Source organism: Zosterops lateralis (assembly GCF_965231275.1).
Source record: "Zosterops lateralis genome assembly, chromosome: 6".
Taxonomy (NCBI): Eukaryota; Metazoa; Chordata; class Aves; order Passeriformes; family Zosteropidae; genus Zosterops; species Zosterops lateralis.
In genome coordinates, this window is record NC_139761.1 from 16,018,238 (window position 1) to 16,159,634 (window position 141,397).

The window sequence follows — 141,397 nt, forward strand, 5'->3', positions numbered from 1 at the left end:
CAGACTACACAGAATGGACATTAGGTGCAGTTTTACAGGATGAGACTGTCATGCAGGCATTTTTCAGCTATTCAGCTTGGAAGGTATGGACTACATACATACTATCCAACTTCTTCCAGTTCAACATTTATTTTCTTTTTTACTCTCCATTCCAGAACCAGAAAAATTTTACATAAGGAAAAATACTAACTTCTTAATTAAGTCCTGTCCTTCCAACCAATGATGCAGTAACCTATGGGATACTGAAATCACTTTTTAAAAATTCAAGTATTAAAAAAAAGAAAAAAAAAAGCCGAAAGTAAATAAAATCATATTCATCATATTCCATACAACAAAAGTAGTATTTTGACACGCCTGGAAAAGAAATCAGAAAATGAAAAGTCACACTGAATTTCTACAATAAACCCAGAGTTAACTATTCAAGTCATTAGTACATGGAAACAGCACAAAAGCTGTGCTGAAAAACTGTTACCATCAACTCCAAAAGGAAGCAGATTAGGATCATGGTCTGCAATATCAGAGTGTTTTTTGACTGCAACAGAAACTAAATTTAGACCCAGTTACATAAAAAATACTAATAGCCTTAACACTTTTAATCAGCATAAGAGGTTTAGAGATACACAAATGATTTGAAGTCTGTTGACTAGTTTTATACTGCTTTTGCAATATTGTGCATTAGTAAAATCAGGGAGATTATGAAAGAAATACTAAAGCATAATAAAATTACATAAAACATGAAAAGCAGGCTATGCAGAGTGACTCCAAACACTGATACTAAGAGAAATTTTACCAGAGTATGTCAAAAACACAACCTCTCTATAGATTCTTGCAGCATGGAGGTTAATCTGACAAGGTAATGCAACCCAAGTACCTGGTAGGTTCAGAAAATAGGTTGGACTCTATAAATGTAGTATTAACTTGTGTGATCCTACAAAGGGCAAAAAATAAAATGCTTACTATCTTCATACTGTTGCAAACTGCTGATCCATGACTAGCACAACAGCACAAAGCAATCTGGCAGCCTTTCAAATGCCAAGTCTGGCACGGTGACGGGCAATATGCTCCGCCAGCTGTGCAAGTCCTTCAGGAGCTGCAAAACGGCAGAAAAAGTAATTCCCTGATGATTTTTCAGAGTTCATTACTATGTCTTGCAGAGCACCTGCCAATAATTTAGGAAGTATTGACTACATCACGCTCAGTTTTTTTTTTTTTCATGGAAGTTAAACAAGTTCTCTGAAAACAACTGAAGATACAATGTTGCCCTAATAGAAATAAGTACTTGGATATGCTATACCTGTTGTCCCAGACATGTAGTAAAATTACAAAATGAGTGGCATCACATCCAATCACATCCAAGTTATCACATCCAATATCACATTTTTTGATATGTAATCCATACCATGAAAACATTTTCAGGTTCACATATTGAAGCATAAGCAGCAGGCTAGTTAGGTAAATGTGAGTAACCTTTTTTTTTGCTTTTTGCTGAGCTTTATTTTTTCTTTGACAGCTCACTGCAGTGGCATCAGAAAGCATTCCTGAGATGCCTGTTCCTATCATTGCATCCTAGGTAGATATAGAAATTAAATGGCTGACAGTCCTACTAAGTTCTAATGATGATTAAATTCTAACTATGTCCCATTTTTTCTTTTCAAGGATCTTTCAAAATCCTCTTGTACAATTTTACTACACAATTTGAGTGTTACCACTGATAAAGACATACTTTCCTGAGGCCTTCCTGCCTCAGGATTATTTCTGAGAAACTTTGGTAATAACAGATGAGATGAGCACACTACAAAACTTATACAGATGGACTTAAAAAACTAAAACCCCCACACTTTGAAGCAAGTACTGTAAAATTAAGTATACTGGAAAATAAGGTATGATACCTGGTCAGTCGCATTTTTGCTCTTTCTACAAAAATATAAACAGCTGGAGAGAAAGCAGTTGTCTGCACTATATTAATTGCAATGGTTTTACATAAAACTACAACTTAAACACCAATAAAAGGTTATCTTTCAACCTCTAGGCTATTAATAATCTATTTTCTTTGCTAGAACTCAGTGAACTAAACTGCCTCACTCCAAATTAGAGTTCTTGTTCTTATTTACAGAGCCATAAAGCATTTGAGCAAATGACTGTGCTGTGTATCACAACACAGTTCAGAACTGGTGAGAAAACTGAATGAGACTTCTTGCAGACAAGGCAACTGAGTTAAGTGACAACTTTAAGAAGGTATCAATGAAAACACCACTTGAGAAATAGATCACTCCAAGAGCTGTTGCTTAACAACTGTGTTGCTAAGAGTTCATTCTTCACACCTATATATTCCTATAAACTAATTAGCCACAAACAAAGGAAAAAAATAATTTTGGTTGCATCTAAAATAAAAACCTTCAACATTTTGAAGATGGAATTTTTATATACTTGCAAAGATTCTGACATTGTTATTGACCTTAAATGTTATGCTTTCTTTTCAACACCTTAAATACCAGCAAGGGCATGGTAGCCACTACTACACAACATGATGAACACTGTCCATTAGTTTCCCATGTAATTTTCCAGTCAGTTTTACAAAAACTGGTATCAACCTTGGGCCAAGTTCAACAGAAAGCTTGTGGTTTGGGTTGTATTATTTTTTAATTGAAATGACCACCACAGCAAATTTCTTTAGAACCATTTCTCAAAAGTAGTTTTTAGATAAGTTTTTATCCCTCCCAAAAAGCTGCACTGAAAATGAAAAATACTTAAAAAAAGTCTGCACAAGTGAAGAAATGTATTTGTTCATTACCAAAATTGGTGACTGCCAGATTGCAGTTACAAACTATACTTTTTGGCAGATGCTTAGCTCATTATCATTCAGCTGTTGAATCACAGATCCAGCTTTCATCACCTAAGAGGATTATACAACAAGTCAGGTTTTTAATGCTTAAAGCTCATAGAGCAAACTTGTTTCTTCTGACCTTAAGAGTTTTTACGAATTCTTCTCTTCCAGGGAAGCAGTTACAGGGCATACTGGAAGTTCTATTAAATAATGCAGGAGTGTTGTTGTTTTCTGGATTTTTTATTTCTTCTCACAGTAGTAATACATAACCTACCAAAGACAGTAAAACTTGAAGTTCACTGTATGAAACAATCTTGTTCTCCCAAATAGCTATGTTCCTCTTCTACCACTGTGAGAAAGTGTTAGAGCTGAAAGGAAGGATCACTTCACTTACCACTGAACTGCAACTACTCTTCAGAGTTCCTCTGCCAGAAAACACTAATACACCCTTTGAAATACAGAATTAAGAATTTTATTAATGTAATTAATGTAGTTGATCTGAAACAATAAGCTCTTTCATCCCTTGGTTAATACTGGTGAAGCAGCGTGATACACATTAACAGTTCACAACATACACTGCTTGTCATGCCATTTCAGATCATCCAAATCATTCAATGAAATATCTGCCCTTCCAGTACCCTTCATGCAAATGAGTTTCTACAAAAGTTTGTCTTGTTATAATGGAAGATTTCAACTTCACTGGAAATAAAGAAAGTACTCTTAAAAAAATGATTACTGCTCACTTCAACTCTGGCTAACCACCCTGTTCTGTACTTGCAGGAAATAAGCCATGCAACAAGACTCCCAAAATAAATGTTGGTGGGCGCAGGATGGACATGACCTGTCAATGTGCTCTTGCAGCCCAGAGAGCCAGTCTATCCTGGACATAAAAAGCAGCACGGGCAGCAGAGTGAGGGAGGGGATCTGCCCTCTACTCCACTCTGGTGAGACCCCACCTGAAACACTGCACCCAGCTCTGGGGTCCTCAGCACAAGAAGGAAACGGACCTGTTGGAACAACTGCAGAGGATGGCCACGAGGATGATTATGGGGCTGGAGCACCTCTCCCGTGAAGGCAGGCTGAGAGTATTGGGGTTGTTTAGCCTGGGAAAGAGAAAGCTCTGGGGGAAACCTTAGAGCACCTTCTAGTACTTAAAGGGGTCCTACAGGAGAGCTGCCCTTTTTACAAGGGCATGTAGTGATAGGACAAGGGGAAATGGCTTTAAGCTGAAAGAGAGTAGGCTTAGATTAGGTACTAGGAAGAAACTATTCACTATAAGTGACATACTGGCACAGGTTGCCCAGAGAAGCTGTAGATGGCTCATCTCTGGAAGTGCTCAAGGCCAGGTTGGATGGAGCTTTGAGCAACCTTGTCTAGTGTAAGGTGTCCCTGCCGATGGCAGAGCACTGAAATCAGATAATCTTCAAGGCCCCTTCCAAACCAAACCATTCTGATTCCATGAAATTTTGATCTTTGTAGTGTATCTCTTACTCAATCAAAAAGACTCTCAAGAGAAGGTAAGACTTAATACTGTTAAAAGTATTTTAAAAATCAGTATCAACAGGCAATTTTATAGATTCCTTTGATCTAGTTTCATTACCCCATTTTGAACTACCACTGGCTACTTAGAGTTTTCAGACCAAGAACTACAATTTTGTTTCCTAGATAGATTTCTTTATCAGATTTGACTGTGAGATCATCTTCCCCAGCACTTCCTTTACTAAACTATGAAAACGTCTCTAAAAGCCATGAAACAGAGTATCATGAAACCTTTGAATCCTCACTGTAAGACTACTTTTGACGAAGACTCAAAAAATTTTAGCAGTTTTCACGCTTTAGAAACTGTATTCTCCCTTTTAGTGTTCCCACCAAAACACTTCAAACCATGTGCCACTCGTTCACTCCTCATTTCCTCTCCCCCTCCCCTCTTGGGGCTGAAGAATTGGAGTCACAAAAAGTGAAGATCATGGGTTGAGATAAGAACAATTTACCAGAAACAGCAATGAAATAAGAAAATGAACAGTAACAGCAACAACATTAATAACAAAAGTGTATAAGGGAAGTGAGTGATTCCCATGCGAATGCTCACCCTTGCAACAAACGGAGCCCAACAATACTCGACCACTACCAGGAAGGGATCCCTCCCCCATTCTTGGAAAACGACCTGAGGTGGCATGGAATAACCTCTGGCCCTCCTGGCTGCTGCAAAAATCAACCCTGTCCTGGCCAGAACCAGGTTTAAGTGTTTTCCCCAGGCAATAAATTCCCGTTTGCTACCTGAAGTATTGATAACATGTCATGCCTTATCAAAGAAATCTTGATTCTGTACAAGTGTTTTAGGCTAACAATCCTCTTTAACAATTATTTAGATAGGAGAGTGGGGAAGGAGCATGTCTCTGCTTGTTAATTCCTAATAAATAGCATTTGCCTCCAGTTAAAAGCTAGTAGAGGTATGGGAAAATGCCTACATTTCCAAGTAAGTTGTAGCAGCAAGGAGATCTCAAATGCTCTCACAAGACTGTTACTTTGACAGAATGCTGGGCATCCTACCTTTCCATTAATGGTGCATTTTGAGAAATGGATATGGTTAAATTTAAATATTGTTGAAGGATGGAGAAGATTTTCAGCTTCACTTCACCTCCAGTCCATATTGTTAAAAGTAAAATGATTAAAAATGGAACTTGTCACAATGTTATTTAACTCAGGGTAAAGCTGTGTTTTAATAATAGGAACAGCATAATAATTAGAATTATTAGCATAATTACCTAGAATTCTTTTTTTATCATTAAGAGTTCTGCTTCTTCATTCCCTTAATCTTTTAAAACATGTCTTTGCATTCTACTGCAGAGGTACAGGAAGACTACAAAGTCTAGGATTTTCCCATAAGCGCTACAGACCAGGCCCTTCAGTTTAGAAAGGACATTGAGACACTTGAGCGCATCCAGAGGAGGCAACGAGGCTGGTGAGGGGCTTGGAGCACAAACCCTGCGAGGAAAGACTGAGGGAGCTGCAGAAAAGGAGACTCAGAGGTGACCTTATCACTCTCTACAGCTCTCCTGAAAGGGGGTTGTAGACAGCTGGGTGTTGGTCTCTTTATCCAGGCAGCAACTGACAGAATGAGAGGACACAGTCTTAAGCTGTGCCAAGGGATAAGTTGGATATTGGGAAAAAGGCTGTTATGGAAAGAGTGATAAAGTACTGGAATGGTCTGCCTGGGGAGGTGGTGGAGTCACCATCCCTGGATGTGTTTAAAAAAGAGTGGATGTGGCACTCAGTGCCATGGTCTAGTTGAGGTGTTAGGGCATGGGCTGGACTCAGTCTTGAAGGTCTCTTTCAACCCAGTGATTCTGTGACTTCGGGGATGGAAGAAAGCAAGTTTCCACCTTTCCTGTGCCTTCACATACCCTTGGCTCTTCTTATCTGAGGAATCTGAAGTATGCAGGTGCCCTGGAAGGAAATATGTTTAACTGGTGAACACCAAAACTGGGTTTGAAGTTAATGTTCTTACCCTCAGGAGCAACAGAGCACAGAATAAGAAACGGTACTCTGTCGCATTTTTACTGCTAATGAAGAAAACGTAGAAGCCCGAAAATACAACGTATGGACCATGGAGGTACTGACATTTTGTAAAGGTAAGGGGAAATTAATCTTTTAGTTCAGATAAAAACAAGAACCAGACTAGTAACTCTGAAAATTATACAGAGAAGTTCAGTTACTGTCTAAAGCAAATCATAGTTAAGAATGTAACAGGGAATGCTCAGAATAAGCAAAATTAATGGACAATGGCTCCAGGTGCACACACGGCTTTACAAGCACTGAATGCCCAGCTGAGGAGCACACCGGCCCCACAGCACCAGTGCAGCCTGTGATACATTTTCTACAGACATCCAGAACTCCAGTCCCAGCACTCAGCTGACTACTTTCACCTTCCATGTCACCTTTCTAAGTCTGATTTCACACTTCAGCTGCACTCATGCTGAATAGACTAAAATAAGAAGTCAGCTGTTTTGCTTATGTTTGAGCCTTTTCCTCAGTGATGGCACTGATTTGGGGTTCTCTCTCAGCACACACTAGAATTGACTGACTGATAATAAAATGTTGTGATCTTAGCCAAATTTGTATCACTAGATTAGAAAAACAAATCTGACAGAAAGGTTTATGATCACACTGTGTTGTCTTTACCCTTTTCTTAAAAACAGCACTATTTTGACTTCCTAAGGTGTTTTTTCTTTATTAGTATATTCCAGGCAGGCATACGTGATCCCTTCCCATCCTAAGCCCTCAAGATTAAAGTCCTAAGGCCAATATGACTATGTACAAAGTACCTCACTTTATAAAAGTTCACTAGTATCAGCAACAGTAGTAATACAATAGTATTCAGCAACAAGTATTCAGCATCATATAGATTTACAAAGCATTGCTACAAAACCAGAACATTTCTGTGAAGTTCTAGTTGTCAATATAAGGGAAATACACATTTTCCTAGACTATTAAGAAAAAAATCCACAACATTGAGCTATCTAGTTATCCCTAGATTTTGTGTAAGAAAATACATTCTCACTCAGTATTATATTTTCAGGTTTTTTACATTTCTAGTATATAGTTCTATCAAATGTTTAATACAGCCTTCACTTTTAAGCTACTATTTTAAACAGAATAGCCTGCAGATCAGATAGAAAATTTTTGTTGAGAATGAATTGCAAAGTAAATTATCTTCTCATTGATAGCCCATAAGGCTATTTTTTACAACTTTTGAAAAAGGTTTTATTTAAGCATACACACAAAGAGCATATATTACATTGCTATTATATGTAAAAACCAAACAACTCTCCACTGCCAAAGCTGGTGCTTCACACATGGACAGGGGAGAAAAGGATTAAATAAACTTGAGAGGCCATTTGTTTTCGTAAGTTAATTTCTGAGAAATTAATGAACTCAAAACTGCATTTATCTTTACCTAGAAAGTAAGGTAAATTCCTAGCATCAGCAGCTACAATAAGCCTCACTGTCAGCTAGAATAGAACACGGCACAAAACCATTAAATACATCACGTGAACTCAGATTTCAAGAGAAAAGATTTTCCTGAACTTGGCTCATAGTACTCTGAACAAACAGCAGTGCACAGATAAAGGCTTTAGACTTTGAAAAGGTTTAAAATCAGAACTCAGAAAAGGTTTTACAATTGGCATAATTTTGCAAGAGCTAGGAATTAGAAATTCTGTAAGTTTGTGCAGAAGTTACTCAGATGCATAATTACTGCATTTTAAACTGCCTGAAAATATCATCCAATCTTCTTAGAGTAATTGCCCAAGTAATTTTTTTATCCTACAGATTACAATATGAAATGCTATTTCAAACAAATCAGTAAGATGGAACAGATATAGCGTTAATATGTGGCCAGATTAACACTGGGAAAACTTTAGGTGGTCTAGCTTTAAGTGGGCTGTTACTAATGTAGTTCAACTAAACTCAATTTAAAAACAAAAGAGGAAAATATTTGAGACTGTTCCCCAAATCAAACTTACTAAAAAAACCCCCAAGCAACTGAAACCAAAAACAACCACACAGAAACCAAAACAAATGAAACCAAAGAAACCAAAGTTCTTTATCCAGTCTTATTTTAGAACAGAAGAATGACTTTTACATGTTTCGTACTCTTCGACAGGAAATCTGTGAAACCAAAACATACCCTGACAAATTGAACCTTTCCTGAGATGCATTCATAATCATAAACTCATTTATAATGTGTTATGTGGGAGATGCCAAGTTGTAACAGTTTAAGAATCAACTACATGGAATGTACCAACAGATTTATGAACAACAGTAGCAGTTACTTACATGTTCATGGCAGCTAACTGTTCTTTATGAATTAGGTTTACCTGTATAAATTAGAAAACTACAAAAAGTCAGAACTGGGAGAAACCTCCATTGTCTGTAAAAGTTCAAGAGAAAACATCTTTGCAGCACTTTTCTTAGACAATAGCGTATTGCTCATATAAAAGGTCTCTTATCCTATAGAAGTCCTGGCAGAGGCAGCCTTCCAATCCAATACGCCCTGTTTCAGTCTGAAACAAAAGACATGTTTTAATTAATTATCTTTACATTAACAAGAAATTTCTTTGATTACTAAAACAATATTTTATTGATTACTAAAATAATATATATTATTTTATAATATTATTTGCCAGAGAGATTAAAAACACAGAACACCTACCCTACGGACAGCCACCAGGTTGTTGCACACAAGCACTCCTCCAACAAATTCAGCTTGTATACCTTCCCTCAAGAGAACCTGCTTGAAGTCAGACAGTCTTGGCTCATTCATAAACACAGACTGATGTCCAAGAACCTTCAAAACAACACACACATTTTTACTACTTCTATTTAACACCTTCCCTTTTTCCAAAGATTGCATTATTGCGTAGGCAGCAGTGAGGCCAAGACTACAGGACTCTAAATTGGTTCTATTTCTGTTCACCTGCAGCAAAACATCTTCAGGATAGAAAAGCCTTAGAAGTTACCCATCACAAAAAGCAAATGCTTTTCTTTGCTCACATATTGAAGACACATAGAAAGCTACAATGAAGATCCCTCTTCCAAGCCATGCTATGCCAGGGACTGAGCTGCGGTGAGCAGTACTGCTGATCAGTACAGGGTGCTATGATGGTTGTCATGAATCTGAATAGACTTTAGAGTTGTCTCCACAGTTCTCTAGCTCCCAGAACAGACTACACTTAGGACTGTGAGACAGAGAATCTTAAAAAGCAATTCTAGGATTAAAAGGTACTAGAATCATTCAACAGAAAGATAAAATAATATCTCCTAAAAATGCAAAGTATTTTAAGAGTTAGGGTAAATTTATAGAATAGATAAATTTCATGAACCCTCAAATCACTACTATAGAAGCAGATGTATAAATGTCAAAGATCTGTATCTCAAGTATATGAAGTACTTTCAATACCATCAACAAAACATAATAAAATCCAGAAGTGACTAACACCAACTGATTTCTCTACCTGTAAGCACTAATTACAGATATGACATACACTAATTAAAATGTTATTTCATAAATATATAGTACTGTATGCTAGGTACTGTTAAGGGATGCAAAAGATCATCCTTACTGAAAAGTATAAAAGCTTCAAAACAAAGAACAGCACCAGGTTTAACAGAGAAACCCAAACATGAAAACTCAATTTCATTTGACTAAGATCACAGTATCAACCTCCAAACACTAGAAAACAACAAATGAATACACAAGTTTTCATAAAAGAAATCCAGACCAGCATCATTTCTGTACCTCATGAGGTGGCAGAGGTTCCAAAGTAGGAATGATCTCACTCTCCTCACACATCTCCTTGTCATCATCACCAAAGAGGCTTTTCATGGCCTTTTGTTGTGCAATCACACTCGAGTCTGAAGAAGGCACATCCACTTGCATCTCTAAGTCTTCATCTTCTCTCAACTCTCCCTCTTCCAAAATAACTCCAGTATCCACTTTTGAAACCCTCATGTCCAGAACACCATCTATCCAAGCCAACTCAGCATCCTTGGCTTTACAGAACTGAAGAGAGCTGACAAGAGAATCTTTCAATCTGACCTGGGTTGCAGAAAAATAAAAGTACTATTAGTTTGATGGAAAATACTGAGGTCTTCAAGCTTTAAAGATTAGTAAGTTTCTCCTTACCATCCTTCCAATGGGTTTGATTCATGCAATCTCGTGGAGAGAAAGGATGCAATTGGTATCACCAAGGCAATATATTTTGTAATTAATACGTGTAACACTCATATCACAACTTAAAAAGGAGCAGAGATCAACACCTTTCTCATCTTGGCTAAAATAAAAAAGAATCTATAGAACTGCAAACCTGACTTAAATTTACAGCAAGAGCAATCATTTCCTTTAAAAAACCAGAAACCTTTTTTGCAGCCGAGTTGTTCCTCAGTTGGTCTTAGCAAATTCAGAGTTTCTGTAGATACATTTAGGTTACTGATGAATAGTTCAAAATTTCAACCCTCCAAAAAAAAATTTAATTACTATTTTATTGTAAGAAAGGATGTTGTAAATATAAGATTCTTAAGTGCCCTTACCCTGATTCCTCTGGTGGACTCTGGGACTTTAATCCTTTATATAAAGCTCTACTCTTAGAGATTGTTATCCACATTAGAAAGTCCATGACTCCCATAGTGCAATCAAGGCTGCAACCATGTGAAAGATATAACCACCAGCTACCCACCCATGTGTAGCACAGCCCACTCAAATGACACTGTGACACTGACACTTCACTCACATCTATTATTTTCAAATTCAACATCACCATTGCACTTCTGGGTCATTTCTTACACACTAGCAACTCTCACAGCCTTAAAGAACAACAAAAACCCCCACCCAACAAACCTTGTGCAGAAAACACACTGTTTTAAGGCTGTCATAACTAGATGATTTTTAGTAACTGAAATTTTCTGCTTTCTAGAGGGTAACAGATTTTTCTCTGGAAAGAAACAGAAATACCTCTTTCAACAATTCTACCAACATTTTTCTATTAACTTTAAAAGAATAAAGGAATAAAGGACTACTGCAAAAAGTGTTTGTCAGAGACTTCCCTCTAAACAACTTCCAAAACTTAACTGGGACCATACACAATTTTCACATAATTTACTATTATGTGAAAAGCTATTCCAGCTTTCTTATTTAGAACTTCATATACTTCATTTCATTTTCATGGCTAACACACAGCAATACATTATCATAACCTTGCTTTCCAAGAATCATCACACTAATTTTTTAGGGGGAATGGGTATCTTATTTGTTTTTATCATTAACTTGCTCCTAATTTTACACGTTCACGCTTAGGTACTGTTTAAGTATGAAGCATTTTTTTATTCTAGCTCTTTAAGGCTCCATGTGAGATTCCAAAGAGAATCCTGAATTGCAGCTAGTATATAATGGTATTCTAAATATAGGCATTATAAATTTGTAAATAGTTCAATAAAGCAAACTGATGGCCCCGTGGACATGAAAATTGTGTTTTGCAGAAAGGTAAAAATACACTGATCTCACATTCAAGCTTTCAAACACTTCTGAATAATAAGCCTCAGGAGAATGCTTATATAGAAAACAGAAACTAATTGTACTCGCAGGTAGTATCACCTCTCCTCTCCTAATGAACAGAGGACAAATTACATTCTGCTCATACAGCTCTACTACAGTCCACAGTAGTTACACATCTAAAGAATTCCAGTAACTTACCTGGTAAATGTGAGTTTCACTTGTAGCATCTACAGTTTCATGAAGTTTGGGCATGTAAACTTTAATATCTTTTCCACCAAAAGCTCTGCAACATTCTGCAAGGTCCTGACTGGCCTCAGGTGGTCCATGGACAATGACCAGTTGTCTTGGTTTCATTTGGTTAATAATTTTTTTAATTGAGTCCCCGTCTGAACGTCCTTCATAGTCAATGTATGTAACTCTGGCTCTAGTTTGAATTAAAAACCCAAGAATAATGTTTTAGTTTAAAAGATTAAACCTTTGAGTGCTCCAAAATAATTCATTACATATTTTTTAATTATTGAATATCAACAAAAGCTGTCAGCACAACTTATATTATTAATCTCTAAAATACAATTGTCAAATATTAGCATTTGTGTATTTAACACTATACATTCACAAAATTACTTACAAAGTTACCAAAAAAATTAATTTATCCATGAAATAAACATATTTGAATATGTTATCCTTTTAACAAAACATATTTAAATATCTTTCCTAACATACTCTTGTGTAATTTCTTCTGTCTCTTCCAGTTATTTCCATAAGACAGGAAACAACCCAAATCCCTCAAGAGTGGGGAACCATAACACTGTTCTGTGCTCCCAGAAAGACTAGTAAAATACAGCTTAGCTTGGGGAAAAAAATAAATAAAAATCAAGTTCTTTCCCACTTTCTAAAATCCTAGCTAGCCTTTTACCCAATTCGCACTGTACCCATGCCACTGTTCTAGCAGAATTGAGAAGAACAAAGTTACTCACTTAATTTCCATGGATTCTGTTGCAGCAATACATTTGGTAGGAACATCTGATAAATCCTGGTCCATAGGCTCCTCTCCATTTGTTAGACCAGACTCTAACTTGCTTTTTTCTTCTTCTGTTGCTTGAAGTTCTGGAACTAGAAAATCCTCAGGTCTAAAGAATGAAATGCATTTTGCTTTTTAGAGTAAAACCAAAGCTCTACCTAATATAAAAACAAATAGTGCTGATTATTACTACTAAGATATTTTTGTAACTGTTATTGCCAGCAATTTCACTACACCTGCCAAACATTTCCATACTTGAACAGAACTGATTTGGAAAATATGACCTTCCTATCTTAAAAAAGAACTTGAATAACTTCGGAAATACTAGAAAACTGAGGATTTCTAGCAGGTATTTCTTATGTAAAGCTGCAAATACCACTAAATTTTGTCAGGATGAACAGCATTTTCTCACCTCACAAATTTAACATTAAGTGAAATTTAAAGCAGAAGAAAGCTTAAAATAATTTAAAATCTTTTATCTCAAAAGATTAAAGAAAAAGCCTGCAATGAAAATACATCCCAAGACATGTGAACACAAGCAAAGGATCAGCACTTTTGAGCTTCAATCCTTATCACAAGCTTTCTGTAAGACTTAGCAGTTTGAAGGGCATATAGCAATGCTGCAGAAGAGACAAAAAGGTGAATTTAACTCCTTCTAGTTTTTGATTATTTCATAGCTACTATGTTAGTATACATTACCACCACATACTTGATAATTTCACCATATTCATCCCATTTAATTCTTTCTTCAGGAGCTGGAAACATTGGATAAGATTTTTTTGCCTGTTTGAAGAAGCTTCCTTTCCGGCTACCTTCACCTTTCATCATCAAATCATGTTTGGTCTTATGTAAAGTCGGCTGATCAATATCCTCTTCAGCATCACTCTCATCACTGGAATCAATATCTGCCCTGAAATGACATCCCAAAAAAACCTAGCACTTTTTTTTTTTCTTCAGGTTTCATATTACATAAACACACTCACTAGAAAATAACAGTTGACATAACACTAACCAAGGCCAAGGGCAGTTTATGTATCTGAGAAAGAGCTCAGTCAAATGGTAAATGATACTGGGTCTATCAGAAGAAGAGATTAAAGACAACCCCTTCTGATTCCTCAGGGCCCTCAAGACAATTTAGGCCTGAAAAGAGTTTAAGAAGCAGAATAATCACACAGAAATCTCAACTCTGATCATAACAGCAGAATGAGCAAACATACTTACTCTTTAGACTGCTCTAACTTCTTAGCTGCCTCTTTCTTTAGTTTCTCCTTTTCTAGGTATTCTTCAAGTTCTTTTCCTTCCAACTTGACGCGTTTTCTCAACTGCAGATAGAATTAAAATTAATGTTACTGTGAGTAGCTGACACAACTTTAATACTTCTATCTGCTGCTGACAAGAATATTTGTCCTTAGGTACCAAGGGCAAGTATAAATTGTATATCACATACAAGACATACACAGATATATGGCAAAAATGTCAACATCATGATAGTGTCAATTTGTACAGTCTACTTTAAATGAAAGCACTTCTAAAAATAATAAAGTCAATTAAGCTTTCCAAAAATTTCTGAAAATGTCTTCAAGAAATCTCGCTCCAATAAGCAAAAGCAAATACTCTTAGACAAGCAGTGTTGTTTTAGTTTTTCTATCATTACTATCAAACCAGAAGAACTTAGCAAAGTTATACTAGATGGCAAAACAATGGCAGATTTTGTTTCTTTGTTTCTGAGTACATGTCACTTCAAATAAACTGAATTCTAGTAATAATCTAATACTGTAAGTCAATGATTTTAATCCAATCTAAAACCAAAATAAAGCAACATTGTCAGTATTGAAATTATCACTGCAATCACAGGGGATTTCAATAAATTAACAACATAGAAAGAAGTAGACACAGGTGTACAGATTATTGAAAACAATTTGAAAGCATGAAAAGTAATTAACTATCTCCTAATTCCCAGCATTTGCTTATCTTTCTAATCCTGTTGGGATATATTATACTAATTTGACTTGATTCTCCCAATTTCCAAACCTGGAGAATTTCTAGCAAGACTAACCCACCATATGATCTGTGGTGATCTGTATGTCAACTGCAAGCAGACTTTTTCCTATTATAGCTGAAACACAAAGGAAAAAGTTGTCTAAAAATAAATATGTAAAAGGGACTTCATGTTCAGCTCTATTAATTTTGCCATACCATGAAAAAGCATTTTGCAGTTCTCGGTTGGAGACTTATTTTTATGTAAATTTATCCCAAATTTGATAAATATGCAATATACTGACTTCAGGTTTCTCTCTACTACTAGAAGCATTTCCAGAAGATTAAAAAAAACCAAACTATGTTCAGTTTTGCCCACATGACCCCAGATGGCCCACAATAAAAACCCAGAACTATAGGGACAACTCTTACCTCAATGTCTATAACTTTTTCAGAAGGATTATCAATCAGGAATCGTGCCAATGTTCCAGGTGTAGTGCGGTAAGTTAAAATTATGGAGTTTTTGGAATCCTGGCACCATTGAATAAAAAGATCTCTAGAAAACCCACACTCCAAGTCAGGCTGACTGGCAAGAACAACTTTTGGACTAGGCACTCGAGCCAGATCAGACAGACTGTGACATAAGGAGAGATGGCGGAACTGAAAAGGGTTGTTTCTCTTGTCTTCAAAGCACCTCATCAACTTGTCACTCATCCATTCAACCTAAAATATGTATTAGAGAAAGTTATCTATACAAATACAAGTTCTTCAGCAGTACAAGTTTGATATGAAGTACAGGATGTAATATGCCCACGATTACTTCAGTATTTGTCAGCAGGTGTAGAAATAATGTTGAGCATAACCAACACTGAAACAAGTACTTTAAGTTCTCTTTTTTAGCAACTATAAACTATGCTAACATGTATTATCATAAAAACAGAAATCAGTATCACAAACCATGCCCACTGTCACAACTGGATGCTGTGTTATTTGATCAAAAGAGTTGAGACACAAAAATGCACTACAAAATAAGGACATTCCCCCAGTGTTTTGCCATTTTTTACTATTAAAAAGAAAAGTCTTTTAAATGTTCCTTTACTCTTCATAATTGGATTTTAAAATCAAAACAAACCTGTGATTTAGAGAACTCCACTACATTGTAGCTGACATTATTCAAAAGTGCAAGAGAGTAGACTCCTAATCCTGCATCTTTTGTTCTCCAGATCTGATCAAGAAGCTGAGCAAGTTCCAGAACTCTGCCTGCTGTATCCACGGCTATTAATACATTTCCATCACCTCTTAATGTCTCCAAAACATTAGCTAAAAAGAATTAAAAACAAGACAAAAACCTACTTATACTTTGAATCAAAGTTAGAAGGTTTATGGTGTGGCTGGGAATTATTTTTGTTTGTTTTATCATATTCAAAAGTATCCTGGACACAGAAACAAATGAAAATTCCAAAGAGATTCAAATCCACACTTCCACCTTCCACCAAAATTAAAGGGACTGGAGTTTTCTCAGTAGCTCTGCAGATCTCTCTGCCTTGGTATGTCTTTCAGTTTTTTTCATTAAAAAACAACAGAAAATGGAGTTAAAAAAAAAAAAGTGTTAAGGAAGGTAATTTAAAAATCCCAGAAGAGATTTAAGGATACTGGGTAAAATACACTGTTTTCAAATACGGCTCATTGTTGTTAGGAAAACATTTAACTCACAGGATCAGTATCATCAGAAAAGAGTAATTCAAAACTTGTTACATTTTAATAAGTGTTCTTAAATTTAAATGCTGATGAATTTCTCATAGAAAAATAATTTATAGTAGCTAATAAATCACATTACTGATATTTTTGAAGCCCAAACAATACATACTCAGCAGCTGTTCATCCCTTTGCTTCCTCCTGGGCTGTACATAAGTAGCATTAAATGAATCTGTAATAAGCAATGAAGGCCTGCTCAACATTTCCAAGGAACATCCATTCAGATGGCTGTGGAAAAAAAGGAAAAATCTCACTTTTTTGCTTTTCTATTTTACAAGAAAAAAATAAGACAGCTAGATTCCAGATTATTTGCATGTACAGAAACTAAACTACTCAGCTGCTAAATGCTTCCTGCTTCAAATTTACAAATAAATAAAAATGAATGGAATAAAGAAACCTTATGTTAATGCTTGCTTCAAACTGATTAATCTAGATGCAAATGAAATTAGTGGTCTTATTAGAACTGGAAATGCACTTCTGGAAATGCTTCCACACCTCTTTATCACCCACCAAATGATACACACCTAACTCAGCTAAGAACTATACATTACTATGTTGAACTTACATCTCCCTCTTGTGGTTGAAATCAACGGCATAAACAATTTCTTCCTCTCCATCCTTGACAATCTTCCAAATTGTGCCTCCTATCATGTGACCAGCTGGTAATGGTGTGATTGACAAACCGTGTCCTTTGCCTACAAAGGTTTTCAGTATTTTAGGTAGATTACACATATTAAAATCCATTACTTTGAACAAGAGATAGTAACTTTAAACAACTGACTGCTTAAATTACTTCTGAGAAAAAAAAGGGCAGTAAATATCTGTCCTTCCTATCTAACCAGTAACATCAAAATATCTTTCAATTCACTTTTATATTTCTTCCAGAATAAAGAAACTAAAGCAAAGATCACTTCCTCTCCCCAACTCCCACTGATACTCAGAGACACTGCAGGGCTGCTGTAACTATAGACACAAACAACAGTAAATTATATAAAAAACACATCACAAGAAAGCAAGCACAATGATAGAAGCCAGGATAATCTCTGGGGCAACACTAAACGTTTGCTATACCCCTCACTTTTGAGGTACTTAGGAAAACTTACATAAATTACACAATTTGGAAGCTTCCCAGAATGACAAACACACAAGTCAAATCATAGCAGAAAAGGTGTTCATGTGCTGCAATCAGGGATGACAGAACTTTTTAGCACCTAATGCATTTTTCAAATGCACTGTTGCTCCCTGTCATTGATACCAGCCTGTATCTTTGTCAGAATAAAACGAGACCACCCACAACTACTAGTTACTGGACTCTGCTGCATAAAGTGCAGAGTAATAATTAATTATTGAACATATATTTTCTTCTTAAATGCCTCCATTGAGACTTTTCAAATCATCTCCATTAAATATAAAAGAAGTTGGTTGTTTTAAAGAAGTTGTACACTAAAATTACCCTTTAGATGTAAAAATTGCCAGGGCAGACATAACCTTGCTACAACTATCTTGAAAAGGGGCCAACAGTCTCTCAAGGACATCCTCTTTCTATTTTCCAAATAAGAAGGCAAGTATTTTGGCAGCACTATTCATGAAGCTGTAAAATACTGTCCCTCCGAGACAAACTGCTGGTGGTCAGCTTGCATGTGTCTCTGTTCAAGAATAGAGTTTTTATTTTATTCTGATCTTTACATTCAACACAAGTGGAAAGCTTCTGATAGCCAGAGGTCCCATCAACAGTCTACACTGAGCATGGTCTGAGTCACTGAAGGTCTCCCCATTAAATCATGCACATGCTGTACTTCATCTCTGCAACCTGCTCTAGAAAGCTTTCCCTTGTGTTACTGGTTATGAAAAGTTCAGAGGTATCTGCCACTAGACCCAAGTAAATACTCTTAATAGACATCAGTAAATTCCAAGAAAAGTTACAAAAACACAAAAGAGAAACAAACATCTAAACATCCTTTGGCATGATCTCTTCCATGTTAAGTAAAAATTCTATCCATTTCTAGATAGAATTGCTGAGGCAATTGATACAGACTGAAGTGAGGCTAATGAAATGAGCACTGCAAAACACACAGTACTTCAGAACTCAGTCCCTTTAAAAATTACTTTAACTTTTAACTACCCTGTTACCTTTCAATAAAAGTAATTTCTTGATGCTTTGGTGATAACTTTACCTTTTAAATTCACAATCTGAGAAAACTTCAGCTGTTGTATCTTATCAAAGGCTGCATCTACATCATCCAATGTAAAGAGTGTGAAATCTTCAGTATTATGGCGGGACTAAAACAAAGAGGAACAGAGCATTCAAACACTCCACCATATCAAAGATGTTGTGCATCAAAGTATCAACTTAAACATACCTGGTAGAGATCATACATAAACATCTGTCCCATTTTATATACAGGAATAGTTGCATAAATGGCACAATTCAACCCCATTTTTCCAACTGCATATGGAAGTGCACCAAGGTGTAGAGGGTCAGGGTGGGAAAGAAGAACAGCATCAACCTGGTGAACATGCCTAAAAAAAGAGGGGCAACAAAAGCCATTGAAAGGAGTTCTGTATGGTTTTGTGTATCTCCTGCTAGGGCTATTTTGAGAAAAAATACACAGTCTGAATACCAAACAATGAAACTTAAACCCTTCAAGGTTTGGGACAGTTTTAAAAATCGCAATTAAACCTTAGAGGTGTTTCCTAATGTTCAAGCACTTAAAAACACACTTGATTTCAGAAAGCATAAGTTTAAGATCTGAAGATGTAAGTTTCACACCAAATTCCTGATGTAAAAGACCTTAGTGTATATATGGAACAACAGAAAGTAAATTAACTGAGGGACCAGAAAATAATATCAGTACAGATGTGCTACAAATTGCTTATACTCCCAAAAACAGGCTACAATTTTCTTCTGATGAGAGTGACCAAGTAACAGGACCAAAGATGCAACAATCCTTAAACTGATAAAGATCAAATCAAAATATATTTCTTTAAATATAGAAAAGATCAAACATATCATTTAAGAAAAGTAGCACATCTGTTTTGGGGATTTTATTACTCTTAAAAAAATTTCTTTTTCCTTGTGAAGTGTTGCATAAAATTAGAACTCAGACTTAAATCTTTCTGCATTTCATAATTGAAAAACTTGAGGGCATAAAATACACATAACAAATGAAAATACAAGTTGGATTGACAGCTTTGTGTTCCCTTGCGTTGTAAGTGGGGCACACACATTCTTCTCGATGGCTATTGTGAAAAAGGGAACTTTATTTAATCATGTCTTAGATAAGACACTTGAAAACTTTTATAAATTATCCTTAGTACCTAACAATCCTCACTTAAAAGATTTCACACACTGCAAGTGTGTCAATGCTATAAAACTAGTATCAAAAAGCTCAGCTTCTTTCCCAAATTTCCGTGTTTGAGTCCTAAGCTGGCAATCAACACAGCTCCTTGCTGCACGCCTGCAGAAGTTCAGTATTAAAGCCTAGATAGATTTTGGTTTGGAGGGGTTTTTTTCTCTTTGCAGGGCTGGTGTCCTGACAGAAGGCGTTTTCCTGACAGTCTATTCAACTTGAAACAAGAGCCAAGCGTTGAACTGCTTTGTATTCAGCCTACATACACGAGGCCTTCCTCTCCCATTTAAAACTTACGTAACTATTCTAAGTTAGTTGAGAGCCAAGGTCAGTCTATCCTAAACTGTGTCACATTTATGAGAATAAAAAACAAACAAATCATTCAAGCTGAAACAAACAAGGGACAGTTTGAGAATTACAGTTTAAAGATACAATCACTGGATTGACATGAAATAATCCCAAGTTTTTGCGGGAAATGTTTCAGCAGTGTGATTCCCTTCACATAAAACACATACAAAACAGAACAAAAAAAGAGAATTTTGCATTCAGAAACACTATACATTATACCACTGCATGGAATTTGGAAAACTTTCAAGACAAACCAAGACCTATTTAAAAAAAATGTGTATGAACTGAACTACTTACTTCCTCAGAGAATCAATAATATCCATAGAAAAGTTTTCATCCCAGCCACAGTCCAAAAGAAAACGAAATTCATCTACTTGCAACAGATAGCAAAGGGCAGATTCCTCCTGCACGCCCGAGAGCGTTGTCAACTTAATAATCGATGTCATTTTCCTCTCCAAGTGTTTACTCTCCAAAAGAACTAATCTGAATGGGGGACAAAATGTTTCATTGACTGACACAAAGAAAAATCTCATTTACTCAGATCTAGTTCCACATATTCCTGAAAATACGCAGGCTAACGGTGTTAATACTGTTCAATACAGCTCTTCGATACTAATTAAGTCTCAGATATTAACATTCTACTGTTGCAGGTCTTATTTGGGTGGGGTTAATTTTCTACAGCATACATTAAGAGTAATGAAAAAAGGATCCCTAGGAGCAGCACAGCTAACAGCAGCTCCAGGGAGCTGAATGAAGGCACCCAGAGCTGGCACATCAAGGGCAGCGACCCCTCTAACCCAGAGCCTGCCCAGCCGGGGCCACAGCGCAGGCCGGGCCGGGGGCTCCAGCGCCCCACCGGGCCCCGCCGCCCGGGCCGGGCCTGGCCTGGCGGGACGAGTCTCGCCGCGCGGGGACGGCGTCACGGGGACGAGCCCCGCGCTCACTGCAGTCCGAGACGAGGAGAACAAGGGGACGAGGAGGATGACGCGAAAGAGCCGATACCTGCGCCCTCAACCACCCCCAGCCCGCGCCGCGCTGGCCGCCATCTTGCGGGGGGCGGGGAGGAGGGGCGGCGGGCGGAAGAGCAGCGGGCGGCACCACCGCCAGCCCGCGGGGGGAGGCCGCTCCTCCCCCGCCCTGCGCGGCCCGTGGTCCGTCCCGGCCCGCCCGTTCCCGTGCCCTTGGAGCGGCCGCGGCGGGTCGCGGTGCCGGTGCCACCAGCGGTAATGGGGTGGTCGTGCCGGGGCGGGAGCGGCGTGGGGGGCGGAACCGCTGTCGGGCCTCCCTGGGAGCGCCTCGCCCTGTCCCCCGATCCCTTCGGCCGGGACAGGGCGGCGGGCGGAAGCGCCCCTCGGCCGTGAGGCTTTATGGCGCTGTGGCCCCTGGGGGGGCGGTCGGGTCCCGGGCAGGCCGGAGGACGCCGAGCCGGGAGTGGCGGGGCCGTGTCGCGGGTCAGGGCCCGGGCCGGGCCGGGGCCTATGGCAGCGCCTCCCGCAGGGGGTGGGCGGGTGCGGTGATCGCTCTCGGGGCCCGCCGGGGCTCCGGCCCGCCGCTCTGTCTGTGGCACATCTCACCGGTATCTCCTGTAGTTCCATAACCTGCAAGGCTTTGCTTGGGTTGGAAAGGTTTGCTGGGCCTCCTCAGTCTGTAGAAGACTGCGGGGGAAATCTCATTAATGCGTGTAAATGCCTCAAAGGCGGGTGCCAGACCCTTCAGTGGTACTCAGCAGCAGAAAAAGGAGCAATGGCTATAAACTGAAACACAAGAAGTTCTGCTTCAAGACGAAGAAGAACTTGTATAATTTGAGGGTGGCAGAGCACTGTAACAGCTGCCCAGAGAGGTCGTGGAGTCTCCCTCTCTGGAGACATTCAAAAAGCACCTGGGCGTGTTCCTGTGTCACCTGCTGCAGGTGATCCTGCCTTGGCAGAGGGCTTGGACTGGATGGTCTCCAGAGGTCCATCCCAACCACAACAATTCTGTGGTTTTAGAAATGTTCTTCTTTATTTTACAAACGTCCTTTCTTATCTGTCAGCTCCCCACTAAATACACAACTTGTCTCTGAGACTTGACACAGGTAATAAAGTGTTCATCTGCAGGAGTTTAGGTTATGAAAGTGTTTCTAATGTTTTACAGAGCAGCAAACTTCTGTGGAGTTGCTTTAATGACTAAATTAAAGAGATATTCTATTTCTCTCCTGTTTCAGGATGAAATCCTTTTTCCCAGGGTCAACAGTTAGGATTATTTCTAAGAAACCCAGGTATAGGTTTGAGAATAGTATGTGTCTCCTAGGAAGTGTTTGATAGCCCTCATGTACAATGTCATTTTAGGATCCTAGAGTAAAGGTGCCAAGCTTGCAACAGTTTCCAAGTGCAGATTTATTATTACCTCTTACCTGTTACACTTTTCTTTCTAGCAGTCATGGTGAATTTCGCCCAAGCTGTGCGTGACCACTGGGTTCACATCCTTGTTCCCATCGGATTTGTGATTGGATGCTATTTGGACAGATGGAATGATGAAAAATTGTCTGCCTTCAGAAACAAGAGCTTGTTATATAAAAGGTCTGCTTTATGATGCCTCTTTTATACGTATATAGTTATTTTTCAAAGTGCTTCTCAGTTCTTTTTTAGAGTTATAAGCGTAGCCAAAAAAAGAAAAGAAAGCCCTAAAAATATCAAGCATTTATGAAGTGGTTTAGGTCAGTAATACCCTCTGAAAATGGAATCTTTAGGACCTATCTTCATGAAAGAAAGGCTCCTTAATTGCTGTCAAGTTTTTGGTCATGAAATGTGAAACCATTATTTTGAGTCTCTCAAACTTCAGCAGAAAACATGGTGCTTGAGTTTTAATATTCTCTCTTAAAATGATCACAGCACTTTTTAACCAAATACTTCTTATATATGTGTGTTACTTAAAAATAATAACCAAGTGCTTGAAAACTGACACATATGCTATATCTTCACTGAATTATGTGATTATAAGCACTGATCAGTTTGAGATTTCTGGCTGTGACTTCTCAGAGTGAATTTATATCAGAGAACTTCAGGCACTGACTCATCTGTGTCAGTTCTAATTCCATATTAGATCATCAGGTTAACAAAAAAAGGGGAAAAAAGAGATGTTGCATAAACTGATAGCAGGGATGCTATCAGTTTGCCAGTGGATTTTTTTTTCCCCAGCTCTGGCCTCACCTAAATTAATTTTGAGTAAGAAAGAAACCTTTTGACATAATCTACCCCACTGGTACCTTAGCACTTTTCTTAATGCATTTGTTAGTGAAGTTGGGCTGCTATGTCAGCATCTTGTAAAAATCCCTTCTGCTTTCACATCTCTCATTCCACTAAAGTAATAAATTATTGTATTTAGAAGAAGTAGAATTTTTCATTTTGGATCCAATTAAAAGTCTGTCAACTTTTTAAAAGCTGTTCTGTGCTTCCATTTAAATGAATGGAAATTCAGAGGAGTCAGCCCATTGAAGCTTTGGAAAGAAAGGAGAAAGTTTATCAGTATGGAAAGATTTTTAACTGACAACAATTGCAAGGAAGGTTATTTTTTTTGCATAAATCTCAAAATCAAAGTATTGTTGAATATAAGCTAACATAAATACTTACATTTTTAATGATTATTCTAAAAAGATAGATACTAATTTTAGTCTCTTCCCTCTTTTTGTTTTGGTTTTTTCCTATACAGAGAGTTGAAGCCTGGTGAAGAAGTAACATGGAGATAAAAGCTGATGATGAAAAGGAAGACATTTTTGTTTGATTCATCATCTTATCTCACATATTGAAAGAACAGGAATATGTTTTTCTCCCTGAGAGGATACTACAGTAAAGGACATCTGCGGTTCATCAGTGCTAGTTTAATTTCCGGTGTTACTTTTTGAAGTTGATTTAATTACATGACTTAATATGTGTTCAGGAATCCCATTAGTCCATAAGAGTTGAGAAACTTGTTCCCTACTCTGGAAAAGAGAGGAGGAATTATAGAATAAACTATGCAAAAGTCATTTATGTTGTTATCATTGTGTATGGTGTGGAATCCATATGTTTATAGGTGATTCATTAACTAGTCTTTGAAAGAATACTTCCATAAACCCAGTGGTTGACAGGTTTTTGGTTTTTGGGTTTTTGGGTTTTGTTTTGGTTTTTTTGTGGTTTGTTGTTTGTTTCTTTTTTTTTTTTTTTTTTACTTAACCTTGCTAAGTTTCTGTTTGGGTTCCCTCTGTCGGCTTGTTTGGAATCGTGGTTAAGCAGGTACTTCATGAGCGGACCAGGAGGGGGTGAGGGGCGAGCAGCTGGTGAGCACCAGGCAGGGGCGGGCGGTGCGCGGCGCTGCTGCGCTCGGTGCGGGGAGAAGCGGCCTTGAGGCCGGTGCCAGGACAAGCGGCTCGGGGCCGGGGCCGGGGCCGAGACAAGCGGCCCTGGGCTCAGTGCAAGGACAAGCGGCCCTGGGGCCGGGAGCGGTGCCGGGTCCGGTGCGCGGCCTCAGCGGAGGCGCCAACCGGCGGCGCTGGCGCTCCCTGCGGACACGGGCGCCGCGCGGGGGCGCTCGCGGGCAGCGGCAGCTCAGCCCGCGGGCCTCCTCCCCGGCAGGGGGCGCTGGCGCGGCGGGCGGGCCGGGGGCGGCGGGAGCTGCCATTGGCCGGGGGGGTCACGTGGGGCGGGGGCTGCGGCCGCCACAGTAAACATGGAGTCCATCTTCCACGAGCGGGTGAGTGAGTGGGGAAGGGTCGGGCGGGTCCCGCTGCCCGCCCCGCTGCCCACCCGCCTGCCTGTGGGCACAGCGCTGTCGGTTGTGGCCGGCCGGGCCGCCGAGACGGGGAAGGAGCGCGAGCTCTCTCTGAGGCGCTGCTGGGGCGGTGGCTGGGCCTCCCGACCCCGCGCTGACCGCGGGGCAACCCCCGGAGCCCCCGGGCTGTGCTCGGCCTGTGTCGGGCCGGGCCGCGCTGCCCTTCCCTGGCATCCCGCCACCCTTAGGCAGTGGCTTATCCTCTGCCTTGGGCGGTAGCCGGGGCCCCCCGCGGCGGTCCTCGTGCCTATGGTGGTCCCAGCTGGACGCTGCCAGCCCTGCAGGGAAAGCAGGGTGAGGGCTGAGCCTCAGCGTCCGCTTTGGCATGGAGACTGTGTTCTGGGGACTGCAAAACAGCCCCCAGGTGTGGGGAGGCGTCGCCTGCAGCTACTTGTGTTTCCTGAGAGAGCTCGCATGGCTGAGAAATGAGTACGAGGATATACGGCGGCAGGCAGGGCTGTCCTTTGCTCTCAGACCCATCTCGTCACCGAGCTGTGCTTGTGTAATGAGCAGGGAGTGGGAGAGCCGCTAAGGAAATCGGAGTTCATATAGTGGTGTACTTCTGTGTGTGGAACAGTATTTCCTCTTTGGGAGGACAAATGCTTCTGTGAACTGCTGCGATTTATCCTGGTTCCCAAACACGACCTATTTCTGTTTAAATGCTGTTCAAATAATAATTGGATTTTTTTTTCTTATGCCTTGCCAATTTCTCTTCAACTTTATTGTGTTAATCTTAACACTAGTTCTGTTACTTTGTTTTGATGTGTAGAGTTGGTTTCCTTAGGAAGTCAAGTAAGATAAGTGTGTATCCTCCTTTTAAAAATTGCTGTTCTGAAATCCATAAAAACCTGGGGAGTCTTCTTTTTGAGTAGGTTGGGTTGCAAAAATTGGCAAGTGTTGTGGAGTTAAGTAGCTGCTGTTCAGAGGTTGAGTGTTGGATTTCAGCTGTGATGGCCTCTGCTTCAGTGACCTTCAGTCTGGCTTTGAGAGCAGTTTAACGGAATGTACTCTTTTCTTACATGGCCTAGCCCATCACAGTATGAATTAACTTTTTATTACTAAGTTGCTTTCTAGTTTAATAATAAAACGTACGAAATTGAAGTGACAAAGCATAGTACATTCACAGTTACAAGATGATGGTAACTCGGATACTGGGGAAGGGTGAGTTGACAGTCTCTCATGTGAAACAAACCTGCTCCCTGCTAAGTTAGTAACACAGATAAAAAGTTGCACCTGAATGTATTTTATTCTGTTATTATTTTAGGGAAAATCAAACTCAATTGCTGTCTTTTTTTCTTAGGGGGTATATTTTTTCCCCTATTAAGTGCTGTCAAAATATTTTGATGTGCTACATGTTCCTGAGTCTGCATACCCCAGTTGTTTTGATAAAAAAGACACAAGAAAGTTTGTATTAAGAAAATCTAATAAAACAACCAGCAATGTGCCATTTATAGAGAGTTGCAGAAAGTAGGATTTAAGTATGGGGCTTCAGGAGTCCCAATGTTAGAAGTTTGTCCTTTCTTTGATAAGATACAAGTGATTGAAAACACTGCAAGCAGGGCAGCATTTTATGTCAGGAAAGGTTTCAATTAGGGGATTTCAGGATATGGGAAAGAAGCAATGTTCTCTGCACAAACCAGTGGAAGTTTGTTAATCCTACAGTTAAATGCTGGAGGATCTGTTTTCTGCATTTGGCACTTAATGTGTATTATTTTTACATATGAAAGTTAAAGTTAATTACTTTCAGATTATACTGTACAAATACAGAAAGATCCTTTAAGTGAAATTAGGATGTAAGCATGTAATACAACCGTTTTTCAGTGGTATTTTACTATGTCTCTGTTTCTAAACCAGTTTCACATAATTCTAGTGGGGAAGCCTGTGATTGTTGAGCCGGTTCTTGTGTTACAGTTTTGTCATATGGCCAGCAGCAGTAGGGATGTGCTCCCAGAGGGACAGAAGCTGGTGTTTAGTCTTGAGTTCCTTGTTGCAGGAAGGGCATGAGCTGGAGGAGGTTTCTGGATTCCATTGAAGCCTGGCTGTACAGCCAGCGCAGCTTTAATGACTCATTGCTCAACTGGGTGATGAAACCATAGGAAGATTCTGGACTAAGGGGAACTGTTGAGGTTTCAGCTGTAAGAGAGATCATGGGAGAGCTCTACATGTGATTTGTATGATGTTTTTATGGGGTTTTAAAGAATATTCCTCAAGGGCATACTCTTGTATTCTTAGTTTCTCTGGGTCTGGCTTGAGGGAGGGGTGCTCTGTATTGTTCTTGAGGGGTTTTGTTTTCAGCAAAGAGCATGTCTAGTAGAGTTCTTAATGTAAATAAAAATGAAGACTGATTAAAACAAAAGAGAAAAGCAGTATTGCACTTGGAATTAGTTGTTTGTAGAAAAAGGTTGCTTTTCATGGAAAACTGCTTTGATTGGTTTACATTTTTTAATGAGGTAGTATTTCATCTCACATATGAAAATTGTGGAGCCTGTCATGCATTCATTCAGATCAGAGTTTTTTTTAAATTTGTACTACAAAATCATGACTGACATTGTTAATTAGCTCTTTTAAAGTTTGCACTGATGTTTTTAAAAATGTTCTACTATAGTTCTATTACCTGTAATGTGCTGGATATGTAACAAGGTATCTGAAATGGTTTTTATTTAAATGGTCTATCAGTAAAAAATATCTTAATATGCTGAATTTAACAATTTTTTTTCTTTTTTCCCCATCACTGTTTTCAAGATTTTCAAACTAGTGGTATGGCCTTATTTTATTTACTTCTTATATGTAAATTTCATGGAGTATGGAAAAGGAGCTTTACTGTTCCTCCAGCTCTTAATTGCTTTCTCAGCAATAATGTGGAGACCAGATTGTCAATAGCCACAACTGAAAGGGAGGAAAAGTTAAAAAATAATGAGAGTGTCTATTACAGAAAATGTTTGTTACTAGGAAGTAGAGATCTCAACTGTTTGATTTTTATGTATTGATGTTTCTGAAGAGGATAGAATCCATTGTTCTCATGGTTGCAGAATCTCTGTGTGATTTGTTGGGTCATTGGCAATATTTATGATGTTTTCAAAAACAATTTTTTCATGAAATGTATTTCTCTTAAGTGTATTTCTCTTAAGGAAATAAGGCAGTATGCATGTTGGTTTTTTTCCCATCAAATTGATGGGAGGATTGTATTCTATAGCTTGCAGTGTAATACATTGAAAGAATATATGGAATTCTGCATGAGTGGGGAGGGCAGGAAGTTTGCCAGAGTGAAACAGTTGAGTCATTTTACAGATTTTGCATTAACCTGGGTTTTTTCTTGTTTTCTTTTTTTCCCATTGGTATTTTTTCTCTTCCGTTATTAGCAAGAAGGCTCATTGTGTGCTCAACATTGTCTGAATAATTTACTGCAAGGGGAATACTTTAGTCCTGTTGAGTTATCCTCCATTGCACAGCAACTGGATGAGGAAGAAAGGATGAGAATGGCAGAGGGAGGAGTATCTAGTGAAGAATACAGAACATTTTTACAGGTAAAATTATCTTCATTTGAAGTTGCTTGATATTGCCTGAAATGTAATATTGTCTGGCACAGACCTGCTATTCTTGCATAGCTAGACAAGGTTAATTTTCTAGTGCTAAAGCTTTTTGAATGTGTAGGCCTTTTCATTCATGCATCTTGGATGTGGTATTTTCAAATAGCTGTTACTAGTACAGCTTTACAGTAATTCTACAAAAAGCTACGTTGCCTTCATCTTACGAGTAGGAAAATCAGGCATGATGGGGAGGATCAGTAATTTGGCTTTTGTTCTTGTAAATCAGTGTCAGGTAGGAGCAGAAATTCCCATGTCTGTCTGCCCTTTAAGCACTGAACATCTCTAAAGGTTTGAGGTTTTAATTAATATGCCTATTTGGGGCATTGTAATCAGCCTTACAGACAAGGACATAAGTTGTTGCTTTAAGAATCTGCATTTACATTTATTTTCAAAGCTCAGTTATTTTTTACCTTTTATGCTTATACCATTTTTCCCATTTCTCCCTCCCAACTTCACATCGAGCAGCAGCCTTCTGTAAATATGGATGATAGTGGATTCTTCTCAATTCAAGTAAGCACAGCTCTCTTTTGACATCATTTTCTATTTATGCAATGTATGTTCTCTTATATAATTTAAATGGCATTGAGCTTTTCCATCTAGTTACCAGTTTATGGCCTTAATGGGATTAGGTGCTGGACTTCCAAATGTTCAGAGTGTTTTCCGTTAAGAACAGTGACTTGCAGTTTTTCAGTTCACGGGCCCTCAAACACGTAGGAGAAACATGGATTCCGGAGGTGTGAAATGACACCTGCTGGCCATAAGCTTGACTTCTAAATTGTTTCTTCTGCGCACTACCGGTGTAGACCTTGGCTCCCAGAGACTGCAGGTGAAAAAGCAGAATTCAGATTGCTTTCTCAAATTAGAGACTGGAAAGCCCTTGGCAATGGTTACAGTGTTATCACAGTGATCTGCAGACTTTTCTTGGGTGTTTTTGGTTTTTTAAGGCTATAAGGGAAAAGTAATCAATAATAAATACTTAAACCAGAACAACAACAAAAAAAGTTTTGAGCACCAAATTGGGGCTTTTGTCTAGATGAGAGTTCTAGGCATCTTTGGCTGTCTCCCAGGCTTTCAGTGGTCCTTGTCAATGCTCCAGACTCCCTCAAGAGCCTCTCTTCCTTATGGCTGACTGGGCTGTTTTTCTTTTTAGCAAGAAACCATTAACAGTTTGGCTTTCCTTCTATCTTTGGGCTGCTTTAGTAGCTGAAAATAAAATGCTTCCTCATTCTACTTTGTTATCCCATCATTGCTTTGTCATTTGAGGCACAGTTGGATTTCTGAAAGGAATTTGAATTGTTAACTTAAAGTTCTTACAGCATTATTTCATGTAGCTTTAAAGAGTTACTGTAGAAGAGTTGGTGCTCAGATCAATAAACTGACTGATCCTGTGATAATCCAGTGGTACAAATTTTCCAACAGTTACTGTGAAGAAAGTTTGAGATTATATGAGGGGAGGGGAAGTAAGGGCAGAGCAGTGCATTGCAAATAGAGAGATGACAATTTATGAAGTGTCTGTGGAGGATGAAATTACAGCTTTGTTTGGGGGAGGAAGCTCATTAGCACAGTTGGGTTAAATCCTAGTTTTGTTACTTCTCCTCAGATAAGCTGTGCATGTTGTGCTTGCCTGTAGATTCATGACAGCTGCCTTTTGAATAATGTGAATCCTAGGTTTCCTGGCAAAGGTTTGAAATCTAAATGATATGAAAACAGTATAATTGTTCAGTGTGGTTAAGATGGTTGCATTGGTTGAATTTAGATTTGAACTATTCTGACTCATGAAAAGTGTTGTGGTTTTTTTTGACAGGTTATAAGCAATGCCTTGAAAGTGTGGGGTTTAGAACTAATTCTCTTCAACAGCCCAGAGTATCAGAGACTTGGGATCGATCCTATGTAAGACTCTTTTAGCACCCTGCTTTTATTTTACCAAAAAAAAATTCTTAAATTATGTGTTTCTTTAAAATTGTTGTTTCCGGCTCTGTTGCATTTTGATGTTTGTATTACCTCCTGGCTTTGATTTTTTTTTTTCCTTTTTTCTTTTTTTTTTTTCCCTTTTCTTTTTGGGGGTGCATGAGAACATGTCTTCTGTGCCTTCAGATATTTTAGTATCTTGGCATCACAGGTATATGAAGATTTCAGTGATATTGACAACTTCCTGAATGTTATAAAAGCAGTAGGGGTATTCTGTAATGTAACATCAATGCTTGTATTACTGAAACTTTATTATATAAGTTCAAATTAGTGATAGCAAAGATCTTAAACATTATTATGTACTCTGATTTTAGAGTATTTAATTTTATTTATACCTTTTGTTTTTCTTTTTACAGAAATGAAAAATCATTTATTTGTAATTATAAGGAACACTGGTTTACAGTTCGAAAGTTAGGAAAACAGGTGACACTGTCTTTTTTTATTTTAAAATTGACATCAAGAATGGGTGTGGAAGAGTGGTTGCAAGTAGATTGTGCCTTTTGCAGGCTTTTGCTGCAGTTTGGTTTAATAGTATCCCATATAAAAAAAAAGTGGATGTTTGTTTACACAACAATACCAGGCAGCTCATTATAAATGTTAGTCTGGGAAAAGACTGTAGGATTAATTCCCTACAGAATCTGTCCTTTAGGGAGCTGCAGCTCTGGTAGGGTCTTATTTGACTTCTTAAGCTATTTTCTTTTTTTTTTTTTTTTTTTTTTTCTTTCCATGAAATACTAAAGAAAAATTGTACTGCTGGGTCGATGGCAGTAGGGAATCCTGAACAAAGATTAGGATCCCTATAGAATTCAAACTTATTTTAATACAATAAAATATTGGCATTGTAAAATAATTTTGTTTATATAAATGGGCGGTAGATATAAGGAAACGTTCAAGGTTTTGATGGATAATAATGGATACTCAAAAGAGTATCCATTAGAATAAGGTTCCACGACATAGAATCTCAATTTTGTATTACTATAGAAAATTTTGAAACAATTGTATTCGAAACAGGTAATAGTTATTAAAGGTAAGGGATGGCCACATTAGTATATGGTACATATGTGCCAGCTCAGTTTATATCCATGTCCCTTACAACAATTCAGTGTTCTATTTCAGTAGCCAATAATTTTTCTGGATCATACTTCATAAGCTTTTCTACCACATGAGCTGATTTGGTGTCTGGTTTTTTCAGGCCTTTTTCCATAGAAAACATTCATGGAAAACAGCTTTCAGAGTCTGTAATAGTGGGACAAGAGTCTGTTTGCCATTTGGTTCATTTTTGCGAGTTCTGGCTACCTATGTTGTCATACAGATTTAAAAAAAAAAAAAAAGAAAAATCACCTGTGAGTGAGAAAACTAAACTCTACTGTTCTGCTTTAGTTTAAAAGTATGGCTAATGTTTACAGGCTTTTTTTGTTCATTTGATATCAAAAAGGCTGGGTGTTCTCTTAAAATTCTGGAAATGCTCCTTATTATGCAATGCAACCATGTAGGGTGGAATTTTATGAGAGAGCATTCTAACTTAAGACATCCTGAGCCAGAGAGGGGATGCCTTTTTCCTTTTGTAACCATATAAAGACAATATCAGGTGTCTGTTATCTAGAGGGTAATAAGATGATTTGACGAAATAGGTTGGCTTAGATTTATTTACCTGCTTCTCCTCTGTTACAGTTAAAGCAAGATTAGTTTACCAAAACTTTCTCCTCCATAATGTCTTTTAAAAGTTGCTGTAGTCTGACCATCAAATCTTTTACAGAACTTTTTATTCCCCTACTCTTCTACATGGTTTGCCTTTTTACCCTTTCCTAGTGGCAGAGAGTGTTTTTGGCAAATTAAATGATTGCATGGCAGGGTAGTAGATAGTCACTTATATTACTGTATGGTCCTGAATGCAGGCGTGTGGGTGTTTATATGGAAGTCTGGGTAGATCAGTGCATTTCTGTGAGAATGGAGATAGAATTCTCACTAACCAAATGGTGCTTTCTGGATAATATTGAATGAGTAGGTCTAAAAAAAAGTTCTTTAGCTTCATTGGAATAGATACAGGGTTCAAAGACAGACTGTTTTGCTTTGCATTGAATATATTTTCTCTCTAGAAGTTTTATGTAAGTATCATACTGTTTCTGTTTAGAAGTCTTATAAATTACTAATTATGGTCTTTGAGGAACTAGGAAAGAATTGTGTATATTTATATAAAAGTGTCCCCTGTTGTAATATAGTGCTGTACTCTCAGCATATTAAATTTGAGTAAATTTTTTCTTAATGCTTACATTTAAAAATTATCTGAAAGAAGAGTAAACACTAGTTTTCAGCATCACCAGCTATTAAAGGTGGAATGTTCAATGGAAGTGTGTAATGGAAATAACTGAATGTCAGTTTCCTGTATCTATTAATTCCTTAACACATAGGATTAACTGATGAAGAGTTTCTTACTGCATTAGTCTCAGGTTTAAAACTAGGATTAAGCAGAATTTTAGAATGATGTCTGAAATAACTCAAAATACAATGGTTAAAGATTATCTGTTTTAATGTGTTTCCCTGGTACCAGTATTCAGTAAGGGGAGAGAGTGTGCAGTAATTTCCACACTTCAGATATCCTGTTAGATTATTTGAAGGATAACCTTTAGCAGTGTAGATATTATGCTGCAAAACCCTTTTATTTGATTATTTATTTTACTAGATTTTTTTGGATATTTCATAATAAAAAATAACCACAATATACAGGAATAGATTACCAAGTAATCTTCATGCTAAACTCAACCTTTTTTTTTTCTTAATTACAGTGGTTTAACTTGAACTCTCTCTTGATGGGTCCAGAACTAATATCAGATACATATCTTGCACTTTTCTTGGCTCAATTACAACAGGAAGGTAATAGTAACTTGCAGATGTTAAATCTCATTAATTAAAAGTAGTAATAATCGTTATTTCTTAGAACTTATATATTCAATTGACTACGCTTAGTTTTATGATTGAAACAGTGAAATAACCCAAGTCTTTATAATGAAAGGTAGAGTCTTACATCTTAAATTGCACATGATTATATTCCATATAGCATGCATTTTAGAATGTTTATTATCTGCACTTTAACTCTGCAGACTTACAACTTCTTTTTCTCAGGTTATTCCATATTTGTAGTAAAAGGTGACCTGCCAGACTGCGAGGCTGATCAGCTGCTGCAGATGATTCGGGTACAGCAGATGCAGAGACCAAAACTGATAGGAGAAGAGGCAGCACAGTCAAGAGATCAGAGGTAAGGTAAATAAAGATTTTATTTTAATAATGTTCAGTAGGATTGGTTTGTAATTTGGAAGTAATAAGAAGTACCTTTAGTTCAATATTTACTGCTGTTGGACACAGTAAAAGCAAGCTGATAGACAACAAATGGCGTATTTTTAAGTGGATAGTAGCTGCCTTGATAAGGATTGAGTCTTTCCATGTGCATAAGCATAATACAGTGCAGATTTCTTACTTACAGAGGAAAATGGTTTAGCAAATCCTATAAACTACTGTTAATAGTAATTATTCTATAATTAAGACTGGTTTCTTCATTCTGTCATAAGAAGAGAAGAATGAGATCTTTGAATTCCATATCATATAAATCATGCAGCATTCCCTTTTGGAATAATTTCACTGTAACATTGTGTTGCTCATTTTTTGATGCATTCTGCTAATATAAAGCATCTTTAAAATCATGTAAAGTTAGTACTTTATGCACTTCTGCAATGATTTTATTGAATTTTCATAGTGAACAAATTGCATACTGATAAAAAGGCTTTAGGTTTCTCAGGGGAATTATTTTTTTTTCTCTTTATGAAGTTAAACTGTTGATGTAAATTGATGGAACAGCTAGCAGTAACATGGAAAGTGTGTACAGTTTTACATGGTTTCTGCTGCTTTAGTGTGGCCTTCAAGGCCTCCTGAGAAGGAGACCATATGCACCCTTTCCTGCTGGTGTAACTGTTCAAATAGCAGTAGGTTTGAATAACATGTATCATGACTTTTTGTGGGCTTATCATTTTTGACAATTTACTGTCTAACAGCTTCTTTTCAACATGTGCATTTCTTTAAAGGTCAGTGTGTGGCAAATATGTGTTAAGGTTGCTCTGCAGTTGCTTTTTCGTTATTCAGGAAAATACTTGTTTATATAACAGACTTTCACAAGAAAATGTTTTTCCCAAAGTTAAACCTAGAATTAAATTTGCAGAACATACTAATTTAAACCTCGTGATAACATCTAATATAATTTTTGTCTGAATTTTGCTACAAATGTATGAATTTCACAGGCTACCCAGAAGTGATGTGGACCAAGCGATAGACGTTAACCATCCTTTTGATGGAACAGGCATGTTAGACGAAGATGAAGAGAATTTTCAGAAAGCTCTGGCTCTAAGTAGGCAGGAAATTGATATGGAGGATGAAGAAGCTGATCTTCGCAGAGCCATTCAGCTCAGCATTCAAGGTACAGTGCTCATCTGAATTTCTTACAGTGCTTTAAGCAGCTCATGGAATCAGTTTGTCAGGCACTGTTTCCAGCCTGTGTCAGTATCTCTGGAAAGACTGGTTTGAGGCATGGAAGGACAATCCAGGATTGCCTGTAGCTATCTCCCTCCTGCTTTTTGAAAAGTTGTAACTTGCATGTTGGCATTGATTATTAGGAAGGAAGAACAAATTGGCAAAGGGTGGCAGGAGGAAAGAGAAACAGTCCTAAGGCAAGGAGGAGATTATCAAGCAAAGTTACTCTAGGTGCTTAGTTCTCCAAAAAGTCTGTCTTATTTTCAAGTCTGAAGACTTTTTTAGGTTATATTTCATTTACTGACTTCATTTTACTGTATTAAGTAGGATATGGCATGTTCTGCTTTTAGGTAGCCGTCAAAGTGAGCTCTCGGGCTCATTACCACAGAACGTTCCTCAGTCGTCTCACAGCAGTCACACAGACTCCCTTTCTTCAGAAGAACTGCGAAGGAGGAGACAAGCATATTTTGAAAAGTAAAGTAGCTGATAGAAAACTGCATGTGGAAGTTCCTGTTTTATTTTTCAGTGCTTTTGGAGTGTGGATGGGTTTCTTACTGAGGTCCAGCTCAACTTTTCTGTATTAACATGATTTCCTAACAGTACTTGAATTTTACTATTCTCAGGTGGTTCCTACAAAGAAACCTCTAGTAAGAGGATGTTTGTTAATAATGCAGTAGTCTTGTACTATTGCAAGTCTTGTGAAAAAAAGAAAATAAAAGCTACGTTATAGAAGTATTTTAAATTAATTCCTGTAAATTTCTGCAACTACCTTCCCAACAAAAAGTATTATTTCTCTAAGACTTTGCTTTGGGTAATGATGCTTTTCGTGTTACTGTTCTAGTGTACCTTCTTAATAGATAGTTGAGTTATTGTAGTTTTTCCTTATCTCTGTCTTATAGTAATAGAGGAAATAAAGACCAGGGAGAAATGCTATGGATGGCAGGAGTTACACTTCACATGGTAGGATAAGAATGCAGAGCTTCCAAATCCTGGGAAAATAGTCTTGTGGCTTGGAGTATAATACTGCGAAGATATGTATCTGAAGGTTAGCATGGTGAAACGAAAGAGATTTTGGGCATAGGGCTGTTTTTGTACTAAACAGTTTCTATTTCTGACTCCTGGCCTGCCTTACAATGAAATGAACTTGATTGAGGTCTCATGCTGATGTAAATTTTATTCTCTTCAAAACTTATGACACTTTCAGACAGCAACAACAGCTACAGCAGCAAGATCAGACCCCAAACCTACAGGACAAAGCAACTCTTAGCTCAAGCACTCCAGAAGCTGATGAAGGTATTGTTTTTTAACTTTACATCCAATGCTGAAATGTCTTTTTAATCTTTGTGTTGTTTCTTAATTTTCCTTGTCTTCCTATTTCATCACTTCAGCAGCATTTCCAATTGTGTATTACAGCCATTACTGTATTGGCAGTGAAGGAAAGGATCACTTTCCTGAAAAGCCTGTTTCCCTTTGAATGTCAGTATCATATTTCAAAGTGAAGAGCATTGCTTTTACCCCAACTGTTTGTTTTCTAAATTACTTTTAAAGTTGTATGACAACTTGGAGTAGTATCTGACAAAATTAGTGGAACCCGTTTTCAGAAGAACATGTGTAGACCTTACAAGTTTTAGGTATTAGTGATCCAAAATTGGTGTGTATTGTTACAAACTGACTGTGGTTGGTGAAAAACTATTTGTTGAATGTTCAGTGATTTTAAAAACAAAACTAGTTTTGTCAGTGGGATAGGAAAAAGTGGATGTGGATGAAAGGAGTAACAAAAGCATTTAACTATAATTAAGAACTGTGAATTTATTACTGTTTGTGTGCATGTATTGTCTTTAGGAGGTGATATGAGTGAAGAAGACATGCTTCAAGCAGCCATGAATATGTCTCTGGAGTCTGTTAGAAACCACTTGAATTCAGAAGAGGAGAAATAACAACATTTTTTTCCCTCTTTTTGTCAAAAAGCTAAGTCTCCATTAAAATTCTACTGTGTGAATGTTGCACAAGCAGGGTTCATTTCAGAGTTCTGGAAGCAGGAATGAAAGGGGGGCTGCTGGAGGTCAGTTTAGAGAGGATCTGCAAATACAAAAAAAGATTGCACTAATTTAGAGAACTGTTGCACTCCTACTAAAAAACATCTGCTCACAAGAGTAGTGGTGTTAAAATTACTGGAACTATCCACACCAAGTTAGACAAGGGTAGCAGCTGTAACTTAAAAAAGTAAAGCTTTAAAAGCTTGCATTAAAAAAGCAAGTTTAAATTGTTTGGAAGAATTCTGTAGAAGATCCAAATGGTGCTGAAAACAGCATCAAATTATTTTCTTCAGTACTAGTGGAAAGACAGATACAAGTAATAAGTTATGCTCGTAAATTTTTTTAATAGATCACTCTAAAATGGGGAGAATTAAATTCCATTCATCTTAAATAATTTATTTTGTGATTGTTTATTATGAATGACTTAACATCAACTTTTTGATCCTGCTGCCCACTTTTGAAATGATCCATTCTGCAGGAAGCAAGAATCCATAATTTTAATACTTTTCAATTCAAGACAAAATTTTCAGTGTATTGTTGACTATAATGGTACACCTGAGTCTTTCAGTGATTTCTGACTTTCTAACAGTTTTTGGTTTTACCTTCAATACCAATTTTAAAATTTTAGGTTCATGTTTAACATACTGTTGTTTAGTGGATAACTTGCTTTGTTTCGCTTGGGGTTTTGTTCTTGTTTGTTTTTAATTATTGTTTTCTTATGTTCTTTCTTGTTAAAGCCACTGTCTTTTTACTTCAAAAGCAGCATATACTCAATTGGCTTGAACAGGTTTTATTTTCTACCTCTTCCAGAGTCTTTTCCTCTTCAAGCTCAACCCTTCATTCTGGCCTTTCAGTATGAAAGAGCTGTAGCTGAGTCTAGGAGAAAGTAGGAGGGGATTTAGGTGTCATAAAGTCAGTGCCACACATATAAGGTGCATTCCTGCAATCTGAAATGACCCCTGTAGCTCTTTTAAGAATGAATATTTATGCCTGTGTGGATGTTTCTTCTGAAATGCTTTCTATGAGTGTCTGTCAGAATGTTGCAGTTTTTTCAGGAATGGCCTTTATTCACGCACCTTACAATTTTTTATCATGTTGTTTCTGATCCTGAGAAAAATTGGGAAGCAAAGTATGTGAGGTAACTTATGCTACTGGTTGTAAGACATTTGTTTTGATATCCAGGATGAATGTGTAACAGGGTGACCAAACCTGACTTTGAACTTCAGTGCAACAAAAGAGAGATGTTTCATTTTCCTAAATGGTGCTTGAAATACAAATTCTGTTTACATATAAATTATATGGAAATAAGTTGTAGATAGATTATAGAAGCTGTAGTCCAATTAAAGCATTAACAGTTATCACAGGCATTCTAAGAATCTTGCATAGATAACCCAAATTTTCTTTATCAAAATATTCTAAAGTTACATCATTGCACAATAGTAACATTTAAATAAAATTAGTAGGAAATGAATGGTAGCTAGATGGAAATACACATTCAGCATCAAGTAGTACTGTACATGAAAGGGCTCTTACCTCTCAGTAAAGATTTGTTTACAGCAATGGTTTCCTGATAGCTTAGGATATTATTATACAAAATTGGGCTAAATTCTGTTTTTCTTATCTGTGTGCTGGATTTTCACCAATGTCATCAGAACCACTGGTATGTGTTACACAATATGGATTTTGACATGAGAAAGCATGACTTTTTAAAAGCTGATTTTTGTCTTTTTTAATAATCCTGTCATGAACACTATAATTATTTGTAATGTCTCAAATTAACATGGCTGAACAATGACTTTAAAAGTCCATGTGTGCATATGCCATTTTGAAATGCTGTATTTTTCAGGGTATGATTTTCTGCTTTCAGTTTGAAATTTCTATGAAACTGAAAGCAAGAAAGGTCTAAAGCACTGAATTTTTTTTCTTATTAGTTAACCCCAGCTTAATTTTCCTTTTTTGATTGTGCCATAAACTAATTCTGAAATAAGACTCATTTTCATAAATAGGTGTAGACTGGCAATCTGATGCCAGACTCGGAACTCAGAACTTTTATCCTCTATTATAAAAACATAATAAAAATATCATTTCTATAGCTCTAGCAGCCCTATACTAAAAAAAAAAAAAAAAAAAAAAAAAAACACCACAAAACTCAGCTCCTTAAATCTCACTGACTAAGCCAGGCCAACTACATGATTTTATAATCACTGAAACATGGAGGTTTGCCTTTGAACTTTCATGTCACATCGTAAGTCACTTCATCACCCAAATATTTCAATGTGGAAAGAAAATAAAATATGAGTGCCTGAAAGGTGCAGCTGAGTCAGTGATCACAAGGCCAACCATTTCCCTTTCTGTGGAGAAACACTGTCACTCAACAAATACCAGTTTGATTTTTAGAGAAATGTCAAGTTGAATGATGTAGGCATATCTGTCTAGAGAAGCAGTTACAAGATAGCAATTTAAGGTACATCTGTTATTTCACGTAATTCTGTCACTGGAAAAGACCTGCAAGAAACCAACCATTAATCTGGCCACCATTTAATGTAATGTTCTTAAGCCCCACAGCTACACCTATTTTAAATAGCATCAGAGCAGGGACTCAATCACTTCCCTGGGCAGCCTGTTCCAATGGTGGACAGTCCTTTCAGGGCAGAAATACTCCCTGAACTCAACCAGAGCCTCCCCTGGTACAAACTGAGGCCATTTCCTCTCATCTTGTTCCCTGTTACCTGGGAGATGACACTGACACCCACCGCACTACAACCTCCTTTCGGGACTTGTAGGGAGTGACAGGGTCTGTATTTGAACTGTACCCAAGGAAAAGACTCATACTAATTGCTGACAGTACATATTTTATAACACAGGTCTCAAGTTCAAAATGTGTGGACCTGCCAAGAAGCTGTCAATAAAACACTGCTGTCATTTTTTGGTGTGCATTCTTTCAATGATAAACAGTTCTCAGTGTGGCTTAACTACGCTTCCAATGTACTAATTTAGAGCGAACTTCCGGTGTTATCTACCCTGTCTAGCTGAAGGGTTGGCTTTTTTCCCATGTTACAGCTTTAGGCCAAAGTTCATTGTAAGGGAGCAGACATTGATTTTTTTTTTTTTTTTTTTTTTTTTTTTTTTTTTTGGGGGGGGGGGTTGTTTGTTTGGTTTAATTGCAGAATTATATTTGAGGGAATTTCATACTTAATTCATTCAACAGGTTTTTACCATTTTCCAGTGAATGGTCCATGTGAAATAAATTACGGTTTTCTGATATAATAAATATCTTCCAAAATTACTTCTCTAAGTATAATTCTACAAAGTACTTTCATAGTCTTACAGTGAGGGCAGGAGGAACAAGAGTTGTAATGTAGTCATGCTTGCATGCAATTCTTGTTAGGCACAGCAAGTACAAATATGAGCTGTTTAAATGCTTACATTTTTCTAGACCTGAAACTAATATATGATATGATACTGGCTTACTTTAACATTTGGGCTTCCTGTGCCCTTCAAAGAACTGCAGCAAATTTAAGTGTAATTTTCAGCTAAGATACTCTCCTTACTTGTCATACTTTATTACTGTGCAGTCTACTTGAAAATAACCAATACAAATTTAAATCTATGATGTGTTTTAAATTTGGACTATTGTTTAACAAACTTACAGAATGTTGGGGGTCGGTTAAAATGGCTTTTGCAGGTGCCAACTAGACAAATACTATCATTTGCAAGCTGCTTCGTCTTATTACAAAATTGACAGGCTTAAAAATGATCATGTTACAGTTCTAAAATGTGAAATTTTCTAGTATTAATTATTGGTTCAAATAATGATGAAAATATAAAAACGGTGGTCTTTGTACTGAAAGATACAGTATAGGGGAACAGGATCAGAGAATTAGAACTCGGCCTTACAAAGAAGTATTATTTTGCAATTGGCGTTACCAGCACATCACTTTTAAAGGAATTGAAATAAGAATCCAAGGAAAAGAAAAACTGATGTGGAAACTTTTTTAATGGCTTAGATAGAATTTTTTTTTTTTTTTTTTTCACTTGGTAAGCCTGTCTTGCATAGAACAAACTTAAGTCCTGGCAAATTATTCACAAATCATTACCAAAAAAAAAAAGAGAAAAGAAGTCCAACATGTAATAAGTACATACCAATTCCATACACACAATCACTTGTTCAAGTGAGAATAATACTTAATATATTCAAACTGGCTGAGTCCAAATATTTAGTTCTTCAGTTTAGAATTGATAGCTTTGTCTTGTATCCCAGTTTTCAGCTTAAAAGCATTAGCTTTTCTGCAATAATTTTTTTTAATCTTCATACACACATTTTGCCTTATTTCTATTTTAGAGATGGAGGAAATGCTGGAGTATTTAACCTGCCATAGTCACCTCCTTCCCCAGTTACAGTTCTTCAGACAGCTAGTACGTGTGACTTTGCAACTGCTTTCACCAAATCAAAATATTTATACATTATTTTCTGTGTTAAGAAAAATAATCGTAACTACACTTTTCATCTCCCCCCAGCCTCAGTACAGCCACTGGGTGAATTCAGGAGGGGACTTGTAATGAGTTTGAAAAAAGAGATGTAATATTTAAATGCCACTGTGCAAAAGCAAAATTTAAAAAAAAAAAGAGAGAAAGAGAAGATAAAAACTTTGATCTTGTCTTTAAAGCATGTAAGCGTTGATAAAATTTTATTTTTTGCTACATGAAACCCCCTGTGTACAAATGAGTGTAGAGCTACAATTTTGTAAGGGAATAATTTTTCATCTCTTGCCTAATCGTTGTGTATTTTAGAAATCATTTTCAGTAAGATTTTTTGTCAGGACTGTTTCCATATCACATCTTTGGCTCTGCGTTCCTGTATAATTTTTGCCTATTTTATGTATATAAAGCATAGAATACTGAAAAGATTTTAAAAGGGAAAGCTGAAATGCTTTGTCATTGTTTTGACTGGAAAATGGCAGCACTGTTCAATATTTTGAAAATGCTTTCCAAATAGGCATGAATATATATGGTTGTATTTGATATCACTTTTTTAAATAAATATGATTATAGCTTCTAATGTTTCTCTCTCAAGTATTTGCGTGTGTGCTTTCCCTTATGGGCACAGAATCATCAAGCATTGAAATCTCATCCCTGGTATCAGTGGGCTTTGCACCCGAGCTGTGTAGACAGAGAAGTGGGATAGATTTTTGTTGCTGACATTTCATCATCTCCCATGTCTTTGCATCTGTTGATACTCCAAAAGTTGTGTGGAGACACTCTTGTTAAAAAAATAAGTTGGTGCAAATTATAGTTATGTTACATCTTTAAAAATTGTATGCTTTCTAATTTTTCAAGTAAGCTAGTTTCCTGCTTTGCTGCCAGAATACTCTTGTGACACAATGTGTTGCTCTTGTAGCTTAGTCAAAACAGAGTATACTGGATGACTTCTGTGTGCTCTTATTATAAGTGGATGAAGTCAGTCAGCTAAAAAAATTACTTGCAGTGTTAAATAGTTTCTAGTTTTGCAAGAATAGTAACTGAAAAGACCGGTACAAAGCCTTCTGTGCTATTTTATTGACTATGTGCTTTACTTGGCATTATAAATTTAACTACCATAGAAGACATTTTTAACATCCCTACATATTTTAAATGTCTGCTGGACATCCATGATCTTAGTTGAAAAAATGCTAAGAGAATTTCTTACAAAAATTATTTAGCCACTAAATGACACATCTTTTCTGTCGTGAGGGCCCATACGGCTGTTGTTAAGATGCCATAAGGTGTCTTTTGAGCATTGTGAACTTTTCATCTCCATTAAATCCAGTATTGCAAATTAATAAAACTGATAAAGGTACATGTCTACATTCCATGCTATATCACAGCACTCGTACTTCCTACAATTCTGTTGGGTTTTAGTTTGGGTTTTTTTTAGCCAGAAATGGATTTGAAGTGGTTTATGATTGGTTTTATTGTGGATAATCATAAGGGCAACAAGTGTGCCATTAATATACTGGTGAAATCAGTTATAAACCTGATAGAAAAAGTGTTCAATAAAGAAGAGGGAAAAAAATCTTTATTAGAGAACTTTTAACTTCTAAACTCCTGGACCACATACCGTGCCCAGCCTTTGAGTTGCCTGTGAGTGACAGATGCCACTGAAGCTAAAAGGTAATACAGTATTGCAGGCCAGCCATGAACCCTTCACCAAGGCTCTGCAAGATCCCATTTGGGAAGCAACGAGCAGGTTGTTCCATGTCTGTCTGGTAATGTTTGCCAGCTTGTAACTCTACAGCCTGTGTTTTGTGCTTGCTGCATTCTCAGACTTCTAAGATTTGAAATGCTCCTCTCAGCTTTACTTTGCTGTTGTTATGGTGCTTTAATTATGCATCTTTTTATGTAGTTATCAATTTGAAACTGGTAATGAGCCAGCTGCCTTGTATTTTATTTCCAGTACCAGCATTTTTAATAACAGTTTCATTCTGACTGATACAAAACTGCTTTTTCTGTAACAATGCAGTAGTAGTTGTAGTCCCAAGTTTAAATACCTCGGTTGATCAAAAAAACAAAAAGAACTTTGAATTGGAGGAGTTTTGGGGTTCTGGCTGGAAACCCCAACTAAGAATCACAGAATGGGTGGGGTTGGAAGGGACCACAGTGGGTCATCTGGTCCAGGCTCCCTGCTCAAGCCGGGTGATCCCAGAGTGCCGTGCAGAGAATTCAGGTGATTCCTGAGTATCTCCAGTGAGGGAGATTCCACAGCCTCTCCGGGCAATCCGTTCCAGTGTGCAGTCACTGCACAGTAAACAGGTTTTGCCTGATATTCAGGTGGATCTTCCTGTGCGTCAGTTTCTACCCGCTGCGGGAACCTTGTCCTACTGCTGGGCACCGCGGGAAGAGGCCGGACCTGGACTCTTGGCGCCTCTCCTCGATCCCCTCAGTAGCCTCTTCCCTTCCCTATCCACTCCACGTACATCCAAAGCAGCCGGGGCTTCAGGATCTTGTGTGAGAACACATATTCAAACACAGATCGTGTCTAATCTCGTGCACAGCACGCTATTTTGCTAAAGGCCCAAGTCCATGCCGGCGGGCGAGTTCCCGATAATCACAGAGCGTTCCATGCCGCCATCCGGCGCGCCCCGCCTGCTGGTCCGCCACCATCCCGGCATCCTCTGCTTCCTCCCACACGCCATATCCGCCTCCGCGGCGGCGCTCTAGCCCGGGCCGCCGCTCTCGGTGGTGTTTGGACGGGGTGTCATGGCGGCCGTTGAGGTGGCAGCGGCCGGAGCCGCCGGGAGGAGTCGCTGAGCCAGGACGGGACAAGACAAGCCGCGAGGAGCAGCTGAGCCGGAGGAGCCGGGAGGATGCGCGCGGCTTTGGCGGAAGAGTTGCCGAGCTCGTTGTGCTGAGCCCGCAGCAGGAGCCGCGACCCGCTGTAGCGACGAGAAGGGAGGCGGAGGCGGCCCCTTGGCCCGCAGGAACCGGCAGCGGGGGCCGCCCGGCGGGGCCGAGCGAGGCCCGGAGCCCTCCGAGCCGCGATGGCGTCCTGGCTGGGCGGGCTGGGCTCGGGGCTGGGCCAGTCCCTGGGGCAGGTGGGCGACAGCCTGTCCTCGCTCACCGGGCAGATCTCCAGCTTCACCAAGGACATCCTTCTGGAAGGAGCGGAGGAAGTGGGCGGTAAGGGGGGCTCGGGACGGGCCTGGTTCCGCGAGGGAGCTTTTCCTCCTCTTCCTCTTCTTGCTCCGGCCGCCGGTGCCTCCGGCGGGGCCTGCGCTCCCGCACCGGCCGCGGGAGAGCGGGTCGCGGCTTGGTGCCTCCGCCAATGCTGCTGGCTTTGCTGCCCTTGTTTTTGTTTTTATTCCGCTCCTGTGATCTCAGGATATGGAGAATACACAGATATATTCCCGGGCTCTAATAGTAGATGTGAACCTGTTTTGGGCTTCTTATTCAGAGTTTTCTGAATTCCGTGAAATGTTATGTTGCTCCGGAATGACAGCACTCAGTCAACACTCTTTCCTTTCTGTTTGCTTAGTTTATCTAAACGCTCAGTTAATTAGCTGCTTTTACACCGGTTCCATAAAACTGCAGAGTTGTAGTACAGAGGTTTTTTTGCCACTGGTGTGATCTAAGTCTGACGTGTCACACAGGCGAAGGTCCAATGTCTGTCATTGTTTTGTTTATATTTCAGTTGTGCCCAGAGAAACCTGTCGAATTCTACAATTCCCCTACAGCCAAGTAGGAGAACATGGCCCTTGCTTTTTAAGGATTAGAGGCTAGAACGATTTATCTTTAAAAAAGAAAGAACAAAAATCCCAGAGTCATCAGAGTAAGATATTCTATAAACCAATAGTAAATCTATTTTAGAATATAATATTTTCTTCATACTTTTAATAATGACTTTTGGTTACAAATTTTTAAAAAACTTTAGTAAAGCAGTTGTACAATGTGGTAATAAGTATCAATAGATTATATCCCTAGTATTGTTTACCATCTTGTAACTATAAATTATTTTATAAGTTAGCTTTCTCGTCACAGTGTTAAGAATAGAAACCATAAATAACAGCTAACACTTCTGAATAGTCATCTTAAATGTGAGAAGAAGCAATTCTACTTCGTTTACAATCTCTCATGTATGGAGCATTGTGAAAGAATATTGTAGAAAAGTTGTATAAACCTTGTTGACAAGCTCATGTAATGGGTCTCATATGGATGGCCTTTTTTTGGTGCACAGGTAAAATTCTCAGAAGAGAGAAATTCTAACAACTGTGAATTTTTTTTTTTCACTTTTCTGAAAGACTTACTTATAAATGTTTTAAATTTCAAAATTTGTAATAGTTTAATTTGAAAAGTTATTTTATCATCCAGAGCTGTGCAGTCATCTGGGGTGTTTGTTTTGGTTTTTTGAAAGATATTGTGAACTCACACAGTTGTTCATGAGTTCGCACAGGAGAGATGTACTGATGTTCAGTAGTTACTTCCAGGTGTACTTCACTGCTGGATACTGCTGTGAACAACTTCAGTTTCCTAGAAGTTTCTGGGTAGTACATTTGTATGTGTAACTAGACTCCAGAGTGTAAAATATCTACTGACATCCAAGTACTCTTCTGTAAAGACCTTTAAATACTGTGTGGCCTAAACAGCACTTTTCAAATACTTCCTTACAGTTTGAGTTATTTTAATTTCATAATTGGTGAAAGTTTCCTAGGTTTTAATATTATTCCTTACATTCAGTGTTTTGACTCTCATCAGTTGTTTCTGGATAATGGACTTGCACGTCTTCCATTTTGCAGTTCTCATGTGTAGATTGTTGCCTCTGCAGTGCTTGAGCTGTCTCAGTTTTAAACCACACGTGAGGAATTAGGAAATATAGCATTTAGGTGGAAACTGTACTTATTTCAAATTTTGAAGTATTGTCAAGGTTGCTTTATAGGATTGGTTTCTCATTGCTAAAAGGAAATTTGGTGTTTCTGTCCATTAAAGGTGGGGCATAGGAGAAGTAAACTTAGTCAGTTTGAGGACTATTGATCATTTAAATGTGTCTGGAGTTACATGCTTTTTCTGTGGGATAAACTGGGATGGTAGATGTGTCACCATTTTAGAGACAGTGAGTCTTATGGGGTTGATGTTTTGTTAGATGGGTTTTGTTGGATGTGGGTGGTTTGGTTTTTATTCTGAAAATTCAGTCACTGTTATGTGTATTTAATGGAATTAATACTTGTTTTGAAACTTTCCATGGCATTACAAAGAAACACCCATCTCTCAGGTCAGGAGCAAGAATGAAATGAGAAACAGATTCAGGGACACAAAATAGTCAAGTAAAGCATTTTTATCTCCCTTACTTTAAAGCTTAAATCCATACTAATCTGTTAGGGGTTTGATTTGATTTAAAGCCTAAATATGACTAAACTAAATTAGATGCAGAAAGACTGTCTGAAAAAGAATTTTTACAGTGTTCTGATAAAAACAGCTTTTGATATTTACCTAGGAATGAACATTAAAGCAGTCCGAAGTAAGATATGTAGTAAAAACTGGTTTTAACAGATTGAAAGGATTGTAATTAAAATTAATATTTTCACTTTCTTTCAGATGCAGCGACAGAACTCCATGTATCCAATTCTAGACTCAGAGAAATAGAAAGTATAAATGCAGCACAAAAGTTTGAAGTAAGACATTTTAGATCATCATTGTGATTAAAAGCAATGCATAGGTTTTGTTTTGTACAAAGTTGAAATATTGCACTGAAGTTGTTTGTCCCTGGATAAATCCAGAAACAAGGGTGTCAGTGGTGTTAGAATGTGACTTTGATTTTGTGCCAAACTGCCATCACAGTTAGGGACACACGTTTATTGGTGTATGCATGTGCTGCAAGTTTTCATCTTTTGCTAACTGTGACTGTTCCTGCCCTGTCAGGTGGACTTGGACTGCAGCAGTAGGCTTGGCTCTGAAAAGAGTGGGTGTTTTCCCTGTTCTGTTCTCTCTCTGTTGTCCTGCTGTGTGGTCATTCTGACACAGGCTGCTCGTGCTCCTCCAAAACCACTTACAAATCTCATGTACCCTCATGGAAAGTGACTTTCTGCGCTCTTACAAAGGACTTGTTGGTCTTTTGACTTTATTTATGTCTCTAAATAAACAACTGTCATGTATGCCTTCAGGCCTCAAGAGCATTGTGAAGTTAAGATACTATTTTGGGGACATAACTGTTCCTGCTTGTCCTCTTTGTAGTTTCTTGCCATCTGCTCTTGGCTGAGATCAGAGAGAAAACACTGGATATTAGCTCCAATTTGTCCTTTGTGGCTATTCTTAAGTTCTGTCTGTGGATCTTGCTAAGATGTAATTCAGGCCTGAATTTCTTAATTCTTGGCTTTTATCGCTGGTCATCACAAATCTTTTTCTGAAAGTGAGCTGGAGTCCATGCCATATAAAAATGGAAAGCTTGGACATGACCATGATTTTGGGCCCATATATTGCTGTTATTGAGTGTTTTGAATGAAATAACTTGAGAAATCTGTACAATTTAACTTCTTTGCTGTCCAGTAGCTTTGTGCTTTTCTGATTCTTTAAGGACTGTTCTGAGTTTACCAACATTGATTTCTCATTTTTGCTAGAATGATAGACTGAAAAAAGTCTGTAGTGACTTAGAAGAAAAGCATGAAGCAGCAGAGCTGCAAATAAAGCAGTTGTCTGTTGAGTACCGGAATCAGCTTCAACAGAAAGAGGTAGGACACAGAGTAAAAATTCTTCATAAGTATGTCCAATAAACTTACCTGTTGTGCTGTTTAATGCCTTTGTTGTAGTGTCTGTTCTCTTCCAGTGGAGATACTGCTCATAGCTATGGTTTCTTGGTTTTTTAATGTAGAAGAAGACATATTTCATTGAATCATGTAATGTAAGCCAAGCTGCCAGGAGGTAGTTGAGACAAGAGAAAACGCTCTGGGAATGTCATGCAGCTGTCAGAATATGAGACTGTTATTTCTGGGATCACTGTGAGAACAGACACTCTGCTGCTTTGTATTTCTGATTCAGTTACTTTTAAAGAAGACAACAGGAACAAATTCCCATTCAAACCAATTATTTTATCTTTAGATATCATTGTTTATATCTTAACATACACAATTAATGACAACAGAGCTGGCTTTCAAAATATGTGAAATATCCCTTTGTGATGGAAGCATCAGCTTTATATCCTGTTGCATAACATGAGATTTCATAGACCTAAATGAAGAAAGTTGCCAGCATGCTGAGAGTTACACAAAAGGGAGTTTTATTTCTGATTTATTCACGAATTCATGCGGGAACTAGAGGAAGCAGAACTATGAGATGTATAAAATTCTGTTTGTTAAATACAGTAACAGAGTTGTTACAAGAAAATTACATGCATTACATGTGTTAATTTCACTTTATTATAAGTAAGTAAATTTTTATTACATTGAATTGTTAAGCATAAAAGAAATCAAATGTAATAAAAATAACTGGAAAAGTATCATATATTGCTTAACTTTCCTATCTGAATACCCTTTTTATATATTTAATTTTTTTGTATAACCGGTTAGCCTGGATATTGCTGTACTGCTTGTGTACCTTGGCTGCTAAAAAAACCCCTGTGTCTTTGTGTGAGCTATTTTATAACACTTGAGATAAGGTGGTTTTTTTCTCCATTATGAGAATGTTTAGAGTTTTTTTCTTTTTTTTAAGTGAAAATGATAAGTTATTTGTGCTGGGGATGTTGTTTGGTTCATATTTAGTAAGGCCACAAAGGGTAAAGTAGAGTGTATTTTGATATTCTTCTTATTCAAACAATGCATTTTATTTTGTATATTCAGGTAGAAATCAGCCATCTAAAAGCCAGACAGAATGCACTACAGGAGCAACTGCAGAAAGTACAGACAGCTGCTCAGACTGCTCAGTTGGGAGCTGGTGTTTTGTCAGCAGCCACAGCATCAACCTCCTATGTTCCAGAGGTCAGACATTCCTCAGGTTTTGAAGGAGATGACATGGATTTTGGAGACATAATCTGGTCACAGCAAGAAATAAACAGATTGTCCAATGAAGTTTCCAGGCTTGAATCAGAGGTTGACCACTGGAAGCAGATTGCAGTGGTGAGTGATTTCTCTTCTACCCTGCTCTTCCCTCTCCCCTCCAAATTATTGTTTTCATTGCATTTGATGGATCTTTTGAAAAATTTCTAGAAGCATCATATTTCAATGGAAAATCTGAAACCTTTGGTGCTGTCACATGACTAAGGACACATTCAGTGACTAACTTCCAAGTGGTTGTGATGCTTTTTTGCATGATTTGTCAAGTTAGGTAAAAGATTTTATGAACATTCACCAAAAATGCTACTTCAGGGTTTTGTTTTTGTTCAGCCGTTCAGAAAAATACTTCCCTTCATCCTGGCTTCAATACTGATTTTTATTGATAGCACAGTACTGTTCAAAGTAATAGTTGGATACTTGCATGCTTTTTGTACTTTCTCTTCTCCCAGTCCCTGGCATGTCAGTTATAATTCATGATCTGTTGAGACAAAAAGAATACACTCTTTCAAGCTGCTGCTGATGTGTGTTACTATTTTTCAAGGTATAGCCTGATTTCGGAGATATGCTTTTCCCATGTGAAAATACTCCAATCTAAGCAAACCTGTTGTCTTACTATGAGCAAAAACAACTCCACTCCAAACTTTTGCCCATTATGTGTGGTAATGTACTAACAAAAATCCAAGAAAAATTAAAATGTTTCCATTAAAACATATTTCTAAAAAAATTAAAATGGCTGTGGATTTTTATTTTCCTTTATGTTAGCTTTGTTGTTTTCTAGTTTTGAATATCAATAGAGGAACCACTTAGATAAAAAATACATGTATTTATCACAATTTTCAAATGGATATGTGGTTTGGGTTTTTTCAGTCTTCCAAAGTACAAGGCACAAATGATGCTGAACAAAGTGAAATATGCAAACTACAAAATGTTGTTAAGGTAAGATGACAAACCAGTCTTCTCGTGCTTTACTCTTCATGGTTTTGCATATGGTCTAATGAGTTTTCAATATTTTAACTAGCACTATTATAACGTTATTAAAAATGCACAGGTGCATGTAGTAGCATAGCAACCCCTCAGTCAGCAGTACAGTATTTAAAAACAGTTACTCTGAGAAAGGGTGTTTGTATGAATTGGTAATTACAGTATGTTAGCTTGAAACAGTGACATTAGTAGTACTTACGAGGGCAAATCACTTTGTGAAGCTGTTGATGAGTTATGAGACCGTATTTTAGATACACGGAATAATTTCTCCCTTCTCAGAAATATCTTGCCTTTTTCTTGTTGAAGGTGCAAAATAGAGATTTTACATATCATCCTAGAAAGATACTAAAAATGCATTCTAGTGTATCCACTTTGTGTGCAAGACTTGTAATTGCTTTACATTGATTTAATACTTGCTGTTATGTAAAGCATACTATTTCTGTAAACATATTTTTAAAAGGAATTTCTTTCCACACATTTAAAAAATCTCAACAAAAATTAAGAACATTGACTTCTGTGAGGAATCCTGCAATAAATCCTCTGATTAGACTGGGGAAAACTTCTTTTCTTTCTTTTGTATTATATTATTTCTTTCATAAGAAGACACCCTGCTGTATTTTGCCATTTTGTTTCTCTAATGATGTTTTAGGAGCTCAAGCAGAATTTAAGTCAAGAAATAGATGAACATCAGCATGAGCTATCAGTGTTGCAGGATGCCCACAGACAGAAGTTAGTAGAGATAAGTCGCCGACACCGGGAAGAGCTGCAGGAATATGAAGAGCGAATTGAAGAACTTGAGAATCGATTACAGCAAGGTCTCTGTTACCATGTGCTTTCTGTTTTATTTCATGTAGAGTGAATTTTGGATAAAATGTTGAATATGCATGTAGCAGTACAATAGATAGCAAATATGTGATGTTTAGAATTTGAATTTCAATTTCAGTTCAGCTTCATGTTTAAGACACATGTCCTGTATCTTTTATTCACTCCGGTTGGCTCGAACAGTGGAATGATAGCATTTCATCTGTGGCATGTATCAGTCTGGAGGGTCATTTTCTATACATACCAATTGTTGTGCTCTGAATTATGCACTTTCTGGGTTGGTTTTTTAACTTACACTGCGTATAGGTAAAGGGATAAGGGATAATATAATTGCAAATAATCTCTTTTGTCTTTCAGATGGTGTGAGCACTGATGCCATGGATGACTCTAAAATTACTGAACAGAAAAAAGAAGCTCAGAGTTTAGATGGAGGACGGGTGGAAGAGTCACAGGTTGTAAAGGACCTAGAGGATGAAATAAGAAAATTAAATCACAAACTGTCTTCTGCCCAAGCAGAAAACAAAAATCTTATGAAAGAGCAAGAATTTGCAAAGCTGGAAAAAATCCAAATAGCACAAGATTATGAAAAGCTTAAATCTGACTTTAATGAGCTTCAAAGATCTGTGGTAGAGCAAGATGCTGTCCTGAAAGAACAGAAGCAGCTCCAATCAAAGACATCACTACCAGAAGATGTTGTTGGCCTACAGCAAGCATTGTTAGGTACTAAGACTATGATTTTTTATTATTATTTTTTATTTTTAGTATATTTCGCAGGTTTTTACTTTTAAAACTCAACATTTATTTTATGAATTTAAAACAAAATATATGTGCCTTTAAAGTACTACTGTTTTAGAAAAGCATTGTACATTGAGGTAAGGTGAAGCAGAAAAAAGAATGTTAGGATGAGTGTGGCTGTCTTAGGGGTTTCTGATTAGGGAACTACCTAACTGCCAACTGTTTGGTGGGTTGTTTTGTTGGTTTTTTTTGTTTGTTTTGTTTTTGTTTGGGTTTTTGTTTGTTTGTTTGTTTGTTTTGTTTTTTTTTTCTTTAAAAGAAAGTAAGTCCCAATAGAAGTTGTTTGCTTAAATTCAAAAACTATACACAGATTTTTGTGTGTGTGTATAAAGGTACTCAGTTGCTAGTATATTCTTAAGGAAACACTAACTTACCTGTTTAAGAAACATCTGTAGGTTTGAAAATATTTTAATATTTCATAACTAATAAACTCTAATACCAATGTCCTCCTAATGTGAGATCAGCTGTGATAGTAATACTCTGCTTTGAGGTGGTGACTGATGGTATGTTTGAATCTTTTATGGCACTGATGCTTGTCATCACAAAATGCTGTGAAACTTTTCTTCTGAGCAGCAAAGTTCTATTTGGGCAAGGTGGGAAAATGATTTTGTTTTATTGTTGTTTGAAAAGTAGTAATTTGTCTATTTTATTTCATTTTCCTTTATAGAAGCAGAAAATGAAATAGCAAGACTTTCCAGTTTAAATCAGGTAAAGCAATTTCTAAATTAAGCCAACAAAAAAGTTCATAACAATAGTAACTGATGGAAAACATGTTTTGTAGCTTGTTGTTTTGTTGTTTGGGGTTTTTTTGAGCATTTGTATTTCTACATAAATAACATTGTAATGCAAAAGGAAATAATTATAGTTTAATTCTGTAATTATAGGTGGAATTTATAGAAATAATACATTTTTACTTGTGAAACTCCACAGTGCATTCTGTTAGGAAAATCATTCAAATTCCACCTATCTCATTGTTACCTAGAAAGCTATAACATGTATTTTTTAAGTACTAGTATTACATTCTGTAAAATATGTCATTTTTCACTTTTGGTTTAGTGTGTTTCAGTTTTGGTACTTAGCAGTTGTGAAATATTTCTCATCTTTCTAGTACTTGTAATAATACTGCATTCCATCTTACTGATGAAGTGAAGCAGTGGAACATAACAGACCTTTAGTTTTTGGCGTTGTTGTCTTGTATAAACTCTTGAGAGTTCGTACACTCTCAGAATTGAGAGATTTGGTTTATTTTACCAGTATTTATTTGGTTTATTTTACCAGTATTCATTATTTATTTGTCCAGTAGTACTTTTCAACCGAGTTTTTCTGTGTTTTACATGCATTCAAGAGTTCCCATAGCATTTTTCGTAACGATGTTATCTAGATTCCCTTGAATAAAACTTCCTGTCTCATCATGTGGCCTGCCATGTTTAGGGTGGCTCTTGCAGTTAAAATAGTTTATCCCAGCTGTCAAACCATACCTCAGAGGTGGATATAACTTCTTACCATACCATGGCTTTTTGTACAGATAAACTGCACTCCTAAACCAAGTGATGAAGAAATAAATGTGTATGTATGAATGGTAGAGAGAAATAATTCACAGCAAAGAATTTTTAACCGGGGTGGTATTGGTGAAGGTTTAGCGATTCTAACATAATTTCAGTGAGATAAAGTCTGATATTTACATTTTTTTTTTTTAGGGACTTGAGAAGGAACTGACAAGTGCACAACATAAACATGAGAATATTCTTTCTTCGAATACAGAGGATCAGAATTCAGAAATAAATCAGTTAAGACAAGATTTGGAAAGGAAAAAACATGAATTAGATGAAAGTGTTGCTGAAAGAGAGACATTAATAGCAGAGTTGGAAGAACTAGACAAGCAGAATCAAGAAGCTACTCAGGTAGTAAATACTACAACTAATTGTTGAACTGCTGAATAAATGTTTAGAATTCTGTGTGTGTGTGTTTGTCTTTTAGGTTGATCTTTGAACGTAGATAGCAGGGAAATATAAGTTTTGAGGCCTAAAAACAAATACTTGGGACCATTATTTCTCTATATCTACCATCTCAATGTGGAATTCAGAAGTGCAAGTAAAACCCACTTGTTACAGACAAAGGAGTAATACAGCGTGTTAGCTATCCACAAGTGATATTACTTTACAAGGTCCAGTTAAATAGTCCCTGATTTTTCATTGCAACATTTCTGATGAAATTTATCCTGGTACTATTCTGATCTGTCTTATGACAGTATGCATTGCAATGATTTTTGAAACTTTTTCTTTTATAATTTTTAATTATGTTGAATGTTTAAGTTACTTTATTGCAAGTGCTTTATGAGTATTCATGGAGTAAAAAAGTCACCAATTTTATATAATTAGAATTAAATTATAGGGTTTTTGTCACAGTTCCAGTATATTTGACCTGTAAATTTGAGTTGCAAGCCACATGTTTTCAATTATTGATTTACCAGTGAATCACCTATGAAATGAATCCAAATAAGTATGTTGAAACAAAAAGTTGAAAACAGACTATACAGATAATTTAAATGCAATGCTCCCCTTTTTTTAAGCAGTGCATGTTTGCTGAATTCCAAATGTCTTGACAAATTCTGACAGTTCTTTTTCTTAAGTAGTTTTTTTTTTTATTTCTTCATTTACGTAGTTAAGGTTCTTTTACAGGTGGTGTTTCGTTGTTGTTTTTTGGTTTTTTTTTTTTCGTAGTGAAATGTAATCTGTCCTTACTTGATATTCAGTTTTAATTAATTTAGTATTGACTAGTTGATCCTACTTGTCAACTTACGTTGGCAACTAAGAAACACTTTTTTCCTCTCATTTTTGTTTATTGTTTAGAGGATAAAAGTGAATGAAATGCATAGTTCAATTGGTTTTACTACCCTAATGAATTCTGTTTTGTGTTCATTTCCAGCATATGATTACACTGAAAGAGCAGCTGTCGAAGCAGCACACAGAAACCGATAATATCATCAAACAGCTGAAACTTGACATAGATTGTGAAAGAAAAAAAGTATCAGAATTAGAAACTGAGAAGATAAAAACTACTAAAGAGTTAGATAGTCAGAAAGAAAAACTAAGCCACTGTTCATATGCACTTAATGATTTGCATATAACTAAGCAGCAGCTAGAAGATAATATTAAAGATCTTCAGGAACAATTAAAGAAAGCCCAGGACTGTAATTCGCATAGTAAAAAAGAAATTGGAGAGTTGCAAGAGAGACTAAAAGAAAGAGAGGAGGAACTTAATGTATCCTTGAGCAAGTTAACAGAAAAAAGTAATGAGGAATCTAAGTACACTTGTCAAGATGTGATTCTGAAAGAAAGAGAAATGGAAATTGCAAAATTACAGAAGGATGTTTCAGAAAATAAACAAATAAATGAAGATCTACAGAAATCTCTGTCTAATCTCAGAACAGAAAATGGAAAGCTGACAGCAGCCATTGAAGAGCTAAAGCAGGAGTTAAGTGATGCCATTTCTGAGAAAAAGAAGGTTTATTTGGAAAAAGACACTGTTGTGGAGGCTTTGAAAATGGAAAAAAGACAGTTGGAGAGTGAATTAAACGAGACAGAGAAGAGGCTTTTGGAACAAGCACGTAATTACAAGCAAACTATTGAGGAGTTATCAAACGCACGTAGTATGGATACCACTGCACTGCAGCTGGAGCACCAGCGCCTGGTTAAGCTTCATCAAGAGAAAGACTTCCAGATTGCTGAGCTTAAAAGGACCATTGAGCAGATGGAAAGTGACCATCAAGAAACAAAAGAGATGTTGACTACTAGCTTAGGAGGACAAAAGCAGTTGACAGATCTCATAAAAGAGAAAGAGGTATTCATTGAAAAATACAAAAATCAAGCCTTACAGGTTAAGCAGGAACTTGAGGAATATACGAAAGTTTCAAAAAAGCAGGATGTATTAAAACAGAACTTGGAGGAAAAAGACAGAAGTCTTGCAGTCATGAAGGAAGAAAATAATCACTTGAAAGAAGAAATTGAACGCCTTAAGGATCAGCAAAGTAGATCTACACCTGTGGTTGAACCTAAAACTTTAGATATTATTATTGAACTTGAAAGTGAGGTAACACAGTTAAAAGTGATAAAGAATAATCTTGAAGAAGAAATAAAAGTTCACAAAAAAACAATAGAAGATCAGAATCAAGCAACAATGAAACTTCAGCAGTCACTGCAGGAGCAGCAAAAGGAAATAGACGAGTCCAAATTTCAGTGTGAGCAAATGAATGTCACACATGAAAGACTCTTTTTAGAGAAAGATGAGGAAATCAAAAATTTGCAGAAAACAATTGAACAAATTAAAACTCAGTTGCACAAAGAGAGACAGATTATTCAGACTGATCCTTCTGATCTTTTTCAGGAAACCAAAGTTCAGACTCTTAATGGAGAAAATGGAAATGAAAAACATGACTTATCTAAAGTTGAGATTGAAAGACTGGTGAAAGGTATCAAAGAAAGAGAGATGGAGATTAAGCTGTTAAATGAAAAGAATGTTTCTCTAAGTCAGCAAATTGATCAGTTGTCTAAGGATGAAGTTGGTAAACTTACTCGGATTATTCAAGAGAAGGATTTAGAAATACAAGCTCTTAATGCTAGAGTTTCCTCAGCTTCCTACAGGCAGGATGTTCTTTACCTTCAGCAGCAGCTGCAAGCTTATGTTCTGGAAAGAGAACAAGTCCTTGCAGTTCTGAGTGAAAAGACAAGAGAAAACAGTCAGTTAAAAACAGAGTATCGTAATATCATGGACATGGTTGCTGCTAAAGAAGCAGCTTTGGTGAGGTTGCAAGAGGAAAACCGAAGGTTATCCAACAGATCTGAAAACAGCAGTCAAGACATGTCTAGAGAAACTATCCAGAATTTATCCCGTATCATTCGAGAAAAAGATATTGAAATAGATGCCCTGAGTCAAAAATGCCAAACCTTATTGACTGTCCTGCAGACATCCACTACAGGTGCTGATAATGGGGCAGGGGGTGTGAACAGTAACCAGTTTGAGGAACTTCTGCAAGAACGTGATAAACTAAAACAGCAAGTAAAGAAAATGGAAGAGTGGAAACAACAAGTAATAACCACGGTCCAGAACATGCAGCATGAGTCAGCTCACCTCCAAGAAGAGTTACACAAACTGCAAGCACAAATGTCAGTTGAAAGTGATAGTACTTCAAGGCTGCAGGTAGATTATAATGGCTTGATTCAGAGTTATGAACAAAATGAGAAAAAGCTGAAAAGTTTTAGTCAGGAATTAGCACAAGTTCAACACAGCATAGGACAGCTTTATAACACTAAGGATCTTCTCCTGAGTAAGCTGGATTTGGTAACACCATCTGTGGCAACAGCTTCCACCATTTCACAGCTTTCAGGTGTTCAAAACAGTCCTCCTGAAGCACTCAGTGAGGAGTGTAAGCTCCTTCAAAATGAGTTGGAACAACTGAAAAAAAAGTTACAAGAAAAAGATTCAACTATTAGGACTCTTCAGGAAAACAATCAGCGATTATCTGATTCTGTTGCTACAGCATCAGAGTTGGAAAGAAAGAGTCAAGAAGGGACTGAATCAGAGATGAGGCAGATCAAAGAAAAACATGATGCGTTACAGAAGTCACTTAGAGAAAAAGATATATTAATTAAATCTAAAAGTGATCAGTTACTTTCCGTAAGTGAAAATCTTAGTAACAAAGAAAATGAAAATGAGCTTTTAAAGCAAGCTGTAACTAATCTAAAAGAAAGAAATTTAATTTTAGAAATGGATATTCGTAAACTGAAAGAAGAAAATGAAAATACAGTTGCAAGGTGTAAGGAAAAAGAAACAGAATTCCGTGCACTTCAGGAGACTAATATGCAATTTTCAATGATGCTGAAAGAGAAAGAGTTTGAGTCTCATTCAATGAAGGAAAAAGCTCTTGCTTTTGAGAAGCTGTTGAAAGACAAAGAACAGGTATGCATGTTCATACTTATAACTGTCTCTTCATACTAGACAAGTTCAAAGTAATACTCTTCCTGGATGTTTTTCTGTGTTGCAAAGCCATAGATGTCCTGCCTTTTTCCTTGTTAGATCTGTAGTATCTTTACACTCTTCCTGGAAAAGACTATGCCTCTGGTAAAATCGTTGGCCATGTTTGAAATATCTGTTTATGTCTTTAACAGGGCAAGACAGGAGAATTGAATCAGCTATTAAATGAAGTTAAATCAATGCAGGAAAAGGCTGTTACTTTTCAGCAAGAGAGAGACCAGGTCATGGTTGCACTCAAACAGAAGCAAATGGAGAGCAGTGCCCTGCAGAGTGAGGTACCACCAAGTAATTTCTAGTTGCATAAAATAAATGAAAAAAAGAATAAGAAATTGCATCTGTAATATTTTTTGGATTATTTTAGCAGCAATCACTTGTTAAGAGCACTTAAAATTAATACACTTGCAGTGTGCTTCAGTGGGAATGTGTTCCATTTGCTTAATTTTATTGTTAATAAGAAGTGATAGTCCAAGAAACTTAAGGTATGTGCTATACAGGTGCAGCATTTGCATGAGAAGGAGCAGCGCCTAAATCAGGAACTGGAGAGGTTGCGGAATCACCTTTTAGAAATGGAAGACTCTTACACCAGAGAAGCTTTAGCTGCAGAAGACAGAGAGGTCAAGCTAAGAAAAAAGGTTTTAATGTTGGAAGAAAAACTTGCATCCTCATCCACTGCAGTGGAGAATGCCAGGTAGTCTTTTAAATATATGGTTAAGTAAACTGGTGCTGATGTCTCTATTATAATGAACTGCCATCCTGTGACATACTAAGCACTTGAGAAAACAAAAAGATGCAAACTTATGTCACTCAGAATGAAGAGAGTGATTTGCAGTACTGTCAAGAATTCAATGTATTTCTCCTTTTAGTAGCAACTGTCCTCAGCAGTGCTTAGAACTAGAAAAACAATCCTTAACCCATCAGTTTAGTTGTGTGTTAGAGTGACTTACTTTCAAGTCAAGGCTTCACTCAGTTTGAAAGAGTCTTATTTTATACACATCAATGCACAGATGTGACTGTCACGCCTTTTGAATTGCTTTCAAGACACATACACATTCTTACTTTGGGCCTGATACCATGGGAAGTATACACTGCTGAGACCTTCTTTCTTCTTGGTGTAAACATTTGAACAAGATGCATTGAATTTCTCATGGGAAGCAGAATCTGGGAGGCTGGAATTTTTTTGCACAATGGGAAATTAAATGGAGCATTGTTTACAATTGTTACTAACAGTTGTTAGTAAGTAGCAAGATATACTGGGTTTAACAGTAAAAAACTGCTAGAAAGACCTACTGATTCATGATAATTGAAGCAGACAACTCAGAAGATACAGATTCTTTTTTTCTTTTTTTTTTTTGTAAAGATGCTGTTATAATAATGAACAAAAAATAAGTTAATTGGGATTTTTTCTTTGTAAAAATTTTGCTGCCAGACTTCTTTAAAATTTATGTTTTGTTTCGAGAAAATTCCATAATTTTTGTAAATTGAGCTGAAAAAATTTGCTAAGCTGTTTTTTGGGATTTAATTTTCTGTGTGATAACTTCTGTTACTTAAGTAATGTGTCTTGTTTTCCTTAAGTCATCAGGCTAGTCTGCAAGTTGAATCTTTGCAAGAGCAGTTAAACTTCGTTTCCAAGCAGAGAGATGAAACCATGCTGCAGCTGACCATCTCCCAGGACCAAGTGAAGCAATATGCACTGTCTCTGGCCAACCTGCAGATGGTACTAGAGCAGTTCCAACAGGGTAAGGTTTGTCAAGAAATAGCAAAGATTGCAACAAGTATTTTGCAACTGGAATAGTTACCATATTTTGATAACTTTGGAAGTATCAGTTACCTTGTTTCCTTTTGGATAGCCTGAACTTCAGAATCTGTTGTCTATTAAAAAAGTTTAAGAGCCACTTCTGTGAAAACTGTTGATCAATATCGCATTTATGAAATTTGACTTCCACCTCTACCTCATGAAGACCAGATATGATAATGCTGAGGCTTTGCAATTGCTTATCCCTAGAAGAGTTACATGTAAATTGAGATAATTTTGTTTTGTCTCTTACTTTAATCCTTTAGAAGAAAAAGCTATGTATTCAGCAGAGCTGGAGAGACACCAAAAGCAGAGTGCAGAATGGAAGAAGAAAGCAGAAAACCTAGAAGAAAAAGTTGCATCACTGCAGGTGGGCTGAATAATGAAATTGAGCCTTGTGAATCTGAACTGTAATTCCTCACTGAGCAAGCAAATTGTCATTCTTCTGCTGACCCTCTATTTTTTGAGGGTGTTTACCATCTAGTTATTTGAAAGGAAAGAGTGATTGCAATCTCTTCAGCTGTTATGTCTAATGTGTGTGATATTAGGGCAATTGTGATAGTGATCTCCCTGCTTCTCTTTTTGTCCCTTTCCTACCCTCTACTTAGGTGAGTTTAGAAGAGGCAAATGCTGCCCTGGATGCAGCATCCAGGCTTACTGAGCAGCTTGACATCAAAGAGGAGCAGATTGAAGAGCTTAAGAAAGAAGGTAATTACATTTTTTCATTTCTGCTTAAAATAATTCAAGCAGCTAAGGAGACAATGTAGTATTCCTAGAAACTCACCGAAATTCATATCCTATGAGAGATTAATTCTGTGCCACTTTCTGAGGGCCTCTTTATTTATAAAGCAAATATGAAAAAGTATGTTTACCTTCAGTTAGGCATCTTTCTCAAAAGAAAGCCCTGTAGAAGTTTTTTGGGTTTGGAGATTTTTTTCCCTGTAAACACCAAGACACCAGATTTAGCTCTATAAGTGTCTGAAAAGTTGATGAAATACCAAATGTTGTCAGATTTTCCAAAGTAGCTACCCTATTTGACATAGATACAGGAGTACAGTGAGGTCAAGATAAAGGTGTGCAGTTGGTAAGAGATGCAGAGGCAGCAGCTCTTGCAGAGATGTGACTGCCATCTCTGCTGGATGCAGTGGTAACTCCTCTTTGAACATATGCAACTAATTATTGGTATTCTTTTTAAAATTATAATCAGTCTTACTCTTGTATTAAGTGATGTTTTCTTGAAGCATTCTTGCTGATGACAGATAGGTGGTGTGAGATCTCATTTGAAAGTCTTAAAAACTCCAGCAGGGACTCTGCAAAAAAGTTATTACTTTTTTGCTACATAATTGAACATGTCCTTACTTAAATTTAGTTCTCTCTAAGTGCAATTTGGCATCCAGGTGGGCATCATAGAAGTGCTCCCTGAGTTCTCATATGAATTTTACAAGCTAAATTAAATTTCAAACTGCTGCATAATGTACAACTACTGATCTGGTTTTGGATTGACTGATTTGTATATCTATGTCTTACTACAGACATTCACAGCAAAAGTTCACACCCTGGATTGAAATTAACTTTGGCATAGGCAAATACTGCACTCTTAAATGGGAAGTTCTTCATTAGTGTTTAATTTGATGCTAAACCCTTGCATAAGAAAGCAGGAGAGGTTTAAACTTGGAAAGAAAACTGAGTATTAAGCAGTGTTGTATTGGCAAGCAATTTACTTGATAAAAAAATTGAAATGGAATCGTTGCATAAAGAAAACAGCACTTAAATGTTGTTGTAAAGTAAATCATGATTTTTATAGGAAAAAATATCACTTTGTATTCTCTATTTATACAAGAAAACATTAAATGTCTTATTGCAAATTGGCCAAATACATTCCCAGACACAGTTTTGTTAGCCAAATCTTTTGAAGGATTTCTTTATAGATTTTTTTGGCAGGAGAAGTGATTTTAATGGAAAAGTATAAGACGTACCAGATGCAGTTTTCTGCCATAAATGGTTAACAAATTATTGGAGACTGTAAATGTCTGGTTTACAGCAGTCCATGCTGAATTTTGGCTCAGGATCTTTTTGTTACTTAGTCTTTCATACACCCAAAGTATGTGTTTAAGTCCTTTTCAGCTGCAGGATTCTATTTTAGAGGGAAATGTTCCATTAAAAAAATACATTAATGATAAAGTTGCATAGTCACTGTGGATGGACTATAGCTTTGTAGTGGTCCTGAAGAGTTGATTCCTCTTTGATATAATTTTTTTTTCATTTAAATTATTAATACTTTGTTTTAAAATCCATCATAAAGAAATAAATGAAGTAAATAGGAATTGAAAAAGCAACTCACAATTGTCTTGTAAACTTGAGAACTCCTTGGTTCTTCAAAGGCTGTAGCAACCTGATATAGTAGGGTACACAGAATACCCAGGCTTGGGTAATATTGGAGGTTAAGGGCAGAGATCAAAAAGACCTGATGCCAACATGGAGTTTGGTGATTATGAAAAAGATTGCCACCACAGAACTACAGACCTTGCTGTGAAGAGGTTTTTTTCCAGTTCTGTATTATTTAGATAGACAAGAGGAGTTCATCAGACCTTCTTCAATGGATTTACATAATGTGTGTTCCTGTACTTCAGCTTTGAGTATCATTCTTGCGATTTCAGCTTGTGGTTTTGAATAGCAATGACTTACTAAGTTGATACCTTTTTATGAAAAAATCACATCAATTTTATGGTTTGGTGTTTTTTTTTAATTTAAAAGCACCAGCAATATTTATGAAAGCATGTATTCTCAATAAATTTTGCAGCCGTGTTTCAAAAATTTTGATTTTTGTTTCTTTTGCTGTGACATTACATTTATAGGTGAGATCAGAAGAGAAATGTTAGAAGATGTACAAAATAAATTAATGAACCTTATGAACAGCACAGAAGGAAAAGTTGACAAGTAAGTCTTTAATGAAAGATTTGGTCTAAGTTTTTGTGTTTATTTCTCTCAATGTACAGATGTGGCACTCACAGTTGCAAGAGTAGTGCAGCAGTGTACTTGTGTATGTTGTCTTGTAATTACACTTTTATTATTTTGACATTTTTCAATGGCTTGGTGGTTATAAATAGTCATTTTGATTGGTAAAACAAATAGATATGTGACTGTCTCACTGATGTGTTTCTAAAGTAGAAGTGCACTTCTGTAGCATGAGCTCTGCAAATGGAGATAAGAGTTCTTAATGAATGTATTTTATAAAGTTCAAGGTGTGAACAGCAAGCCTTTTCATGTGTTTGCATCACCTGGATGTCATGTAAATCTCTTCCTTGGTCCTTTTTTTCCTTCTCTACCCAACAGAACTGGAACAGGGGTAGGCAGATGGGCTCCCCTGTCTCCTTCATTACATCTTGGTTTGGGACTCCACAGAGCTTTCTTTTTAAATGCTCTCCTGAATCAAGATCTTAGAACAAATGTTTTCCCTGTATGTAGTATGTATATCCAAATTTGCTCATGATACCAGTCAGTTTCACCTTACTGCATAAAATATTGGTAATACTGTTCAAATCCACACTGTGTAAGAAATGTTATAACTTACAGAAAGAGGAAATTGGTGAGATACCTTTTAGTCATTTGTATTTGATGTGTTTATTTGTATTACTGTAAATTAGGCAAGAGTGAGGAATAAATGCATCAATATTATGGTAGCAGCTGTTACACAATAGCAGCTTGTATAAGTACCTTCTTTTGTTCTGCAGACTGTTGATGAGAAATCTCTTTATTGGACATTTTCATACTCCAAAAAATAAACGTCTCGAAGTGTTAAGGTTAATGGGAAGTATCTTGGGACTGAAGAAGGAGGAACTTGATCAGGTAATACTTAGCAGAAAACCAGCCACTTTTTTTTCTTTTCTTTTCTTTTTTTTTTTTTCTTTTTGTCCCCCTCTTTTTTCTTATGTTTTCTTCTTTTCTTTTTTCTTTTTTATTATTTTCTCTTTTTTCCTTTTTTTTTTTCAGTATCCTTACTTGAAAATAGAATGACTTACTGCTGAACCAGATGTGACTGTCCATGCACATTTTGTGGGAAAAGTGTGTTTTTTTCTTTTTTCATCTCACCTTTTTTTCTTCTATGTGGAACTTTATGGTTTTTTTATATGACGATATTAATCTTTCAGTAACGTTTTAATAGGGTAGATTTGATTTTGCTGAGGAATGCTAATGCGGAAAAGAAAGGATTTAACTTGGTGCTATTGTATAGGGTAGCTGTAATATATCAGTTACAGAAAACTAAGCCTGTTATATATGTGCCAGTAGTTATTGTGAAGAATGTGAAGCTTATGTTCTAAAATAAAGAGCCAGGTTTTTAGACTGCCAGTCTTTGGGAGGTAGAGAATATGAATTTGAGAATAATAAAAAATTTTATTTACCTCTAAGAGTGCCACATTGTTATGTGGCATTGCAGCTGGTATTTATTCACTTTCTTTTATGTGCTGCTTTGTTTTTGTTGTTTCCTAACTTTGTTTTCTTTAAATATTTCTCTAGTTATTATCTGAAGAGCAAAGAGGAGTAACAAGATGGGTGACTGGCTGGCTTGGTGGAGGAGCTGGGTCAAAGAGTGTTCCTACTACACCTTTGAGACCAACTCATCAGAACATTTTTAATAGTGTAAGAATTAATTATTCATTCTCTTGATTTGAGTGGAAAATGGGGAAGTTGCATATTAATGCTTTTGTTTGGTTCATCAGTATATTGAGCTTCATTTACTGATGCTGTTGTACCTTGCATTAATTGTTTTGTGCAACTGCTTTGGCGAAAGGTTTTTTCCTGCACTAAGGAAATATTTAGACATTGAAAATTATACAGTGATAAGTCTTGGGCTAATACAGAAGACAGTTTCTGTTCCACTGGTCCCTGACATCACTCTTGTTACAGTATGGACTTCATCTTCCAAACTATGAATGCTGGTAGTTAAATATATATGAGAGTATGGAATTCCACAATACTCAACAGTATAGAAAACCATGACATTGTATTTTGATGACTGTGTTCCTGTATGTCCTTTGAATTTAAATTGAAAAGCTTTTTCAGCTGCTGCAGCTAGTGCCTTTTGTCTACATCATATAAAACTGATATTTTAAGTTTTCAAGTTCTGTAAAGCAGCAAATCTCAGCATGATCCATGGGAGCAGTTTATCTGTGGAACTTTCCATTTTGCAAGCCTGTAAATAAGGTACTCAAGGACTTAGCACTGAAGGATTGGGGGTTTTGGATTGACTTTGTTTTTTTTGCTCAGTTGAGCTAGAAATGTTGAGAATGGATCCCTGTAAATCATTCTGAAGTGTAGGGATTGGTTTTCTCCCCCTAAAATAGTGCAGGCATGTAGGCCACTAAAGGACTGTGGTCTGATTAACTATAGAAGTAAAAGAGAAAAATTAATGCTTTTGTGTGAATAGTACAGGCTTTACTAAGCTGAATTTGATATTGTCATGCTACCAACACTGTCATCGTTCCATGCTTCCTTTATTTGAGATTCTTTATGAAATAAAGCATACATGGGCTTTAAGAGAAAAGATTGGGGTTTACATGTTTCTGGGGGAAAGATTGGTTGAGCAAGGCTAAGGAAATACTGTGATGTCAGTAATAGCATAGAATTCTTGAAATAAGAATTATTTCTTATTTCTTAAATCAATAATGGAACCATGGTGCATGTATGTGTGTTACCTTTAGAGTTTGTCTATTTTACATAAATGCCTCTTAGTGAGACAACAACAAAGAGTGTATTTTGGAAATAAATTCCATTGTCACTCACTGAGAACTGCTTAGTACTAAGTACAAAATTGATTGCAGGCTGTTGACAGCTTTTTGTTTTATGTATATATGTATTTTTGACATAGTGCTTTACACCAGAGCATCGATGAAATATAATAACTAGTATGTTCTTTTAGTCTTTCTCAGAACTGTTCGTGAAATTCCTTGAAACTGAATCTTGCCCAAGCCTTCCCCCACCCAAGCTCTCTGTTCATCACATGAAACCTTTAGGAGCAGCAGGAACTGGTAAAACTAGCAATACTCCACCCAACAGTCAAATGCAAGGTAACATTTGAATCTTTAAAAAGAACTTAAATAACTAAGGGTAGAATTTTCAAGAGGATTCTAATGATTCTGTGCTTCCTCACTTGTAAATTATGAACTTGATTTCTTCTCCCCAGCCATGTCCTACTTTGTCTTTTTTTTTTCTCAATCCTTCTCATATTTCTCCTTCCCACTGCATCTTATACCTCACTTTCTAAACCCTCAGTACAGAATATTAGAGGGACCAAATTCCCTTTGATATGGGAAGGATCTGACAGCATCTGTTAGAGCCAAACAGTTGTTGTGTAGACAACTTTGTGTGATGTAGCAGTGAACCCAGTCCTGATTTTCAGCCCCCCTGTTGATCAGCTTGTGTTTAAGGGAGTTAAGAATCCAAGTAATACAACTTTGCAGTGTCTCTCTGGTGTGTAGGAGCTGGTTGCTCAGAGAGGACCAAAAGAAAATCAGTTAAATGTATGGCCAAGTATGAAATTTCTGTAAGCTGTGCAGGAGTGTTGACTTTGATTTTTCTAAGACAGATGACAGTTTGGCTTATATTATGCATGTTAAATTAATGTACTTTTGCCTTAAGTAATTTAAGATTCAAATCTTTAATTTAACTGGTCCAATTTGTTCTTAATTTTTTTACATGTGTTTAAGACTTCACCTTAATATAGGCCTGCTGTTGTGCAGAAGCTTGTTTGGTTTGGAACTTAGCTGTAAACTCAAAAGAAAATAAAACAAAAAACCCCAAACACCAAACCTCTACATATTATATGTATGTAGAGAGATAGAGATGCTAAAAAAAATCTCTTTCAATTCACCTAAAGTAGTTGGATGTTACAATGTGCTGTTCATTTATGGGGGTTTTCTTGGGGCTGATCCTGAGGAAGCTGTGCCGTGTGCTGGGAAACCTTCCTGTGTTCTGCATTGTAGTGCATGTGCCAGGGCCCTTACACCTCTGCATGGTGCTGGAGTCAGCGTGACAGATACTTCATGTCTGTCATTGCAAAGGTGAAATGAACTGCAGAGGATGTTCATGTTGCCTGTCAGGTGTGCACGTATTTTTGGGTAGCTTGAGCTGTTACAGAATTTTGGTGGTAGACTTGGCATTGCTGGGTTAACAGTTGGACTTGATTTTAAGAGTCTTTTCCAACCTAAATGATTCTATGGTTCTATGAGAGTAGTCAGAGACAGTAAAGTCTTTGAGGGTGTTTACAGTCCATGGCAAGATTTTCAAGGACTTACATGTTGCAGAAGTAATAGCCAATCTTAGAACATCTCTCTGAACAAATTCTGAAAAGTTGGATAGATTTAGGAATGCTTTTTAACAAAGTGTTTTCATTGTTGGTTTGGGTTTTTTTTATGTTCCAGATTCTCCAGTTGCGGGAATGGGTAGAAGACCAGATGCAAATCCATTTTTAGCACCTCGATCTGCAGCAGTGCCTCTCATAACACCAGCTAGTAGTTCTGGACATCTGCTTATGAAACCTATTTCTGATGCATTGCCGACTTTTACACCACTGCCAGTGTCCCCTGATGCCAGTGCTGGTGCTGTATTAAAAGACCTCCTAAAACAATAGAAGATTCTGTATCAGTATGATGATGGTAGCACTTTAAGGAAAATGAGAACACTATGTTGTATATAGTTTACCACAATGGGGCCTTCTGTAAAAAGTCATGTATTTGATTGCAATTGTACCTTGCTTTTCTTGTACTTACAAACTTATCAGTGGTTTGGAAATTCTAATGGTGAAATGAATAATTGCCTTCTGTATAGCAGGCATTCATTTGGGGTGTGGGTTAAATATTTAACTGAGAAAAAAATCTATCTTATTGCTAGATTGTCACAAGACAAATTAAAGGATTTTTAAACCTTAGATATACTGGGTTGTTTTAGATATGCATAGACAGCATTAACTCTTTGGTGTTGAGATCTGTTTTTCCATTAAAATGATCTGCCATTTACCTTCAGAACTAAGAAAAAATACATAGAACACCCAATTAACAGTGTTTATTTAATGTGCTTTTGGACACGTATCTTATTTACAAGTTCGATTGCATTTGGGGGTAATTTGAGGCACATGGATCTCTTTGCACAGTGATTTCATATACCCCCCCTAGGCTAACAGCTGTTTTCAGCAGTCAAACCCATCAGCACCAAGGAGTTAACTATGGAAGCGAGGCTTCACATCCATGTGAAGAGTGGTAATTTAGCAAATTATATATTTGCATATATAAAGACACTATGCTCTAATGGTCCAAGGTGTATATTTGAGAGACTTTTTATCTTGCAAGATTTTGTAGATGCAAATATAGACTTAAAGCTTGAATACATGTATAGAATTAAAAGGGAGGAAGGTGCTTGCTTATCTCAAATGTGTAAATAGGTCTTTGTACAACCAAGGCCAAAGTCAATTATTCTGTAAATTTTGCTGTGATAACTTGTACACTTTGTCTAGCAGGTGAAGAATGAAGTTGCATACTAAAGAGTAAGAGTCATCCTCATAGTGAATCTGAGATAAATGTCTTCAGTTTAAAATGTGTAATTTCTAAGTCTTTTTATATGCCTCTCCTTGTTAAGTCAGTGTTAAGATAACTGTTGTGGAATATATATTCTATATTAGAACTGTCAACCTTCTTCATTTTCATTTAGGTCCTAGATGAAATTGTTGTAAAAGTTATAGTTAAATAAAATTAATTACTGAACTTGTACAGAATCAACCAAAAAAATGCAAGAAATCTTTGCATTTATTTATATAGAGGTCAAATTGTGAATTTCTTTTGTTGCCTTGAAACCTAGCGAAGTTTTTTTTAATTGCTGTACTTACCTTAAGAGCTGTTTGAAACCGTTTTCTCCAGTGTGGTAGTGTTTCATGGAAGACTTGGCAAATTCGTAACTGAATTGACCTACCATATTGGATTTTGATTTTAAATTTTTTACTCCATTATGAACAGTTTGATTTCTGAAAAGATAGCAGCCACATTTTTACCAAGGTAAATTCTGTGTTACGTAATAAATGGAATGAGAATCTCAAATTACCTCAGCTGAGAATATTGCAGTTAGGTACTTCAAATGTACATCTTCATTTAGACTGGAACAGCTACCTTTCTTTTCTCTATAGCAGTTATAAAGAAAAGTGAAATCAGATGGCTTCTGTGCAATCTCTCTTGGTCTTGTAGTCATGTCTGTTTAATGATACATAGTTGCTTTGCAATAAAATTGCCTTTTGGTGAGCCAAAGCCAAAGGAAATGTTTAGTTTTAAAAAATTATGTGACTTACATGTTGTAAATTACAAATGTAATCATGCTGTTCACTATTCTCTGAAGATACTGAGCAGTTCCTAACTTTTTCAATGCATTTTTTTCTTCCTTAACTGCAGAGAACTTAGTATGTACACATTTCTCTTCCAGAAAGCTTTCTAAATGCGAATAAAGGAAACATAGACCATTTATTTCTGCATGCTGTAAATCAGTTCCATTTATACACAAAGCTATGAGTTTGAAGAGGAAAACCTAATACCAAGCAGAGGTACTGAAGAAGTTCACAGTTCCTCATTAAGCTCCTTGATGGAGACGAAAATCTTCTACAGCAGAGATCAAAAGGCTTCAGTCCTTAAGTCCTATGAGTGAGCTCTGTTGAACTACAGAGAAAATCCTCATGGCTTAGGATTTCTGTTCTAAGGCTCATTCCACAGGTACATTCATGAGGTTTGATCCTTTGTTAGAAATCAGCTGGACTCTGTTCCAGGCAGGACTTCTGTGCAGAAAAGTGTAGAATAACTTCATTGCTTTGTTTCTTTCTTCCTTCTTTGAATGTTTCACAGACCATTACAAACATTCAAGCTTTGTTTTCATTGAACGATTAGTAGATATATTTTTTCCTCTAATTTTTCTTCTGTGTTTACTTTGTTCTTGATAACTATTCCATATATAGTTGCCTTACCAGTTTCCCACATGTACATACGTGACTCATGTAGTCTGTCCTGTTAATTGAGTGGGTCTTTCACACAGCACAATGAAGAAAAAATCTCTGGAATTTATGAACAAGGTGGAGCAGTTGAAATTTTTCATCATTTCATTTAATGTAATTCTTTTCTGTGGGTTTTGCAAGGAAAGAAAGGTGTCTGGTTCTCCTAGTTTTGGTCTAATAAGCTATCAGTTATCTTTAGTGGAAAGGTAACAGAATTCCAGTGATAGATTAATTTTGCATTTTCCTCCCCTTGATGTAAGGAAAGGAAAATGAAGGTTAGGGTTTTCCATTCTTTTCTTTAGACTATTTTTTTTGTTGTTCTTTGCTTGTCCTGTATTCCATGCGGAGAGAAGGAACTGGTTGATTGTTTCAATTGCCACTGTAAAGGAATGCAGAGTATGGGGTTTGGGAGTTTATGGGGGGTTTGGGGGGCAGAAAGCTGAGGAGTTTTTGTTGTTCGGGTTTTTTTTACTTAAACTTTCCTGCATTACACCAGCTAGTCACAGCAATATAATTTCACACATTTTAATGACCAGTGTAGAAATAACTGTTTGGGTTTTTTACCGAGTGCCAGTCCCCTGCATTTTATTATTGTTTCTTTTTTGTCATTATTGACCATTTTGCATAAGTAGTTACCAATAAGGCAGGCATTCTGGGCTACGTATAGGAGCGACTGATGGCTAAAGCAGAAGAGACGGAATGGAACATGCTTGCCTTGTAAGTATTTCACGTTATCACATACCTCATGAAAGCTTTGCAGTTAATTCATGTCTTCTTATTGCTTGTGTTGATATACTGCTGGGGTTTTGGTATTTTCATAGGATCATGAAATGGCCTGGTTTGGAAGGGACTTTCAGTTCCAACTCCCCTGTCATAGGCAGGGATGCTTTTCACTAGACCAGGTTCTTCAAAGCCCTATTGAACCTGGCCTTAAGCACTTCAGCAGGGGTATCCACAGCTTCTCTGGCCAACCTGTTCCAATGTCTCACCACCCTCACAGTCAAGAATTTCTTTTTAATATCTAATCAAACCCCATCCTCTTTCTGTATATAGTCTGTAGGAGTTACAGTCTGAGTTATGGTCAACGATTATTAGAGGGTTTTGCCAGTTATTGATAGAGTTTAGAAGCCCTGTGACATGTGGCATTGCAACAAGCATTTACAGACTACAGACCAGTGGTATCAGGGAAACGAATTACTTATACCTATTTTTTGTGTTTGTTAACAAAATGAGTGAGCTGACCCTTGTAACCAACACTCTGGAATGTTTTATCTCCCTTAGTGTAAAGGACATCTAACTCTTCAGAGAGCTGCCTGGATACTGTTTGAGGATCAGCCAGTATCACAAAGGTAAAGAGAATCTTGGCAGTACTGTGTGGTTAACCCGAAAGTTTTCACTTTTTACATCAAGTGCTGTCTGCAATTCCCCCCAGTGAATTTCCAGATGGTCATTCAAGGTGGATTGAATTGCAGCATCATCAGATATGAGAGTAGAGACCAAGGAGGTTTTACAGATTTGAGGCAGCTAGGAACTATATTTCATGTCACTTACGAAATAATAGCTATTAGTCAGCACTATAGTACAGCCATTTGTATCTAATGTACACTATAGTAGAGCGCTTTGTTATCTAATGCACCACTCCAAGTGGTGCATATTTTGTTTGGCAGCTTTCTGCCAAGGCTCTCCTACTAGGTGAGCAAAGTCAGAGGGTTGATTTTGAGTTAGTAAAAACAGTGGCATCTCCTGACTCCCTAGAATGAGAAGCACTGTTAAACACAGCCCTCTGAGAACAGAAAGCCTAAGCCTTATAATGCTTCAAATCTAACTTTTTTGTAAATTAGGGAGTAGAGAGCTAAGGCTACTTTAAGGTTTTTCAAAATGATTTTGATCTTTTCAAGACTGCAGAGAAAGACAGAAGCCCACATAGTTTGGCAGAGGCAGCTGGATTTTTAGAACTAAATAAAGCTACCCTCATTTGTACAGCCTGAATCCATGAGTTTCCTGAACAGTTAGTGTAGTATTACCAACAAAAATATATTCAGCCTAAGCAACAAAGTGGTGACTGGATGTAAATAGAGCAACAGTAAGAGGTAGTAGCAGTTTTGAGTAAATCAGGTAAGAAGGTGGATAAGAATAATAGTTCTTAAATGGGAGCAAGTATAATAACAGAAGTAAGCTGCGAACATTATTTCACAGAATCCAGTAAGTTGGCAAAGACTTCTGAGATCATTGAGTCCAAGCTTTGACGAAACATACCTTGTCAACTAGACCATGGCACAGTATCATTGCTTGACAACTCATTCTGTGAAGAAATTCCTCTTGATGTCCAGCTTGAACCTTCCCTGGGGCAGCTTGAGGCTGGTGTCCTCCCATCTGGTTGCCTGGAAGAAGAGACCAACTCCCACCTGGCTACAGCCTCCTTCCAGGTAGTTGTAGATAGTGATAAGGTCACTTTCTCAGGAGAATAGAGATAATGAGAGTGATTCCAGACACTGGGTGCAGGTGTCCAAGAAGCTGCATAGAGAAAGGGGAATAAGGGATTCTGGTTTCAGCTAGTCATGGAGAAAGCCAACCACAGATTGTAAAGTAAACGTTTATGTAAAACTGTTTCCTTATCTCCTGCAGTACTTTTCTTTATTGTTATAAGGTATTAAAGTATTTGAGTGATGCTTTTGTTTGTAATAAAAGGGTATTTTCAAAACTACAGGCAAATTATCGAGTTGATATGTGTTCACCTGTGTGTTTTGGTTTACATGCCATATCATGGATACAACACTAAATTGTAGCAGGAGTAAAACTATAGTAAAGAAAGTGGTTTGAATGGTAGACTGGAGCATTGAAAAATAGTAGGTAAAACTGAAACTTTTTCTGGAAATAGATTTGGAAAATATTTAGATTGCACTTTGCTCTATGCTTAAGTGGTGGGTGCCAATAATAATGAAGGCAAACAAAACACTGCCTTATTTTTGACAATAGGAGCAGGAACAGTTTTCAGCTAACTTAGAGAAGGCTTATTATGAAACTACAAAAATTTGAGGAGTACAGGATTCTAAAGCAAATTAATGAGTCATAACTAGGATTGCCAGATCTGTCTGGCCCCAAGTGCAGACTGAATAGCACATTGTCTGCAGAGTGCTCTGGATGAAGGACCTGGAGAGTGCCACTGCAGGCAGAGGGGTTGCTGGTGGTACCTGTCCTTACTGGAACTGGAACAGAACAGCAACTTCCCAGAACCTGCCAAGTAGGCAGGGCCAGAGATTCAGGGAGCCTGCTGCACTCTGTCTCTGATGTTCTTCTCCTGAACCAAATCAGTGGCTCCAACTGCCTTGTACAGGTACATAAATAGTCTGATGCTTTGCTGGCAACCTGAAGCCTTCATTGCCCTGGCCAAATGGGACTGGGCAATCTAGTTCATGAAAGGAAAGGTACTCACTAGAAATTCAAATGGGGGTTGGCTAGAGCTGGTTTCAATTGCACAGAGCTAGAGTAAATGCAAAAATAAACCTCTATACCATGGAGCAGAGCTATTTTTCTGAGATATGTAGTTCTTAAGGATAGTCTCCAAGAAAATCTATGCCTAAAAGATCACAGAATGATTAAGGTTGGAAAGTACCCTTAAGACCATCACGTCCAACCTTTGATGGATCATCATCATATCGACTAGACCATGGCACTAAGTGACACATCCTGTCATTTTTTGAACACTTGCAGGGATGATGACTCCACCATCTCCCTGGGCAGTCCATTCCAATACTTAACAACTCTTTCCATTATGAAATTCTTCCTGAATTCCACTGTCTCCTGTGCTGTGCTACTTATTTCTAGATATTTCGGGTTTACTGTTCTGTATTTTATTAACCATTATATATAAACCTATGAAATACAGTTTTGTATTTGGTACTTTCTCTTCTTCTCATACCAAGGTAATTTTGTGAGATTGCACTTCAGATAAACAATTCAGCTGTTGCAGATGGTAATGTTTCATTTGGTTAACAACACTTAATTTCTAAATGTCGAGTACTGATAAATGGTTTTTCTTTATTTGTTTGATTTGTTCTGCAACCTCTCCTGCTGGAATTTCAATTTAGACAAATCCTCCCAAGCTGGATTTATTTGGTTTTACTTATTTTTGTTTGTTGGTTTGTTTTTGTTTATTTGTTTTTTTATTCCACTGTGGTAATCTCTTGAAATTCTAGCAAATGGAGATGAAGAAGAAACTCTTCACTTTCTGCAGTGATTTGATCTTTTCTAAGCACTATTTTTATACCTTGTTCATCGGTTGGCTTTGCAGACTGTTTGGCAGTTTTCCTGCTCTTGGTGTGTCTGAAAAAGAATTTATTATTAGCTTTTATGCTTCTTATGATTTGTTTCTCAAACCTTCTTGGCCTGACTTTCTGTTTTTCACATTTAACCTGTCAGAGTTTTTGTTCTTTTCTGTTTTCTTTATCTGGCACAACTTCAGCTTCTTGAATTTTGTTATGGAACTGTGAACAAAACGGAGACTGATTGATTTATCAGGCTCTGCCTATGGACTCTGTTCACAATACAAGTGCTTCTGTTGGAAGATGGGTTCAGTTCCACTGACTTTTCACATAGCTGCTTGAGGTTCTGGTACCCTACAATTCCTGAATGGATGGGAGCCCTGGGTATGGCCAGGCTGCTTCTGAACAGGGAACTCCTGGTACAGCTCAGCACCTTCTGCTGTGGCAACCAGTGCAACTCAAGGCAAAGGCCAGCAGATTTAAAAAAAACCAAAACACTCTGTTGCAAGACTTTGTAAGCTCTACAGCACATACAGCACAACTAGGAAATGGGAGTACATTCCTGCTCAATGGAATTTCTACATTCAGCATGCTAAATTGCTGTGTTACAGCAGCACTTATTGCTGCAGAGCACTGAATAATGTCTGATAACAAACAGAAAACACACATCATGTGTACCACCCAGTTCCATAGCCAGTTCTTATGAACAACATGGTTGGGTCACAAAAGTAAGTAGGTAGTTTGTGAAATGGTGTAATCTCTGCTGTGGAATTAAGTAAATCAAGTGTAGTAGTTCTTAATCAAAGACAAATTTATAACTGTCTTCTGGGGTTAGGAAAGCAGTTGAGAAAGTACAAAACAGTCAAAATTATTTCTCTTCTTATAGGGAAACTTTCTGCCACTCCTATATTTGACTAACATATAACCACAAGAATCTTAAGATAAGGAGAAGACCCAAAAATGTGCTAAGCATCTTACTGGAAAAAGAAACCAGAAGTCTTTTCTTATATTATAGTCATTCACCTATGAGAGTGAAACATGTTTAAAAAGGGAATGTTTTCCACCACTTGGAAGAAGAGAAGCTGTGGGAAAAAGGATTGATGTCAAATACTTTCTACTTTGGATTCATCACCAGGGATCTGGCAGGTGCCCTTACAAAAATAGTGCACATACTTGTGAACATTCAAACACCCCTGTTGAGAGATGGCATTTCCACAGACTTGTTTGGGTTTATTCAGAACGTGAAGTGTTTTAATGGAAAATACAGAATATGCTCAATGCTACAGTAGCTGATCTTCTGCTCTGGATAAAAACAAAGTGAATTGCCAAAGCAGAATAAAAAGGAGAAAGGATGCCCAACTACATCTGGGAAAAAAAAAAAAAACCAAAAAAAAAACCAAAAAAAAAAAAAACACCAACAACAACATCAAAAAAAGCAATTACCAAAAAACACCTAAAGTATAAGTTCCATGTGGTGGAATTAAAGTTCCTGGGAGCTGAAGAAGCAGAGGTGAAGCTGATGTTTTTCTGGCACTGACACCTAGCAGTCAGGGAAGGCTGCCAGGTTAACCAGTAAAGGTGAAACACTGTCTCCAGTCAGCTGCTCTAAGGTTCACCCAATCCTGCTGTGCCAGATGTGCCCAGCTTGGTGCTTGTGTAAAGGGCTTGGGAAACTGCGAAAGACAGAGCAGGCTTGAGGCATTTTAGCATAAAAATAAATCAGTCCTGAATATTTCTGAGGAAGGTTTCAGTACATACTTTTAACTGTCTGGTCGTAATTGGAGCCCAATGGTTTATGTATCCCAGGCACTTGTGAAGACTGAATGTTGGCTTGCTCCAACAGTGAAACAGACTTTAGTCTTGGTCCAGAAGTATTAAGAGTTTTAGGTCTTTATTTATGGAAGGTCATTATTAGCTGAAACGGGCCATAAAGAATTTATGCTTGCTTTTAAAAGGGGCTGGTAAACATTTTGTCACAAGATTAAAGAGCATTGTTTTCAACCACATTGTCTAGACCATTTGACAAAAATGCAGAGAAGGCTACAGCCCAGTTTATGTACATGTCAATCTTATAAAATAAACAAAAACAAACTAAAATATCTGTCTAGTTTCAGGCAAAATGTGAACTGCAGTTACCAGAGCTATACTGAGATTCAACAGAAAAAGAAGTAAAATATGAACAATGGGCTGGGGCACCATGTTCTTGGATGCTCAGAGCAACTGAGGGGGAGATGGGAGTTCTCAAGTACATCTTTTCTCTTTAGGTACAGGATGATGTTCCATACATTTTTTTCCAGGGAAATATTTTAAAACTACAAATGTCAGTCATCTAAGGGTTGAAAACTCAAGAAGAATGTTGCAGGCTGTTGCAAACTACTACTACTACTAATTATTACTCTCTGCTGAAAGTTGTCACATACACCAAAAATGCTGTGAAAGGATCTGTTTTTTTCCTGAGAAAGTTACAGTAGTCATTTAGTTTGCTTGTTTACCTTATTTTTATTGGGTTAAAAAAAACCTGAACAATACTGAAGAATTTTTCCAAGAATCTTACTCTTTTTTGCCTCAGGCATCTTCTTAGACTGTCCTAGAAAGTACTACAGCTGAACAGGTGATCATAAACATCAGACGTGATCTTGCTAAAGGGAATATTCCTGAAATGATTCTGTCTTACAGTAGATGCAGTTCGCTGGGCTGTTTTAAACTGTTTGGGTTTTGGCATGTACCTGCTACATCCTAATACTTCTCATCTAAAAGGGCAAGTAACATGTTTTCAAAGCAATAAAGTGGAGTCAGGTGCTAGTCCATGTTAAGAGTTGTTGCATTTCAGAATAGATCCAGTGAGGCCAGGGCTTTACACTGGTAATTTCTAAATTTCTAAAAGAAGTTGGTTGTTAGAAACTGGAATCAGAGTGACCACAGACCTGTAAAGAGAGTACAGCTATGGGGTGGTGTGGTTCAACCCCAGGTGAAACCAGGACAAAGATGTAGAGTTAGAGTAAACCAAGGACTTCAAGTGTTTATTCCATGTGCTTGGGCACCGTTAGACCACCTGTTACAACACTGCAGTGGAGCTCAGCATCCTGTTCTTTGGAAGCAATGATACCAGCAGTATGCTCTGCCCAGAGAGCATGTGCCTCAGACAGACAGTTGACTTCCCTGTCTATACAGGAGTGAGAAAGGGGTGCTGTATTGGCTCTGTTTTGAATGGATATCTCATGCAGGTGGGAACTGTACCACACTGAGGCAGCTGAGCCCCAAGAGATGGCAGGCAAAACAGGAACTGTTACATTGTCTCCTTCCTAAAAATTGTACTGTGAGCTGCAGATCAACACACCACAACATCTCAGGGACCCTACATTCCCAGTACATTTTAATTAGCACTACTGATGTCTTTACAATTACATACTATGTTAATTTTCACTGTTAATTCTACCTTGTGTTATGTTTGGCTAGGAAAGGAAAAATATATGTAAGTCTGTGCTTTTGGGCTTCTGGCCTGAGCCATCTGGAACAGGTTATTGCATCATTCATGTTATGAGATGGCAATTATAATTTAGACGGTGAACGAAGCTGACCTCAGCTGATAATCTAAGGTAGTCTTTGAAAAATTATAGGGAACCCTCCCCAAACACCAGGAGTTTGCAACTGAGATTCTTTCCTGGTAGATGGAAGAAATGAGCCCTACTCTTTCTCAGGCAGAATTAGGGTTTGAGACCATGTTTCCCTTGTGCTTAGTGCTATTCATGTGGCAGTAGGGTGAGATGTGTGTATGTCAAATTGCTGCCTGTTGGGTAACATCAACATGTGACAATATCAAAAGCTTGCTTACTTGACAGTCTCTAAGAACACTTAGATCAATCTCCACAGTCAGGCAAAACTCAACTTGAGAATTTCATGGAGTTAGATGCTATCAAAACACAGTTGTTTCTGCAAATGCCCAGCAGTTTTGCTCTGAGTGGTCATTTTTGCTGATAAAATAATTTGGTTCCATAAGATTTGGTAGGAGCAAAATGAATGTTTCTAGCATCTAAAACTTGGACATGAAGGGTCTGAAGGGTCTAAAGTGTCAGTTATTGGAAAATTCTTTAAATGAATTTAGGTCTGTGTGGCTGGGTAGAAGATTCTATGGCTTGGCATGTAGAATGACTTCGGGCTCACAGACCTACCACCATAGAGACTAGTATGGTTTGACTCTTCTCACAGTTTGAAAATTTTCTTGAACATGTTCAGAGTGGGGTAATTTTAAAAAATTACAAGAACATCCAAGAAGGGTATTTGACAGATGTGGTTCTGGAGAAATGTAAGAACAAAATCAGAGTTAAACAATGAGATAAAATGTTGTGAAACTTAGAGGATGAGGACTTGTTTCTGCAAGGAAGATTTTTTTGTTCAGGGGTGCTGAGTGTAATTAACTTTTCTTAAGTTTCCTGACCTATTTTTAACTTTTCTTTTAGCAGTAAGAATCTGTCAGATTGTGTTCTCCAGTGCTGAGAACTCCTGTTCATCCAATGCTGTGTTTTATCTGCAGGAACATGGCTCAGTTCATATGTGCAGCTGTCTCATCTAAAGAGAGTAAAACTATACAGCACAGTTTGTGTCCCCCTTATTATATATTACAGAATTTTCAAAATCCATGTCTTAATTGGAGACATAGTTTCAACCCTAGCTATGCACAAAGCAAACTTTGAGAATATAGTTATTTAACAGAGCCCCATTTTATACTGGGGACAGTTCTGCACCTCCTCATGAAGACAAAGACAATGAAATAAAGTAATGGATTTTATAACATGGAGGGATATTTGAGACAATTGGAGTGAGAGCACCACTACACATGAAGTTTAGCCACCATCTTAAGCATAAATGCTGAAGGTGTCAGCGCAGAGTGTTGAAAGATGGATTGAATTGTCCATTTTTACAGGGTGAACAAAAGGGGGTTTATGGACCACGAAATCCTCCCTTTATGCAACCCTTCATACCAAACCGATTTGTGAAAAGGCTGCGGCTGTATATCATTGTTTTGTGACTGATGGTAGTTACAGAAAGGTACTGCAGAAATTCCACTTAGCCACAACATCAAATCTTTTTATTTTGGAAAAAAAACAGTCACCATGCTGTAAACTAGCCCAGGTTGTGGTTTGGTACATTTTTTATACTCTGGTTTTTATCCACTCCAGCTGTCAGATGGAGACAGGAAAAATCAAAACATTTGTACAGTATTTCTTCTTAAGGGAGCCCCTTAGGTGGTTAGATCTGGATTCACCTCCTGTCTCCAGGGCTGGAGCACCTCTGCCAGTTGGCTGATGGATCAGAACTCTGAGGCAATTATTTGGGAGTAGACTGGTGCTGCACTCATACAGTGATTCTGGCATGCGTGCAATGATTTTACCATGTGATTGTAGAAAAATTCAGTAGATTAGCAAGTGAAGTATCATCACATGAAGCAAGCTCCTCATCCACACTGCTGGATGCACAGAGCATTTGCTTTCCTGTAAATCTGTTTCTCACTGTTTTGGTAGATTTTCACACTTCTAACATACAGTAAGCACTGCTACTCTTAGATCTGTTAGATCTCCAGGTTATTGAGTGTATTGAGAAAACCTGGTGGTATGGAGCAGTGAGAATACTCACTGTTAAACATTTGCCACAGTGAAAATTTTCCTGGTCTTTGCTTTCTATCCCCTCTTGCCTGTTTTCTGACCCATGACAAAACTCCTTCACAACATGCTCAGCAGCTTCTTCAGAAGTCCCTTGTGCGAGGTTTTGTTAGGCTTTTGGGAACTTTAAATAAAGTAAGTAAATTTGGTTCTTGTTAATCTGCAAATATATAGACACTGTTTGAATGATTCCAGGTGAGTGTTTAATTTTCCATGCAGTGTGAGTGATAGAAGTGAGTCACTGAGAGACAAACTGTCAGAAATGGCCCAGAGCCTCTGGTGCTGTCATTTTTGAAAGGTAATTTGGACAATTGCAGCCAGTTAATGAGGTACAAAGCTCTTGAGCTTCCCATTGGCTCCAATGCAACTTGTAGGGGCTCAGCACCCCTAAAGTAGCTCAGTCTTTGTATCTCAAGCTGGATGTCCATGCTTAGAGGCTAATTTTAATATCTGTTATATCAACTGTACTTCTGTTTCTCAATCTGTTAAACAGAGATGTATGATAATAATTTCAGGTTCCTTAGAAATAAAGGGTTTTCTCAAATGGGACACTCAACAGAAATTCAAAGTAGTTGTTTAATGTCCATGTTTTTGATTAATTTCAGTGTTCATCTTTGGATCCACTATAACCTTTGCTGCATCTGATTGCTTACCTTTCACATCCCATAAATGTTCTGCTTGACCTACTAAAGCTTTGCCCGTGGCAAAGTTACAAAACACCTGAAAAAGTACTTTATTTCCTTCCTCTTCAGTCATAACTAGAGATCTGCAAGTTATGCTTTCCCTGAAGAAATATTTCATATCATAAACTGCTCCCTTAAGCATGGGGTCAGTTTAAAAAGGGCCAGTGTTTGCAGACAAGTCATTTGTTTTCCTTTGAATGTTTAATTTGTTTATTCCTGTTTTCAAATAATCCCCAAGCAATATAGTTCCTGTAGCTGTGATCATCATGAATTCGAGTTATTCACCTCCCAGAGGGTCAGACCTTTCATCAGTATGCCATTGGCACAGAGCAGCGAGTGTTGCATATTCATTGTCCAGGACACCAGCTAGAGGGCCTCCAAAAGAGCCTGTTTTTTTGTTCTCAGAACAAGGAAAACAATCCCTTCCCTTCTCCAGTCCCTTGATAAGGGTTTCTGTCCAATAACGGTGCTCTCTGCTCTGAGGCACATTTAACTGTGAAGTTTGCAGCGGGAGAGGCTTTCCTTCAAGCTGTTAGTGTTTTATCCTGGCAGGCTCCTCGAGGTTGTTGTGAGGAGTCTAGCCAGTTGGTGAGCTTTGTAATCTAAACCAGCTGTCCCAGGCTGAGGCCCCCATTTGCATTGTTTAACATACTTAGAAAATGAAGTGTTCATTTTTAACATTCCTCCTCCAATTGGTTTAATGCTGAATTACAGAAGAGAACTAAGCAAAACCAGGTGCTTTCTCTGTATTCTCTCCAGTGTCTGAGGAGGTACAGACGGCTCCCGATCTTCTCCATTACTTGCCATTTCATTCTTTGGACTATAAATGACAGAGGAACAGAAGTGCTAGCAGAGGGTAATGTTTGGAAAACTTTCTAGTTATTCATCAGCACAGACTCTGGTTTTTTTCCACCTTTCCCCAACGGTTTTGGACATGCAAGGATTAAGAAGGTAAGTGGTATGCATGAAACTTCTTTACTTACTGACGGGAAACCTACTTGGAAAATAGCTGTGGCAGGGACATGTTATGCCAATCCACTTGCAAAAGCCATTTGCAAAGAGACGGGATCTCAATGGTCAGAGGTGGGGAAAGATGATCTGCCTGTTATTAAAGCTGTGCTGTCTCTGACAAGTTCCTTCTTGATCTGTGCTTATACTCTGCGCATCTGTGGGAGTGCTGAACTGCAGCAGCAACGATCCCACTGGCTACAGTGATTGATTGAAGTAATTAGTTACTATTGCAGGAGTTAATTACTAGTTTAAAATATTTTGCCTGCTGGGCAAGCTACTGTGACCAGCTGCATATAGTGTTGATAGGTTGTGCTGCGTGTCTGTTAATAATTCTTGAGGGGATTTTAGATCTAAAGTAACGAGCAAATTGAGATCATGGGTGCAGACAGAACACGTACGAGGCAGTAAGGTCACCCCCCCCTTCCACCAAGAGGAAAGAATATATCATCTTGTAGCAAAGGAAACTAAAGACTGTCTAAAAATGTTTGAGTTTTGTCTGACTGTTTTATGGGGGATTTTGTTATCATGCACTCTCCTGCAGCGATGTGCAGCATAGCCCAGTTGCTGCGTATGTCAGTCTTCTGCTATAACCTGTTATATTCCCTCCTAGTGCTGTTTTTGCTATATGCAAAGTGAGTATCCAGTCTTTATAGAAGTGCACACTTTAAAATCTCTTCAAAAAAATTTGAGAAATCGATAAATTAAGTGCAAGCCTAAATGGATAAAATTGTAGTTTTAATGCTTTACATTGGACTTTAAGGAAAACTCTGTGCAGAATTTGCCTTTCCTTGTCACTCAAAAGTTGCCAACAAGTACAATCTGTCTCCACAGCACTATGAACAATCATTTTAGGGTTTATGTTTACTTTTCAGAGCTTGTCCCCTTCTCCTCATTTAAAACAAATTTGTTGTAATGTGTCGGTCATTGTGTGTGGTTTTGTCTCATGCATTTGTAGGTCTTGCTCAGCAGCTCAGTTTGCACTCTGGAAATCAGGGACAGCTCTAAAGAGAGAAAGTTGGCAGCTCGCATGGGTAGCGGAACTAAGGCTACCTAAAATATCCCCTGCTTCCTGTACTGGTTTTGTGGGAATGTATTGTATCCAATAGCCATTTTTAGAATTACAATCCAAGATAAGCAAGGTATGGGTCTAATGGTACTGGGAAATTTTATATAAATCAGCAGCAAAACACTGAAATCCACAGGACCTAGAAAAAAAAAAGTAGTTTCTGACTGTGCTTTCATGGTTTTCAATCTGTTAGTAAATATTTGGACGTGGGAGGTTACTTGACCATAATTTTTATGCTCCAGGTAAGGAGCTCCAAAAATAGGTCTTTTAGCCAGGGATCCTCTTCTTTCAGTTGCAGCAGAGAGAGACCCAGTAGGGACCACTAGATGTGAAGATGATATACCTGGGGAATGCTCCATTGAAGATAACAGTTTCTAGTAGCTGATGACCTGGCACAATATGTCTCCTTCAAGACTGAGTAAAGGGACAGAATCTGGCCCCAAGAAAATGGATTCATCTCAGATAGAGCCTCCTGGGGATGAAATGTGGTTTAGCGGTTGGAGCAACTGGCTTGGATTCAGGACCTCCTGCGTGACACGTCTGCAGCCCTGCCAATGCTTTGCACTGGGAGCTTAGGCAGGGCCTTGCTCTGGTTTACCCATCTGTAAAATGTGCACAGTGTGGAAGAGAAGCTTTCATTTTTGCAAAGAAAGGTGTCAGAGAAGGGCAAAACCTCTTTATTGAATTGCACATTTGTTCATTTAACAGCTGCTGCATGGTGTGTCGTAAGAATTAGATTAGTCCATCAGCATGTACAGCCTGGTTTCAGTCCCAGTTGCATAAAACCACAGTACCATCAGGGTCAGTGGTCTGAGTCCTGAATCTGGCCCACATTTATATTACTCCTTCTCCAGAGGCCAAATTCATGTTAGCAAAACTGTGGAACACACTGAAATGTCACTAGAAATTAATTTGTCCGTGTGTATTTAATTCTGTGTAACAAGCCTGGAGGTTTTCAGCCTATTTTCTATGCACATTACAGGATACTGACTGCTTTCACACTGGCTGTCTGCCTTTCAAGCCCTGGAAAAGCACAGGTGAGAGGTGTATATACTGGTTTGTACTGAAGTGCTATATGGCATGAATCTTAACTGGCTTGCAGGTGGATAGGAAGCTCTGTGGTCTAGGGTTTACATGAAAAGGAAGTTGTGTGGTCTAAGGGTTTAGAGGGGAGAACTTGGAGCCAGCAGGATTCTGGAGTTGAACATGGATTGAGCTTATTGACTCACCCTTGCCAGCTCAGCACAATATTGCTGTAGAAACCTGGACCTCACTGAAAATCTGATTCTGCCTCTAAACTGAACACTTCTGGAACAGGATATAGGAGAAACTATCCCATGAGACCAGAGACCACTCAGTTCTATTGTGAGAAGCATTCATATTTGGAAAATTCATTCATATAAATACACATTTTCTGTGTGTAGCAGGATCATGTCTTAAGACTGTTTAATTTTGTACTGTGATCCTGAATGACTGTATCCCAGTCTTCATTTTCACTTCTGCCCAAACCCATTTCTGTTCAAGAGGGTGGGTGGAAGTAAAGCAGTCCAGGTCTTGAAATAGCAGAATCATTAGTTCTTTGTGTGCTTGGGCTCCAAGTAACACTAAATCAGGAAAAACTGTTCCTAAAGGCATGTTGTTTGGATTTCTAGTTGATAGTCCAGATATATTCGGTGTCCAGACCTGTGTTTCTAAATACCTTTGCCAAAAGTCTCTGAAATGTGGTTGTTTCTCTTCTATTACATTGAAAATTTCCTGCACAGGGTATACTTATTGATATTTTTGTGAATATTGGTCTGTATGGGAAATGCTTTTCATGCTCCTGGAGAATTTTTGAGATGTCTTTAAGGGTTTATTTTTATAATTTAGAAAATATTGTTTACATTATAATTTTTATAAAAACATCTTGTAACATAAATTGCCTTTTGAAGTTGCTTTGAAAAGGCAACTTGAAGGTGAAATGACAGCAGTGAGTTCTTTCTGAAGATACTGAAACTGGTAATTTTGACAATATTGGAATCTTTTCTAAAATAATATTCTAGAAAGTTGTTGAAATCAGTTCTACAGTAGTTTCAGTGTTTCTGAATCATCATTAATTAACCAAAACAAAATAATATTGTTAAAACTATTTCAGCTTTTCCAGCTAACCTAGGTGTAATATATGTACACAAAAAGGAGAATGAAAGGTAGAGTACATTCATTCTTTAAAGCATGAAGGTGATTAAACAATCTCCCATTAGAATATCTTGGCTTTCCACAACATGATACCAAAACATCTTGGAATGCCAAAATAAATGAAGGCAGGATTCCTCCGTACTTGTCTGATGCTTCTAGCAGTGGTTTTGTGTATTCATATGTGCAAGTGGCAGGTGCAGTCCAAATAGTGCCATGTGTTTCACTTCATGTCCTGTCCCCAGTTCCTGCAATGACCCGCTTCCACTGAATCACCCCTCTAACCCTTTGTCTCTCATATACAAGTTACTACTTTTCCAGACATCAGTTAAATACTTTACTCTTCCACTAATTTCTTCCATAAAGTTCAAAAAGAAGTGTCTTTATCATTAAGAAACAACAAAAAAGGAAGAATCTTGAACACACTCCATCCTTCTGCCCTCTGGTTACTTCAGTGGTTCCTCTTTCTTTCATATCTCTTGCTTACATTCCTTAGTACAACCTATCACTGGAAGATCCTGTGCTTGTGTAGATTGCTTGGCCCCTTGCTAAATAGCTGGAGGCCCAGTCAAAAACTAGGAAGAGAAGGGGAACATTTTAATAGGCATTGAAACCATCATCACCAGGACTTTCACCTATTTAGAAATGCTGAGGTCACTGAGGAGGCACTGGAGACTCAAGGCTGCAGGTCTAATGACGTCCTGCACCAGAGAATAGGAAGGGACAAGCCTTCCAGTAACCTTGAATGCCTATAATGTGCTGTCTAAAGATTTATCCTCTAAAAATTACAAGGTTTGGTGGAAAGGAACAGCCTTTTTTTTTTTATTAAGCTTGCTGTATTTCTGCTGTGGCTCTGGATCAGTCAACGTCTAATGTGTTGTGAGCCAAATGGACTGTCTGGGGAGCTTTAGAGCCTGTGAGACATTTAGCAAGTAGCTTCAAGATGAGCCCCCCATTCTGGCAAAAACAAGACCCCAAACTAGAAGACTGTAATTCTGTGCTAACTGCTCATAACCCTTTGCACACTGGTGACCCCTGGGCAGAGGAACAGCCTGACACTGTCACCACCTGAGGGTGCCACTCCTGAGCTAAGGGGCTGGAACACATGCTAAGGCCTCAGGTTCATGCCTTGCTGACTGCCCTCTGGGAAAGGGACTTTATTTTCATGTACTGTATCATGTTGAACTATTGTACTAATCATAATAATCCAGATGGGCATTTGATTCTGCAAACCTCTCACTTCACAGTCACTGAGTGTCTTTTTTTCTCTCATTTTAGCAGCAATGCACTAATGGGTTTGACCTGGACCGTGCCTCTGGGCAATGCTTAGGTAGGACTTTATTTAAATCAATACTTTTAAATTTGGATTCATAAATCCTGAATTTATTGAGTTAACATTATGCTGCTCTTACTGTGTTTTAGTTGAAAAGTTCTTACTGTGTGACAAATATGTGTTTGTATACATGTATATACAAAAAAAAAAAGTGTATATATAAATATGTGTGTGTATGTGTGTGTCTTTACATAGCACTGATCTTTGACATTATTGAGATAGTAATAGACTGTCAGGGCTACTCAAACAACAATGATGCATTTTGCTAGGAGCTCAGTCTAGCTGCCAAAGGATGAGGGCTGTTCACCTTTCTCTTTCTCCTTCAAACTCAGGATTTATTGTCTTTGTTACCTGTCTTCACCTGCAGGCTCAGATAAAGTCTTCTATTCTCAGCACTAAACTCCAAGTAAACTGAGTTGAGGTAGTATAAGGAAATCTGCACTTTGCCCTGTAGCATCTTTTTGTCAATGGCATTCAGTCTCCAGGGCAGCATCTTCTACATGCAATAAAGTCACCAAACAGAAAAGGAAAAACCTGCAGGAGATTGTTTGCCCTGCCATAGCCTACTGCTTCTGTGGCCCAAGAACCAGGGGAATGCTCAATTTGGCTAAACCAGTTGTATCTTTCTAAATTTAATTCTGCAACGATCTCAATCAAAGCAAGAAAGAGGCCTGAACTGTGTCCCCAGATCTGAGCATCCCTAAATTTTTCTGTGGGAGGGAACTCGAGACTTCCAAAGCAGGATCCAAATTTCACATCTGGGCAGACCAAACCATCAATTTCTGAAACCCTGATCTCATGTTGGAGTTTTGACAGACCCTCTAGCAGGAACAGGCAGTAGCATGCTGCAGCCATGTGTAAATCATTGTTTAAACCAAACTTCTATGGAATACCAAAGCAGGCCTTATTCTCTACCTCTGTCCTCTAGTAGTGAAGTAAAATGAGTAGATCACAGGATATGTTGACTATAAGGGATGTTTCCTGTTTTAGTACAATCTAACTTCAAGGTGAGACTCCACAAGGAAGGATTAGCCATTTTAATGGAGAATATAATTTATTTTGCAATGTTTTTCAAAAAAACCTGGTAACTATTTTTTGCTAGGTCCCATTAAGGAGCAATCATTCTTTAAACCTTTGCAATTTCATTCCAGATATTGATGAATGTCGGACTATCCCCGAGGCCTGCAGAGGAGACATGGTGTGTGTCAACCAGAACGGTGGCTATTTATGTGTCCCCCGCACAAACCCGGTGTATCGATCACCGTACCTGAGTCCTTATTCCAATGTTTATCCACCGCCCCCAGCGCCCGGCCCTGTTCCCAACTACCCCACTGTTACAAGACCCCTCATCTGCCGCTTTGGCTTCCAGTTGGATGAAAACAATCAATGTGCTGGTAAGTGGTAGAAATCTTTCTTCTGTATTTTCATTTCTGTTAAAGCCTCTCTGACATTGCAGAAACAATTGTCCTGCAGTTGTCCTTCAGTTACAGCAGCAGTCAAGCCCAGTATTTTGAAATCCAATTTTTTTTTAAGGATACGGGCTGTATGTTTCATATCATCATTATTCAATGCAAACTAAGATATGATTCAATCCTATAACTTAAGCAGGGAAGCCACTTTCATGAAAGAAGTAATGTTTTAATGAGATAAACAACCATCTGATGGCAGGTGATCTGTCAGTGCATCAAAAGCATGCCTTTTATGCTTATGATTCTGTACATAAGAGAGAAGCTGGCCCTTCATTTGAAGTGTTAGGTGGGGCCTGGGAAAACTTCATCTCTTGGCTGTATGTGAGCTGGTCTTTGACAAGAAACCAGAGAAGCCATGAGCTTTCAACATAGAGGTTTGCCTCTCTTTAGACTCTCTTTAGGAGCAGCATTCACTTCAAAACTGCTGCAGAAAAACACAAAAGCTAAAACTGACTTCTCTTTTGGGCTTATTCTGCCCTATTGTCTAAAATTTCTGGCGGGACTTGTTAGCAGATGATGCACTTTCTTTGTTTCCCTACAAACAAAGGAGAGGAGACCACGAGAGCTTCACAGGAGCTTTGAAAGTCTAGAGTTAAATCCAACTGCCTTGGGATATATTTTCTGTGTTTGAATCATTGTCCTTTCCAAGGTGGGAAAAACATATTTTCTAACCCGCACTCACAAGTAATACTGACTGGAAAATTAAAAAGAAAAGGAAATAAAAATTATAAAACCTGGAGTTTTTAAAGGAGTTTTTAAATCCTGGGATAACTGAAGAGTTTGCAGTAAAAATAAGCATTTTTACTATCTGGTCCTTTGAAAATTGCCTCTAGACCTTTTTATCTTTGCAAATTGATCAACCTGGTTTTTTATCTACTGATCTGTAGACTTCCAGGAGTCTTTTGCTGATTTTGCTGTAGATGATTCAGGAAATGGGGTATATAGTAGAAAAGAAGTGCTGAAATGAAAATGGAAATGAAACCTCTGCATTATACTGTCTGGTCTGCTCCATGCAAACCAGAATAATCAAAACAGGTAGATTTAGGAAACTTTTACAGTGATCTTTCCAGCCTCCAAAGGGCACATATGTTCCTATCTATGCTGGCAGAAATGGGAGGACTAATACTTTTTTCAGTCAGGGCTGTTCACTTTTGTCATTTTAACTTTCAAATATTTGAGATTTAATTGTAAAGAAAGTTTGGTGATGAGAGACATTAATGCCATGCTTGAAGTCCTTGGAGGGGTGAGACACCAGGGAACCTTGACAGGGTCTTCAGGAGCAACCAAATTTTACCCAGGTCATTCAAGAAAATCTGAACCACAGGAATCGTGGCATCCATAAGCCAATTACAAGCATCACTTATGTTAATGGTATTTCAGTTGCTCTGTGCTAACCTTCTTGTCCATATTCAGCATGTTCTTAGGATACAAAGCACTTCAAGGGCTAATTTTGTAGTGGAATGGTTGAAAAGAGTGAACTAGAAGTAATTTTGCCCAGTAGCTGAGCCACTATGTAACTTACAGGTTTGTTATGTTGGTGTTCAGACACCGCCCTCTAGCACCTTCTTTCCAAATAAAATTAGTCAGAGGTATTTTCATTAGAGATAATGAGATTTTCTGCTATTTACTGCAGGGGAACCAGAGTTATTCTCATGCCAATGTGTCCGAGCAATCTGCAGATTTTAACAGAGTACACATTTTTGTCTGGTCAGATATGGGGTTACAGATCAGGGTCACATTTTCTATTGCTAGGACAACAGAATTTTTTACTTTTATTTTGAATTTCAGTCAAAACAGCTTATTAAATACAGGAGCATTTTCTGGAAGATTGGGAGATTTTCAGCCTCAGCTTTGAAGCACTGAGGTTGTTTGAGAGACTTCCAAAGTGAAACAGGCCAAAAAATTAATCTGAAAGTTGTGTGAGTTTTAACAAGCTTTTTTGTTTTGTTTTGTTTTTTGTTTTTTGTTTTTTGTTTTTTTTGTTTTTTTTTTCCCCTACCTCTCCACAAAATGGAGGGAGGCTGCTAGAAAGTTGCTCCCAGTCTGGCACCTGACCTGCCTGCCAAGACCCCACATTCCTTGGCTCTCAAGGGAATGTGCATCTCTGATTGTTCACATAGCATTCCCCCTCATGGGGCTGATATGTTTCAATGCAGCAGAAAAAAGAAATATAATCCATTCTTCTCTCTTTCAAGCTTTTTTACCTCATCCTTTCTGGCCTGGATGGTCATAGGCAGTGGTTAAGAGTCCACAATCCTTCCCTATCCTGGTCACCACTCAGTCGTGCCAAGATTCTTTCATCTCCAGATCTTGTCCTTTGTGAATCCAAACATTTCCTGGCTCAAGTGCCTCTCAAAAACACCTGTCAGTGATGGTTTTGCCCACTCCAGCATCCTCTGTGTGCTGCAGAAGTACCTGTAGCCATTTGTGGTAGCAGCCAGAGAAATGTTTTAATCATAATTACTTTTTAAGTCTTCTGTGGATTGGATTCCTAATACATGGCATTTTTTACCCCTGGAGCTGCTGAGTGGTTTATATTTTGTATGTGTAACTGGTCTGTGTTTTCAACAGCACAGAGTTTTTGTAAATCATTCCAAAGCAGGTTAGGAATGATTTATAACCACAATTAATGTTGGAATAAAAGACTACATACAGAAAAAAACCAAGAACATCTAGTGCAAGAGCACTGTTTGAACTGTTTGTCTTCTAACATTACTTCTCTATAAATACAGAATGAGTTAGTCATAATAATGACTTTTTGCTCAAGGAACTTGGTCTAGTAACTGTTGGCTCCAGTTTACTGGAGTGAGGGCCTGTGTTCTTGCATTATACATTCGTAAGCTGAGAGCTCTTTCCAGTTTCCTTTCACTCCACCTTGCTGTTTCCTGATTTACAATGATTTTCAAAACATGCCTCAAACACAGATCCTTCTGGGCATTGTGGAAAGAACTGTACTGGGTGGGCTCTTATTATTGCTTTCTCTCCAATTAATGCAAAATCACAATGTGAGGAGATGATGGGGTTGGAGAGGGTTGAATAGAGAGATCAAAGAAAGCAGATCTCAAAGACAGAGAGGTAAATGTTAGGAAAAGTACAAGCATAAGGCAAGATGATGATGACCTAGAGATAGAGAGAATGGAGTAGGGCAGAAGAGGTAATTAAAAAAAAAACCCACAACATAAAAAGCATAATTGTTATTTTTAAAGCAAAAGGTAAAAAGAAGAAGGAAATGGAAGGGTGCTGTCTCCCAGTGTAAGAGAGGATTGTTTTTCATGCCTCATTCATGCAGAATTCATTGCTTCAGCTTTCCTCATTTTTCAAAGATTGGCAGAACCTCCTACATTCCCCACCTATGGATCCCCAATCCTACATTTGTGGAGTGAAACTCCTTCCTTCAAAAGATTACCTTTGCACAGATGGGTTTTAGATCATTATCATTTATATTACAGGCATACCTAAACCCCACATCCAAGCCTGCAATTGTACTGCCCTGCCTTGTGCCCAACCTCATTAAGAGCAGCCTATGTCTAGATGAGTTTTCAAGCAAAATGAAGGAACCAGATGTGTCTGTGTGGGGAAAGGGGAGGGAAAAAGAGACAGAGAACTGAAAGGAGGTGCCCAGGTCTTGCATCAGGCTCATGGCTGTGCTGGGATAGAGCCCAGAGTTCCTTATCCAGTGGCTTAGCCACCAAGCCAGTCTGCCTTCTCCTAATGACTTTCCTAGTGACCTCTCTGGACATATAGAAACAGGAGAAAGAAAATTAGGGAAATTATGGAGATTATGCCTTAGAGGGGTTTGTATAAAGCAAAGGCAAATGGAGTCTGCCCCTGCCATTGCCTTTCTAGCCCTATTTGATTCAGATCTGTGTCTTTTCCTTTTCTTCTTGGTCTGTGAGACAATGCCTTTTGCTGCTCCAGTGGGCCAGTTCCTGAAGGCTATGCAAGATCCCTGTTAGGGAATGACTGCCTTCATGTCCAAATTAACTAGAAAAAGAAGGAAAGATTACATGAGAACAGATTATGCCAGAGGCTGAGCTCAGACTTCTGAAAGTAGAGGTAATTGTTGACAGCTCCTGATTAAGTTAAAGGCCATGATCTGTAGCTTTTACTTGTAGTATGGTTTTCCTGATGGGCTTTGTATGAGGAAATGTGAATTGAGACCTCATGCTGCCATAGCAACAGAAAAGTTTCCTCTTAAGCATCTCAAGAGTTTGTAGTTGATGACTAAGGCTTGGGTTGAAGCAGTTTGTGTTCACTTCCTGGCTTGCCATAAAGCATGCCATTCCTGGAGTCACCATCCCTGGAAGTGTTCAAGAGACACCTGGACATAGCACGCAGTACCATGAGTAGGTCTAGGGGACAACATAGTCAAAGGTTGGACTTGATGGTCTCAGAGATCTTTTCCAGCCCAAATGATTCTGTGATTCTGTGCTGGTTATTTTGGGGCTAAAGTGAAATAATATTCATTTTCAGGATTACACTAAGGATAATTTCACACGGGGATGATAGGTGCGGAGGTGACTTCCAGGCAAGTATTAGGTAAAGATACACAGACAGGAGGAAAAGGTCCAGTTTAATAATCCTACAGCAATGGAGCTCAAGCTGAGACACGTGGAACTCAGTTCCTTTCCCAGTTGCCCTGGTTCCAGCCAGGACAGTGTTCATTTTTTGCAGTAGCCAGGAGGAGGCATGGCCAGAACCCAGAGGTTATTCTGTACCCCTCCATGTCATTGGTCTGGGTGGGCAAAGGGACTGTGTCTTCCAGGAAGAAGAGGTTCCTTCCAGATGACAAAATTCTTCCAGGGCTGTTTATTGTCACAGGCTGCAGTGAGCATTTTTGCATGTGAATCACTCTTTTCTATATCCTTTGTCATTTTTATTGTTGCTGTTATTGTTCATTTCCTTATCTCATTGCTTTTTCCAGTAAATTGTTCTTATCTCAACCTGTGATGCCTTTTGTACCTCCAGAAGGAGTAGGGGAGGGGGAGCAGCTTGTGGGTTTTTTAGTGGAAGTACTAAATTGGAAAGTACCATTCCTAAGCCTCAACACCAGTGCACTAACCTGGCTGGAATTGTGGCCACTTTTGTCTGTTTCTGCATAGATCAGAGACGAGGGGAAGTCCAAGCCCTTTACCCCATATCTCCAAATTGCTTTAGGAATATCTGTGCTACAAAAGCTTTCAGCAGCTATTTGATCCTGGAGTTTTTCAATCATCTACTTATGCTGTATTTGTTTCGTGTTTTAGCACAACTCAAGATGGTTTCCCCTTGATTATTGAATGTAATGGGACCAGACAAGCCACGTAAAATAAACATGTGGAAAACACAAACTATATACATTAAGGTACAAGACCATATGTCAGGAGAGTAATGAAAGAAGGATCATTAACATCTTGGAGTACAGACATACTTAACATAATCCTGCCACATTGGATAAACTCACATTGTATAGCTCCAGACAAACATAACTATAAATCTTTTAGATCCAGCTTCTGAGCTTCTGATCTGATGGCCTGATCTATTCACAATCCCATCAGTCTTCATATAGGTAATCAGGAGATGAATATAAAGTAATCCTGGGTTAAAAGGTACATCTGAAAACACTCAGAGCTCCTTCTTCCCTCAGGAAACCATTGCACCCGCACAGAGGATGGGCTGGGACTGAGGAAAGGCAAGACTCATCCAGCCATTATTACAGTAGGGTCCATCAGTAGGGCCATTCCTACAGAAATTTGACCATCAGTAAAGGTATCCTGTCCCACTTACCATGGGGAATGAGGGTTGAAATGCTGTTTTTTACTGAAGTTAATCCATTTGTGGTAGAGAAGTCAGCTTGATAGAAAAAGCTGCTGTACATATCGATCTGTAGCAAGGTAAACTGAGCCTTCTGTGGCTTGGCTTGTTCCTGCTTTCATTCCTTCCTAAGTGCACTGTGGGAGGAGTACAGTCTGGTGGTTAAAGCACAGGCAAGTGCTTCATTTATTTGTGAAACTTCTACTACTAACAAAAAATTGAGTAGAACTGAACCAAGAAATATAACATGCAAGCCAATAATGCTGGCATGTTATTAAGCAAATGGGCACTCTGTGCACTGGAATAAAAAATAGCAGGCTCCTGAGTATCCAAAGCGTAACAGTAGGAGCAAGCCCATCATTCTGCATGTCAGTGCCTTTCAAGCACCACTCACTGACTGTATTTATGTGTGATTATGTGAAAAGTGAAAACAGAATAAATACAACTACAGTATAGCCATAACTGAATTTGAATGAAATACAGTCATACTGGGTAGGTAGTTGAACAACAGTTGGAGACAAATAGACTTAGACCCATGATTACAGTTCCTATTGACTTTGGTGAAGATCTTAAAGTAGAAGTTCTTGTAGTGAATTTATTAGGCTTAAGTTAAGCTGTTTTAACCATAAATATCTTATGGTCAGGGAGTCAGGTGCTGTATTTTTCTTCTGCTGAAAAATACTGATACCACAATAAGGATTTCCTACATTTTGTGACATTTCTTGACACTTTGATGTCAGAATAGACAGGTGGTCAGATCATCATCTTATGATTAAAAATTGTGACCACCAGTGTTTGAATTTGGTTTCAACTTCACCTTGAGCTAAACTGATTCTGTTTGTGGAAGTGTACATCTGCTGTTTGGGAGTGATTGAAAGTTTCCTAGTTTCTTTTTTACTGAGCTGTGAGCCAGGAGGGAAGTACAGTGGCATACTGAGGGAGACAGCTGAATGAGAATGGGTCATGTCACAAGATGTAATGGGTTTGTATGCAGAGAAGGGGCATAAGCACAGAAGGGACAGTGTCCATGTCTTGTTAAATGTGCAGGCTACAGTCCAGACACAGGAAGGTTAAAATCTTTCTAGCCTGTGACCTCTCTATTACATGTGTTTCAATTTTCCCCCTTTCTTGGAACTGTATGATACTTCAGCATACAAAGTGGCAAGAACCCAGGAATCTCATCTCCCTTGAGATTTGTAGACTGTAGAGGGAAAGGGTATGCAAGGAAAAGAAGTTCAACTGATACTCTGGTTTAATGGCCTCGGTTATGCTTGGTCTCTGAATTGGGGGTTATTGGACACTGGGCTCTGAGCCAAACAATACACAGACTTCAGCTGTCACCCAGAGTTAGTTGGCAGGAGGTTATATCTGACTCAGTTCAGAGGAGCAGTAATCTGGTGCCCAGCCTGCCATATCCTCTGGCATGTGCTGGCCAGGGCAGGTCTCGCACGCTGCCATTAATCTCTGAGTGATTCCTTAGACTCTCTGCTAACAGTGGTTTGATACATGGGCCTTTGTTGCCGCCTTGCCTTTATTATGTCTTACTTCCAGGGATTTCAGCAGTGCCAAATCAGTTAAAGCCGCTATGTACTGATTAGCTCTGTCTGCTCTGGAGTAGATTTCATGAGCTTTCCTTTATGGAATAGCTGTCATGCAAGACAGTCCTACCAACTTGACAATTCCAGGGCTTAGAAGAAAATCAAGTCACTTAACAGTGCTGGTAAACTGACAGGTGTCATGAGTACCCTTCCCCAGTCTGTCAGCTCTTTGGCTTCTTTTTCTCTCATTTTCCTATGAGTGACACTTTCTGTACCTTCTTGTGGCATAATGTGCAGAGTTCAGTTTGTGATAGTCTCTCCTCACCTGGAAGGCTGATTTATTTCAGTGGCTATCAGAGCACCAGCACTCTACTCAGGCCTATGTTAATTTTTGCATATATTTGCATCACCCACAATGCCTAGAGATGGCAGTGTTCTCAATGACTTAAAAGCCACTGTTTTTCTTGGCCTATCCCTTATATTTTTTGGGTCAGTCTTGTTTCTTTTCATTTGGTTCCAGCCTGAAATTGGCCATGGTTATATGTCACAATATAGATGTTAAGCCAAAATATATAGAAAATATGAATTCTCTTCTTTGCCAGTATAAATCAGCCAAATGGACCATATGTTTTGCCAAACTCTATAGGAAGTGATAATGTGCTGGCACTACTCCCTTGTCTTGTCCCTAAAACACCAGACCCATGACAGAGCTGCCACACAGAAACAGAAGGGCTGCCTGATGTTGTGTGGAGTTTAACATGCTCTGACCCCTTAATGTGCCAGTTCTCTGCCTTCCCATTTTACTATTTCAATGACATGAGAGAATTTTTCAAAGACATAAAGCTACTAGAAGATAAATGTGAGATACCACCTGCCCAGTTCAGGGCAGTCGTTTCAGCATTCTGCCTCTCAACTGGAATGTTCTGCCCGTTGGGGATGACAAGATGTCCTGAAATCCATCTTCAGTTTTAATACCAGCAAAACCTTCTCTTCTGTCAACTGTAACTCATGGTTGCAGGTGCTCTGTGGTATAAGACCGTACTGCAGTGTGAGGAGGAGGATGGTCCAGAGGATAGGCACTGGTATTGGTGTCAGGACAGAAATGCAGGCCCAGGTCCCCAAAGCTTGGTTTTGTTCTCTGCTCTCACTGACTTACATCATCTGTGGGAGTTTAGTGTATAAATGCCCATTGGTCTGGTCTGGAACCTTTGTCATGGGTTGACAGTACAACCTCAGGCCTCTTTGCTCAATATTGCTTTCAGAACTGATTACTTCTCTGAGGAATCTCAATATCCAAGCAATCATCTGGAAACCCTTGAGGGGTGTAGGTTTTCAGGCACAGACCTTTAGCATTTGCTGAAAGTTGGAGTGTGAATGGTGTCTTCTCATGGGCATCTGCAAGTTTGAACATACAAACTCATAAGTCTGTCTGGAAAATTTTCCTGTTTTTTCTATGTATTACCGCTACATCAGTAACATGTCACTACAGTGAGAATAAATCTGTTTGCATTCATGAAGCATTCAGATACTGAAAATAAAATAAGTGCTTCAGCTAAACAAGGAGAGTCTAGAAGGAGAGGGAGACAGTAAAAACTCAAGGGCATAAACTTGCAGGGTCTGAAAGAATCCACAATCTACTGCTTGCTCTGAGACTGTGTTGATTATTTTGGATTTTCTTTTGGTTTTTTTCCACAAAATAATTTTAATGTCTGCTTTTTTATAATATTTTTACCTTGCTTTTATTTTCTAATTTTTTCCTTTTTCTTTGTAAAGTAAAATTCTTCTTTTCCATTCAGCCCCCTAAGTAAATGAAGCATTAACTTGTGAGCCAGTAAATTGCTGATTGGATCAAAGGCATTAACTGGTTTTGTGGTACAACCAGCATATCTGTAGGGAATGGGAAGATCGTATAAACAGTAATAAACAGAAGTCTAGGAAAGCTACAATTGTGATCAGGAAATCAAGGAACTGGAACCCAGAATAGGTGAAAAGATAACCTAACACATGGTCATCTGGTGGAAGATGATCAATAGAAGACAGTGATATCAAGAACAGTGTAGCATTAGGCAGTTTTTGGCAGTGTTACTAAGACTTCTCATTCCAGAACAGAGAACAAATAGTATTTCAGTATGTTCTGCCGAGAATGGTTCCAACATACTGACGTTAGGTGTAAGTACTTTACTTCCAGATAAATGTACATTTAGGGAAATCTCAGTATAAAGCAGAAGCAAGTCAAGGGCATTATTGAGGCTGACTTTGATTAAAAGAGTAAGCGTATTGTAAAACTTAGGGTAAGATGACAGTAATTGGAACTGTAAATGACAGGGGAGCAGAAGTTTGTATGGTGGGTGGTACAAAAGAATGATTATTGCTGAATAGGGCATAATTTGCTGAAAGGAAGGAAAATTACTTTTAGACTGAGCATAGTAAAGCCCTTTATGGCACTGCAGTGTATCAGGTTATACAAGAACACACTAGGTATGTTGTAGTGGAGCAATAGTACAAAATGTAACAGTTGAATCATTTAAAAGCTGCCTGGAACAATTTATAACAAGAAAGAGTCTCACACAAGTTGGGGGTGTGATATATACTGTCAGGTGTGGCTTGCTTTACTTTTGAGTCCTTTGATATATTTCCAGCTTCCAGTGTGCACAGAGGCACAAAAGAAAACAGTATGCTTTATCTAACTCTGCAGAGAAAAGCTCATAGCATGGGTAAGAGCCTCCACCCATTAAATAACATTTATTGTCACTGTGGCTGAGCAATGCAAAGCTGCAATAGCTTAAACGGGTAGCCTGACATCCCCTTTCCAAAGGAGGAATCCTGGAGCAGTGCAGAGTCTGTTTGCCAGATTGCCACTCCTTAATCCTGGAGCAGGAACCGGGCCAGGGAGAGGAGATGTGATCCGAAAGCCATAGCATGCTGCTAATTTCCTGCTATTGCAAACCCTGTGGGGAATCCCAAACCCAGCACAGGCTGGAGCAGCCTTGGATCATGCTCCTGTTCTTCAGAGGTAGATTGCAGCAATATATGCAGCACTCTTTGCCAGCAAATCACTAAGCACTGCATCTGGAGCTTTATTTCAGAAGCAGATTGAAATTATTTTAATTAAAAGCAGGACTGACTTTGTGATGGAATAGCCCAGAACTGTGCATTGACAGCTATCAGTTCTTTTCACGCACTCATCCCAAAAGACTTTGGGATGCCAACTTTAGAAAGGAGGTGCTCTTCCCCACTAAATCAGTGCTGTTTGAAGATACAGTTCTGTAAAACCTGTATTATGTTTTACAGGTGGTACATTGCATTTTGGAACAAAATTTGTTCTCATTAACATTTTCAAGATGTTTAACTAGTCATAGATGAAAAGTGGTATAAGAGAATTTTACAGGGTTGCACATAACATTTCAAACACTGCCCATGAATTTAATTGAAATAAGTAAAAAGATTATCTCCATGTTCCTCAGGCAATAAGCCCAAATATAGATTTGAGTCCAGAGCACTATGTCATAGGTGTGTCCTACACAGACTAGAGAATACCTCTAAAAGTAAAGAGCTGGCAATTTGCAGTATATCCATTAGTGGCCCAGCAGGTCACATGCATTCTGGGGCTGGTAAGTGATGTACATCATCTAAAGATACAAAGTACTATCATATTCTACTCCACAAAAACTGTAAGCTGACATCTAGAAGCTTGGGACATTAGACTATTTCAGAAATACATGATCTATCCATGGTTCATTCCCCTTGACCTGGGGAGGGACATGAAATGCTAAACTAAGCACGGTCTGCAGTATCTGATTGGAGATGATTAGAAAGACTATGAATTGCAGAATGCTAATCATGCTAAGAATTTGCTAGGCCAGCTTCTGTCCTGGAGACTGTGCATTCCAAAATGGAACTGCTCTCTTACGTGACTCAGTATGACCTGAGACCTTGTGGCAATAAGGGGCTAATAAAAGAAAGTACTATGATAAAGAAAAAAAAAATGTAAATTAACTTTCCACTACAGCAGGCCTGCATGATGGAAAATTCACTGGGATGTGCCTTCTAGAGAGTAAAAAACAGGAGTTTGCTCCAGGAGTAATCACAGAGATTAAATGTTCCTGCTGGTTGGGAACATTGTCTCTTCTGTTTATTTATTTACTTTTCTTTTTTTTAATTACCTAAAGAGAACATGGAGTTTTTTTCAGGCCAGCCACTTGGAAATGAACCATTTGGCTTGGGAATGCTCAGCGTGAACATGTGTCTTTCTGAGCTTTCATGGATAATGTGAGAGCTGGTGGGACTGCCTGTGATGCTGGTCATGTGGCCAGTCCAGTCAGCTTGTAGCACTAGTCAGGAATTTCTGAGTTCTGGTATTAGGAAGGTAGGGTTACTTTGAAGATCTGGGGGGAAATGTGGGCAGGTCTGTATGTGTGAGTGGTGAAGTCTGGTTCTGTGTTTGTTCAGCATCCAATGAAATAGTTCACTGACCTCAATAATTGCTGCTAAATTAAGCAGAGAGTCACGTTTTAAGTATTTTCTCTTAATTACCTCCAGGGGAGAATTCAAAGTGCAGTCAATTTCTGTTGACTACACAGGCACACAGTTCTCCCAATCATTCTGATTTCCTGGTATAAAAAAGACCTGGGCACACTGAAGGATGTGCAGCAAAGGACCACTCTGGTGGTTAGGGCATGGCAGCACCTCATACAAGGAGAGGTTGAGAGAACTGGATTTTACCTGCCTTAAGAACATGAGGCTTATGAGGGAACTGTTCTGCTTGCTGCCTTCCACTGTCTAATGTGAGTGTGTAGAGAAGATGAAGCTAGATCCATCTCATAGGTGCATGTGGACAGGAATGGGCAGAAGTTGCAGCATGGGAAATTCTTATTAGCTATTAGGAGAAATGTTATCGCAGTGAAGGTGATCAAACACTGTAACAGAGGTTCAAAAACTTTGTAGCTAAAGGTTGTACCTTTGAGAAATTCAAACCTCAACTGGAAAAGGCCCTGAGCAGTCTGACTAAATTGTCCCTGCTTTGAGTAGAGGCTGAGACCAGATGACTTACAGAAGTCAACTTCAACATGCCTTGTGCCATGGCTCTGAAACTGCAGTGCCTGAAGTGCAGTAGCCTGTGTCTGACACAGGTTCTAGTCTTTAATATATTGAAGGCTCCCATAAAATGAAAGTGATATTCTCTTTGTCACATAGACTATGAGTTTTAGCACTGATTTTAAAGTGCTGTAAGATCTTTGGATGGAGTCGGGTGCTTTTACATTCGCTTTGGAGGCTCTGCAGACCTGACCAGTTAAGTGGGACTCAAAACTCACAGTACAACCCCAGGGTCCACAGTGAGAATAAGAAAACCTTTTTAAAAAGGGAGACCTTCAGATCTCTGCCCATGGCAGAAACTCCTGCCAACTGCTCCAGCAGCTGTTGTGATTGACTAAAGAGAGTGTTATGCTTGGCACTAAGGGCATCGGGGACCTTATCAGGGGAGAAAATTGTTTTTTATATTTCATCTGAGTTTCAAATCCATCCATGTGTCAGGATGCTTTATAAAAATCTCAAAAGCACCACAAAGCCAAGGTAATTCTTGTATAAATGTTAGGACCTTTTGGGCTCTTTTATAATCAAAGAATGGGTAGTGGAAGAAAGCCAGTGGAGAAGAAAAATCTCTGCAAATACTGGCTTCCAGACTCAGACAGCTGTGTCCTCATTACTCTTAATAGCAAAGAGCTATGAATGTTGGGCAACATTCCCCTCTGAGTGTATACATAGCAAGCCATCTATTTATTTATTTCAGTGGTGGTGATCGCTGGAAAATGCCTATAAGCCCTGCTCAAATAACTGGCTTTAACTCAGATTTGGCATTCACTGCTTTATAATGCTTGAACCACATTTTCTTGCAACGTTCCAAAAATTGCCGCCAGCCAACTGAGTTGCAAACTGTCCTGGATAAATGAAAACTGTGTGGATATGGGAGGTTTACTTTGTTCCAATTAGTGTGTGATGTAGATGTCTACTGGCAGCTTTCCTGCTCTCCTTACTCTCAGTTCATGGCTCCCTGGAAAAAGAGGTGTTTTATCTCAGAGGGCTTTTTCACTCTCTCCCTCTCTCTCTCTCTCTCAGGAACCCCTTTCAGTTACCTGTAGGGCCTAAATTAAGACATAAAATTTCTAGATTTGTGATATTCTGATATAGCAAGATCTCAAAGGAGATCTGCTAAGCCTTTAGAGGCAGAAAGTTACATTTTGTTTAGCCCAAATAACTGCCAGTTTTGAGCAGGACCATGACAGGTTCTAGATGGTTGCAAAACTCCCAAGCAGGACAAGATGTGAGGCTGAAACTGGATCAAAGGAAATGTCTAATAAAAGTTACCTAACATTTGCAGGAGTCCCCCACTTGTCAATCAATAAATCAATAGACATAAGGCATAAGAGCAGAACTTCTTCATCTGTATTGATCATGGCAGAAAACAGAAGTCTTGATCTGGGTGGTCTTGACTGAATTTTCTCTCCATGAAACTGAAGATTCATTTCACTGAAAAACTGAGGGAAAAAATCCTACATTTCTGGTAATTGTTTCTGCTTCACTATATGAATGTCCAGAAACACATTCTGAACACCAGGCTCTTTTTCCTGGGTTTAATGGCTAGGTTGAAGGAGTAAGGTGTTAGCCTCTTGGAGCAAGTCAAAGTGACCATTGTATGTGGGTTTGACTCACGCAGTTTCAAGTGACATGAGGCAATCTACAGCCAAGCCACCTCCAGCTGGTGCCTCCTTGCATGCTCAAGCCAAGTGGTTTTGCATCCAGCCCTTTACTGAATGAGGTGCTGGTGATTATTGCTGAAGCTCTTGTGAGAAATCAGCAAGTGACAAATCCCATACAAGGGATGTCTATCATGATATCCCATGATAGAGATCCCTTGTCTTTTTTTCATATCTATTGAAGACATCAAGTTATCCTGTGAGAGTGACTACAGCATTCATACTGAATTATCTCTATTGGTATGTACATATTGCTCAGCTACAATCTCATTTGTATTTTCAGTTGTTTGCATAACATGCTTGATGTTGCACATCCAAAGTGGCTGCATTTTAATGGAAGAAGGAGCCTTTCCAATAAAAGTTTCTGTTATAACCTGCAGGTGGATATTTGTATCCCTTTGTTTTCACTGTGGCTTTAATTTCTGGATCCATTTGGATCAATTTCTTCTGCGCATTAAAAGTCGGACTGTTCTCTTCTTTACTAGTTATTGTGGTTTATTCACAGTCCCAGACCTCTCTAGCCTGCCAAAACACTTGGAAAAGGAGCTCTTAATGACTCAGTTAAAATGTACGGTCAAGAAGTTCACTTATTAGAGGAAATGTAAACTGACCACCAATTGGCTAAACCATCTGGCTGGACTATTTGTGCTTGAGATTTCTCAAAGCTCCCCAGGGAGCAAAAGTGGGAATAGCAGCTCTCTGCTTTTAGTTCTCTCATGTTCTGTACTCTAACAGAAAAGTCTTTGAAAAAAATTGTTGGAGGAGAAGCCAATAGCATTTGACCAAGATGTTTAAAAGATTTATAACTAATGCTTTAAATGCCTATATTTTTGATATATTCTTTCTTTCAGGGTCTTTTGTAACTAACCCATAGTATTGCAGAGAAAAAATACAATTCAGCCATAGAAAATTCACTTCTTCAGTATTAATGGTTCTACTCCTCTTCTGTAAAATTTTATATGCCTTCTCTAGAGGTTCTTGCATGAGACTATATCATATCATGCAACAAACTGATGATTATAAGGATATTTTTTCTTATTTCTGAGTGTGCATTTCCTGGCTCTGGCTTCACATTTGTTGTTTCCATTGCAATAGAAAGTGCTACTTAGGTAACCTCCCAGCAGCTGGGGGTATTCTCAGTAAAAGCTCACTAGCTCCTATTACCACCCTACCAGCAGATCACAGAGTAGTATGTGGTCATACAAAATAGGTAATTTTGAGAAACCACAATAATACTTTATTTACTCAGCTGAAAAATGTATCCCCTGATAATGAAGATAAAACCATCTTGAACAAAAACTTCTTTGTACCTCCTAATTCAGCAGGTTCAGTGTCATCAGTGGAAAAGTAATGTGTCTACCTCACTTCAGCAGGGTACTTGGGTCACTCCTGTTCTGCTATACTGCAGCTATTTGGCATAGAATAAGGGCAGCAGGGAAATAACTGAGATTCCCAAATCACAGGCACTGATCCTGCATTTCATAAGATGTGCAGAACCTGCAGCAGGAAATCATGAATCAAGAGAATACAGTTATGCTCCAGTCCATGGACTTTCCATCTTTAAGCAAAGCTCTTGGTTGACATTAGTAGCTTGTCTTTTTTTTTGATCCCGGAGTCAGCATACTGACTGTGCATTTGTGCAAAAGCTCTCATGGGACACCAGGCATAGTCCACACAAGAGGCTGTGATCTTGTACCAACAGGGAGCCCTGGGAATTGGTGAGAGTGAGGATCTGTGGTCATGCAGGTGATGCCAAGTGTATGAACCATGAGCAGGTCTGTTCTGAGCAGAGAGGGGAGAGGCTGCTGGCCCTTTAGTCCCCTTGCTATGCACTTCTTTGCATGGCTGTCCTGTCAATCTCAGCCACAAAAGCAGGACTAGAACTATGTTCAAAGAGCAAAGTCCTTCACAGTTTAGCTGTTGTTTATCATCCTTGAGTAATGTGAAAAGTGCGCTCACTAAGGAAAGGCTTGGATAGCTGGCAGGAGACCTAGAACCTGTGACATATGTTGAGCAATGTTCATACCAGGCAGAGGGAGCAGAATTACAGATTCATGCCTCACACTTATTTAGTATCCATTTCCAGACCCTCTGTGTGAAAAAAACCTGCTTTAATCCTTGTTTAGCCATCAGCCAATAACCTAATGCATATGAGATGCAGATAGAAAATTAATTCAGCAATCAATGACCAGTCCTCAGACAGTGAAATATGCAATTAAACAGGTGTTTAGGGAGTTGATCTTGGATTGTGTCCAAGCTCAGCGGGGTCAGTTGTCCTTGGAAAAAACACTGACCCCACACAGCAGCAGTTTGAATTTGGCTTCAGTCTGCACTTTAGGAATGTGGCATTGTTATTTCTTCCCTTTTCTTATCAAATGTAATTATCTTGAGAAAAAAAAAGTTTTGAGAAAACATGTGATTTCACTGAGTAAAAATCTACTACTGAGGAAATTATTTTTCAGTGTCCAAATAAGGAATGGGGGAGAAGTCTGGGGAAAGTGCTCTGTTCCAAGTAATCTTGGAACTGATACCCATGTTACTGAGCTCGGATGTTTAGTCCTGGCCTGCAATTATGCCTATAAAAAACAGACATCCAATATTTGTATTATTTTAAAATGGAGCCCTGAGGGTTATAAATGACTGAATGAGCTTTAGTGTTTGAGCAGACAGAGGTTCTGGAACGAGCTGTCAGCTTCAAGCCTCTCTTCCAGAACGACGTTGCATCTTAAGAGCCAGGTTAGCTCCTGGGGTTGTGACAGTAAAACAGTGGGACTAAAACAGAGACAGAATAAAATAAAGACATAGGGCCCCAAAATCACCCACACCTCCTTGTAAAAGAGGGAAGAAGATTTTCCATGGCAAACATTTTCAAGTCTGCAAGACCTGTGCTCTCACAACTGTCAAATTAATCTTCAGTATTACTGTGTTGAACCCCATGGTGCTAGCGGCTCTCAAATAATCATGATGGCAAAAACATACCCACTTTTGTCAATGGCTGATCAAAAGAAGGAAACACAGCCATAGCTACTACTGTGACCCACAGAAATTTGTAGCATGATTATCAGAATTCATTACTTAAGAAAGGAAGTCATGCATGCTAAATACGTTCCAAAGAGAACAAAATGTAACAGCCCATCTGCGAAACGGCACACATTGCCAAAAGCATATTGTCTTGGAAATCTGCTGTCCACATTGGCTTCCCCCTTCATCACAGAGTCCAAGCAGAATTTCACTTCTAATTGTCATAGTCTCCGAGAGTGTGGTTCTAGCTCAGAGATGATAAGCCCACATCCTTCCATGACAGCTCTCTGCTAGTGCTGTTATTCCATTGTCAGCCAGCTGGGAAAGGAGGTGCTGTGGAGGGAGTGGAACAGTCACAGTGCCCCGAGCACAGACCACACCTGTGGAGGGAAAAGCACAGTCACAGACCCCACCACTTTCAACACCGGTGGATGGACTGAAGGACAATATTCTCCCTTGCTCCTGTTGGGGCAGGTGCAAATCATGTCCTTGGGATGGAACTTCCTTGGTAAACTTTCCACTCTGTGCATTTACTCTGTCATGTGGTATTTAACCACATGGCCAAAAGTACCAAGATTTTTTTTTTTTTTTTTTTTTTTTTTTTTTTTTTTTTTTTTTTTTTTTTTTTTTGCTTAAAAGTAGCTTTTTTGTCAAGAAAATCTTTTCCTACCTGAAGGGGTCTGAAAACTCTCTGAACTGATGAGTTGATCTTAAGGACTTTGTTTCCTTCGTATTTTTCAATGCACAAAGTCCTGTTTCTGCACAATCCTTTTCTTTCTGAGCAGAAGAAAGGCAGTGTCTTTGCTTACACACCATCCAGAGGGCAGATGCTCCCAGTTCCTAAAAACCTCTGCTCCTTCTCCTGTTGTCTGTTGGCTTCTTCCCATAGCTATCCACCTCGTAAAGTTACTTAGATTGTTGAAAAATTTACTACTTCCTGCATGACCACATCCTCTAACCTGCAGTTTAGTCCTCTTGAGGCTCTTTGATTCAACAAATTGTCTGTGGTAATAGCTTGGATTCTTCCTCTTTTATTTTGTTCATCTTTCATAAGGAAGCAATCACTCTGTCTGTACTGAAAGGAAGGTTGTTGGCATGCTCAACATATTTAGGCTGGTGACTTAACATCTAGCAAAAAAATGTTAGTAACATTTTCTATGATTTCCACATATTTTTGAAGTTACTAAAAGCATTAGAGGTACAATTTCTTTCACAAAAAAAAAATCAGTTTTATTGATTAAGGAACAAATAAAAAATAAAAAAATGCATATGCTCACATTTAAATATTTGCAATGGAAAAATCATTTGGAAGAACTTTGCAAATTCCTATCCCCATTTTCAGTACTTTTACTGGCTCAGTTAGATTTCCTAATGGCCTAGGAAATGGAAAATGAGGTAAGGCAAACAGAAAATCTCAGGTATGATGGTCATGGATATAGATAAAAATAGCTAAACATTGAAAGATGTTAAATTATTCAGTGAATATTGTAAGATGCCGCTTTGACCACATAATTTGTATTTTTTGTGATCCAGGACACAGAGCCTTACCCATCAAATGGTGTTTTGAAGACACAGTTTTTTGCTAAGCTTGTTTGAAAGAATAAATACTGTTGAGGTATAAAGCCCTAAAATACAGCAACGATCTTTAACATCCTAATTTTTTTCATATGTAATTTCACATCAATACTCACAGTCTTGTCTGTAAGGGTAAGAAGAGGTGTGAAAGCCAGATAATTATTTTCATTTTCCACTGAATACGTCAATAATTCTTTTTCTGCTTCAGTAACTACTGGAAATTTTGACATTTCATACACCATCTACCATGTTCTTTATTATGTTTTTCAGATGCTTAATCAGAAGCATTATAGCATGTGTCTTATTTTTATTTTGAATTTGTCTTCTAAAGACTGAATTATATCTCATTGTTTTTTGCTTTAGCGACCACTTCCAGATAAGAACATAGTTTCCATGAAGATGCTTACAGATCATAAGCAAATATACCTTGAACCTTTTCTTAAATATTAGATTACTAAATGGACCATTATCTTGCTCTAAGATAAATTTTCCTGGCTTGGAATAACTCTTTGGAATCTCTTGGTATCTCTTTGCAATATTAGTTTTTGAAGTGTTGACATCAGAAATGTATTTCAGTAATTATTGCACTAATGCAATGTATAGTGGTAAGAACAATTTCCTGTGTCTACTCAGTGTTCTCATGGTTATGCATGTCTTTTCAGCAACATCATGTCAGGATAAGTTCATGTTCAAATGATTATCTGTAACAACCCCAGAGTTATTTTTTTGACCTACATTTTTTACTCTTGATATATGACCTGGCATTTGTTTGTCCTGAAAAGCACTTTCAAATGTTCCCACTATGCCTTGCAAAAATACTTTCATGTAAGACTTTATTTGACATTTTAGTTCTTAACTCCACCAGCTTGTGATCATCTGCATTTTATTACAAATATGGAAAACAGTAGGCCAAAACCAGATCCTCAGAATTTCACATTTATCTTTCTCTTTTGATATTATTAAACTTCTAGTCTTAATCTCTTTGGTTTGAGAAGTACAGGATATGTCTGGTCTTAATTCAATGGGTTAGAGTATTGGTTTTCTTTTTATGCTGTGATTTCTTGCAATATTATTGATACAAATAAGAGTGGTCTCAGTCCTGCATTCTTGGTAGACATGAGTCAGTACCAAAAAAAGATCTCCTGATAAGAATTAGCCTCGCTGGTGAGATGTAGTGTAGTGCTGCCGTTTCATATCTAGGTTTCCTGTCTATATTAATATAGGTTTCCTTTCTATGTTAATATGTTGCCCCTTTTTTTTGTGTATGCATGGCTTTTAAATTATTTCTTTTTTCTTTAATTTATGAGCTGTGAATTAAAAATTTCATTCATTGTTCTGTGATGTGTCTAAATTCTAAAGAATCCACTAATATCCATTAATATTAGCTTTTACAGAAAATAAAACACAAAGCCAGTAATTTGCATGCTAAACACAATTAGTTCATGTATTTATTTTGACATTGTAAATTATATCTATCCAGTCACCAGGCATCCTGCCATCCATTAAAAATACAATCTGTACCAATAAAAACAAAGCATCAGCACATCGCATCCTACAAAAGGCAGGCAGGCAGCCAGAAATACAAAAAAAAAAACCTTTCTCCACCCTTGTAATCCCCAAATGAAATCTCATTGCCCCAGCCACCTCACTTCTTGTCAAAATGTCAAGTAAAGACAACATCACACCCCAGAGCTGCTAAACCAAACCACCACAGACATAATTTTTTGAGGCAAACACACTGATCTAAGAGAGAGGGATGTGGTTAATTTGGAGTGTTCAGGCTTCGACTCTTGCAGCACGTTTCCTTACAAAATGATCTGGAGATGCCACCTACCTATTCTCTTATTCTGTCAGTAACCCAGAGATCTTTAAAACTCATGGCTTGGAGCCATGAGGCTCTGCTCATTGTAGGTGGTATTTCTTAGGAGGCAGAGAGCAGTTGTCTGGATGGGCCATGTGGTTGCTCTCAGTATTCATCTTGGAAGTAACAAAGGGAATCATTCCCACTTCAAGTCAGATTTTAATTTGTCTGGAATCCTGCCTGAACTTCTGCCTTTGGAATTAGCTGTGGGAGCAGTAATGTGAATACAGCAACTGGAAGGATGGATAAGTGAAGTGAATACATCAACTGGAAGGATGGGTGAGAGGATATAGACGACTGCTAATTTAATAGCACACCACAGGATAATCAAGAGCTGAAACAACTAAAGACAGCTTTGGCAAAGTATCCTTGTCAGGAGAAGTTTTGAACAGTGATCCATATATCCTGCCTTGGTTCTATAGTGTGCTTTCAAAGTGCTGAACAACTGCTCTCTCCAAGGAGTAATCCAGAATCACTAGTCATTTGGGAAAATCTGAATTTTGTTCAAAATTATTAGGTGTGACAACCTTTAACATCCTCACTTTTTTCATATGTAATTTCACAGCAATACTGACAGTCCTGTCTGTAAGGGTAAGCCAGATAAATCTTCTAATTTGCAATGGACTACATCAATAGTTCTCTTCTTGCCTCAGCAACTACTGGAATCTTTGAGGTTCCATGCAACATTAGGATAGAGCAGCAACATTCTGAGTACCACAGAATTTAGCTAAAAGGAACTTCAATGCTTCCGAAGTCCTCTAGCAGAACATAATGCTTTCAGAATGATGGTTAATATTTTATTTTAGATCTCACTAGCCAATGAGTCTGCATAAAATTTCTAAAAATGTGGTATCTTGAAATGTTCATATAACAGAGGCAGGTTGTACATGAGAGATTACAAGACAGAAGAGTCTGTGACCTGCTCCTGTTTCTGTTTTGTTGGTCAAAGGCTTGTCCTTTAGTTCTTTAATCTTGAATTTCCTTATTAAAATCCTGGTGCACTGGTATTTATCACCAGGTGGGATATTGCAGGGTTTTGTAGTCCAGTTTGATTTGTATTAGGATTGGAAAGCATCAAATAAAAATAGACTCACTGTGAACAGGTTTTGTACAGAAGAGAGCAAGCCCTGTCCTGAAGAGTTTTAGGTGCTAAACAATGAAGGAGACTGGACTGTGGCAGAGATAAAGGATTTTTATGGATTTTGTAGTCCCTGTTTTTCAAATAGGAAGCAGGGTGATGGAAGATGAAAGGCAAGAAAGAGTTCCCAAAAGATAAATTCTCAGCCCATGAGCTACAGTGTGGTCAGTGTATCTGTGCTGATTCCTTGTCTTGCACAGTAACCACCAGATACTTTAGTCTGTCTTCACTGAGGACAGATCTAATTTGTATTTCCTTCCCAATCCACCTCATGGCAATTCTTTGTTGGCACATACTGAGTCATCTAGCCAAAATCGCACAAGGCATCCCTTAACAGTAGATATTATTGAAGACTAGTCTTGTTGTTTGGATGCAGGTAAGATTTTCTAAGGATCTTGATGATGAAATATACTAAAAGCAGGTTTGGTATAGTGAAAACCATCCTTGGATTATCAGTGACAGGTGACAGCATCTGATACTTTCATGGCACTGATGCTGAGATCATAAAATATCACAATTTGTTAACATCTTGAATGGAGGGCAGTGGGGTTTCTAGGGTTTCTTGCTAGCATGCTCCCTTTTAATAACTCTTCTGCTCTCTAGCTAATTAGACTTTACTTTGGGGGTTCAGATGACAACTCATTGCAATATTTCTGTCCATGGTGAAGACTGACACAAGTTGTGCTGCATCAGACACACTCTTCCAAACTTCAGAAAAATGCACCTCAGGGATTTCTTAGGCACATGCACTATCCTTGCATTGAGTAGGCCTTGTAGTTTTTTATTCTCTGAATTTGTCTTATCTGCTTTGAACCTACAAAACTATTGGAAATCTATTATCATGTACAATTAGCATCACAGTTTTGCTCAAGTGTTGTGTATGACCCATCACAGAGGCAGAGGTAGTACAAATAAGCTTTGAAGTCCCAGAACATGAAGACATCTAAGATTTATGCTAAAAGGGAGAGAAATAAGATATGCTACCAGACAAAGAAACATGATGGATTGTCATGTTCCAGTTGCAACTTCTTGCAATTTTCCATTCAAATAAAAATGCCGTGGAAGTGTTTTGATATAACTTCTATCCATCATAAGAAATCTCTTGAAGTTCTATGGCTAATTTTATCCCCAGTAGAAATAATCTGGGGTTGTTTGCGTTGTTTTTTTTTTTTTTTTAAATTTCCCTCCCAAATGTCTAGTTTTGACTTTACCAACCACATCTGCTGGTACTTTATGCTGCACAGTGTAAATAGACTGAGCAAGACACCCTATGCCTCCCAGGTCTGATATGCTTCAAGAAGATACCTAATGTCTGGACAATTTTTGCACCAATAGTTTTTTTAGTGCACAGATATCTGCTCTCACTTAGTGAGCCCATATAATGGGAATAATCTGGGGCAGATATCTTGGGATTATACTACCTGTTTCAACTGTGAAGGCTACTTGCCAAAAATACTTTTTTTTGATTGTATTGGCTGGGTCAGTCAGAGTTTAATGGCACCTTGTGGTAAGGGGCAATCTTAGAGAATGCCAGACATGAAATACAGAACTGGGTGTGTGCACTCAGGCCCAACCAAAAATATTTGCTGCTACCAGTAAAGCTGTTTATACCTGTCAGTTGTATAAAACGTCTTTAGTGAAGTCACCATAGTACTATTCAGTGCAAGATGTGAGGAGTCAAGGTGTTCTTCATAGACAACCGCAAGATCTTCAGGTTTTCTGGCAGAAAGTCCACAGGAGGCCTCCATTGTAAAAATTGTTGCATTCAAATGGAAATTTGTTTCCAATACTATCACAAAAGGTGAAGACTGGGAGTAAGCCAGTAAATCTGCTTGTAATGGAAGAGGATCAATGTCTTACTTCTCTGGAGTGGAGCTCAAGTAACTGCTACAAGGATGACTTGGGAACAAACCAATCCCGCAGCCACCCATAGCTTTAAGCAGAGGATATTGTACCCCTGCAAGAAAAATGCACCACAGAGGAGTGGAGGATCTGCTGTCTTCAAACAGTCTTGCTACCATATGTGGTGAGACCATGGCCCTCATTTTGTTTTCACTTTGCTTCACTATTAATATTACTGGAAGCAGGGAACAGGGAAAATTAAAATCTCCTTTTTAAGCTTAGTGAGGACTAGAAAAAGCAGAATTGGCCAGATCCCAAGGTACCACTCCTAAAACAATAAGCAAGCATGACAAATAGAAAGCTTTTTCATTTAGAAAACATTAGTGTCATTGTTATTAAATTTATGGTTAGATAAAATCTCTGTTCAGATACAACAATTATGTGTGATATGCTATGAAGGGAGGATGCAGATTTTTCAGCCCAATCACAGAAGCAATTGCTGAACTGAACAACATATTTATGGACCTATATAGTCTAGACTTGTTATCTTACTCTTTTCCCACTTCCCCCACCATTTTGCCAACCTCCATCTGGCCAATAAATACATGGGAACCAATTTCTGACAGAGTTAATTACCTCTAATTGTGCCCCTCTTGTTATCTTACCAGCTTTGACTCACCATAAATTGCTCCACTATAGATGTTGGCAACATAAAAACTTTAAACTCTCTCCATAAGTATAATATGTATGTATTTATTTATATATTTGAACATGTTAGATAATGCTGCTGTGGTAGACTGGATCAGTTGTTTCATGACTGCTAGGATTGTACAGCTGACTGGCTGTGCTTGCTGCCTTGGGGTCAGATACAGAGATGTAATTCTGCTGCCTGCTCCAGCCCAGGGCATTGGTGAGATACTTCCAGTCATGACCTTACAAAGTCTGGGTTAATAAGAATCAGGGGAGGATCAAAGGAGTAGCATTGCTAGGATGACATAGTGCTTCAGCAAAGGCCAGTGCACAGTATGCTGGAATAAAAAATAGTTTAAGTATCAATAAATAAAACATTGAAATTTAGGTTGGCTGGAAAAATGACACAATTTATCTTTTGGCATTTCCATTTCTGACATCTAGAGGCAAACCTGACGCATGAAACATCAGGGAAGATATTGAGCAAGTGATTCAAAATGAACTTCTGACTCTGAACGGCATTTTTATTCAGTTATGTTCCAGGGTCCTGGCTTATATAAGTATAGGAATGCTATTTACCTCCTTTGGGAAAAAAAAAAAAAAATAAAAAAGGAGGGGGAAAACCCCACAACAAAAACACCCTAAGGGGTTGTAATAAAAACCCAAATACATTAAACCAAATAAAGATTGGGGGGGAAAATTAAAAGAAAATAGTATAATTGTCAGGAAATTGATTCCAGGGAAGTATAAATTTTTTTGGTCAGGTAAAGGTAGATATTTGTTTGAACTTTCTGTCTGAAAAATTACAGTGAGATGGTCTGTATTGGTGAGGTAGGAAGTAAATTTTTTTGTCTCTGAGTTGTGTTTGTACATCTCTCAAACTCCCCCTCATCTCTCACTTTTCAGTGGGGTTGTACAAGCCTTTCAGCAGCCTCTCCCTAGGACTGAACACTGTCCTGTAGCACGGAAATCCCAGCTCAGTGACGTAGAAAATGTGAAAATAACAAGAAGTTTGAGATAATGAGAGACTTTCCTTGAGAAGAAAAACTGAAATACTGGGTCACCTGCAAAACTGAGAGATTTGATCCTCAGTTCTCACTGCCCTCAGACATTTATTATTGTGAATTTTCCTTCAGGTTATGGACATTCTCTCTAGTCTTCCAAGCTCTGATTCCTTGCACAGAGGCAGTGTACACACTGTACAATATGAAAAATCTTTTGTTGTTGCTATTTCTAACATTTTCTTTCTGTATTTCTTTGTTGCAGACGTGGATGAATGTGCTTCAGATTCTCACCAGTGTAACCCCACTCAGATCTGCATAAATACTGAGGGGGGCTATACCTGCTCCTGCACTGAAGGCTACTGGCTGTTAGAAGGCCAGTGTTTAGGTAAAATCCTCATGTGATTTGGTATCTGAGTATGTGTACCTGTTACTCCCTGAAATAATGTCACTAAGCACTTTTGTCAAGTGCACAGTTAAACCTTCAGCTATGTGGAAACTGTCTTTTGTCTGTGTAAGTGCCAATGAGATGTCTGGCAGAGTGAGTCCCTCATGGAAAAAAACTGTAGATGTAAATGCCTTATGAATAGCATCATAATAGTGTAATAACTGGGCTTTTCATATTCCCAGTCTGAAGGATTCCCTTTCATGTAAGATCAATTGCAAGCATGTGTGCATAAAGACTTTTTCCCAAACAGACCTGTGCTTTCCTTACTGTGGCAGTGTGGATCTGAAGGGATTCATATTTGATACCAAGAAATGGAACAGACAATAAATCCTTAGTCAACCAATTCTTTTGTTTGGGGATGAGAAAAAATTACCTCTGAACTGGGTGCCATTTCACAATCTTCCATGCAATTTTATTTAAATTTTATTATTTTCCTTGCAGTGATGTGCTGTTCATCCTTTTAGTTCAGTCCTTTTGAAAAAAACATCACTCAACAAACAGCTCAGGAAAACAAACCTTCCATCTCTCCTCTCCTCCAGCCCTTTCCCCTTACTTGACATGCTCATTGGATGATGATGTAGACATTAATTTTAGGTACACAGGTAGGACCTAGGAATCAGCCTACAACTTTTTTTAGGAAAATGTGCCCATTACTAGTTTTTTCCCTGCAGTGCAGGCTGTTTGGTGCCAGCTCTGTGGAGCAGCACCATCCCATCACACCTCCACTAGTAGGAGAATGGCTTTCCCTGCCCATTTGTCCCTGGAGCATCTCCAGTTTTTTTCCAGCTTTCTCCTCCCAAGTAGCAATTCCATGAAGGACTCATTCATGGCTGCTTTCCTAACTACTGCAAACAGCTGCTCTGTAATTCCCCTGGCACACACCAGGCTGAGCCCTGTCCAAGCTGGGGTCTGTGCAGCCATTGCTACTTCAGGGAGCCAATGTCTTGTAGTCCCCCTCAGATAAGAAGTCTCCAAGGCCTCTGCTCCTTAATCTATGATAAATCAACTTCTCTTGGGAAAAAACTCTTGTGCTGGGGAATGTGCAGGCATGTGTGATAGGGTGGGGATGAGGGAGGGAAGGAAGGCAGATTCTGCTCTGCATCACCTGTTCTGTTGCCCATTTACTTCTCCCAGATACAGGCCAAATGAAAGGGTTGTGTGCAGCATTCAGGATTTGAACATAGATCTAAAATACTCTTCTGCTTGATGGTTATAGCAGAGAACTGAAATGGCTGCATTGATGATTTGAGTACCTGCTTATCCTATTTAAAATAAGGAATAATGTCCCAGTATTGTATTGGCCTATTTAAGTAATCATGGGGTGGATTATTGCAAGGAATGCGAAAAAGGAAAAGCAAATTTGGTTTGGAGCTGCTATATTTTCCCTTGAATTTCAAAGAAGTCTCAGTTTTCCATACTTTATACTGGCTTTGGAGAAGTGATTTTTGCTGCCATAAGGCAGTAAAGGAGTATTTACTGTAATTAGAGGGCCAAGTTGGGGTTTAGAGACAGATTTATTTTTTTTTTTGTGCACTGTTAGTAGTGCAGTGGAATTCAGTGGAATTACCAATTACCATTAGTAAATCACCGTTACAAAAACCTACACTTCTATCTGTTGCAACTATCCTGTAAAGTTTACACAGAGGAGCCAGTGCAGCAGTACCCACACAACCCACCCACAAGAAGCAGCCCTGTAGATGTCCTTATCCTCAAAATGTAGCACTCTTGAGATAACAGTCCTGCAAAAGACAAAGCATGTACTTAACATAATGCATTGTGTCAGTGCAATGAGGTATTAATTTACTTAAAACCTGTGTTATTTTTGCAGGATTTGGTGAAGCCTGCTGCTGATGTACTCACCACCACTGACCTGGCCTTTAGGTTATCTTGTTGACTGCATATAATATTTTCTATTGCATAAATTTAGCTTCAAAGCTTTAAAGCAGCCATTTTAAAAAATCTCCATAAATCAAAAGCCAGTTGATACCAAAGGAAATGTTAAGGCTTTGAAAGGACAACTGTTCCAGCTGTTTCATTTTAGTTTTTTAGTTCTGAAGCAAAAATCTTCTAGCACTTACCATCTTACATATTTTAGAGCATTTTCTTGTGCTCATAGCACTCAGTTGAATGCATTGCTAATGCTACAATTCAGCCTAAACTGCTATTTTGGCATTAAACTAACTGTTTCTACAGTCTGTAATTTGTCAGTTAAAAATTCATATAAAAAGAGAATGTGACTATTTGGAAAGAAAATCTTTCAAAAATATCCTCACTTAAAAAAGAAGCCTGTAATAACAAACACTGCTGTTCCAGTGAGAAGTTTTGGTATATGTGGAGGCAAAGAAGTTTTCTATTTTGATTCTGACAAAATTTTGCTGCAATGTTGGCTGTGGTTGTGCTGGCAGCCTGTGCCAGCTGTCAGGTACCCTTTGAGTGAGCTGCTTAAAGGAACAAACTGGGCTGCCTAATTTAAACTGAAGATTACAGCAATGACAATCAATTCATCAGACCCACTGGTAGATGTCAGATGTGGATAAAACCATATTACCACATTCTGCTGAGGAGAGGTATATTTTAACTATAACTCCATGTCTGAATGCCTGGAAGTTTGGCTGTTACATCCATGACCAGCGTGCTGGGTTATTTCTGTGTTATCAGTACTGTTGGTTCAGTGTGCTTGCTGCTCTTTATCTCATGTGAAAATGCAGACCACTCTACTTTCCATCCTTCCCACCCACAGATATAGATGAATGTCGCTATGGCTACTGCCAGCAGCTGTGTGCCAACGTGCCCGGCTCCTACTCCTGTACGTGCAACCCAGGCTTCACCCTGAATGACGACGGGAGATCGTGCCAAGGTACGTGTATGGAAAACCATGGCTGAAGTCTTTGGTCCCTCCTCAGCCACACCCTTAAAACTTGCCTGGTTTTTAGAACACAAGTAACATTCCCAGCATTGCTTTTGAAAATGTTCATAGGTTTGTCAGACAGATGTTTCTGTAGTTTCACAGTACCTTGAAGGTGTAACATGACTGGTGTATCAGGAGAAATATGCATAGAGGCCCAAACTTCAATTCACTCAATTCAGTGGAATTACCAAGTGTTCAGGCACTGAGTTTACTATTAAAATCTGAGGTTGTGTGACCCAGCTGAGACAGAAAACCTTTGTCAGACCAGTAAATCAAAGTGTCTCAAGATCCAGACTGGAGTACTAAGCATTAGACCACCTTTTGCTGTGATGTGCTACCTCAAAGTCAACAAAATCTCTTCACAGTCTCCCTAGCAAAGCAGCAAGGAGCATCTTCCCACATGCTGCAGGAGAAGGCCTGTGCTAATGATGCCCAGAAGTTTTTAATGTCCTACAAAGCAAAAAATATTGCATTTGCCTTAGCCTGAGGTTTCTATAAGGACCCTCATCATTGCATTATCTTATCTTTATCTTAAATCCTGCTGCATTTTTTTCTCACATCTGTTATGACAATATTGGTTCAATGGTTTTCAAATTGCAGGATAAGGACACAAACATTTGTACCAAAAATTTAATCCCCATCTTCCATGTTATTTTTTTATTGAAGACATTCCCAAAATGCCTCACTTCCACACATGTTGTGTTTCCAACATCCTATTCCCAGGCATCAACCTGAATCCAAATAAACAACACTGGCTTGGTTATATTTTTTCAGAACAGATCATTCTGACTGTACAGCTAATCTCTTTGAAATGCTCTGCAGTAAAGCAAATGAAAATGGACTTTGGGGAGAAGTCACTGATGAATTTGGCATTGGTTTCCCATAGATGTGAATGAATGTACAAGTGAAAACCCTTGCACTCAGACCTGTGTCAACACCTACGGCTCTTTTCTCTGCCGCTGTGAACCTGGTTATGAACTGGAAGCTGATGGAGTTAACTGCAGTGGTAACTGTCTTATTTACTGCTTTGGTTTCTTTAATTCTATTACATTTACTTTTTCAAAGGTATTGTTTTGTACATAGTTTTAAAAAGTTTTTTGGCTTGGTCCATGGTAGCATCAGGATAGCTGCAACTCATATGATCTTTCCAGCTAAAGCGCTCACCAAATACCCAGAAAAACTCAGTGGAGAAGGGCCACAAATTGTTTTAAAGAAATAAGCTAAATATTCAAAAGCTCCAAGGTAACAGCAAAACATAAGAAAGCACTTTGTAATGCTGAACAGGAAGCTTTATTAGAGCAAGTAGAGATAGTCCTAGAACATTCTTCCATGATTAAAGAAATACTTTATATAAAGCACTTTTCCATTTGTCTGTTGAATGTATGTATTTCTCTTGCTCATAACAACTGCTCATTTCTGCCTGAAACTTTCCCCAGTTTCCCCTGTACGGCTCTGGCTTCACTTCAGAAACAATATATGATTTCTTAGTACAGTTATTGCTGACCTGTTCAGCACACGGCAGAATAAATTGTGCCTATGTCACTGTAATTTTTCCTCGCTGGTTTTTATTTTATTATTTTATTTTGATTGAAGGCAAAATTTATTTCTTTGCTTATTGTTCCATCAGCCTGATAAAATTAGAGAATTCAGCCAATAATTCTTGGAAGGGAAAATGCACTGGAAAATACTTGAATTTTAATTTACAGTAAACAGATGTAACATGCTGTTTCTGAGAGAGAAGACATGTGAGATGCAGTGTACATGATTAGTGTTTCCCAAGACATTTTTCCTGCAAATCTCCTTGTTATAAGGGAAAGAACAAATACGAAATATCTAAAGAGTTTAAAGAGTTAAACATTTAGACTGCAACACCTAACTTATTGTTCTGCTTTCTGATGGATTTTCTTCTTCTAAGTTAGACTCCTGAATGTTTTTATGTGTTCACCTGAGGCACCGGGGGATCTGAACCCAATAAGTTCATTGCAATGCCCAATATGGTAGTGCTTGAACCTCACCCATGTCTGAGAGCTAAGCTAGCAAAAGGGTCTTTCCATCATCTAGATATAGAGCAGAAAATGTTTTCCTGACAATCTTGTGCAAGAAAATGTTTGACAAAGCAAGTCAAGTTTCTCTGGATAAGCTTCTTCCACTTCACAGCAATCACTAGACATCTGAGGCTCGCAAAGGGAAAGCCTGGTTAGAACACTCTTATGAGACACCCAGGATACAGATGGGAGGCATTCTTGCCCCAATTCAAGGAGAGAGGCAGAGATTTCAACCTGGTCTTCCCAACATCATCAATATTTTCTAATCACAGAGGTCTCCCAAGTGCATTAGATGTGCTCTGAAATGACAACCATCCTGCTGTCCGTACACAGTCAGCAGAATGCCAGGAGTGTTTAGGAACACAGTGGGCTCAACAGCAGACATGTAGGACCCTAAGGGCTTTAAAGTCCCTCAGCACCTAACAGCAGCCAAGCATCAGTTATACAAATCCAGTGTGCTGGAGGTCTGGGCTAGGATGCCAGAGGGTGGCTGACATCTCAGTCGCTTTATGGAGTCAGCCCTCAGTCAATGTATTTTCAGGAAAATGTTTATTTCAGTTTCACTGGGGAAACTCACACAATTACAGGGCTATGTAGGTGTAGAGTTCCTTTCATCTCCCTTTTGATAATCTGATTTCAGCCCTAAAGCTACTTGGATGTATTTGGACTTCAAATACTTTCCAATCCATCTGCACAAACGACCAGAAGTGGATAAATGGACTGAGCCCAATTTAGAAGAAAGAGAAATTCAGTCAGAAGAGTAAAAGTGATTTGCCTGGGAGAGTCCATATGCCAGAGCTGGGAATAAGAACTTGGGAGTTCCTGGCTGGGGCTCTGGCCTTTGTTTCTTTCTTCCCCTGAACGAAGAAATAAGGAAATGATTAGTGGCAGCCTCCCTCAGCCCAGTGCCTTTGCATGTGTTTTCCCCTCAGTCAGCCATGTCTCCATGTGCAGCTCTGAAGTTTGTCTTTCTCACTTGAGCACAGTTCTGCAGACTGACACAATGACTGGTCAATTCATGAGTGCAAGGGGGAAAGAGCACGGTTTTGGCTTTCAAGCAGGTGTTTGACAGACTGCCTGACTTCCTGGGTATCTGGGAGAGGGTTGGGCCTTCCAGTTTGTCTGACCCAGGCTGGGATGTGCTCTTGTAGTCTTGCTGGAATGACTTGGAAGTAACTGACTAGAGGCTAAGAAACATAAAACAGAGAGGGCTGGATGCAGGAGTTCTGCTGGAACCCATATGGCCCTGGGAAATTGAAGTTTGCTCTCCAAAAAGAAAGGAAAAAAAAAAAAAAAAGAAAGAAAGAAAGAAAAAAAAAAAAAAGCAAACAAAAAAACCCACGCAAAAAAAAGAAAGCTACTGCCAAGTCTTTCCTTTTAAATTACAGTTGAAGCTTTGTTGTCAGAGTATCTCCGTCTCTGACGCAAAACAGAAAAGAAAACATGGCCAACTGGTGACAGGTATTAGAAAAGAAAAATAAATAAATAGAAGCCATACATTGTGTTCAGCAGCAGCTCTGGTTTTCCTAGGAAAAAAGTGTTTAAACAAGAACTTGTTGTATAGCATTTTGTCAGGTTGCTGCAGAGTTCTAGGGAGCTGGAGAGTGCCAGCCTTCAGCTGAGGTAATGGGCAGGTAGTCTGGATGGCCACCTGCCTGCAGGACTGCTCTTTTGACACTAAACTTTGTTTTACCACTGCAGACATGGACGAATGCAGCTTCTCAGAGTTCCTCTGCCAGCACGAATGTGTGAACGGGCCTGGTTCCTACTACTGTACCTGTCCTTCAGGATATAACTTGCTTGATGACAGTAGAAGTTGCCAAGGTAACGTTCCTGCACTAATGAAAACCCCCCAGGACCAGATAATAGATCCTGTGTCTAGAAAGAGGTTTTCAAGAATTGAGATGCTTGGTCTTAGCATTGCACAGTGAAATACTTGTAGGGGCCAATTATGAAATTCTGGTAAGAATTGTCATCACATGAATATTCCTGCTGAGGTGAATTGGTGTGTTGCTTTAAGTAAAACTTTAATGGCTAGGAAACAGCTACACAGGAAAGACCTCAAATGCTCTCCCCTCTACATGTCTACTTTTCCCATTCTCTAAGGTCAGACAGTTTGAGCGGCCAATTCCTTTTCTTTTCTTTTCTTTTTTTTTTTTTTTTTTTTTCAGCATTTAGCATGTGGGAGTACTCTAATAAGCAGAAATCAATGGAGTAAAAACTGATTTTAAAAGAGGGGACAGTTATAAAAAGGCCACTTGTCACAATGCAAGAGTTTTATGAATTTTAGGGTACTTCTTTAAGATGGAAAATAGTTTGTAGGAGTGGTGTCTTGTACGTATTTCCCTGCTTTAACCATTCTCTCATTCCTTGTGTTTTAGATATCAATGAATGTGAAATAAGAAACTTCACCTGCACTTCACAGCAAACATGCTTCAATATCCCAGGAGAATATAAATGTTTAGACCCAGTACGATGTGAGGAGCCTTATCTCCAGATTAATGAGAAGTGAGTAACATACCCACAGCCACAAAAGCAAATTCTATCTGTGAGAGTTGTATCAACAGTAAACCAAATAAGCTACAATTTTACAACATAGCCATGAAGTCTGTCTAAATCTATACATACATGCTATTGTTACATTTACCACTGGTAAGCTTTATAAAAATAACAAATTGCACTTCCTTACCAGGTCACCAAGTGTGATATGATATATGATCTGATCTGATATGATATCATACTCAGATGTATGTGAAGTTAGACCGGAAACACAGATATCAGTTATCTGAGAAAACAGCAAGGCTTGTGATATAATAAGAGACATTTACTTAAAATGCTAACTGACTTCATATATGCTCAAATGCAGCCTGTTTATTAGGAGGAATATTTTCTGCAAATGGTAACTAGTTTATGCCTGGGAAGTACTTTAAAATATTGTATGATAGTTAGAGCAGAATACAAATAGTTTCTTATTACTTAAAGGTTAAAAGTTCTGAATAGTTCACAGACTGATCTGCCTTGCCCAGAAATTGGGTATATCTGGATGAGGCTGTTAGCACTGTTACTGTCTCAACTGGGAATAATTTGAGCAAGCAAACAATAAACCCTACATTTCTAGAAATAGCCTGTTTCTTTTACATTTTTGTATGTATTTGCTGGGGCTTAAAATATTTCAGTTCCAGACAGATCTTGACAAACTGCAGTCCACATTATTTCATCCACAGTGTTTTCACTAAACCCAATAAGCTGGAATTGCTTGGTAGCTTAATATATTTTATAGAAAGGCAAGAGATTAATATGTAGCTTCTTTCCTTAAAAAATTATTAGTGTTTACATTGCTTTGTTTACTAGGCAGCCAAAGAGTGGACACATAGTGTTTGCCTAGTTCTGTGTTTTCCTACCTTGATGACAGAATCTTAAACAGGAATTTGAAATAACTGAATCCTCTGCATCTAAATTCCCCAGAGCCCAACTACAGAGTTCTTGCAGAGCAGCTTGCACCAGAACTCTTGATCTCTGAGCTTTGTGTTTGGTGGCTTTGACTCATGTCTAGATGGGACTGCACTTAATTTGTGACATATGTCTAGAAGTGGTCAGTATAAAAGCTAAGAATTCCTTGCATCTGTGTTTTCTGTGGAAGGAATTGGGTGTTCGTAATGCCAGGAGCCTCTTGATGGGGTTGTGCCAGATGCACTCTCTAAATTTATGTTAGTAGTGGAGGTTATAGAAAAAATACTCAAAAGACCCTTGCACAGTCAGTTCCACCAATATGGCTTTTATAAAGTGATATCCTGCTTTACAAAATTTTTAAAGTTCTCTGAAGAAATCAGCAGCATGTGGCTGGGGCCCATGGACTGATGCAGTACTTTTGCATTTCCGAAGGTTTCTGAAAAGACCCTCACATATTTATTATGGAAATTAAGCAGTCTTAAGTAACAGAGAACAGTCCCTGGAACAGAAGAATAAGAGGCTGAAAGATAAAAATTAAACAGAGAAAGTATTAGACTGTCAACTTTCCCACTGAAGTTCTGCAGAGGTCTGAGCTGGACCTACTTGGTCCATCACAAGCGACCTGCAAAAAAGAATAAACTGTGAGATGGGCAAAGTCTGCAACAGTATCTGAAGACAGTAGATAAAAGAGTGGGTAGAAAAATATTGCAGAATAAGCCTCAATGACTGTGCAATAAAAATGGCAGATGAATTTCAGTGTAGATTAATTTAAAATTTTAAAAAAATCCCAAATTCACAAATTAAATAAGGGCCACTGATTTGAACATAATTAATGCAAACTGAGGTTTGAGGGTTCTAGTTCCATGATCTGCAGTACTCACTAGAGGTCAGAAAAGCAATCAGAATTTCAAGTGTCAATAGGTAGAGAATATCCTTGGAGTACATGCTATTGTATACCACCTCTTTAAGACTGTGCAGTTCCTTCCCCTCCTGTCAAAAGAAATATAACTGGATAAAGGTTCATAAGAAGCAATGATGATGATCAAAAGTATAGAATAGCTTCTTTGTGAAGAACAGACAAGTTAGAGCACTTCAGCCATGAACAGGGTCAAATATGAATCCCTGAGATAGGTGAAGAGGATGAGCAGGGATTGAGTGGCTGCTCTCCTTTCAGTAGAACAGCTGAGAGCATCAGATAAAGTCAGAAAGAGGCCAAGCAAAGAGAGATGAAGAGGGCTGTGGAGCTCCTGGCCACAGGGGGCTCTGGATGCCAAACATTCACGTGGGAAGCTGGAAAAGCTGATGGATAAGAAATGCATTAATAGCTGACAAATACAAAGAAGTTGTTTTTGTTTCAAGGATTCCCTGAGTCACAAACAGCTGGAGACTAGTGGTGGAAGTGTTGTATGCTTGGCTCGCTATCCTCTTCTTCCTTAAGGCTCTGCATTTGATGTTAGAGCTTTGGTTTGATCCAGGATGCCTACTGTATGTTCTCATGTAGGAAACAAAAATCACTACCATTTATGTAGTACTATGAGTGAAATGTTCTAATAATATTTTGGGGACAGTTTAAATTACTATCAGAACAAACATGTAGCAAGTATTGTACACCTTCAAAGAAAGTTCACATTTTTGAGTGATCTAAGGAGAATTCCAAGGTATTTTGGCCAAGAAGACAAGAAACAGGAGGCAGGATTTATGCCAGAATATCAACACAGAGAATGCTAAAAGTGAGAAAATCCATTACAAGTTTCATTGATTCTTTTAGCTGGTCAGCAACATTATTTGTTTATTTCTTTATGCGCTTATATAGCATATGAAGAATCAAATATTACAGAATTGTAACCCCTGATGACAATTCTCTCTCTGACAATTAGCCGCTGCATGTGTCCAGCTGAAAACCCTGGGTGCAGAGATCAGCCCTTCACCATCCTGTACAGAGTGATGGATATGGTGTCTGGGAGGTCTGTGCCTTCGGACATTTTTCAGATGCAAGCAACAACTCGCTACCCTGGAGCCTATTACATCTTCCAAATCAAATCAGGGAATGAGGGCAGGGAGTTCTACATGCGGGTAAGTCTAGTGCTCACTGAGGGAAAACATAGAGTATCTTGTCATTAGCTGAGTGTCCTGATAGCACAACTGAGCTTTTCATGACTATCACTTAAGTATTTGATGTTGCCTCAGTATGAGGCATTTTTTACATAGAGACATGCAGAGCAGTGAGCTGATCTGCAAGAACTGCTGGATCTCTCAGGAGAGTAACCTACCCAAAGCAAACATGCTTCTCTCATGGGACAGTAGATTTAGGAAAGCCCAGAGCTGTACCCATGTCTAAGAATAGCTCAGGTCTCCCAAGCTTAAGAGAAACTATTGTGCCAAATTGGTTTTTATTTGATGGACAATCAACTATTTTCACCAAAAGGTTCAGTGTTTCTTGTCTGTTTTATTAAACTCTTCATTGGAAATTGAAAAACATGAAAACAAAAACAAAAACAAAACAAAACAAAACAAAAACAAAACAAAAAAAACCCCCACCCTTTTATGCCAACAATTTCTGGGTTCTTTGCTTTCATTTGTTATTAATTTTTTTCACCGAGAACACACATTTTATGCAGACACTGTTAGAGAAGATTTAATTATCTGAGTTTTTAAATTTGTTTTCCTCGGAAGATCTTTTTGTTCCACAGTCATCTTTGCCACATCACTGACATACAGAGATTACAGGGGTGTCTGCAGAGAATGGGGCACATCCACAAGGGACTGTGACACTCAGGAGGCTGATTTTCAGTCCCAGGCAAAACCTGGTTCTGACATTCACATTAAGTCCTGTTTCATGGCTGCTGATAGTTCCCATCCCTCATGGACATGAGCAGTGGGATAGATTCCAGGACATATTTCTCACAAGAACCTCAGACTCCCACTGTAAGAAAAGGAAAATTTTTCAAAATCCTGAATTGACAAGCAGTCCTGTTATATTCATTTACATCTCACAAGAGCTTTCCTGTTGCCCCCACTGACCTTTTCCCCTCATCCGGGCCGATCTAGCAGGTGTTGAGGCCCCAGCAGCCACCCTCGTTGCCCAAGTCTGCTGTTCTAGTGATTTGCCACTCAGCCATTCCCTGGGCAGTGGAAGGGCATGGCCAGATGGGAGGGACATTGTGCCCTTGCTGAGGCACCAGCACCCAGCCTGGCACAGACCAGGCAACATGCCCAGCAGCTCCTCATGGCTATGTCAGCCTTCTCTGATCAAAGGCAACAAACATTCAGTTTTGAGGTAAAACTGGACAGGTAAAACAGGATCCACTATATCTACGTAAGTTCTCAACAGAAAGCTAACTGCAGTTGGTTTTAACATCAGCAGCTCTGATTTTTAAATGCACATAATCCATTGTTCTGGTCAGATATTGCAAAGGTCTGGTTACATTTAATAAATGACTGGTTTTCTGAAATGCCATTGCATATTCAAAGCTCTCTTTGGAGGGTAAGGTTTGTGCCATTAACATACACAATGTACCACAAACCCAGACCCCTTTCACATGGGAATACCTGTTTTCCTGGTTCTGTTAACCAAACCCCTTTTGGATGTCCCCTGCTTCACAGTGACACTGTCCTTTACATCAAACTAAAGAGTACCTCAAACAAACAAACAAACAAACAAACAAACAAACAAACAAAAAGGTATCATAACTTATTTATATCCCAAATCCATGTTTTCATCTTTTTTCTTCTTTAGGCAATAGCAAGTGTCTAGGTTCAATAGCTACTTTAATGTGCAGGGCTCCCAAAGGCTTTAAAAACTGTAGAAGGTGATAGTTCACATTGAAAAGAAGGCAAATGCTGAAATGAAACTCCGTCCCATCAGTTGCAGTGGTTTCAAACAATGAAAGGGAAAATACCTATTTTGGCAGCTTGAAGACTGTAGTGAGACAGTGGTTTTGAAGAACTAGTTCTGGCAATCTCACTTGCTTTCTCTTGTTTTCTGCACAGCAAACAGGACCAATCAGTGCTACTCTGGTGATGACCCGCCCTGTGAAGGGACCCCGTACTATTGAGTTGGACTTGGAAATGATCACTGTTAACACCGTCATCAACTTCAGAGGAAGCTCTGTCATCCGGCTGAGGATATTCGTATCACAGTACTCCTTCTAAACCTCCAGTTTGTGCCCTGGAAACATTAAGCCAAAAGAGACAGTTCCTCCTCTGCAGAACTCTCTCCTCAAAAGCCAGTACCTATCGCAGCGCCAGACCAAATCATTATTTCCAGAGACCTGGTGACCTCTGCCTGTCTGAGCTGGGAGGCCTCTTCATGCACAGTCCCGACCAGGATGAAACAGCTGAAGATCCCATATGATTCTCTATGTGGTCATGCATTTTAAGGACTCTTCTTCTCACTGTAAACACTTCTAGGGCATGAGTCTATGTGAAAGACTGTGAACCTTTGTAGCTCCAAGGCTGCTTAGCAGAAAGCACCAAAAAAACTGAGGAAAAAGCTGGCTTTTGCAATCTTGCCTTTTTAAAATTTTTTTCATTATAAATGAAAAGCAAACAAACAAACAGAAACAGAAACAAAAAAACCCCATCTATTGAAACAAGGGACCTCAGAAGTCCTAATTTGCATTCCCAATTATCTCTGGAATTATCAGTCAGACACTTTGTTTCAATTCACCCTGCATTTGTCTTAGTTTCACCTGTTTTTTTCCTTCTATTTTATAGTTAAAATTCATTGTAAATTCATTCCAAAAACCACGTTGTACTATGTAATCTTTCGCTTTCTGACAAAGTGTCACATGTTTGGGTTCCTTTCTGTATTAAATCTTTCTATATAACAGAGTTCATAGAAATCTATCACTGCATGGTGTGTTTCACAACATTTAGGATTTCATACTCAATATCTTTGATACAGGCCTCCACTGCCAGAATGATTTGTAATGATCACAAGGTAGTAATACTAACTCTGTAGTTATGGCTGTAATCAATCTCCTGTTCAAAGACCACTCAAGTCAGACCTGTCCAAGTTCCTTCAGAAAATATGAATTGTTTTTTTCACTTGCAATCTCTCTCCTACACTGCTAACATGGGGGGAAATAGCTGAAAAGGACTAGGTCTTATTCATGCTTCTACTGCAAAGGAGACTGGACTATGCCAGTAGCCCAATCTCAAACAATGAGATCCCACAGTTTCCATGGGCATTGTCTTCTCAGGTATAACTGCTGTAACCAATAACAAGTTTATTCTAAAGTCTAATCTGAATCTCCATTGTAATCTGTTTTTAGCCTACTTCCAGCAGAAAGTGAGAACAGTTTATCTTCCCCTTTGCAGCAGTCTAACGTGTTTGAAGACTGTTGTCATGTCTCCCTTCAGACTGTTCTTCTCTAGTCTAAACAAACCCAATTCTTTTGGTCTTTCCTCATATATCACATTTTCTGGACCTTTGATCATTCTTGTTGCTCTCATCTGGATTCTCTCCAGTTGGTTCACATCTTTTTTGAAGCACAGTGCCCAAAACTGTGAAAAGCATTCCAGCTGAGGCCTCTCAGTGCTAAGCTAAATCTATATATATGTTTAATAGTTTGAACAAAAAAATTAAATTGTATAGTTGGAAGGTATAATGAGTGTTGAAGCCACTGGCACTTTGGTCTTTTATTTTAATAGGGATGAGGCTTTATATGCCTTGTTCTTAAATTTTTCTGAAACAAGCTTTTGCTTTGTTTTTTCCTTACATTGGCTCTCTAGCATTGCTAGGACAGGAAGGATAACCTTTGCTTTGTCTTTTGAGAAGTGGAAGTGTCCAGTGCTACTTGGGAGAAGGAGTTTACAAAGATTATAATATGAGCAACTAGGAGCAGAGTAGCAATGTGAGGTCTTTATTAAAGTGGAGTATTAAATGGGAGAATACAGACTTGGAAAGTTATTACAACACAAACTGTATGACACAATCAGAAAACTGACTCTTGTTCCTAGTAAGCTTTGTGAATTAGTAGAGACTCTGCTCTTTTTCCTTGTATTCAACTTGAAGAAGCCTTGATGCTCTCAACGATGAAACACTGAGTTTAGCAGCTTCCGTTTCTTAATGGTTTAAAGGTTTTCCGTCTGCTGCTACAACATCCCAGGATGCTGTGGCTCAGAGATCTGTCCTTTATTGTACAAACAAAAAGGCTGGAGACTGACTCGAGGGTTTAGTGAGCCAAGCTGAAGGCAGAAAGCCAATGAGTTTTATGAGCAGCTGACTTTGAGGAGATAAATGTAGAGGAAATGGGCAGAGAAATATCAGAAACAAGAATTTATTTCCTAAGTGTATCATGGCTGACCAAGTACCACAGTCTTGGAGGGAGTAACAGAGATGATCAGGAAGGAAGAATGGTAATTTATAACCATGGGACTAAAAGTGCCCCTGTTCCAGATGATGGAAATAGAACATGGGAAACATGCAGGCTCTGGTGTACCAGAGAGCAGCCGAGGGGCAGGCAGGATCTTGCACTGAAGATGTCCAACTCTTAAAATGCTGACAGCCTTCCCAGTGCTTCAAACCCCCTCTTCCCCCTTTTTTGTGCCTCTGTATTATGGCTTCTTCATGCCCACTTGAGGAGTCCTCTCTTCTTGCCACCACATCACCTCCTGGAGTGGAAGCACAGCCTTAGACATCAGACAGTTTGTCACTTCTGGCCTGTTCTCCCATGGCCCCCACATACCAACCTGATTTAACCCTAATTTAGAAACATCAAAACCCAGAGGAATTCCATAACAAAACACTTTGTTAAAAGAGTAAAGCTTGAGTGCTTGGTTTTAGCAGGGTCCAGCAAATACTCATAAAACAATATTACACTTTCTGTATAAACATTCTGCGCCTTAAAAAAAAAGTGAAAAGTCTGGAAACAAAGGAATTCAGCCACTTCTCAACCGCCATAACATCTTTCATCACTCACTATCACTCCAGCCAACTTAAACTTTGCCAAAATATATGCCAATCTCAAAATAATAAATTACTAGCAGTTTATAACATCTAAACTCTCTATTTCCTAGTCAGGGGTCTGTTTTCAATAGACCATTGCAGACTCAAGTATTACAGCAATTCTCACCAAATAAAAAAAGACAACTATGCATGTCAGGTTTTTACACATGAAAGTTAAAAATGTAAACATGCAACTGCTGAATATATTCATGTCCTTCTTTGAGGCCAGAACTCCTCAAAAGCAGACAGAAATCCAGGTCTGCTCAGAAAAATGATTCTTTATTCTAACCCACTGGCGATGATTTTCCAACATGAAGAGTTTTGCCATATGGTTAATGGCCAGTACTCTGACAAACACCAAAGGAGGGCAGAGACCCTGGTCTGGGTGTGTGTGGCTTTCCTCTGGCTCTGCTTGCTCAGGCTGGCAGAGCTGTTCCCTTGCCAAGCAGGGAAGGGACAGCTCTTTGCCTCTCCTGCCTGTCAGCTGTCATGTCTATTTGAACATAGGTCCTCAGCAGAAAAACTGCCCTCCACTATGTGTTTGTACAGCACCTATTGCCAGTGCAATAACTGGAATAAAGGTAAAAGAAAGCAGATATGGCAGTAATCTTTGATAGAGATCACAATTATTGGGAAGGAGAAGCTATTCTGATAAATGAACAAACTGAGTCATGCTAGTTGGGTTAGGCACCAGAGGGAGTAGAATGGGTCCTCTCATCTGGTTTATTTGACTTTGAGATATTTTTAGGGAATTGATTTTTTTACACAGACAACAAAATGTTATTTCATCCAAGAGTTTCCTGGATCCCACAGAAATGCTTTTCAACAGGTGATTTTCTTTGATTACAATATCTTTGTTAAAAATAACCCAACTTCTTTTGAGAACCTGGTCACCCACCATTACTGAGTGTACTGTCCAGAGCCATTCATACAAGCTTTCTCCTCTTCAGCTGGGGACCTGTATTCATAATTACCCTTTTTTACCCTTTTCTTTTTTTTTTTTTTTTTTTAACTTAGCCTTCAGAAAAGCCAACTTTCATTGTCTCATTAACAAGCAGAACTTGCATAGTAATTTTTCTCTGTCTAGAGCTGGCAGAACAATATAATCAGTTTGTGGTCATGCAAGTTCTCCAGTCTGGCTTATTCACAGAATATGCTACTGAATATCTTCCATGGCATGTAGCTGTATTAGAGCACAATGAAAATGTCATAACATAAAGATGTTAAAAAAAAAAAAAAAGAATAAAAGTATGCCCTAATGTTATTAATCCCTGACAGGCATTACTGTCAAAATAAATCTCTATCCTGGATGGACAAAACCCTCAGCTGGTGTTAATCTGCATGACTGATAGTTTTCAATGAAAAGATAACAAGTGTCCTTAGAATCTTCCCTGTGTATGTGCAAAGCACTGCACACATACCTGTATACAAGAGAATTTACAGAAACTACAAGAGTAGTGGTGTGACTCTGCATTTGGAAGTCAAAGAGCTGTAAGACAACACAAGACAAGCAAATTCTGTTTCCTCATCTAATACAAGTCCAGACACGTGATTTACACCTGTTATATTTTGTTGTTTTAAGTCTTTGAACCAATTTTGAATAGCTCAACCCCAAAGCAGGTGTCATGCATGAAGAGTGAGGGTGATGGCCATAACTAAGCTTTTGGAGATTCTGCAGAAAGCCTGACTCATAAAGGTGACATGTGCGGGAGTGTCAGTGCCACAGGGAGTGCAATGGTCAGCGGTGTTTGTGTGGGGATGTCAGTGATAGCTGACTGCTATCTGCATCTGCCCCTTTCCTCACCTGTTTCAGTGCAGTGTAACTGAAGTTTTCAACTGTGCACATCAGCTGTGGAAATCTCACCTATACCCATTCTTAGCTCAAACTTCTGAGATCCCTCTAGTGGTTTGCAAACTGATCCCCCCGGGTAACCCAACTAATACTGGTGAAGCCACACGAGGGAGGGTTTGGGTACAACTTTTACATAAATAATGGTGTAGTAACTTCAGTGTGAGCATTGAGGAATGTATCTGAGTAGGGAAGGAGTCTATAGGAAACACTACAGCAATCAAGAACTCCTGAAATATTCAATCTCTTTCAATTCCATTTCCCATATCCCAGAGGTCACTCATTTTCCCTTTGTGGTTTGTCCTGGACAAATGATCTCATTATAGTCATGCACTGCAAGCACATGCTGAGGGAACTCCACTTCTCCTCTGGCACTACTTAACACCTGCTTTTTGGAGATCAGTAGTAGGCTATTTGTCTTTTCTAGGGTCTGACTGACCTCAATTGTTCTTCTCATATCGAGTCCAGATCCATTATTTTCCCATCATGTTCTTCTGCATCCACCACCTGTGCAAGCTTTTCATGTGTTTCACTGGAGATGCAGGCACTGCCATGTTCTAAGCACTCTCACAGCAAACTATTATGAATGGCTGAAGGGATTGCCCAGCCTGCTGGTAGAGCCTGTCTTCATGAATAGGATTAAAAAAACCCCACAACTCCTCAGTTTTGAAGGTGAAAGATGCTCTTCTAGGTCCTGATTTTCTCTGGAAATGGCATTTGTTATCGTGTTGGCTTGATAGTCTCAGGGCTTTTAAAGAAGTCTGATAAGGACATGCTTATGCAATACATCCTTAGGCCATACAAACCTTGGATGATATTTTGAGAATATGAGGCCCAAGTCAGAGAGAGTTCAATGTGATCATCACTATGCTAAAGTCAGTGAACACTAAACACCTCACCTCAGGTCTGGATTTAGCTCAGTTTTATTTTAAGTCTCAAATCTCAGTGTCGGTGGTATAAATGTAAGCAGATATGTATTATTTTTAGAGTAGAGCTGAAAGCTTCTTTCCTGTAAATAAATAATAGTTTGATTGCATTATCTTTCTTTGTGAGCACTGTCTTTGGGTTCTTTGAGGTTTCCTGAGATAACTTTTAACATTTCAAAATTTCTTCTGGTATTTCAAGACATTTATTGATATGTTTCCATGAATGATTCCTCAGTCCTGCTCTTCAAAGGCCAGCCTAGGCACCAGATTCTGTTTTTTTAAAACATGAAGCTACACCCAAGCCTCTGCACAGCCACATCATTCATAGGAATTGTTCCTCTCTGTAACCTCTGAGGGATTATGTTGACTTCCTTGAGATTCTGCAATGTTCCACACATGTGTTTGTCCAGACTGGGACCTTAGTCTGGAGATTGTTCATCAGCAACTTTCTGCACATCCTCTCCAACCAACATGTGAAACCATAGCTACAAAGGTTAGTTTTTGACAAAATCTTCAAAGCTTAGTGTTTCTTGCTGCCTACATGTAATGCAAACACAATTCAAAAATCCAGGACCAGAGTTTCCCAGTCTTCATGAGAAATTCCTGTTTTTCAGAAACATTTTGGTCTGTAAACCTGCTTTGTAGATTATGTGAAATGCAAACAAAAAGGAAAAAGGCCTGCCAAGATTACACAGATTTGTTATTAAAATCAGTATCCCCAAAAACACTGGAATATAATTCATCATTTTAAAATATTCCCTTGGACCCTGACATCTGATGCCATTCAAGTAGGACAGGGGGACAGAAAAACTGACTGCTCCCAAAACAACAGCAGCTGCTCAACAGAGATCCCTGGGCTCCTACAGTGACCAGAAACCCCTGCTAGCCCAAGTCTACACACCAGGTCAGTGGAGAAGAAACAAAACTCATAGAGACATAGAGCTGAAGGAGAGATAATTTCACTGACTTCTGAATGCTATCAAGTGGAGATTTACATAATGTCTGTAAAATTTCTCACTGCATTTATACATCTGTATAAATGGAAAATTTGAAATTACCAAAATTAAAGGGACTAAGCTGTTACCTACCACACACATACTACATGCAGGAAGCTTTAGTGTATCTCTCTGCTTTTCCTCAGAGTTGTGCTCACTTGGAATTACCCAGTCTGATTTGGTGTAAGTTAACAGTGGTGTAAGTGACATTTGGTTCACAGCAGTGTAGTCATACTCATGGATGCAAGAGAACTACAGAGGGATAAAATTACAATTGAACCAGAAAGTTAATTAAAAAGAGCTTGCTGATTAGTTAACCTTCAGTGCTTTGGTTATGATGTCATTGACATGGAAAAATATTCAACCAGAAACACAAAATATTAAAAAGGAGATAATCTCCTTAGAAAGATACATGTCCATTTAGCCTATAAATAGCTCTGAAATGAAGACAACCCAGACAACATCTGTAAAAGGAAGAATTCATTCCTTGACCTCTAGCATCCTTGTCTCCCACAGCAGGATTAAGCACAGTTGATCCTTATCAGGATACAGACACAATGGCTGTTTGATGGTCGAGCCAAGAAAGGCGCAGGCACAGTCAGAGGCAAGGGGGAGACACACCAAGACAATGTAAAAGTCCTAAAGAATGCTCTCAGTGTGCAGGATCTCTGAGACAGATCTCTCTTACTGTATGAAGCATTTTAGCTCTGCTTGGGAAATACTAGCAGTCACTTCAATAAAAAGGGGTTGGGGGGGAGGACAGCACCATCCATGTGTTTGGCTGCAGAATCAGTTGTCAAAAAAATGCTGCCCTGGCCAATCTGTCACCTAATGACATGCACTGAATACCAGAAACCTCTAAGTACAAATTAGGCATAACATATTCAGTACCACCTTATACCAAGAGTTTACTGTCCAGTGACCATGAAGCTATGGCCAGAATCTGGCTTCCAACTGGCGGAATAAATTTGCCTCATAACAAGTAGTGTTAATATAAGATAATTTAGACTGAAGTGGTTTCCTCATATATAAATCATTAACCAGTGGCCAGTTCTCACTCCCTCCTGCCCTACGTATCTTATGACTTCAGTACAACAAAGGCTTTTCCACCCACATGACACTCAATGGCCCATGTCTAATGAGGTTTGAGTTTGCTGGTGGGGTTTGTGTTCTGCAGGTGGAATGTTCTTATTTCAGCAATTTGCAAGGACAGCCAAAACTGGCTCTGGTTTGCTCTGTGGAAAGTGAAGGAACTTATGTCACATAGTTGCTCTCTCACACTCTTATCACTGAAATAACTCACTGCAAAGTGAGGTAGGTAATACGCCATTCACCGGGCTTGTGGTGATTTACAACCACTCAGAAATACGCCCTCAAAGGAAGCCGCCGCTCATTTCCAGTGTCACGAGGACGCGTCATTTCCCTTCACTGCACTCCAAATGCATTAATTCTGAATCACATGCTCAAGAAAAATTACACTGGAATGAGCACACGTGCAAACTGAAAGAGGAGAGGCCAAGTGCAGGAATGCTGAGCTGCAAAATTTCTCTTCAGGAGAAGAAAACAACTCTCTAGAGCTACTCAAAGAAAATAAGATAGTAGGTGTGACCCTTAATAAGAGACTTAGAGTTCTACAGTCCACTCTGCGGTGCCCTGGTTGAAGTGGCCTGATGAGTGAAGGTAACAAGGGGCTGGTTTTCCATTGAACGTGGTAGAGAATGGACACTTCACAAAACACAGCTGCTCTGACTTTGCTGTTGACACACAGCTGAAGTAGCCCAACCTGGTGTTTCCACACCTGAATCACTTTATCCTTCTTTCTCTAGTTGTTTAGAATTTGCTTTTGAAATTGTTCTTACACATGCTGCCATGTCTGTCTGACGTGGCTTTGCACATGGGACTGAATAGTGTGATCCTCTCCCCTTTATTGCCCTTTTCACTATGCAAGCCCAATCTGTTCTGACAGTGTCCTCCCAGCCAAGGAGGAGAGCTCTGTGGACAAGGAAATGGTCTCTCCAAAGCTGACTTACAAATGTGGACAAACCTGAAGTAGGTTGTACTTTATCTTCCGTCAGTGCTATCCAGCCAGCTGGTAAAGGACACTGCACTGCTGGAGAGATGGGGTTTTACTGGGCTATAAAACTGACACCCTGCAGGGATTTAACCTCCTGCTGCACTTCCTTAAGGGTAAGCTACGAATTGTATTTCCTTGAGAAGTCCCATGAGCTGTACTCTGTGTACCAGAACTCCTGCTTTCTCCTCCCTCTCTGTTTTTGGTGGCACCAGTTCCTCCTTAGGCCTGTGAGTACTGCTGAATGTTGTTAAACTGTCCCCGGTATCAGCCTGCACATAACCAAATCAGTGATGGAAAAAATGAGCCTATGTGTTTTTTTCCAGGAAGTCAGACAGCAGTTCCCTGTCTCATACAGGTGAACACTTTCTCACGCCAGTAACTCATTAGGACAGCAAGTGTGATCTCAGCTCTTTCACAAGGATGTTTATAGTCTGTGCCACTGTTTATAGTCTGTGCCACTGTAAGGACTGTTCTGAATGGCAGCTGCTTGCTGACCTTTAATAGCACTTCTGGACTCCCATTTTTACCCTTCCTAGCCTGTTTTATCCCTCCTTTCTTGGGGTCTTGCACAGTTCAGTCACCATACCATTCCAAAATCACCATCAAGTCCCCTTAAAATCCAGTATTGAAACTCCATCTGCCTGCTAATGAAAATCCTTGTCACTCATGGGATCACCATGTCAGTTCAAGCAAAGGAACAGCCACAGCTTTGGCTGAGAAGTGTTTGGTTAGGTTTTCTAAGTTCTTGAAGAATTAATTTAATAAATCCTTGCTTGCTTGTAAGACTGCACCTTCTATCTTCTATCACACTTTTCATTATGTCACTTGGATACAAATGCATGTGGTTTTAATGTGAAGTTAAATCCTTAAGCTGCAGTGAAATAATTAACCCTTCATCCTTTAATTCCTTGGTAATACAATCTAGTTTTTATAGAGCTAAGAGTTAAAGCAATAGTGACAAAATACTTGAGGCAAGTAGGTATTTGCTCACCATGGAAAGCCAGCCTTAATGATACATATATAAACTTTTGGGCTTGGGGACTACAGGTAAATAGAGCAGCAAAGATACTGTATCCCACAAACAAATATTTGTACCTATAGTTATTGGTGCTGACTCAGGATTCCTGAAAATAATCTCTCAAGAAAATACTGCCAAGAATAAATAACCTGCAGTTTTCAGCCGTTAAACTTCCTGGTAAAACAGTGGTTTGTGACACCTGTGCCCATCCACCCAGATGTATGATTAACTTGTACCAAGATGTAACCCATTTCAGCCTGTTTGGCAGAGCTGTCTCTCTAGGGCTGTATGTTCTCTCGTCTCTGAATATTTTTGTATGTAACCAAACAGAGGTTAAACATGCAAATCCTCAGCTGTGTGGTGGGAGTCCATCCTTACTCCTGCCCTACAGTCCCTAGTGATATCAGCAAGGGTTGTGGCTATAGCACATTTACCTTTCAGTGACTCTGGGTGCACGGCTGAGGAGCAGCCAGTGCTGCTGCCAGTCCTGCACAGGGAAGGCTGGGAACATGGACAACAGATTCATTTTCCCTTATTCCCTGCACCTTAAGAGTGCTATACTCTGATGTGTTTTCCTGGGAACAGAGCAAAACAATCTGCAGCTGGTTTAAAGTGTTAAAATTAGGGTAGAGTGGGCTGGTAACTTCTGTTTCTAGTTAAGTCATTTCTTACATGGTTTTAAGTACCTTGCCTTCCCCAGAGGGTTGTGCCCAAAGCTCTAGTTTGGAGGTCAGTGTGTGTTCTCCTTTTGAACCAAGTAATTTTTGATGGAATAACAGCATTCCAGCTTCTGTGAGCAACCAGTCACTGGCCTCCATGGATCTTCTTCCCAGCTCCCTCACTTCAATGGGGTCAGGAGGTTTTAAACTGCAGTGATTTCTGTAATGGCTTTTTGTCATCACCCCTGTTCAGCAAGGTAATTGAGATTTGCTTTCACCTGAAAATAGACAACAAAAAAATTTTTTTTTACAAGTGGAAACAGTAAATTATTTTTGTGCTTTTGGGCCTTTTTCTTGACTCAGTCCCTTTCAGAAAGGATCTTTTGTGTGCTGCCCTTGCTCTGTGCATGGGTGACACCTGGCTGGCCTCTTCTTCCCAGGGATAGGAACATCTGCTCATCCTCATGCAGGCCTGTGTCAGCATTTGGGAGACAGGCCAGCCCTGGGACTCTGAGCAGACTCTGGAGAGATCATGGTGTGAAAATACAGGGCAGGGCAGCAGCACCTGGCCCAAAAAGAGAAAGGGGAGGAAAGGGCCCAGGCTTTGCTTGCAAAGGCAGGGACCCAGGCCCTAAAGAGGCTGGAAGGGCAGGGTGAGCTGCCTCCTATCCCCTCTCCTACATTGAAAGGGGCATTTCTGGGCAGCATCACAATCAAGTGGGGCTGTAATAGTGTTTGGGGAAACCCCCCAGAAGTTCCCCATGAGGTGGCATGATCCCAGCCTAGTGGGAGAGCATATCCTTGGGAGACTGGGCTTCACAGACAGCCCAGGGAGCACTCCCCAGGTAGGGCCAGGGCTGTGTCTATGAGATTTTCACTGGCATGGGTAAGAGAGGGGATAAAGTGTAGAGTGACAGTCTCCAGCTCCCCACAGCCCTGATGTCCCCCCAGCCCCAGGAAGGTGTCTGATGCCTGGGGATGCTGCCCAGCTCACTGCCTGGGGGTGCACAGGAGTGGCCTGGCTTCCCACTCAGCCCTCGGCTTCCCCAACTGCTGAGGCTCCCTGCCAGTTCCCTCCTCGTTCCCTTCATTGAGAAGGGGTGTACAAAAATACAGATGTAGGTTTAAGCCATTGCCTGTATTTGGACTTCTCCCTTCAGTCCATTTCTAACTGCAGCGTTAAAGCCCGAAAGATTTTCACTGATAACTGGTCACAGCTAGCATTCCTTGATAATCAGATGAACTTAAATAATTCTCTAAGTTTTATTATGCCTCTGGCTTGTAAAATACAATAATTTCTTACCAGGTTACACTAATATTTCGTATTTCATTCTTAATATTATTCTTCAATAAAGCTCTTTGCAAACAATCTATCCCACAGGAGCAACTTCTGCCAGATCCCAGATGTCAAACACGTTTTCTTCAAATACAGGAGTTCGTGACCTTTTATGTTTGTTAATGTGACGCCATGGAAATTATTTATAATAAATAAGCATATTTCAGAGTCAGGTGTTCCATGGGCCCTTTTTCAGTGATACAACAGCCTTTCCTGAAACAGGTTTTTCCTGTTTTGTTGTAGAGGGTTTTTTTTCCCCTAACAATGCAGGTTTGGGAACAATTTGAAACCCTGTTATTGAACCAAGTCCAACTACTGCACTGAAAGGTAGACAGGAAGTTTTATGAAAACTCATCTTTCATATCTTTCCTGAAATCAGCAGCAGATAAGGTTCTAATTTTCTTTTTTACCCTGAACCCTGAAAAGTGCAATTTTTAAAGTATAGACTGTATAAATAAATTGTCTTACAGCATCAAATCAAAGAGGAAACTACTGGAATTGTTTGGATCTAAATGGTACATTTGATATGCCAACCCATTTTTGATGTAGCAAATCAAATTTAAGCTCATTTTAAAGCTGGGCTAGAAGCACCTACCCACAATCTTCAAGGTAGAAGACCTCTAGAAAATAGCTGAATGTGTCAATATGTTGATAACATTTAGTCTTATCCTTTTCAGTAGATGTAACAATGTCCTCTAAAACCTGTGCCAGATGAAGAGCATCTGGCTCTTAATGAAGTCAGGCAAGAAAAGGATACGATTAGAAAACACTGCAAGGAGCATGCCTTGGCTCTGTAACATTTTTTCTCATCTACATATAAAGGTTTATAAAGCCTCCTGAGTTTATTGGATTCATCATCTTGGATCCCTAGACTAGCAGCAGCAACAAATGTCTCCTGAGGAGGAAACAGAACCATTTCCTCCTGCACCCCCAGTTACTCCTGTTAATCACCCTGGGCTGAAGCTGATGGTCTGTCCAGAGTAGCACCCTTGTGCCTCAGTGATTATCCACCCTAGAACCTTTCCTTGCCTTTGGACAGTTTGGGGCTGGCAGCCATTGACAATGCTAAAGGCCACTGTGTAGTGCAGAAGCAACTGCTGCAGCTCACCCAGATGTGGAATTAGCTGTGCAGAGACAGGACCAAAGTGTTCTGGTGCATGAAGGATGAGGCCTGCTTGGATTTATTATCAGAATACATTAATGATGTGTGTGTGCAAAGAAAATCTGCCTTACAGCATAAGGCTTCTTGTTAAGCCAGAAAATCTGTTTTCAAATTCACAGTACATCAAATGGGAATGAGATAAAGAGAGTGTCTAATTTGAACAGCAGAGTGTCTCCATGTAATTGCTTATCTAGGCATTGTAGTAACATTTTCAAATGGTACTGGACATTGTGCAATAAAGCTGTTCTTCTGCAGCTCAGTGAGAGGCGGGAACTGGCTGCAGTCTCTGATGGTGGACAGAATTACAACAGGTAATGTCAAGAAAGTGTGATGTTAAACATGCATTTGATAAAATGAGAAAATAAAAAACAATACTCATGGACTGAATTATAGCAATTATCTATAATGAAGTGTGTGGACCCCACCCAGCATCTGTGGCAGAGGAGGGAAGGTGTCAGCTAAACCCCAAAGGTTATGATGGGAATGGAAAAAAAAATAGACTCCAGCTGAGAGCAGGACAAGGAGGATGAGGAAACAGTTTCATGTTTCTCCCAAAAAACCTCAGGGGACAAAGATTATTGCTGCAAAAACTTCATGGTAGTAAAATCCTCTGGCTGCAGAAATTGTTTGTAACAAAGGTGTATTAACTGCTTAGAGACTTCAGCTGCTTTTTCACTGAAATCTAAGTTGTGAAATCCTTTTTTTTCTCTCCAAAATCTCTGCCTCAGAAAACTTAATTCAGTGGTTATACACGGAGCTTGGCCATGAGATGTTGTAGGCTGTGCTGGACTTGTCCTGATAACGCCCTGCTTTTAGGTCCTGGTGGCTGAGCTCATCACTTGGCTATTGCAATATATACTGGAATTTAACTCTGATCATAAGTACATCACTTGATGTTAGTTTCTGAAACTAAAATATTTCATAAGTAGTAGTGTTAAATGTTTGCTTGCTCTGAAGGATTCTCAGCTGGGAGAGAGCTGAGAAAACTATTTGGAATCATCAGCTGCTTAATTTCATGTAATTCTTCATAAACTAGGCAAGAACTTCTAAACAATTACGTTTCCCACTTTTGTGCTTAAAAGATTTCAGTGTGCTCTGTGAAAACATTGATTCAACCTCTGAACTTCTTGATTTTTAACATGGAAGTTGGCATGCCAGTAAGTGTGCACAGGTGGTGGGATCAGGTTTCTGATGCAAAGGATCGTGAGGGAGAATTCAGTCCAGGTTTATACAAAGCTGCAGCCTCCATCAGCATTCTTGCTGAAAACTTTGTTCACTGGAGCATTTGCACAGAGTGAAGAAAAAGGGTCTTAATCTGTTTGAAAGTGTTTGCAGATGTAAATAATTAGCCAAGATTTGTGTCAGTATTTATACATGGGGTTTTTTATTATTTCAGGTCCAGTTCCTAAAGGTTTGAGGCCCAGTGATGATAATATAGGCTCCTGCTTGTAGCTACTTTCTATAGTCTTCTGGCTACTTCTCTTTTGACAAGAGAAACAGTGGGAAGTTGTAATCCAATAGCATAAACAGGCTCAGCAACAAGTGAAAAAGTCTGCAGTGCAGAGGTTCAAAACAGATGAGACAGGCCTCGCTGGGGAATATGAGAGGTGAAGCATAGCCCAGACTAATAAATTCTCCTCTATTGGCCCTGCGTGGGTCTGCTCAAGTATTTCAGGCCTGCATTTCTGGAGCTGAGAGTGCTGTGGTTTGGCAGAGCCAGCCAAAAGCAGCCCAGTTTATTAGCTTGGTCCTAGCACCGGGGGTGCCTGGAGCAGAGGCAGCATGAGGAGCAAGAGCAGCTGTAGAGAACCAGGAATTAGTGAGGATGAGTAGTTGCAATGACAGTCTGGAATGGTCACCAGAGGAGAGGGAGGCCGACAGCAGAAGTCAGTGAGATGGGAACATCACCAGCTTTCTCAAGCAAAGTTTAGTTACAGAAAGATACAGCAGAGCATGGAGCACTCTGGGTGCTGCCAGGAGGCTGCAGGGAAGGAAGATCATATTTGCAGTTGACAAGAAAAGAGCTAAATTGGTTTCACTGCTGATCTCCAGACTAGATTTGTTTGGAATAAAATTCTTTTAAGGAAGGGGGAGGTTTGTCTCCCATCCCAGCTAAAAACATCACAGGACAGTAATGCTCTCCTTGTCCACACAACACCAGGTTGTCCACACCCCTTACCATGCATAGCTGAATTTTGTGCTTATTGAAACAAACTTCCCAATTTTCAAGCAGCTGAAAAGAAGACTGAAAGGTCCCAAACTATCAAAAGAGCCACAGAGATGTGTTAATAGGCCCCTTTAAATTACAGGGCACAGTCTTGCCTCGATGAAGAATGAAGATCATATTGCAAACTGTTTTTTTTCCTTTAACTGCCTTGTCAAAAATATTGGGTTTAATGTCTTTTCCTTTATCAGAGAGGCAACCTGCAGTCCCAATGGATGGCTGCTACTGCGTTGCAACTCCAGTGGCCGGGGAGCCCTTCGGGGCAGGACTGGAGGTCACTGAGAACCGAAAAACCCTTGAGCATGACAATGGTGAGGTA

The 141,397-nt window shown here is 38.7% G+C and overlaps 5 protein-coding genes across 7 annotated transcripts; 4 read left to right on the forward strand and 1 right to left on the reverse strand.

Annotated features, from left to right (window-relative positions):
• Positions 1–8,405: 8,405 nt before the first annotated feature.
• CPSF2 (cleavage and polyadenylation specific factor 2) lies at positions 8,406–21,399 on the reverse strand. Its single transcript, XM_083863656.1, has 15 exons — positions 21,330–21,399; positions 20,625–20,810; positions 18,990–19,149; positions 18,804–18,909; positions 17,195–17,324; positions 16,742–16,857; positions 16,007–16,194; positions 15,307–15,597; positions 14,119–14,219; positions 13,607–13,807; positions 12,854–13,006; positions 12,075–12,300; positions 10,125–10,424; positions 9,039–9,173; positions 8,406–8,889 (listed from the first exon to the last, which is right to left on the reverse strand). Exons 2-15 carry the CDS (start codon positions 20,771–20,773, stop codon positions 8,797–8,799), a joined length of 2,349 nt encoding a protein of 782 aa, XP_083719782.1. The 5' UTR covers positions 20,774–20,810; positions 21,330–21,399; the 3' UTR covers positions 8,406–8,796.
• Positions 21,400–21,417: 18 nt separating this feature from the next.
• On the forward strand, positions 21,418–24,330 carry NDUFB1 (NADH:ubiquinone oxidoreductase subunit B1). Of its 2 annotated transcripts, none has more exons than XM_083863658.1 (3): positions 21,418–21,550; positions 22,744–22,885; positions 24,015–24,330. In XM_083863658.1, the coding sequence occupies exons 2-3, from the start codon at positions 22,746–22,748 to the stop codon at positions 24,049–24,051; spliced, it is 177 nt and encodes a 58-aa protein (XP_083719784.1). In that variant the 5' UTR covers positions 21,418–21,550; positions 22,744–22,745; the 3' UTR covers positions 24,052–24,330. The 2 variants fall into 2 exon arrangements, with proteins under 2 accessions (XP_083719784.1, XP_083719785.1); XM_083863659.1 differs by having other exon boundaries at positions 21,424–21,550; positions 22,741–22,885.
• Positions 24,331–24,936: 606 nt separating this feature from the next.
• On the forward strand, positions 24,937–41,343 carry ATXN3 (ataxin 3). Its single transcript, XM_083863657.1, has 11 exons — positions 24,937–25,034; positions 28,472–28,636; positions 29,165–29,209; positions 30,504–30,589; positions 31,024–31,090; positions 33,451–33,538; positions 33,788–33,920; positions 34,954–35,129; positions 35,533–35,656; positions 36,387–36,475; positions 37,025–41,343. The coding sequence occupies exons 1-11, from the start codon at positions 25,011–25,013 to the stop codon at positions 37,117–37,119; spliced, it is 1,092 nt and encodes a 363-aa protein (XP_083719783.1). The 5' UTR covers positions 24,937–25,010; the 3' UTR covers positions 37,120–41,343.
• A 3,392-nt stretch (positions 41,344–44,735) lies between these two features.
• Positions 44,736–69,429, forward strand: TRIP11 (thyroid hormone receptor interactor 11; the record flags this gene model as incomplete). Its single annotated transcript, XM_083864521.1, has 20 exons — positions 44,736–44,874; positions 47,284–47,360; positions 48,303–48,413; positions 49,518–49,793; positions 50,598–50,666; positions 51,361–51,526; positions 51,891–52,253; positions 52,996–53,036; positions 54,026–54,229; positions 55,254–58,283; positions 58,493–58,633; positions 58,853–59,046; positions 59,931–60,094; positions 60,417–60,520; positions 60,759–60,858; positions 63,006–63,087; positions 63,882–63,996; positions 64,666–64,788; positions 66,068–66,215; positions 67,569–69,429. The coding sequence occupies 20 exons, from the start codon at positions 44,736–44,738 to the stop codon at positions 67,775–67,777; spliced, it is 5,856 nt and encodes a 1,951-aa protein (XP_083720647.1). The 3' UTR covers positions 67,778–69,429.
• A 10,701-nt stretch (positions 69,430–80,130) lies between these two features.
• Positions 80,131–131,690, forward strand: FBLN5 (fibulin 5). 2 transcript variants are annotated; one of them, XM_083863492.1, is made up of 12 exons: positions 80,131–80,222; positions 81,530–81,721; positions 83,830–83,884; positions 86,298–86,349; positions 87,504–87,746; positions 113,298–113,420; positions 116,221–116,337; positions 117,275–117,394; positions 120,135–120,257; positions 120,815–120,941; positions 123,761–123,956; positions 125,874–131,690. In XM_083863492.1, exons 2-12 carry the CDS (start codon positions 81,630–81,632, stop codon positions 126,033–126,035), a joined length of 1,410 nt encoding a protein of 469 aa, XP_083719618.1. In that variant the 5' UTR covers positions 80,131–80,222; positions 81,530–81,629; the 3' UTR covers positions 126,036–131,690. The 2 variants fall into 2 exon arrangements, with proteins under 2 accessions (XP_083719618.1, XP_083719619.1); XM_083863493.1 differs by lacking the exon at positions 80,131–80,222 and having other exon boundaries at positions 81,165–81,721.
• The last annotated feature ends 9,707 nt before the right edge of the window (positions 131,691–141,397 follow it).

Bases quoted from the DNA above. Each gene is read 5' to 3' on its own strand.
- ATXN3 (XM_083863657.1), top strand. From the start codon at position 25,011: ATGGAGTCCATCTTCCACGAGCGG. The intron at 33,921-34,953 runs GTAAGGTAAATA...TGAATTTCACAG, and splicing joins GCACAGTCAAGAGATCAGAG to GCTACCCAGAAGTGATGTGG. The intron at 36,476-37,024 runs GTATTGTTTTTT...TATTGTCTTTAG, and splicing joins CACTCCAGAAGCTGATGAAG to GAGGTGATATGAGTGAAGAA.
- FBLN5 (XM_083863492.1), top strand. From the start codon at position 81,630: ATGTTTGGAAAACTTTCTAGTTATTCATCAGCACAGACTCTGGTTTTT. The intron at 83,885-86,297 runs GTGAGAGGTGTA...CTCTCATTTTAG, and splicing joins CAAGCCCTGGAAAAGCACAG to CAGCAATGCACTAATGGGTT. The intron at 120,258-120,814 runs GTAACGTTCCTG...CTTGTGTTTTAG, and splicing joins TGACAGTAGAAGTTGCCAAG to ATATCAATGAATGTGAAATA.
- NDUFB1 (XM_083863658.1), top strand. From the start codon at position 22,746: ATGGTGAATTTCGCCCAAGCTGTGCGTGACCACTGGGTTCACATCCTT. The intron at 22,886-24,014 runs GTCTGCTTTATG...TTTCCTATACAG, and splicing joins AAGAGCTTGTTATATAAAAG to AGAGTTGAAGCCTGGTGAAG.
- CPSF2 (XM_083863656.1), bottom strand. From the start codon at position 20,773: ATGACATCGATTATTAAGTTGACAACGCTCTCGGGCGTGCAGGAGGAA. The intron at 17,325-18,803 runs GTAAAGTTATCA...AAACCTTTGTAG, and splicing joins TCAGATTGTGAATTTAAAAG to GCAAAGGACACGGTTTGTCA. The intron at 14,220-15,306 runs GTAAGAGTTGTC...TTCTATCTGCAG, and splicing joins AAAAAGTTATAGACATTGAG to TTGAGAAAACGCGTCAAGTT.